Below are 144,179 nucleotides of genomic sequence, written 5' to 3' on the forward strand. Positions count from 1 at the left end.
AATTACTCGAAACCAAGTCTAACTGTCTGACAAAGCTATGCTATGCTTAAACTCCGCAATGTCTAAGCTAAACCGTATCTAAGCTAAACAGTATTTCTGTTTTTTTTACTCTTTTTACCAAAATAGCTGATATAAATTGAGTGACTATTGCATTAAAATGCTCATCCTCAAAGTGCTAATCCTGATCCTGATTTCGATTGTGCAATATAACCTGAAATGCAACAGCAATCGTCTCGTCTTACTATATTTAGCATAAATGCAACCTTATCTAATGTAAGATATACTGAAAATTTGCTTGAAACAAAACCGACTCAATGTGTGCTAAAGTTTGCTTTATTTTATGTTATGCAGGAATCATCTCATCACAATTACCGACCCTCTGTTGTAATAATTTCGGCTTTTATTATGACAAATAACAACAGCGCAACTAACAACTAAACAATAACAACTTGCGCTTAAACCTGTCTCTCGGTAAGTGTTACTGCTATACTTGATATGTTTTATGCATCTATTTAACATCTACATCAAATAATCCTAATGTATATCGTCTCAACCTCCTTGACATGTCTCGCAAACCACTCAAATAAATAAATAAATAAATAAATAAATAAAGACTTTTTCGCTATATATTTGTACTCTGATATTTTGCTGATATAGCAAAACCACTGAAAACGGATAGTGTAATGCAAATTCACATTTAGGTGATATCAGTGCTATCTTGAGTAATGTTAAATTTGCAGTATTTCAGCACTTCAGCACTTCCCCAGTCTTCGTTAACTGTCCAATTATACTCTCAATTATCTCTCAAAAAATATAAAAATACGCACTGGTTTACTGACTGACACCAATGATGTGTATTATTTCGCTAATTTTTTGCATTACTCTAAATCTGGTATACATCTTCTCCTTCTCTGCTTCCACAATCTCATTAACGTAATCCTAAATACTCATGCATTATCATAAATAAAGTCAGGATAACATCAAGCATTGAGATAAAGTTGCAGGTCTCACGTTAATATTGTCGGACAAATAAGTTACCAATACTTATTAAGACGAAATACATAGTCGCAATTACAATACGATGTTCAACAGCTTATCTTCTCTTATTGCTAAATTTAGCGTAAATGCAACATATCTTACCTCTAAAAACAAATTGCTTGTGAAAGACAGATTGTAACGATCTCTATATAAACCGACTCACGGCTTTTGATTACCATTGATCACTATTTTGTGTTTAAGCTTTATCTCAACAAATATCAATGTCTTTGCATATATCTACTGTAATGCAACTATCTCTAAAACACTAATAGCAGTAGCCTATTAATTTGGTTAAAGAAACCGATTTAAATTGTCAATGTGTTGTCTCATTGCCATATTTGATATGTTTAAAGAAAATGTATCCTAATGTATAACTAATAAGATAATACTCTTAACATGTCCCGCAACCAACTCACTATTTATCAGGGCTTATATATATATTTTTTCCACTGACACGTGGGTCACGATTTCTCCCGCTAAAACCAATCATGGGTTACTATTGCTCCCACCGATCCCAATGATGGCTATATGCATATCATTATTTTTCGACATATGGATTATGGGTGGAATATTGTTTATAAATATACATTGTATCCTATTTAACCCATTTCTGTTAAGAATATGCATATAATTATTTTTTTACATTGGGATTATAGAAGGAATAGTGTTTATATATTTACATAGCAACATATTAAACCTATTTCTGATATGAATACGCATATAATTATATTGCTATATGGGGATTATGAGTTGAATATTGTTTATAAATATACATAGTAACGTATTTCACCCATTTCTGATAAGAATATGTATATGAGTATTTTACTACGTAGGGATTATGGGTGAAATATTGTTTATTAATTTACATAGGAACATATGACATCATTTCCTTTGAGAGATGATATCATTTCCTCTGCTGCTGTTTAGCATACAGCAGCAAAGGAATGATGTGATTGGCCGGCGGCGATCGCGAGGGGGGGGCCACGAACGGATGGCCTCCCCCTCATCTCCGATCGCCGTGGGACAAAAGACGGAAGCCTCGGGCACCGGGGGGGTCCGATCGGACCCCCCACTCGCGGAAGGCAAATCACGTATATGTACGTGATTTTGCCTGTCCGTGCCACCTTGCCGACGTAAATCGTCGTGAGGCGGTGGTCAAGTGGTTAATTTACATAGGAACATATTAAACATATTTCTGATATGAATATGCATAAAATTATTTTTCTACATGGGAATTATGGGTGGAATATTGTTTATAAATATACATAGGACGCTATTTAACCCATTTTCTGATACGAATATGCATATAATTATTTTTCTATATGCGGCTATTGGTGGAATACTGTTCATAAATATACATACGAACATATTTCACCCATTTCTGATAAGAATATGTATATGAGTATTTTACTACGTAGGGATTATGGGTGAAATATTGTTTATTAATTTACATAGAAACATATTAAACCTATTTCTGATATGAATATGAATAAAATTATTTTTCTACATGGGGATTATGAGTGGAATATTGTTTATAATTATTCATAGTAACTTATTTAACCCATTTCTGGTAAGAATATGCATTTAATTATTTTTCTGTATGGGGATTATGGGTGAAATACTGTTTTAAAATATACATAGTAACCTATTTAACCCATTTCTCATGAGAAAATGCAGATAATTATTTTTCTACATGGGAATTATGGATAGAATATTGTAGTTAAACATACATAGGAATATATTTAACCAATTTCTGATAAGAATATGCATATCATTATTTTTCTACATGGGGATTATGGGTGGAATATTGTTTATAAATATACTTAGCAACATATTAAACCTATTTCTGTTTGAACATGCATATAATTATTTTGCTATATGGGGATTATGGATTGAATATTGTTTATAAATATACATAGGACCTATTTAACCAATTTCTGATAAGAATATGCATATAATCATTTTTCTACATGGGGATTATAGATAGAATATTGTTTAGGAATATATATAGGAACCTATTTATCCCATTTCTTATAAAAAATATGCATATAATTATTTATCTACATGGGGATTATGGGTGGAATAATGTTTGTAAATATACATAGTTAACCTATTTAACCCATTTCTCATAAGAATATGCATATAATTATTTTTCTACATGGGGATTATGGGTGGAATATTGTTTATACATTTACATAGGAACATATTAAACCTATTTCTGATATGAATATGCATTTAATTATTTTTCTACATGGGGATTATGGGTGGAATATTGTTTATAAATATACATAGTAACTTATTTACCCATTTCACATAAGAATATGCATATAATTATTTTCTACATGGGGATTATAGGTGGAATACTGTTTTTAAATATACATAGTAACCTATTTAACCCATTTCTCATATGAATATGCATATCATTATTTTTCTACATGGGGATTATGGGTGGAATATTGTTTATAAATGTACATAGGACGCTATTTAACCCATTTTTGATACAAGTATGCATATAATTATTTTTCTACATAGGGATTATTGGTGGAATACTGTTTTTAAATATACATAGTAACCTATTAAACCCATTTCTCATAAGAATATGCATATAACTATTTTTTTACATGGGGATTATGAATGGAATATTGTAGTTAAACATACATAGGAATATATTTAACCAATTTCTGATAAGAATATGCATATAAGTATTTTTCTACGTAGGGATGATGGGTGAAATATTGTTTATAAATATACATAGGGACCTATTTAGCCCATTTCTGATAGGACTATGCATATCATTATTTTTCTACATGGGGATTATGGGTTCAATATTGTTTATAAATATACATAGGACCTATTTAACCAATTTTCTATTAAGAATATGCATATAATTATTTTTCTACATGGGGATTATAGTTAGAATATTGTTTATAAATATATATAGGAACCTATTTATGCCATTGCTTACAAAAATACGCATATCATTATTTTTCTACATATGGATTATGGGTGGAATATTGTTTATCAATATACATTGTAACCTATTTAACCCATTTCTGTTAACAATATGCATATAATTATTTTTTTACATGGGGATTATGGATGGAATATTGTTTATAAATTTACATAGCAACATATTAAACCTATTTCTGATATGAATGTGCATCTAATCATATTGCTATATGTGGATTATGGGTTGAATATTGTTTATAAATATACATAGGAACGCGTTTAAGCCATTTCTGATAAGAATATGCATATAATTATTTTTCTACATGGGGATTATGGGTGGAATATTTTTGATACATTTACATAGGAACATATTAAACCTATTTCTGATATGAATATGCATATAATTATTTTTCTACATGGGGATTATGGGTGGAATATTGTTTATAAATATACATAGTAACCTATTTAACCCATTTCTCATAAGAATATGCATATAATTATTTTTCTACATGGGGATTATGGATGGAATATTGTTGTTAAACATACATAGGAATATATTTATCCCATTTATCCCATTTCTTATAAAAATAAACATATAATTATTTTTCTACATTTGGATTATGGGAGGAATATTGTTTATAAATATACATAGGAACCTAATTAAAGAATTTCTGATAAGAATATGCATATAATTTATTTCTACATGGGGATTATTGGTGGAATATTGTTTATATACATACATAGGACCTATTTGTGATAAGAATATGCATATAAGTATTTTTCTACATAGGGATTGTGAAATATTGTTTATAAATATACATAGGAACCTAATTAGGAATATATTAAACCCATTTCTGATAAGAATATGAATATAATTATTTTTCTACATGGGGATTATGGGTGGATAGGAACGTATTTAAGCCATTTCTGATAAGAATATGCATATAATTATATTTCTACATGGGGATTATGGGTGGAATATTGTTTATACATTTACATAGGAACATATTAAACCTATTTCTGATATGAATATGCATAACATTATTTTTCTACATGGGGATTATGGGTGGAATATTGTTTATAAATATACATAGTAACCTATTTAACCCATTTCTGATAAGTATATGCATATAATTATTTTTCAGTATGGGGATTATAGGTGGAATATTGTTTATAAATATACATAGGAACTGATTTAACCCATTTCTGGTAAGAACATGCATATAATTATTTTCTACATAGGGATTAATGGCGGAATACTGTTTTTAAATATACATAGTAACTTTTTAACCCATTTCTCACAAGAATATACATATAATTATTTTTCTACATGGGGATTATGGATGGAATATTGTTTCTTAAACATACATAGGAATATATTTATCCAATTTCTTATAAAAATACACATATAATTATTTTATTACATATGGATTATGGGTGGAATATTGTTTATAAATATACATAGGAACGTATTTAAGCCATTTCTGATAAGAATATGCATATAATTATTTTTCTACATGTGGATTATGGGTGGAATATTGTTTATACATTTACATAGGAACATATTAAACCTATTTCTGATATGAATATGCATAACATTATTTTTCTACATGGGGATTATGGGTGGAATATTGTTTATAAATATACATAGTAACCTAATTAACCCATTTCTGATAAGAATATGCACACAATTATTTCTCTACATGGGGATTATGGGTGGAATAATGTTTGTAAATATACATAGTAACCTATTTAACCCATTTCTCATAAGAATATGCATATAATTATTTTTCTACATGGGGATTATGGATGGAATATTGTTTTTAAACATACATAGGAATATATTTATCCAATTTCTTATAAAAATACGCATATAATTATTTTTCTACATATCTATTATGGGTGGAATATTGTTTATAAATATACATAGGAACGTATTTAAGCCATTTCTGATAAGATTATGCATATCATTTTTTTTCTATATGGGGTTATGGGTGGAATATTGTTTATAAATATACATAGGAACCTAATTAAAGCATTTCTGATAAGAATATGCATATAATTTTTTTTCTACATGGGGATTATTGGTGGAATATTGTTTATATACATACATAGGACCCTATTTAACCAATTTCTGATAAGAATATGCATATAAGTATTTTTCTACACAGGGATTATGGGTGAAATATTGTTTATAAATATACATAGGAACCTAATTAAAGCATTTCTGATAAGAATATGCATATAATATATTTTTTCTGCATGGGGATTATAGTGGGAAATTGTTTAAAAAATATACATAGGAACCTATTTAACCCATTTCTGATAAGAATATGCATATAATTATTTTTCTACATAGGGATTATGAATGGAATATTCATTCTAGTTAAACATAGGGATTATGAATGGAATATTCATTCTAGTTAAACATACAAAGGAATATATTTAACCCATTTCTGATAAGAATACGAATATAATTATTTTTCTACATGGGGATTATGGGTGGAATATTGTTTATAAATATACATAGGCACATAGTTAACCCAATTTCTGATAAGAATATGTATATAAGTATTTTTCTAGGGATTATGGGTGAAATAGTGTTTATTAATTTACATAGGAACATATTAAACCTATTTCTGATATGAATATGCATAAAATTATTTTTCTACATGGGGATTATGGGTGGAATATTGTTTATAAATGTACATAGGACGCTATTTAACCCATTTTTGATACAAGTATGCATATAATTATTTTTCTACATAGGGATTATTGGTGGAATACTGTTTTTAAATATACATAGTAACCTATTAAACCCATTTCTCATAAGAATATGCATATAACTATTTTTTTACATGGGGATTATGAATGGAATATTGTAGTTAAATATACATAGGAATATATTTAACCAATTTCTGATAAGAATATGCATATAAGTATTTTTCTACGTAGGGATGATGTGTGAAATATTGTTTATAAATATACATAGGACCTATTTAACCAATTTTCTATTAAGAATATGCATATAATTATTTTTCTACATGGGGATTATAGTTAGAATATTGTTTATAAATATATATAGGAACCTATTTATGCCATTGCTTACAAAAATACGCATATCATTATTTTTCTACATATGGATTATGGGTGGAATATTGTTTATCAATATACATTGTAACCTATTTAACCCATTTCTGTTAACAATATGCATATAATTATTTTTTTACATGGGGATTATGGATGGAATATTGTTTATAAATTTACATAGCAACATATTAAACCTATTTCTGATATGAATGTGCATCTAATCATATTGCTATATGTGGATTATGGGTTGAATATTGTTTATAAATATACATAGGAACGCGTTTAAGCCATTTCTGATAAGAATATGCATATAATTATTTTTCTACATGGGGATTATGGGTGGAATATTTTTGATACATTTACATAGGAACATATTAAACCTATTTCTGATATGAATATGCATAACATTATTTTTCTACATGGGGATTATGGGTGGAATATTGTTTATAAATATACATAGTAACCTATTTAACCCATTTCTCATAAGAATATGCATATAATTATTTTTCTACATGGGGATTATGGATGGAATATTGTTGTTAAACATACATAGGAATATTTTTATCCCATTTCTTATAAAAATATGCATATATTTTTTTTCTACATATGGATTATGGGAGGAATATTGTTTATAAATATACATAGGAACCTAATTAAAGCATTTCTGATAAGAATATGCATATCATTTTTTTTCTACATGGGTATTTATATATATATACATAGGACCTTATTTAACCAATTTCTGATAAGAATATGCATATAAGTATTTTTCTACATATGGATTATGGGTGAAATATTGTTTATAAATATACATAGGAACCTATTTAGCCAATTTCTGATAAGAATATGCATATAATTATTTTTCTACATAGGGATTATGGGTCTAATATTGTTAATAAATATACATAGCAACATATTAAACCTATTTCTGTTTGAATATAATTAGTTTGCTATATGGGGATTATGGATTGAATATTGTTTATAAATATACATAGGAACCTATTTATCTATTTTCTTATAAAAATATGCATATCATTATTATTCTACATATGGATTATGGGTGGAATATTGTTTATAAATATACATAGGAACCTATTTATCTATTTTCTCATAAAAATATGCATATCATTATTTTTCGACATATGGATTATGGGTGGAATATTGTTTATAAATATACATTGTATCCTATTTAACCCATTTCTGTTAAGAATATGCATATAATTATTTTTTTACATTGGGATTATAGAAGGAATAGTGTTTATATATTTACATAGCAACATATTAAACCTATTTCTGATATGAATACGCATATAATTATATTGCTATATGGGGATTATGAGTTGAATATTGTTTATAAATATACATAGTAACGTATTTCACCCATTTCTGATAAGAATATGTATATGAGTATTTTACTACGTAGGGATTATGGGTGAAATATTGTTTATTAATTTACATAGGAACATATGACATCATTTCCTTTGAGAGATGATATCATTTCCTCTGCTGCTGTTTAGCATACAGCAGCAAAGGAATGATGTGATTGGCCGGCGGCGATCGCGAGGGGGGGGCCACGAACGGATGGCCTCCCCCTCATCTCCGATTGCCGTGGGACAAAAGACGGAAGCCTCGGGCACCGGGGGGGTCCGATCGGACCCCCCACCCGCGGAAGGCAAATCACGTATATGTACGTGATTTTGCCTGTCCGTGCCACCTTGCCGACGTAAATCGTCGTGAGGCGGTGGTCAAGTGGTTAATTTACATAGGAACATATTAAACATATTTCTGATATGAATATGCATAAAATTATTTTTCTACATGGGAATTATGGGTGGAATATTGTTTATAAATATACATAGGACGCTATTTAACCCATTTTCTGATACGAATATGCATATAATTATTTTTCTATATGCGGCTATTGGTGGAATACTGTTCATAAATATACATACGAACATATTTCACCCATTTCTGATAAGAATATGTATATGAGTATTTTACTACGTAGGGATTATGGGTGAAATATTGTTTATTAATTTACATAGAAACATATTAAACCTATTTCTGATATGAATATGAATAAAATTATTTTTCTACATGGGGATTATGAGTGGAATATTGTTTATAATTATTCATAGTAACTTATTTAACCCATTTCTGGTAAGAATATGCATTTAATTATTTTTCTGTATGGGGATTATGGGTGAAATACTGTTTTAAAATATACATAGTAACCTATTTAACCCATTTCTCATGAGAAAATGCAGATAATTATTTTTCTACATGGGAATTATGGATAGAATATTGTAGTTAAACATACATAGGAATATATTTAACCAATTTCTGATAAGAATATGCATATCATTATTTTTCTACATGGGGATTATGGGTGGAATATTGTTTATAAATATACTTAGCAACATATTAAACCTCTTTCTGTTTGAACATGCATATAATTATTTTGCTATATGGGGATTATGGATTGAATATTGTTTATAAATATACATAGGACCTATTTAACCAATTTCTGATAAGAATATGCATATAATCATTTTTCTACATGGGGATTATAGATAGAATATTGTTTAGAAATATATATAGGAACCTATTTATCCCATTTCTTATAAAAAATATGCATATAATTATTTATCTACATGGGGATTATGGGTGGAATAATGTTTGTAAATATACATAGTAACCTATTTAACCCATTTCTCATAAGAATATGCATATAATTATTTTTCTACATGGGGATTATGGATGGAATATTGTTTATACATTTACATAGGAACATATTAAACCTATTTCTGATATGAATATGCATTTAATTATTTTTCTACATGGGGATTATGGGTGGAATATTGTTTATAAATATACATAGTAACTTATTTACCCATTTCACATAAGAATATGCATATAATTATTTTCTACATGGGGATTATAGGTGGAATACTGTTTTTAAATATACATAGTAACCTATTTAACCCATTTCTCATATGAATATGCATATCATTATTTTTCTACATGGGGATTATGGGTGGAATATTGTTTATAAATGTACATAGGATGCTATTTAACCCATTTTTGATACAAGTATGCATATAATTATTTTTCTACATAGGGATTATTGGTGGAATACTGTTTTTAAATATACATAGTAACCTATTAAACCCATTTCTCATAAGAATATGCATATAACTATTTTTTTACATGGGGATTATGAATGGAATATTGTAGTTAAACATACATAGGAATATATTTAACCAATTTCTGATAAGAATATGCATATAAGTATTTTTCTACGTAGGGATGATGAGTGAAATATTGTTTATAAATATACATAGGGACCTATTTAGCCCATTTCTGATAGGACTATGCATATCATTATTTTTCTACATGGGGATTATGGGTTCAATATTGTTTATAAATATACATAGGACCTATTTAACCAATTTTCTATTAAGAATATGCATATAATTATTTTTCTACATGGGGATTATAGTTAGAATATTGTTTATAAATATATATAGGAACCTATTTATGCCATTGCTTACAAAAATACGCATATCATTATTTTTCTACATATGGATTATGGGTGGAATATTGTTTATCAATATACATTGTAACCTATTTAACCCATTTCTGTTAACAATATGCATATAATTATTTTTTTACATGGGGATTATGGATGGAATATTGTTTATAAATTTACATAGCAACATATTAAACCTATTTCTGATATGAATGTGCATCCAATCATATTGCTATATGTGGATTATGGGTTGAATATTGTTTATAAATATACATAGGAACGCGTTTAAGCCATTTCTGATAAGAATATGCATATAATTATTTTTCTACATGGGGATTATGGGTGGAATATTTTTCATACATTTACATAGGAACATATTAAACCTATTTCTGATATGAATATGCATAACATTATTTTTCTACATGGGGATTATGGGTGGAATATTGTTTATAAATATACATAGTAACCTATTTAACCCATTTCTCATAAGAATATGCATATAATTATTTTTCTACATGGGGATTATGGATGGAATATTGTTGTTAAACATACATAGGAATATATTTATCCCATTTATCCCATTTCTTATAAAAATAAACATATAATTATTTTTCTACATTTGGATTATGGGAGGAATATTGTTTATAAATATACATAGGAACCTAATTAAAGAATTTCTGATAAGAATATGCATATAATTTATTTCTACATGGGGATTATTGGTGGAATATTGTTTATATACATACATAGGACCCTATTTAACCAATTTGTGATAAGAATATGCATATAAGTATTTTTCTACATAGGGATTATGGGTGAAATATTGTTTATAAATATACATAGGAACCTAATTAGGAATATATTAAACCCATTTCTGATAAGAATATGAATATAATTATTTTTCTACATGTGGATTGTTTGTGGAATATTGTTTATAAATATACATAGGAACGTATTTAAGCCATTTCTGATAAGAATATGCATATAATTATATTTCTACATGGGGATTATGGGTGGAATATTGTTTATACATTTACATAGGAACATATTAAACCTATTTCTGATATGAATATGCATAACATTATTTTTCTACATGGGGATTATGGGTGGAATATTGTTTATAAATATACATAGTAACCTATTTAACCCATTTCTGATAAGTATATGCATATAATTATTTTTCAGTATGGGGATTATAGGTGGAATATTGTTTATAAATATACATAGGAACTGATTTAACCCATTTCTGGTAAGAACATGCATATAATTATTTTCTACATAGGGATTAATGGCGGAATACTGTTTTTAAATATACATAGTAACTTTTTAACCCATTTCTCACAAGAATATACATATAATTATTTTTCTACATGGGGATTATGGATGGAATATTGTTTCTTAAACATACATAGGAATATATTTATCCAATTTCTTATAAAAATACACATATAATTATTTTATTACATATGGATTATGGGTGGAATATTGTTTATAAATATACATAGGAACGTATTTAAGCCATTTCTGATAAGAATATGCATATAATTATTTTTCTACATGTGGATTATGGGTGGAATATTGTTTATACATTTACATAGGAACATATTAAACCTATTTCTGATATGAATATGCATAACATTATTTTTCTACATGGGAATTATGGGTGGAATATTGTTTATAAATATACATAGTAACCTAATTAACCCATTTCTGATAAGAATATGCACATAATTATTTCTCTACATGGGGATTATGGGTGGAATAATGTTTGTAAATATACATAGTAACCTATTTAACCCATTTCTCATAAGAATATGCATATAATTATTTTTCTACATGGGGATTATGGATGGAATATTGTTTTTAAACATACATAGGAATATATTTATCCAATTTCTTATAAAAATATGCATATAATTATTTTTCTACATATATATTATGGGTGGAATATTGTTTATAAATATACATAGGAACGTATTTAAGCCATTTCTGATAAGATTATGCATATAATTTTTTTTCTATATGGGGTTATGGGTGGAATATTGTTTATGAATATATACATAGGAACCTAATTAAAGCATTTCTGATAAGAATATGCATATAATTTTTTTTTCTACATGGGGATTATTGGTGGAATATTGTTTATATACATACATAGGACCCTATTTAACCAGTTTCTGATAAGAATATGCATATAAGTATTTTTCTACACAGGGATTATGGGTGAAATATTGTTTATAAATATACATAGGAACCTAATTAAAGCATTTCTGATAAGAATATGCATATAATATTTTTTCTGCATGGGGATTATAGTGGGAAATTGTTTAAAAAATATACATAGGAACCTATTTAACCCATTTCTGATAAGAATATGCATATAATTATTTTTCTACATAGGGATTATGAATGGAATATTCATTCTAGTTAAACATAGGGATTATGAATGGAATATTCATTCTAGTTAAACATACAAAGGAATATATTTAACCCATTTCTGATAAGAATACGAGTATAATTATTTTTCTACATGGGGATTATGGGTGGAATATTGTTTATAAATATACATAGGCACATAGTTAACCCAATTTCTGATAAGAATATGTATATAAGTATTTTTCTAGGGATTATGGGTGAAATAGTGTTTATTAATTTACATAGGAACATATTAAACATATTTCTGTTATGAATATGCATAAAATTATTTTTCTACATGGGGATTATGGGTGGAATATTGTTTATAAATATACATAGGACGCTATTTAACCCATTTTTGATACAAATATGCATATAATTATTTTTCTACATAGGGATTATTGGTGGAATACTGTTTTTAAATATACATAGTAACCTATTAAACCCATTTCTCATAAGAATATGCATATAACTATTTTTTTACATGGGGATTATGAATGGAATATTGTAGTTAAATATACATAGGAATATATTTAACCAATTTCTGATAAGAATATGCATATAAGTATTTTTCTACGTAGGGATGATGGGTGAAATATTGTTTATAAATATACATAGGACCTATTTAACCAATTTTCTATTAAGAATATGCATATAATTATTTTTCTACATGGGGATTATAGTTAGAATATTGTTTATAAATATATATAGGAACCTATTTATGCCATTGCTTACAAAAATACGCATATCATTATTTTTCTACATATGGATTATGGGTGGAATATTGTTTATCAATATACATTGTAACCTATTTAACCCATTTCTGTTAACAATATGCATATAATTATTTTTTTACATGGGGATTATGGATGGAATATTGTTTATAAATTTACATAGCAACATATTAAACCTATTTCTGATATGAATGTGCATCTAATCATATTGCTATATGTGGATTATGGGTTGAATATTGTTTATAAATATACATAGGAACGCGTTTAAGCCATTTCTGATAAGAATATGCATATAATTATTTTTCTACATGGGGATTATGGGTGGAATATTTTTGATACATTTACATAGGAACATATTAAACCTATTTCTGATATGAATATGCATAACATTATTTTTCTACATGGGGATTATGGGTGGAATATTGTTTATAAATATACATAGTAACCTATTTAACCCATTTCTCATAAGAATATGCATATAATTATTTTTCTACATGGGGATTATGGATGGAATATTGTTGTTAAACATACATAGGAATATTTTTATCCCATTTCTTATAAAAATATGCATATATTTTTTTTCTACATATGGATTATGGGAGGAATATTGTTTATAAATATACATAGGAACCTAATTAAAGCATTTCTGATAAGAATATGCATATCATTTTTTTTCTACATGGGTATTTATATATATATACATAGGACCTTATTTAACCAATTTCTGATAAGAATATGCATATAAGTATTTTTCTACATATGGATTATGGGTGAAATATTGTTTATAAATATACATAGGAACCTATTTAGCCAATTTCTGATAAGAATATGCATATAATTATTTTTCTACATAGGGATTATGGGTCTAATATTGTTAATAAATATACATAGCAACATATTAAACCTATTTCTGTTTGAATATAATTAGTTTGCTATATGGGGATTATGGATTGAATATTGTTTATAAATATACATAGGAACCTATTTATCTATTTTCTTATAAAAATATGCATATCATTATTATTCTACATATGGATTATGGGTGGAATATTGTTTATAAATATACATAGGAACCTATTTATCTATTTTCTCATAAAAATATGCATATCATTATTTTTCGACATATGGATTATGGGTGGAATATTGTTTATAAATATACATTGTATCCTATTTAACCCATTTCTGTTAAGAATATGCATATAATTATTTTTTTACATTGGGATTATAGAAGGAATAGTGTTTATATATTTACATAGCAACATATTAAACCTATTTCTGATATGAATACGCATATAATTATATTGCTATATGGGGATTATGAGTTGAATATTGTTTATAAATATACATAGTAACGTATTTCACCCATTTCTGATAAGAATATGTATATGAGTATTTTACTACGTAGGGATTATGGGTGAAATATTGTTTATTAATTTACATAGGAACATATGACATCATTTCCTTTGAGAGATGATATCATTTCCTCTGCTGCTGTTTAGCATACAGCAGCAAAGGAATGATGTGATTGGCCGGCGGCGATCGCGAGGGGGGGGCCACGAACGGATGGCCTCCCCCTCATCTCCGATCGCCGTGGGACAAAAGACGGAAGCCTCGGGCACCGGGGGGGTCCGATCGGACCCCCCACCCGCGGAAGGCAAATCACGTATATGTACGTGATTTTGCCTGTCCGTGCCACCTTGCCGACGTAAATCGTCGTGAGGCGGTGGTCAAGTGGTTAATTTACATAGGAACATATTAAACATATTTCTGATATGAATATGCATAAAATTATTTTTCTACATGGGAATTATGGGTGGAATATTGTTTATAAATATACATAGGACGCTATTTAACCCATTTTCTGATACGAATATGCATATAATTATTTTTCTATATGCGGCTATTGGTGGAATACTGTTCATAAATATACATACGAACATATTTCACCCATTTCTGATAAGAATATGTATATGAGTATTTTACTACGTAGGGATTATGGGTGAAATATTGTTTATTAATTTACATAGAAACATATTAAACCTATTTCTGATATGAATATGAATAAAATTATTTTTCTACATGGGGATTATGAGTGGAATATTGTTTATAATTATTCATAGTAACTTATTTAACCCATTTCTGGTAAGAATATGCATTTAATTATTTTTCTGTATGGGGATTATGGGTGAAATACTGTTTTAAAATATACATAGTAACCTATTTAACCCATTTCTCATGAGAAAATGCAGATAATTATTTTTCTACATGGGAATTATGGATAGAATATTGTAGTTAAACATACATAGGAATATATTTAACCAATTTCTGATAAGAATATGCATATCATTATTTTTCTACATGGGGATTATGGGTGGAATATTGTTTATAAATATACTTAGCAACATATTAAACCTATTTCTGTTTGAACATGCATATAATTATTTTGCTATATGGGGATTATGGATTGAATATTGTTTATAAATATACATAGGACCTATTTAACCAATTTCTGATAAGAATATGCATATAATCATTTTTCTACATGGGGATTATAGATAGAATATTGTTTAGCAATATATATAGGAACCTATTTATCCCATTTCTTATAAAAAATATGCATATAATTATTTATCTACATGGGGATTATGGGTGGAATAATGTTTGTAAATATACATAGTAACCTATTTAACCCATTTCTCATAAGAATATGCATATAATTATTTTTCTAAATGGGGATTATGGATGGAATATTGTTTATACATTTACATAGGAACATATTAAACCTATTTCTGATATGAATATGCATTTAATTATTTTTCTACATGGGGATTATGGGTGGAATATTGTTTATAAATATACATAGTAACTTATTTACCCATTTCACATAAGAATATGCATATAATTATTTTCTACATGGGGATTATAGGTGGAATACTGTTTTTAAATATACATAGTAACCTATTTAACCCATTTCTCATATGAATATGCATATCATTATTTTTCTACATGGGGATTATGGGTGGAATATTGTTTATAAATGTACATAGGACGCTATTTAACCCATTTTTGATACAAGTATGCATATAATTATTTTTCTACATAGGGATTATTGGTGGAATACTGTTTTTAAATATACATAGTAACCTATTAAACCCATTTCTCATAAGAATATGCATATAACTATTTTTTTACATGGGGATTATGAATGGAATATTGTAGTTAAACATACATAGGAATATATTTAACCAATTTCTGATAAGAATATGCATATAAGTATTTTTCTACGTAGGGATGATGGGTGAAATATTGTTTATAAATATACATAGGGACCTATTTAGCCCATTTCTGATAGGACTATGCATATCATTATTTTTCTACATGGGGATTATGGGTTCAATATTGTTTATAAATATACATAGGACCTATTTAACCAATTTTCTATTAAGAATATGCATATAATTATTTTTCTACATGGGGATTATAGTTAGAATATTGTTTATAAATATATATAGGAACCTATTTATGCCATTGCTTACAAAAATACGCATATCATTATTTTTCTACATATGGATTATGGGTGGAATATTGTTTATCAATATACATTGTAACCTATTTAACCCATTTCTGTTAACAATATGCATATAATTATTTTTTTACATGGGGATTATGGATGGAATATTGTTTATAAATTTACATAGCAACATATTAAACCTATTTCTGATATGAATGTGCATCTAATCATATTGCTATATGTGGATTATGGGTTGAATATTGTTTATAAATATACATAGGAACGCGTTTAAGCCATTTCTGATAAGAATATGCATATAATTATTTTTCTACATGGGGATTATGGGTGGAATATTTTTGATACATTTACATAGGAACATATTAAACCTATTTCTGATATGAATATGCATAACATTATTTTTCTACATGGGGATTATGGGTGGAATATTGTTTATAAATATACATAGTAACCTATTTAACCCATTTCTCATAAGAATATGCATATAATTATTTTTCTACATGGGGATTATGGATGGAATATTGTTGTTAAACATACATAGGAATATATTTATCCCATTTATCCCATTTCTTATAAAAATAAACATATAATTATTTTTCTACATTTGGATTATGGGAGGAATATTGTTTATAAATATACATAGGAACCTAATTAAAGAATTTCTGATAAGAATATGCATATAATTTATTTCTACATGGGGATTATTGGTGGAATATTGTTTATATACATACATAGGACCCTATTTAACCAATTTGTGATAAGAATATGCATATAAGTATTTTTCTACATAGGGATTGTGAAATATTGTTTATAAATATACATAGGAACCTAATTAGGAATATATTAAACCCATTTCTGATAAGAATATGAATATAATTATTTTTCTACATGTGGATTGTTTGTGGAATATTGTTTATAAATATACATAGGAACGTATTTAAGCCATTTCTGATAAGAATATGCATATAATTATATTTCTACATGGGGATTATGGGTGGAATATTGTTTATACATTTACATAGGAACATATTAAACCTATTTCTGATATGAATATGCATAACATTATTTTTCTACATGGGGATTATGGGTGGAATATTGTTTATAAATATACATAGTAACCTATTTAACCCATTTCTGATAAGTATATGCATATAATTATTTTTCAGTATGGGGATTATAGGTGGAATATTGTTTATAAATATACATAGGAACTGATTTAACCCATTTCTGGTAAGAACATGCATATAATTATTTTCTACATAGGGATTAATGGCGGAATACTGTTTTTAAATATACATAGTAACTTTTTAACCCATTTCTCACAAGAATATACATATAATTATTTTTCTACATGGGGATTATGGATGGAATATTGTTTCTTAAACATACATAGGAATATATTTATCCAATTTCTTATAAAAATACACATATAATTATTTTATCACATATGGATTATGGGTGGAATATTGTTTATAAATATACATAGGAACGTATTTAAGCCATTTCTGATAAGAATATGCATATAATTATTTTTCTACATGTGGATTATGGGTGGAATATTGTTTATACATTTACATAGGAACATATTAAACCTATTTCTGATATGAATATGCATAACATTATTTTTCTACATGGGGATTATGGGTGGAATATTGTTTATAAATATACATAGTAACCTAATTAACCCATTTCTGATAAGAATATGCACACAATTATTTCTCTACATGGGGATTATGGGTGGAATAATGTTTGTAAATATACATAGTAACCTATTTAACCCATTTCTCATAAGAATATGCATATAATTATTTTTCTACATGGGGATTATGGATGGAATATTGTTTTTAAACATACATAGGAATATATTTATCCAATTTCTTATAAAAATACGCATATAATTATTTTTCTACATATCTATTATGGGTGGAATATTGTTTATAAATATACATAGGAACGTATTTAAGCCATTTCTGATAAGATTATGCATATCATTTTTTTTCTATATGGGGTTATGGGTGGAATATTGTTTATAAATATACATAGGAACCTAATTAAAGCATTTCTGATAAGAATATGCATATAATTTTTTTTCTACATGGGGATTATTGGTGGAATATTGTTTATATACATACATAGGACCCTATTTAACCAATTTCTGATAAGAATATGCATATAAGTATTTTTCTACACAGGGATTATGGGTGAAATATTGTTTATAAATATACATAGGAACCTAATTAAAGCATTTCTGATAAGAATATGCATATAATATTTTTTCTGCATGGGGATTATAGTGCGAAATTGTTTAAAAAATATACATAGGAACCTATTTAACCCATTTCTGATAAGAATATGCATATAATTATTTTTCTACATAGGGATTATGAATGGAATATTCATTCTAGTTAAACATAGGGATTATGAATGGAATATTCATTCTAGTTAAACATACAAAGGAATATATTTAACCCATTTCTGATAAGAATACGAGTATAATTATTTTTCTACATGGGGATTATGGGTGGAATATTGTTTATAAATATACATAGGCACATAGTTAACCCAATTTCTGATAAGAATATGTATATAAGTATTTTTCTAGGGATTATGGGTGAAATAGTGTTTATTAATTTACATAGGAACATATTAAACATATTTCTGTTATGAATATGCATAAAATTATTTTTCTACATGGGGATTATGGGTGGAATATTGTTTATAAATATACATAGGACGCTATTTAACCCATTTTTGATACAAATATGCATATAATTATTTTTCTACATAGGGATTATTGGTGGAATACTGTTTTTAAATATACATAGTAACCTATTAAACCCATTTCTCATAAGAATATGCATATAACTATTTTTTTACATGGGGATTATGAATGGAATATTGTAGTTAAACATACATAGGAATATATTTAACCAATTTCTGATAAGAATATGCATATAAGTATTTTTCTACGTAGGGATGATGGGTGAAATATTGTTTATAAATATACATAGGGACCTATTTAGCCCATTTCTGATAAGAATATGCATATCATTATTTTTCTACATGGGGATTATGGGTTCAATATTGTTTATAAATATACATAGGACCTATTTAACCAATTTTCTATTAAGAATATGCATATAATTATTTTTCTACATGGGGATTATGGGTGGAATATTGTTTATAAATATACATAGTAACCTATTTAACCCATTTCTGATAAGAATATGCACATAATTATTTCTCTACATGGGGATTATGGGTGGAATAATGTTTGTAAATATACATAGTAACCTATTTAACCCATTTCTCATAAGAATATGCATATAATTATTTTTCTACATGGGGATTATGGATGGAATATTGTTTTTAAACATACATAGGAATATATTTATCCAATTTCTTATAAAAATATGCATATAATTATTTTTCTACATATATATTATGGGTGGAATATTGTTTATAAATATACATAGGAACGTATTTAAGCCATTTCTGATAAGATTATGCATATAATTTTTTTTCTATATGGGGTTATGGGTGGAATATTGTTTATAAATATACATAGTAACCTATTTAACCCATTTCTGATAAGTATATGCATATAATTATTTTTCAGTATGGGGATTATAGGTGGAATATTGTTTATAAATATACATAGGAACTGATTTAACCCATTTCTGGTAAGAACATGCATATAATTATTTTCTACATAGGGATTAATGGCGGAATACTGTTTTAAAATATACATAGTAACTTTTTAACCCATTTCTCACAAGAATATACATATAATTATTTTTCTACATGGGGATTATGGATGGAATATTGTTTCTTAAACATACATAGGAATATATTTATCCAATTTCTTATAAAAATACACATATAATTATTTTATTACATATGGATTATGGGTGGAATATTGTTTATAAATATACATAGGAACGTATTTAAGCCATTTCTGATAAGAATATGCATATAATTATTTTTCTACATGTGGATTATGGGTGGAATATTGTTTATACATTTACATAGGAACATATTAAACCTATTTCTGATATGAATATGCATAACATTATTTTTCTACATGGGGATTATGGGTGGAATATTGTTTATAAATATACATAGTAACTTATTTACCCATTTCACATAAGAATATGCATATAATTATTTTCTACATGGGGATTATAGGTGGAATACTGTTTTTAAATATACATAGTAACCTATTTAACCCATTTCTCATATGAATATGCATATCATTATTTTTCTACATGGGGATTATGGGTGGAATATTGTTTATAAATGTACATAGGACGCTATTTAACCCATTTTTGATACAAGTATGCATATAATTATTTTTCTACATAGGGATTATTGGTGGAATACTGTTTTTAAATATACATAGTAACCTATTAAACCCATTTCTCATAAGAATATGCATATAACTATTTTTTTACATGGGGATTATGAATGGAATATTGTAGTTAAACATACATAGGAATATATTTAACCAATTTCTGATAAGAATATGCATATAAGTATTTTTCTACGTAGGGATGATGGGTGAAATATTGTTTATAAATATACATAGGGACCTATTTAGCCCATTTCTGATAGGACTATGCATATCATTATTTTTCTACATGGGGATTATGGGTTCAATATTGTTTATAAATATACATAGGACCTATTTAACCAATTTTCTATTAAGAATATGCATATAATTATTTTTCTACATGGGGATTATAGTTAGAATATTGTTTATAAATATATATAGGAACCTATTTATGCCATTGCTTACAAAAATACGCATATCATTATTTTTCTACATATGGATTATGGGTGGAATATTGTTTATCAATATACATTGTAACCTATTTAACCCATTTCTGTTAACAATATGCATATAATTATTTTTTTACATGGGGATTATGGATGGAATATTGTTTATAAATTTACATAGCAACATATTAAACCTATTTCTGATATGAATGTGCATCTAATCATATTGCTATATGTGGATTATGGGTTGAATATTGTTTATAAATATACATAGGAACGCGTTTAAGCCATTTCTGATAAGAATATGCATATAATTATTTTTCTACATGGGGATTATGGGTGGAATATTTTTGATACATTTACATAGGAACATATTAAACCTATTTCTGATATGAATATGCATAACATTATTTTTCTACATGGGGATTATGGGTGGAATATTGTTTATAAATATACATAGTAACCTATTTAACCCATTTCTCATAAGAATATGCATATAATTATTTTTCTACATGGGGATTATGGATGGAATATTGTTGTTAAACATACATAGGAATATATTTATCCCATTTATCCCATTTCTTATAAAAATAAACATATAATTATTTTTCTACATTTGGATTATGGGAGGAATATTGTTTATAAATATACATAGGAACCTAATTAAAGAATTTCTGATAAGAATATGCATATAATTTATTTCTACATGGGGAATATTGGTGGAATATTGTTTATATACATACATAGGACCCTATTTAACCAATTTGTGATAAGAATATGCATATAAGTATTTTTCTACATAGGGATTATGGGTGAAATATTGTTTATAAATATACATAGGAACCTAATTAGGAATATATTAAACCCATTTCTGATAAGAATATGAATATAATTATTTTTCTACATGTGGATTGTTTGTGGAATATTGTTTATAAATATACATAGGAACGTATTTAAGCCATTTCTGATAAGAATATGCATATAATTATATTTCTACATGGGGATTATGGGTGGAATATTGTTTATACATTTACATAGGAACATATTAAACCTATTTCTGATATGAATATGCATAACATTATTTTTCTACATGGGGATTATGGGTGGAATATTGTTTATAAATATACATAGTAACCTATTTAACCCATTTCTGATAAGTATATGCATATAATTATTTTTCAGTATGGGGATTATAGGTGGAATATTGTTTATAAATATACATAGGAACTGATTTAACCCATTTCTGGTAAGAACATGCATATAATTATTTTCTACATAGGGATTAATGGCGGAATACTGTTTTTAAATATACATAGTAACTTTTTAACCCATTTCTCACAAGAATATACATATAATTATTTTTCTACATGGGGATTATGGATGGAATATTGTTTCTTAAACATACATAGGAATATATTTATCCAATTTCTTATAAAAATACACATATAATTATTTTATTACATATGGATTATGGGTGGAATATTGTTTATAAATATACATAGGAACGTATTTAAGCCATTTCTGATAAGAATATGCATATAATTATTTTTCTACATGTGGATTATGGGTGGAATATTGTTTATACATTTACATAGGAACATATTAAACCTATTTCTGATATGAATATGCATAACATTATTTTTCTACATGGGGATTATGGGTGGAATATTGTTTATAAATATACATAGTAACCTAATTAACCCATTTCTGATAAGAATATGCACACAATTATTTCTCTACATGGGGATTATGGGTGGAATAATGTTTGTAAATATACATAGTAACCTATTTAACCCATTTCTCATAAGAATATGCATATAATTATTTTTCTACATGGGGATTATGGATGGAATATTGTTTTTAAACATACATAGGAATATATTTATCCAATTTCTTATAAAAATACGCATATAATTATTTTTCTACATATCTATTATGGGTGGAATATTGTTTATAAATATACATAGGAACGTATTTAAGCCATTTCTGATAAGATTATGCATATCATTTTTTTTCTATATGGGGTTATGGGTGGAATATTGTTTATAAATATACATAGGAACCTAATTAAAGCATTTCTGATAAGAATATGCATATAATTTTTTTTCTACATGGGGATTATTGGTGGAATATTGTTTATATACATACATAGGACCCTATTTAACCAATTTCTGATAAGAATATGCATATAAGTATTTTTCTACACAGGGATTATGGGTGAAATATTGTTTATAAATATACATAGGAACCTAATTAAAGCATTTCTGATAAGAATATGCATATAATATTTTTTCTGCATGGGGATTATAGTGCGAAATTGTTTAAAAAATATACATAGGAACCTATTTAACCCATTTCTGATAAGAATATGCATATAATTATTTTTCTACATAGGGATTATGAATGGAATATTCATTCTAGTTAAACATAGGGATTATGAATGGAATATTCATTCTAGTTAAACATACAAAGGAATATATTTAACCCATTTCTGATAAGAATACGAGTATAATTATTTTTCTACATGGGGATTATGGGTGGAATATTGTTTATAAATATACATAGGCACATAGTTAACCCAATTTCTGATAAGAATATGTATATAAGTATTTTTCTAGGGATTATGGGTGAAATAGTGTTTATTAATTTACATAGGAACATATTAAACATATTTCTGTTATGAATATGCATAAAATTATTTTTCTACATGGGGATTATGGGTGGAATATTGTTTATAAATATACATAGGACGCTATTTAACCCATTTTTGATACAAATATGCATATAATTATTTTTCTACATAGGGATTATTGGTGGAATACTGTTTTTAAATATACATAGTAACCTATTAAACCCATTTCTCATAAGAATATGCATATAACTATTTTTTTACATGGGGATTATGAATGGAATATTGTAGTTAAACATACATAGGAATATATTTAACCAATTTCTGATAAGAATATGCATATAAGTATTTTTCTACGTAGGGATGATGGGTGAAATATTGTTTATAAATATACATAGGGACCTATTTAGCCCATTTCTGATAAGAATATGCATATCATTATTTTTCTACATGGGGATTATGGGTTCAATATTGTTTATAAATATACATAGGACCTATTTAACCAATTTTCTATTAAGAATATGCATATAATTATTTTTCTACATGGGGATTATGGGTGGAATATTGTTTATAAATATACATAGTAACCTATTTAACCCATTTCTGATAAGAATATGCACATAATTATTTCTCTACATGGGGATTATGGGTGGAATAATGTTTGTAAATATACATAGTAACCTATTTAACCCATTTCTCATAAGAATATGCATATAATTATTTTTCTACATGGGGATTATGGATGGAATATTGTTTTTAAACATACATAGGAATATATTTATCCAATTTCTTATAAAAATATGCATATAATTATTTTTCTACATATATATTATGGGTGGAATATTGTTTATAAATATACATAGGAAAGTATTTAAGCCATTTCTGATAAGATTATGCATATAATTTTTTTTCTATATGGGGTTATGGGTGGAATATTGTTTATAAATATACATAGTAACCTATTTAACCCATTTCTGATAAGTATATGCATATAATTATTTTTCAGTATGGGGATTATAGGTGGAATATTGTTTATAAATATACATAGGAACTGATTTAACCCATTTCTGGTAAGAACATGCATATAATTATTTTCTACATAGGGATTAATGGCGGAATACTGTTTTTAAATATACATAGTAACTTTTTAACCCATTTCTCACAAGAATATACATATAATTATTTTTCTACATGGGGATTATGGATGGAATATTGTTTCTTAAACATACATAGGAATATATTTATCCAATTTCTTATAAAAATACACATATAATTATTTTATTACATATGGATTATGGGTGGAATATTGTTTATAAATATACATAGGAACGTATTTAAGCCATTTCTGATAAGAATATGCATATAATTATTTTTCTACATGTGGATTATGGGTGGAATATTGTTTATACATTTACATAGGAACATATTAAACCTATTTCTGATATGAATATGCATAACATTATTTTTCTACATGGGGATTATGGGTGGAATATTGTTTATAAATATACATAGTAACCTAATTAACCCATTTCTGATAAGAATATGCACACAATTATTTCTCTACATGGGGATTATGGGTGGAATAATGTTTGTAAATATACATAGTAACCTATTTAACCCATTTCTCATAAGAATATGCATATAATTATTTTTCTACATGGGGATTATGGATGGAATATTGTTTTTAAACATACATAGGAATATATTTATCCAATTTCTTATAAAAATACGCATATAATTATTTTTCTACATATCTATTATGGGTGGAATATTGTTTATAAATATACATAGGAACGTATTTAAGCCATTTCTGATAAGATTATGCATATCTTTTTTTTCTATATGGGGTTATGGGTGGAATATTGTTTATAAATATACATAGGAACCTAATTAAAGCATTTCTGATAAGAATATGCATATAATTTTTTTTCTACATGGGGATTATTGGTGGAATATTGTTTATATACATACATAGGACCCTATTTAACCAATTTCTGATAAGAATATGCATATAAGTATTTTTCTACACAGGGATTATGGGTGAAATATTGTTTATAAATATACATAGGAACCTAATTAAAGCATTTCTGATAAGAATATGCATATAATATATTTTTTCTGCATGGGGATTATAGTGGGAAATTGTTTAAAAAATATACATAGGAACCTATTTAACCCATTTCTGATAAGAATATGCATATAATTATTTTTCTACATAGGGATTATGAATGGAATATTCATTCTAGTTAAACATAGGGATTATGAATGGAATATTCATTCTAGTTAAACATACAAAGGAATATATTTAACCCATTTCTGATAAGAATACGAATATAATTATTTTTCTACATGGGGATTATGGGTGGAATATTGTTTATAAATATACATAGGCACATAGTTAACCCAATTTCTGATAAGAATATGTATATAAGTATTTTTCTAGGGATTATGGGTGAAATAGTGTTTATTAATTTACATAGGAACATATTAAACATATTTCTGTTATGAATATGCATAAAATTATTTTTCTACATGGGGATTATGGGTGGAATATTGTTTATAAATGTACATAGGACGCTATTTAACCCATTTTTGATACAAGTATGCATATAATTATTTTTCTACATAGGGATTATTGGTGGAATACTGTTTTTAAATATACATAGTAACCTATTAAACCCATTTCTCATAAGAATATGCATATAACTATTTTTTTACATGGGGATTATGAATGGAATATTGTAGTTAAACATACATAGGAATATATTTAACCAATTTCTGATAAGAATATGCATATAAGTATTTTTCTACGTAGGGATGATGGGTGAAATATTGTTTATAAATATACATAGGGACCTATTTAGCCCATTTCTGATAAGACTATGCATATCATTATTTTTCTACATGGGGATTATGGGTTCAATATTGTTTATAAATATACATAGGACCTATTTAACCAATTTTCTATTAAGAATATGCATATAATTATTTTTCTACATGGGGATTATAGTTAGAATATTGTTTATAAATATATATAGGAACCTATTTATGCCATTGCTTACAAAAATACGCATATCATTATTTTTCTACATATGGATTATGGGTGGAATATTGTTTATCAATATACATTGTAACCTATTTAACCCATTTCTGTTAACAATATGCATATAATTATTTTTTTACATGGGGATTATGGATGGAATATTGTTTATAAATTTACATAGCAACATATTAAACCTATTTCTGATATATGAATGTGCATCTAATCATATTGCTATATGTGGATTATGGGTTGAATATTGTTTATAAATATACATAGGAACGCGTTTAAGCCATTTCTGATAAGAATATGCATATAATTATTTTTCTACATGGGGATTATGGGTGGAATATTTTTGATACATTTACATAGGAACATATTAAACCTATTTCTGATATGAATATGCATAACATTATTTTTCTACATGGGGATTATGGGTGGAATATTGTTTATAAATATACATAGTAACCTATTTAACCCATTTCTCATAAGAATATGCATATAATTATTTTTCTACATGGGGATTATGGATGGAATATTGTTGTTAAACATACATAGGAATATATTTATCCCATTTATCCCATTTCTTATAAAAATAAACATATAATTATTTTTCTACATTTGGATTATGGGAGGAATATTGTTTATAAATATACATAGGAACCTAATTAAAGAATTTCTGATAAGAATATGCATATAATTTATTTCTACATGGGGATTATTGGTGGAATATTGTTTATATACATACATAGGACCCTATTTAACCAATTTGTGATAAGAATATGCATATAAGTATTTTTCTACATAGGGATTATGGGTGAAATATTGTTTATAAATATACATAGGAACCTAATTAGGAATATATTAAACCCATTTCTGATAAGAATATGAATATAATTATTTTTCTACATGTGGATTGTTTGTGGAATATTGTTTATAAATATACATAGGAACGTATTTAAGCCATTTCTGATAAGAATATGCATATAATTATATTTCTACATGGGGATTATGGGTGGAATATTGTTTATACATTTACATAGGAACATATTAAACCTATTTCTGATATGAATATGCATAACATTATTTTTCTACATGGGGATTATGGGTGGAATATTGTTTATAAATATACATAGTAACCTATTTAACCCATTTCTGATAAGTATATGCATATAATTATTTTTCAGTATGGGGATTATAGGTGGAATATTGTTTATAAATATACATAGGAACTGATTTAACCCATTTCTGGTAAGAACATGCATATAATTATTTTCTACATAGGGATTAATGGCGGAATACTGTTTTTAAATATACATAGTAACTTTTTAACCCATTTCTCACAAGAATATACATATAATTATTTTTCTACATGGGGATTATGGATGGAATATTGTTTCTTAAACATACATAGGAATATATTTATCCAATTTCTTATAAAAATACACATATAATTATTTTATTACATATGGATTATGGGTGGAATATTGTTTATAAATATACATAGGAACGTATTTAAGCCATTTCTGATAAGAATATGCATATAATTATTTTTCTACATGTGGATTATGGGTGGAATATTGTTTATACATTTACATAGGAACATATTAAACCTATTTCTGATATGAATATGCATAACATTATTTTTCTACATGGGAATTATGGGTGGAATATTGTTTATAAATATACATAGTAACCTAATTAACCCATTTCTGATAAGAATATGCACATAATTATTTCTCTACATGGGGATTATGGGTGGAATAATGTTTGTAAATATACATAGTAACCTATTTAACCCATTTCTCATAAGAATATGCATATAATTATTTTTCTACATGGGGATTATGGATGGAATATTGTTTTTAAACATACATAGGAATATATTTATCCAATTTCTTATAAAAATATGCATATAATTATTTTTCTACATATATATTATGGGTGGAATATTGTTTATAAATATACATAGGAACGTATTTAAGCCATTTCTGATAAGATTATGCATATAATTTTTTTTCTATATGGGGTTATGGGTGGAATATTGTTTATGAATATATACATAGGAACCTAATTAAAGCATTTCTGATAAGAATATGCATATAATTTTTTTTTCTACATGGGGATTATTGGTGGAATATTGTTTATATACATACATAGGACCCTATTTAACCAGTTTCTGATAAGAATATGCATATAAGTATTTTTCTACACAGGGATTATGGGTGAAATATTGTTTATAAATATACATAGGAACCTAATTAAAGCATTTCTGATAAGAATATGCATATAATATTTTTTCTGCATGGGGATTATAGTGGGAAATTGTTTAAAAAATATACATAGGAACCTATTTAACCCATTTCTGATAAGAATATGCATATAATTATTTTTCTACATAGGGATTATGAATGGAATATTCATTCTAGTTAAACATAGGGATTATGAATGGAATATTCATTCTAGTTAAACATACAAAGGAATATATTTAACCCATTTCTGATAAGAATACGAGTATAATTATTTTTCTACATGGGGATTATGGGTGGAATATTGTTTATAAATATACATAGGCACATAGTTAACCCAATTTCTGATAAGAATATGTATATAAGTATTTTTCTAGGGATTATGGGTGAAATAGTGTTTATTAATTTACATAGGAACATATTAAACATATTTCTGTTATGAATATGCATAAAATTATTTTTCTACATGGGGATTATGGGTGGAATATTGTTTATAAATATACATAGGACGCTATTTAACCCATTTTTGATACAAATATGCATATAATTATTTTTCTACATAGGGATTATTGGTGGAATACTGTTTTTAAATATACATAGTAACCTATTAAACCCATTTCTCATAAGAATATGCATATAACTATTTTTTTACATGGGGATTATGAATGGAATATTGTAGTTAAATATACATAGGAATATATTTAACCAATTTCTGATAAGAATATGCATATAAGTATTTTTCTACGTAGGGATGATGGGTGAAATATTGTTTATAAATATACATAGGACCTATTTAACCAATTTTCTATTAAGAATATGCATATAATTATTTTTCTACATGGGGATTATAGTTAGAATATTGTTTATAAATATATATAGGAACCTATTTATGCCATTGCTTACAAAAATACGCATATCATTATTTTTCTACATATGGATTATGGGTGGAATATTGTTTATCAATATACATTGTAACCTATTTAACCCATTTCTGTTAACAATATGCATATAATTATTTTTTTACATGGGGATTATGGATGGAATATTGTTTATAAATTTACATAGCAACATATTAAACCTATTTCTGATATGAATGTGCATCTAATCATATTGCTATATGTGGATTATGGGTTGAATATTGTTTATAAATATACATAGTAACGTATTTCACCCATTTCTGATAAGAATATGTATATGAGTATTTTACTACGTAGGGATTATGGGTGAAATATTGTTTATTAATTTACATAGGAACATATGACATCATTTCCTTTGAGAGATGATATAATTTCCTCTGCTGCTGTTTAGCATACAGCAGCAAAGGAATGATGTGATTGGCCGGCGGCGATCGCGAGGGGGGGGCCACGAACGGATGGCCTCCCCCTCATCTCCGATTGCCGTGGGACAAAAGACGGAAGCCTCGGGCACCGGGGGGGTCCGATCGGACCCCCCACCCGCGGAAGGCAAATCACGTATATGTACGTGATTTTGCCTGTCCGTGCCACCTTGCCGACGTAAATCGTCGTGAGGCGGTGGTCAAGTGGTTAATTTACATAGGAACATATTAAACATATTTCTGATATGAATATGCATAAAATTATTTTTCTACATGGGAATTATGGGTGGAATATTGTTTATAAATATACATAGGACGCTATTTAACCCATTTTCTGATACGAATATGCATATAATTATTTTTCTATATGCGGCTATTGGTGGAATACTGTTCATAAATATACATACGAACATATTTCACCCATTTCTGATAAGAATATGTATATGAGTATTTTACTACGTAGGGATTATGGGTGAAATATTGTTTATTAATTTACATAGAAACATATTAAACCTATTTCTGATATGAATATGAATAAAATTATTTTTCTACATGGGGATTATGAGTGGAATATTGTTTATAATTATTCATAGTAACTTATTTAACCCATTTCTGGTAAGAATATGCATTTAATTATTTTTCTGTATGGGGATTATGGGTGAAATACTGTTTTAAAATATACATAGTAACCTATTTAACCCATTTCTCATGAGAAAATGCAGATAATTATTTTTCTACATGGGAATTATGGATAGAATATTGTAGTTAAACATACATAGGAATATATTTAACCAATTTCTGATAAGAATATGCATATCATTATTTTTCTACATGGGGATTATGGGTGGAATATTGTTTATAAATATACTTAGCAACATATTAAACCTATTTCTGTTTGAACATGCATATAATTATTTTGCTATATGGGGATTATGGATTGAATATTGTTTATAAATATACATAGGACCTATTTAACCAATTTCTGATAAGAATATGCATATAATCATTTTTCTACATGGGGATTATAGATAGAATATTGTTTAGAAATATATATAGGAACCTATTTATCCCATTTCTTATAAAAAATATGCATATAATTATTTATCTACATGGGGATTATGGGTGGAATAATGTTTGTAAATATACATAGTAACCTATTTAACCCATTTCTCATAAGAATATGCATATAATTATTTTTCTACATGGGGATTATGGATGGAATATTGTTTATACATTTACATAGGAACATATTAAACCTATTTCTGATATGAATATGCATTTAATTATTTTTCTACATGGGGATTATGGGTGGAATATTGTTTATAAATATACATAGTAACTTATTTACCCATTTCACATAAGAATATGCATATAATTATTTTCTACATGGGGATTATAGGTGGAATACTGTTTTTAAATATACATAGTAACCTATTTAACCCATTTCTCATATGAATATGCATATCATTATTTTTCTACATGGGGATTATGGGTGGAATATTGTTTATAAATGTACATAGGATGCTATTTAACCCATTTTTGATACAAGTATGCATATAATTATTTTTCTACATAGGGATTATTGGTGGAATACTGTTTTTAAATATACATAGTAACCTATTAAACCCATTTCTCATAAGAATATGCATATAACTATTTTTTTACATGGGGATTATGAATGGAATATTGTAGTTAAACATACATAGGAATATATTTAACCAATTTCTGATAAGAATATGCATATAAGTATTTTTCTACGTAGGGATGATGAGTGAAATATTGTTTATAAATATACATAGGGACCTATTTAGCCCATTTCTGATAGGACTATGCATATCATTATTTTTCTACATGGGGATTATGGGTTCAATATTGTTTATAAATATACATAGGACCTATTTAACCAATTTTCTATTAAGAATATGCATATAATTATTTTTCTACATGGGGATTATAGTTAGAATATTGTTTATAAATATATATAGGAACCTATTTATGCCATTGCTTACAAAAATACGCATATCATTATTTTTCTACATATGGATTATGGGTGGAATATTGTTTATCAATATACATTGTAACCTATTTAACCCATTTCTGTTAACAATATGCATATAATTATTTTTTTACATGGGGATTATGGATGGAATATTGTTTATAAATTTACATAGCAACATATTAAACCTATTTCTGATATGAATGTGCATCCAATCATATTGCTATATGTGGATTATGGGTTGAATATTGTTTATAAATATACATAGGAACGCGTTTAAGCCATTTCTGATAAGAATATGCATATAATTATTTTTCTACATGGAGATTATGGGTGGAATATTTTTGATACATTTACATAGGAACATATTAAACCTATTTCTGATATGAATATGCATAACATTATTTTTCTACATGGGGATTATGGGTGGAATATTGTTTATAAATATACATAGTAACCTATTTAACCCATTTCTCATAAGAATATGCATATAATTATTTTTCTACATGGGGATTATGGATGGAATATTGTTGTTAAACATACATAGGAATATATTTATCCCATTTATCCCATTTCTTATAAAAATAAACATATAATTATTTTTCTACATTTGGATTATGGGAGGAATATTGTTTATAAATATACATAGGAACCTAATTAAAGAATTTCTGATAAGAATATGCATATAATTTATTTCTACATGGGGATTATTGGTGGAATATTGTTTATATACATACATAGGACCCTATTTAACCAATTTGTGATAAGAATATGCATATAAGTATTTTTCTACATAGGGATTATGGGTGAAATATTGTTTATAAATATACATAGGAACCTAATTAGGAATATATTAAACCCATTTCTGATAAGAATATGAATATAATTATTTTTCTACATGTGGATTGTTTGTGGAATATTGTTTATAAATATACATAGGAACGTATTTAAGCCATTTCTGATAAGAATATGCATATAATTATATTTCTACATGGGGATTATGGGTGGAATATTGTTTATACATTTACATAGGAACATATTAAACCTATTTCTGATATGAATATGCATAACATTATTTTTCTACATGGGGATTATGGGTGGAATATTGTTTATAAATATACATAGTAACCTATTTAACCCATTTCTGATAAGTATATGCATATAATTATTTTTCAGTATGGGGATTATAGGTGGAATATTGTTTATAAATATACATAGGAACTGATTTAACCCATTTCTGGTAAGAACATGCATATAATTATTTTCTACATAGGGATTAATGGCGGAATACTGTTTTTAAATATACATAGTAACTTTTTAACCCATTTCTCACAAGAATATACATATAATTATTTTTCTACATGGGGATTATGGATGGAATATTGTTTCTTAAACATACATAGGAATATATTTATCCAATTTCTTATAAAAATACACATATAATTATTTTATTACATATGGATTATGGGTGGAATATTGTTTATAAATATACATAGGAACGTATTTAAGCCATTTCTGATAAGAATATGCATATAATTATTTTTCTACATGTGGATTATGGGTGGAATATTGTTTATACATTTACATAGGAACATATTAAACCTATTTCTGATATGAATATGCATAACATTATTTTTCTACATGGGAATTATGGGTGGAATATTGTTTATAAATATACATAGTAACCTAATTAACCCATTTCTGATAAGAATATGCACATAATTATTTCTCTACATGGGGATTATGGGTGGAATAATGTTTGTAAATATACATAGTAACCTATTTAACCCATTTCTCATAAGAATATGCATATAATTATTTTTCTACATGGGGATTATGGATGGAATATTGTTTTTAAACATACATAGGAATATATTTATCCAATTTCTTATAAAAATATGCATATAATTATTTTTCTACATATATATTATGGGTGGAATATTGTTTATAAATATACATAGGAACGTATTTAAGCCATTTCTGATAAGATTATGCATATAATTTTTTTTCTATATGGGGTTATGGGTGGAATATTGTTTATGAATATATACATAGGAACCTAATTAAAGCATTTCTGATAAGAATATGCATATAATTTTTTTTTCTACATGGGGATTATTGGTGGAATATTGTTTATATACATACATAGGACCCTATTTAACCAGTTTCTGATAAGAATATGCATATAAGTATTTTTCTACACAGGGATTATGGGTGAAATATTGTTTATAAATATACATAGGAACCTAATTAAAGCATTTCTGATAAGAATATGCATATAATATTTTTTCTGCATGGGGATTATAGTGGGAAATTGTTTAAAAAATATACATAGGAACCTATTTAACCCATTTCTGATAAGAATATGCATATAATTATTTTTCTACATAGGGATTATGAATGGAATATTCATTCTAGTTAAACATAGGGATTATGAATGGAATATTCATTCTAGTTAAACATACAAAGGAATATATTTAACCCATTTCTGATAAGAATACGAGTATAATTATTTTTCTACATGGGGATTATGGGTGGAATATTGTTTATAAATATACATAGGCACATAGTTAACCCAATTTCTGATAAGAATATGTATATAAGTATTTTTCTAGGGATTATGGGTGAAATAGTGTTTATTAATTTACATAGGAACATATTAAACATATTTCTGTTATGAATATGCATAAAATTATTTTTCTACATGGGGATTATGGGTGGAATATTGTTTATAAATATACATAGGACGCTATTTAACCCATTTTTGATACAAATATGCATATAATTATTTTTCTACATAGGGATTATTGGTGGAATACTGTTTTTAAATATACATAGTAACCTATTAAACCCATTTCTCATAAGAATATGCATATAACTATTTTTTTACATGGGGATTATGAATGGAATATTGTAGTTAAATATACATAGGAATATATTTAACCAATTTCTGATAAGAATATGCATATAAGTATTTTTCTACGTAGGGATGATGGGTGAAATATTGTTTATAAATATACATAGGACCTATTTAACCAATTTTCTATTAAGAATATGCATATAATTATTTTTCTACATGGGGATTATAGTTAGAATATTGTTTATAAATATATATAGGAACCTATTTATGCCATTGCTTACAAAAATACGCATATCATTATTTTTCTACATATGGATTATGGGTGGAATATTGTTTATCAATATACATTGTAACCTATTTAACCCATTTCTGTTAACAATATGCATATAATTATTTTTTTACATGGGGATTATGGATGGAATATTGTTTATAAATTTACATAGCAACATATTAAACCTATTTCTGATATGAATGTGCATCTAATCATATTGCTATATGTGGATTATGGGTTGAATATTGTTTATAAATATACATAGGAACGCGTTTAAGCCATTTCTGATAAGAATATGCATATAATTATTTTTCTACATGGGGATTATGGGTGGAATATTTTTGATACATTTACATAGGAACATATTAAACCTATTTCTGATATGAATATGCATAACATTATTTTTCTACATGGGGATTATGGGTGGAATATTGTTTATAAATATACATAGTAACCTATTTAACCCATTTCTCATAAGAATATGCATATAATTATTTTTCTACATGGGGATTATGGATGGAATATTGTTGTTAAACATACATAGGAATATTTTTATCCCATTTCTTATAAAAATATGCATATATTTTTTTTCTACATATGGATTATGGGAGGAATATTGTTTATAAATATACATAGGAACCTAATTAAAGCATTTCTGATAAGAATATGCATATCATTTTTTTTCTACATGGGTATTTATATATATATACATAGGACCTTATTTAACCAATTTCTGATAAGAATATGCATATAAGTATTTTTCTACATATGGATTATGGGTGAAATATTGTTTATAAATATACATAGGAACCTATTTAGCCAATTTCTGATAAGAATATGCATATAATTATTTTTCTACATAGGGATTATGGGTCTAATATTGTTAATAAATATACATAGCAACATATTAAACCTATTTCTGTTTGAATATAATTAGTTTGCTATATGGGGATTATGGATTGAATATTGTTTATAAATATACATAGGAACCTATTTATCTATTTTCTTATAAAAATATGCATATCATTATTATTCTACATATGGATTATGGGTGGAATATTGTTTATAAATATACATAGGAACCTATTTATCTATTTTCTCATAAAAATATGCATATCATTATTTTTCGACATATGGATTATGGGTGGAATATTGTTTATAAATATACATTGTATCCTATTTAACCCATTTCTGTTAAGAATATGCATATAATTATTTTTTTACATTGGGATTATAGAAGGAATAGTGTTTATATATTTACATAGCAACATATTAAACCTATTTCTGATATGAATACGCATATAATTATATTGCTATATGGGGATTATGAGTTGAATATTGTTTATAAATATACATAGTAACGTATTTCACCCATTTCTGATAAGAATATGTATATGAGTATTTTACTACGTAGGGATTATGGGTGAAATATTGTTTATTAATTTACATAGGAACATATGACATCATTTCCTTTGAGAGATGATATCATTTCCTCTGCTGCTGTTTAGCATACAGCAGCAAAGGAATGATGTGATTGGCCGGCGGCGATCGCGAGGGGGGGGCCACGAACGGATGGCCTCCCCCTCATCTCCGATCGCCGTGGGACAAAAGACGGAAGCCTCGGGCACCGGGGGGGTCCGATCGGACCCCCCACCCGCGGAAGGCAAATCACGTATATGTACGTGATTTTGCCTGTCCGTGCCACCTTGCCGACGTAAATCGTCGTGAGGCGGTGGTCAAGTGGTTAATTTACATAGGAACATATTAAACATATTTCTGATATGAATATGCATAAAATTATTTTTCTACATGGGAATTATGGGTGGAATATTGTTTATAAATATACATAGGACGCTATTTAACCCATTTTCTGATACGAATATGCATATAATTATTTTTCTATATGCGGCTATTGGTGGAATACTGTTCATAAATATACATACGAACATATTTCACCCATTTCTGATAAGAATATGTATATGAGTATTTTACTACGTAGGGATTATGGGTGAAATATTGTTTATTAATTTACATAGAAACATATTAAACCTATTTCTGATATGAATATGAATAAAATTATTTTTCTACATGGGGATTATGAGTGGAATATTGTTTATAATTATTCATAGTAACTTATTTAACCCATTTCTGGTAAGAATATGCATTTAATTATTTTTCTGTATGGGGATTATGGGTGAAATACTGTTTTAAAATATACATAGTAACCTATTTAACCCATTTCTCATGAGAAAATGCAGATAATTATTTTTCTACATGGGAATTATGGATAGAATATTGTAGTTAAACATACATAGGAATATATTTAACCAATTTCTGATAAGAATATGCATATCATTATTTTTCTACATGGGGATTATGGGTGGAATATTGTTTATAAATATACTTAGCAACATATTAAACCTATTTCTGTTTGAACATGCATATAATTATTTTGCTATATGGGGATTATGGATTGAATATTGTTTATAAATATACATAGGACCTATTTAACCAATTTCTGATAAGAATATGCATATAATCATTTTTCTACATGGGGATTATAGATAGAATATTGTTTAGCAATATATATAGGAACCTATTTATCCCATTTCTTATAAAAAATATGCATATAATTATTTATCTACATGGGGATTATGGGTGGAATAATGTTTGTAAATATACATAGTAACCTATTTAACCCATTTCTCATAAGAATATGCATATAATTATTTTTCTACATGGGGATTATGGATGGAATATTGTTTATACATTTACATAGGAACATATTAAACCTATTTCTGATATGAATATGCATTTAATTATTTTTCTACATGGGGATTATGGGTGGAATATTGTTTATAAATATACATAGTAACTTATTTACCCATTTCACATAAGAATATGCATATAATTATTTTCTACATGGGGATTATAGGTGGAATACTGTTTTTAAATATACATAGTAACCTATTTAACCCATTTCTCATATGAATATGCATATCATTATTTTTCTACATGGGGATTATGGGTGGAATATTGTTTATAAATGTACATAGGACGCTATTTAACCCATTTTTGATACAAGTATGCATATAATTATTTTTCTACATAGGGATTATTGGTGGAATACTGTTTTTAAATATACATAGTAACCTATTAAACCCATTTCTCATAAGAATATGCATATAACTATTTTTTTACATGGGGATTATGAATGGAATATTGTAGTTAAACATACATAGGAATATATTTAACCAATTTCTGATAAGAATATGCATATAAGTATTTTTCTACGTAGGGATGATGGGTGAAATATTGTTTATAAATATACATAGGGACCTATTTAGCCCATTTCTGATAGGACTATGCATATCATTATTTTTCTACATGGGGATTATGGGTTCAATATTGTTTATAAATATACATAGGACCTATTTAACCAATTTTCTATTAAGAATATGCATATAATTATTTTTCTACATGGGGATTATAGTTAGAATATTGTTTATAAATATATATAGGAACCTATTTATGCCATTGCTTACAAAAATACGCATATCATTATTTTTCTACATATGGATTATGGGTGGAATATTGTTTATCAATATACATTGTAACCTATTTAACCCATTTCTGTTAACAATATGCATATAATTATTTTTTTACATGGGGATTATGGATGGAATATTCATTCTAGTTAAACATACAAAGGAATATATTTAACCCATTTCTGATAAGAATACGAGTATAATTATTTTTCTACATGGGGATTATGGGTGGAATATTGTTTATAAATATACATAGGCACATAGTTAACCCAATTTCTGATAAGAATATGTATATAAGTATTTTTCTAGGGATTATGGGTGAAATAGTGTTTATTAATTTACATAGGAACATATTAAACATATTTCTGTTATGAATATGCATAAAATTATTTTTCTACATGGGGATTATGGGTGGAATATTGTTTATAAATATACATAGGACGCTATTTAACCCATTTTTGATACAAATATGCATATAATTATTTTTCTACATAGGGATTATTGGTGGAATACTGTTTTTAAATATACATAGTAACCTATTAAACCCATTTCTCATAAGAATATGCATATAACTATTTTTTTACATGGGGATTATGAATGGAATATTGTAGTTAAACATACATAGGAATATATTTAACCAATTTCTGATAAGAATATGCATATAAGTATTTTTCTACGTAGGGATGATGGGTGAAATATTGTTTATAAATATACATAGGGACCTATTTAGCCCATTTCTGATAAGAATATGCATATCATTATTTTTCTACATGGGGATTATGGGTTCAATATTGTTTATAAATATACATAGGACCTATTTAACCAATTTTCTATTAAGAATATGCATATAATTATTTTTCTACATGGGGATTATGGGTGGAATATTGTTTATAAATATACATAGTAACCTATTTAACCCATTTCTGATAAGAATATGCACATAATTATTTCTCTACATGGGGATTATGGGTGGAATAATGTTTGTAAATATACATAGTAACCTATTTAACCCATTTCTCATAAGAATATGCATATAATTATTTTTCTACATGGGGATTATGGATGGAATATTGTTTTTAAACATACATAGGAATATATTTATCCAATTTCTTATAAAAATATGCATATAATTATTTTTCTACATATATATTATGGGTGGAATATTGTTTATAAATATACATAGGAACGTATTTAAGCCATTTCTGATAAGATTATGCATATAATTTTTTTTCTATATGGGGTTATGGGTGGAATATTGTTTATAAATATACATAGTAACCTATTTAACCCATTTCTGATAAGTATATGCATATAATTATTTTTCAGTATGGGGATTATAGGTGGAATATTGTTTATAAATATACATAGGAACTGATTTAACCCATTTCTGGTAAGAACATGCATATAATTATTTTCTACATAGGGATTAATGGCGGAATACTGTTTTTAAATATACATAGTAACTTTTTAACCCATTTCTCACAAGAATATACATATAATTATTTTTCTACATGGGGATTATGGATGGAATATTGTTTCTTAAACATACATAGGAATATATTTATCCAATTTCTTATAAAAATACACATATAATTATTTTGCTACATATGGATTATGGGTGGAATATTGTTTATAAATATACATAGGAACGTATTTAAGCCATTTCTGATAAGAATATGCATATAATTATTTTTCTACATGGGGATTATGGGTGGAATATTGTTTATACATTTACATAGGAACATATTAAACCTATTTCTGATATGAATATGCATAACATTATTTTTCTACATGGGGATTATGGGTGGAATATTGTTTATAAATATACATAGTAACCTAATTAACCCATTTCTGATAAGAATATGCACACAATTATTTCTCTACATGGGGATTATGGGTGGAATAATGTTTGTAAATATACACAGTAACCTATTTAACCCATTTCTCATAAGAATATGCATATAATTATTTTTCTACATGGGGATTATGGATGGAATATTGTTTTTAAACATACATAGGAATATATTTATCCAATTTCTTATAAAAATACGCATATAATTATTTTTCTACATATCTATTATGGGTGGAATATTGTTTATAAATATACATAGGAACGTATTTAAGCCATTTCTGATAAGATTATGCATATCATTTTTTTTCTATATGGGGTTATGGGTGGAATATTGTTTATAAATATACATAGGAACCTAATTAAAGCATTTCTGATAAGAATATGCATATAATTTTTTTTCTACATGGGGATTATTGGTGGAATATTGTTTATATACATACATAGGACCCTATTTAACCAATTTCTGATAAGAATATGCATATAAGTATTTTTCTACACAGGGATTATGGGTGAAATATTGTTTATAAATATACATAGGAACCTAATTAAAGCATTTCTGATAAGAATATGCATATAATATATTTTTTCTGCATGGGGATTATAGTGGGAAATTGTTTAAAAAATATACATAGGAACCTATTTAACCCATTTCTGATAAGAATATGCATATAATTATTTTTCTACATAGGGATTATGAATGGAATATTCATTCTAGTTAAACATAGGGATTATGAATGGAATATTCATTCTAGTTAAACATACAAAGGAATATATTTAACCCATTTCTGATAAGAATACGAATATAATTATTTTTCTACATGGGGATTATGGGTGGAATATTGTTTATAAATATACATAGGCACATAGTTAACCCAATTTCTGATAAGAATATGTATATAAGTATTTTTCTAGGGATTATGGGTGAAATAGTGTTTATTAATTTACATAGGAACATATTAAACATATTTCTGTTATGAATATGCATAAAATTATTTTTCTACATGGGGATTATGGATGGAATATTGTTTATAAATGTACATAGGAATATATTTAACCAATTTCTGATAAGAATATGCATATAAGTATTTTTCTACGTAGGGATGATGGGTGAAATATTGTTTATAAATATACATAGGGACCTATTTAGCCCATTTCTGATAGGACTATGCATATCATTATTTTTCTACATGGGGATTATGGGTTCAATATTGTTTATAAATATACATAGGACCTATTTAACCAATTTTCTATTAAGAATATGCATATAATTATTTTTCTACATGGGGATTATAGTTAGAATATTGTTTATAAATATATATAGGAACCTATTTATGCCATTGCTTACAAAAATACGCATATCATTATTTTTCTACATATGGATTATGAGTGGAATATTGTTTATCAATATACATTGTAACCTATTTAACCCATTTCTGATAAGAATACGAATATAATTATTTTTCTACATGAGGATTATGGGTGGAATATTGTTTATAAATATAAATAGGCACATAGTTAACCCAATTTCTGATAAGAATATGTATATAAGTATTTTTCTAGGGATTATGGGTGAAATAGTGTTTATTAATTTACATAGGAACATATTAAACCTATTTCTGATATGAATATCCATAAAATTATTTTTCTACATGGGGATTATGGGTGGAATATTGTTTATAAATTTACATAGCAACATATTAAACCTATTTCTGATATGAATGTGCATATAATTATATTGGTATATGGGGATTATGGGTTGAATATTGTTTATAAATATACATAGGAACGTATTTAAGCCATTTCTGATAAGAATATGCATATAATTATTTTTCTACATGGGGATTATGGATGGAATATTGTTTATACATTTACATAGGAACATATTAAACCTATTTCTGATATGAATATGCATAACATTATTTTTCTACATGGGGATTATGGGTGGAATATTGTTTATACATAGTAACCTATGTTTATACATAGTAACCTTGTTTATACATAGTAACCTATTTAACACATTTCTGATAAGTATATGCATGTCATTATTATTCAGTATGGGGATTATAGGTGGAATATTGTTTATAAATATACATAGGAACTGATTTAACCTGATAAGAATATGCACATAATTATTTCTCTACATGGGGATTATGGGTGGAATAATGTTTGTAAATATACATAGTAACCTATTTAACCCATTTCTCATAAGAATATGCATATAATTATTTTTCTACATGGGGATTATGGATGGAATATTGTTTTTAAACATACATAGGAATATATTTATCCAATTTCTTATAAAAATACGCATATAATTATTTTTCTACATATGGATTATGGGTGGAATATTGTTTATAAATATACATAGGAACGTATTTAAGCCATTTCTGATAAGATTATGCATATAATTTTTTTTCTATATGGGGTTATGGGTGGAATATTGTTTATAAATATACATAGGAACCTAATTAAAGCCTTTCTGATAAGAATATGCATATAATTTTTTTTTCTACATGGGGATTATAGTGGGAAATTGTTTAAAAAATATACATAGGAACCTATTTAACCCATTTCTGATAAGAATATGCATATAATTATTCTTCTACATAGGGATTATGAATGGAATATTCATTCTAGTTAAACATAGGGATTATGAATGGAATATTCATTCTAGTTAAACATACAAAGGAATATATTTAACCCATTTCTGATAAGAGTACGAATATCATTATTTTTCTACATGAGGATGATGGGTGGAATATTGTTTATGCGATCTGAGTTTGTCAGATATTTGACAATTTAGTCTGGAAGGTATCGGTTGTGTGTTATGAGTTTGCGGTCATGGGATGTCGTCGGTCTTTTTTAGGGCTTGGCCCTCAGATGAGTAGATGAACATGGTCCATAATTGCCAGGTCTTAGAGAATGTTTCTTCTCTATGTTGTGCCGTCAGGATGAGGTCTTCCATTTTCCTTATTTCTTCTACTTTCTCCAACCACATATCAATGGACGGCGGGAGAGGAGATTTCCAACAAACCGGGATGCAAGCTTTTGCTGCGTCCAGTAGGTGGCGTATCACGGACTTCTTATAGATCTTATCGGGGGTGTCAGTAGCGTGTAGCAAAAAGAATGCGGGGTCATCGGTTATTGGTCTGTCCGTGAATTTTTGTACTGTTTCACGCACTACTTCCCAGAAGTGTGCCAATTTGGGACAAGACCAGAAAATGTGTAAGAGGGTTCCCTTTTCCCTCTGACATCTCCAACACATTTCTGATGTCATAGGGAAAAATTTATGCAATAATGCTGGAGTTCTATACCATCGGGAGAGTATTTTGTAATTTGTTTCCTGGATCTTGGCGCATATAGATGATTTATGCGTGAATCTGAGAATATGTTGTTTCTTTATGTTGTCAAACCTACAATCTAGTTCCGCCTCCCATTTCAGTAGTCCCGGGGGGACAAAGTCTGTAGGGGGAGTGTTTACCAGCCTGTAAGTCAACGATAATGTGTGTGGCAACGCTCCCGTCCCTGTAAGGAGTGTCTCCAGGGTCGTGAGAGTTCTATCGTTTTCCGCAGGAGGGGGCGGTATAGACCTGAGGAAGTGTCGCAACTGGAGTGTTCGTATAAAGTCTAGCCGGTATACGCCATTTGGGTCAGAGAGTTCTTTATGCGTTCTCCAATGTCCCTCATTGCTATAATGGGATGCTAGGTGTAGTCCTGCTTCCCCAAGTTTCCGGAAGAAACCGTCTTCTAGTCCCGGTTTGAACAGAGGGTTACCTATTACGGGGTATAGAGGTGAATTTTGGGATGTAAGAGTCGTCTGGGAAATTAATTGTGAGCATATTCGTGCCGTGTTGCCTATCAGTGGGTGGCGTCTAAGATCTGCAGGTATATCCTTATAACACCATGGAGTGCCCCCTAGTGGAATAGCGGTGTGAGATTGTTCAATATGAGTCCATAGCTTGGTCTCTTGATGGCGACACCAGTCTACGAGCCTTCCTAGATGTACCGCTTGATAGTATGCACGGATGTTTGGTAGTGCAAGACCCCCGTCTTCTTTGGGGAGTACCAATAGTTTGTTAGAGAGTCTTGGTTTTTTTTTTGCCCAAACAAAGTCTGTGAAGGCTGTTTGTACCCGCTTAAAAAAGATGGAGGGGATGCGTACAGGGAGGGCCTGCATTAAATATAGAATTTTTGGTAGTATGGACATTTTCAAAATGTTGCATCGGCCTAACCAGGAGTGGAGACCGGTTTGCCAGTTGTTCAGAAGCGTTTTAATTTTTGCTAACAATGGGGGGGAGTTTAGTTCATATACCTGGGATAGTGATGGAGGGATAAATGTACCCAGATATTTTTGGGCTTTATTCGTCAACATCAGCTTGAAGCTGGATTGGAGATGAGTCAGTTGTGTAGGTTGAATCCCCACCCCCATCGCTTCTGATTTCGCGAAATTAATTTTCAGGTGGGAAAGGGCTCCATATGTGGTAAATTCTTTTAACAGATTGGGGAGTGAGAGTAACGGGTTCGATAATGAAAACATCAAATCGTCCGCATAAGCAGAGACTTTATGTTGGATTTGGTTGATGGGTATCCCAGTTATGTCTGGATTTTGTCTTACGTGGCACAGGAAAGGTTCTAGTGAGAGTGCAAAAAGTAGGGGTGATAGTGGGCATCCCTGTCGCGTACCGTTCGTGATTGCAAAGGTGTTTGAAGTTACTCCATTAACCCTGACTTTTGCTGACGGTGTGGTATAGATAGCAGAGATCCAATTCAGCATATTACTTCCCAGGCCTATATGTCTCAGAGTGGCAAACATAAATGACCAGTTTACCCGATCGAATGCCTTCTCGGCATCTGTGCTAAGGAAGACCGTCGGTGTGTTAGTTGTGATGGCTTTATTGAGCAGGTTCAAGACTTTTGTAGTGTTGTCGCGAGCTTCCCTGGATTGGACGAAGCCTACTTGGTCAAGATGTATTAAGTTAGGAATCTGTTGTTGTATTCTGGTGGCTAGTATTTTAGTAAACAATTTTAGGTCTGTGTTTAAAAGGGATATTGGGCGATAACTCCCGCATTGCGTCGGGTCTTTACCCTCTTTGGGAATCACTGCAATTTGGGCCTGTAATGTGTCGTGGTGTAGCGCCTTCCCCTTGCCTAAGTCATTGAAAAGTTCATTGCCTCGCACCCTGGTCGGTGTCTGTTTGTGATCTTTTTCCAGGCTGCGTAGTTTAGTTAAAAGTGTTGTTAATTGTGCAGTTCTTTGTTTTTTCAGGCGTGCTCCATGCTTTATGAGCAATCCACGGATCACTGCCTTGTGTGCTTCCCAAACCAAACCCCCGTCCACATCGGCTGGGGGGTTAGAGTGGAAAATACTGTGTGATTTCTTTAGTCGCATCCGCAACTACATCTGGATTTTGTAGGAGGCTTTCATTAAGTCTCCACGGGCTTCTTTGTCCCCTAAAGTATTCTGCTAGAGCGTATTGCATTGAGACTGGAGCGTGGTCTGACCATGTGATAGAACCGATAGCCGAGCCTTTGACCGCATGTAATTGATTTTGAGGGATTAGGAAAAAATCAATGCGTGAATACGCTTGATGGGGCCGGGAGAAGAAGGAGTAATCTCTTTCACCCGGGTGAAAGAGGCGCCAGACATCCACCAGCTGTAGTGTGTGGAGCGCAGCTTGTATCCTCTTACGTGTGCCTCTGGTAAATGATGAGGACCCTGTAGAGGTGTCCTCTGCGGGAAGTAGGGGAACATTAAAATCACCTCCAATGGATGAGTTGGCTCTCATTGAATTTTTGGAGCGCGTCTAATTGTCTCTGCACAAAATAGTCTTGTTGGACGTTTGGAGCATAAAAATTGGCGATGGTCACCTTAGCTCCACCTATGGAGCCCTTTAAAAACAGGAATCTCCCCATCGTGTCTGTCTTTTTGTCTGTCAAGGTCCACGGAACTTTTGCTGAAATCTGAATAGAGACCCCCCTGGATTTGTCTGCTGAGTGGGTAGAATGGTATACTGTTGGGTAGTGTCTGTTTTTAAGTATTGGTAATTTGTTGTCCTTAAAGTGTGTCTCTTGTAGAAGCACAATGTCTGCTTTCAATCGCTTCATGTCGTTTAATAGCATCCGACTCTTCTCCGGGACGTTACGTCCTTTCACATTAAGGGTAATCACATTTAGGGCCAGGTGTCATTGTGGTACTGTAATAATGCAAATTTTTCAGTATCATTTGTTTATATCTAACATTAACCACAATGTCAACGTAGGAACATTATAGAAGTTTGTCCAAATATCTAATCTTGCATTGATAACATCTAAATCTGTCTGCTCTTCTTGAAACCAACAGTCCCTCTCCACCCCGTCATTCTAAGAGCATCATGACCATAGGAACCTATTTAACCCATTTCTGATAAGAATATGCATGTAAGTATTTTTCTACATAGCAATTATGGGTGAAATATTGTCTATAAATATACATAGGAACCTATTTAGCCCATTACTGATAAGAATATGCATATAATTATTATACATAGCGACATATCAACCTATTTCTGTTTGAACATGCATATAATTATTTTGCTATATGGAGATTATTGAGTGAATATTGTTTTTAAAAATACATAGGACATATTTAACCAATTTCTGATAAGAATATGCATATGATCATTTTTCTACATGGGGATTATAGATAGAATATTGTTTATAAATATATATAGGAACCTATTTATCCCATTTCTTATAAAAATATGCTTATCATTATTTTTCTACATATGGATTATGGGTGGAATATTGTTTACATACATTGTAACCTATTTAACCCATTTCTGTTAAGAATATGCATATAATTATTTTCTTACATGGGGATTATGGGTGGAATATTGTTTATACATTTACATAGGAACATATTAAACCTATTTTTGATATGAATATGCATAACATTATTTGTGTCTACATGAGGATTATGGGTGGAATATTGTTTATAAATATACATAGTAACCTATTTAACCCATTTCTGATAAAAATATGCATATAATTATTTTTCAGTATGAGGATTATAGGTGGAATATTGTTTATAAATATACATAGGAACTTATTTAACCCATTTCTGGTAAGCATATACATATAACTATTTTTTTACATAGGGATTATTGGTGGAATACTGTTTTTAAATATACATAGTAACCTATTTAACCCATTTCTCATAAGAAATGATGGGTCACTGTTCCTCTAACTGACACCAATGATTATTTCTCCACTGAGAACCCACAACGCTTGATGAGTCATTATTCCTTCCACAAATGATGATTTAAATATTCCTCTACTGACACGAACAACACACCAATCACACTGACACCTTTAGTTCCTTTACAAAGGTCCTCTACCCACTCACAACAACAATGGGGTACTATTTATTTCACTGGTCCTGATAAAAATGTGTAAAGATTGAGGTTTACATCGGTTAAGGAATAGTCGCATTAACATAATTGCATACAACATAACGTGTTGCATAACTAAAGTCAGGATAGCATTGAGCCAGTATATATTCTTTGCAATAGAGTTACAGGGCTCACGGTTTATACTGTTGGAGACATAGTTGCCAATAACCAAAATTAAGACAGAATGTCGGAATTGCAAAGAGAAAAACACAGAGGACAATATCGGCATAGGTTTGAGTCGGTTTCTATTCGTTTCTAATATAACAATATTAGAAACGAATAGAAACCGACTCAGCCATTAAAAATAAAGCCCAATATTGATATTGGTATTTTGAACATAATTCAAATATATTAACTAAGCTATGAAAACTCTCAAGTTAGCTATGAAAACACTTAAAGTCTTCTATCTTCAAAGTTAGAAAAAGAATCAGGTTTGCCACACTGTGCTAATTTAAGAATTATTCAACTAGGGCGGATCCGATTCAATCCGTCAGACATGTGGGGCTTGTCTCACTGCTGTTTTTATTTAATTACTCGAAACCAAGTCTAACTGTCTGACAAAGCTATGCTATGCTTAAACTCCGCAATGTCTAAGCTAAACCGTATCTAAGCTAAACAGTATTTCTGTTTTTTTTACTCTTTTTACCAAAATAGCTGATATAAATTGAGTGACTATTGCATTAAAATGCAATAGTCACTCAATTTATATGAGGTAACTCAGTGCTAATCCTGATCCTGATTTCGATTGTGCAATATAACCTGAAATGCAACAGCAATCGTCTCGTCTTACTATATTTAGCATAAATGCAACCTTATCTAATGTAAGATATACTGAAAATTTGCTTGAAACAAAACCGACTCAATGTGTGCTAAAGTTTGCTTTATTTTATGTTATGCAGGAATCATCTCATCACAATTACCGACCCTCTGTTGTAATAATTTCGGCTTTTATTATGACAAATAACAACAGCGCAACTAACAACTAAACAATAACAACTTGCGCTTAAACCTGTCTCTCGGTAAGTGTTACTGCTATACTTGATATGTTTTATGCATCTATTTAACATCTACATCAAATAATCCTAATGTATATCGTCTCAACCTCCTTGACATGTCTCGCAAACCACTCAAATAAATAAATAAATAAATAAATAAAGACTTTTTCGCTATATATTTGTACTCTGATATTTTGCTGATATAGCAAAACCACTGAAAACGGATAGTGTAATGCAAATTCACATTTAGGTGATATCAGTGCTATCTTGAGTAATGTTAAATTTGCAGTATTTCAGCACTTCAGCACTTCCCCAGTCTTCGTTAACTGTCCAATTATACTCTCAATTATCTCTCAAAAAATATAAAAATACGCACTGGTTTACTGACTGACACCAATGATGTGTATTATTTCGCTAATTTTTTGCATTACTCTAAATCTGGTATACATCTTCTCCTTCTCTGCTTCCACAATCTCATTAACGTAATCCTAAATACTCATGCATTATCATAAATAAAGTCAGGATAACATCAAGCATTGAGATAAAGTTGCAGGTCTCACGTTAATATTGTCGGACAAATAAGTTACCAATACTTATTAAGACGAAATACATAGTCGCAATTACAATACGATGTTCAACAGCTTATCTTCTCTTATTGCTAAATTTAGCGTAAATGCAACATATCTTACCTCTAAAAACAAATTGCTTGTGAAAGACAGATTGTAACGATCTCTATATAAACCGACTCACGGCTTTTGATTACCATTGATCACTATTTTGTGTTTAAGCTTTATCTCAACAAATATCAATGTCTTTGCATATATCTACTGTAATGCAACTATCTCTAAAACACTAATAGCAGTAGCCTATTAATTTGGTTAAAGAAACCGATTTAAATTGTCAATGTGTTGTCTCATTGCCATATTTGATATGTTTAAAGAAAATGTATCCTAATGTATAACTAATAAGATAATACTCTTAACATGTCCCGCAACCAACTCACTATTTATCAGGGCTTATATATATATTTTTTCCACTGACACGTGGGTCACGATTTCTCCCGCTAAAACCAATCATGGGTTACTATTGCTCCCACCGATCCCAATGATGGCTATATGCATATCATTATTTTTCGACATATGGATTATGGGTGGAATATTGTTTATAAATATACATTGTATCCTATTTAACCCATTTCTGTTAAGAATATGCATATAATTATTTTTTTACATTGGGATTATAGAAGGAATAGTGTTTATATATTTACATAGCAACATATTAAACCTATTTCTGATATGAATACGCATATAATTATATTGCTATATGGGGATTATGAGTTGAATATTGTTTATAAATATACATAGTAACGTATTTCACCCATTTCTGATAAGAATATGTATATGAGTATTTTACTACGTAGGGATTATGGGTGAAATATTGTTTATTAATTTACATAGGAACATATGACATCATTTCCTTTGAGAGATGATATCATTTCCTCTGCTGCTGTTTAGCATACAGCAGCAAAGGAATGATGTGATTGGCCGGCGGCGATCGCGAGGGGGGGGCCACGAACGGATGGCCTCCCCCTCATCTCCGATCGCCGTGGGACAAAAGACGGAAGCCTCGGGCACCGGGGGGGTCCGATCGGACCCCCCACTCGCGGAAGGCAAATCACGTATATGTACGTGATTTTGCCTGTCCGTGCCACCTTGCCGACGTAAATCGTCGTGAGGCGGTGGTCAAGTGGTTAATTTACATAGGAACATATTAAACATATTTCTGATATGAATATGCATAAAATTATTTTTCTACATGGGAATTATGGGTGGAATATTGTTTATAAATATACATAGGACGCTATTTAACCCATTTTCTGATACGAATATGCATATAATTATTTTTCTATATGCGGCTATTGGTGGAATACTGTTCATAAATATACATACGAACATATTTCACCCATTTCTGATAAGAATATGTATATGAGTATTTTACTACGTAGGGATTATGGGTGAAATATTGTTTATTAATTTACATAGAAACATATTAAACCTATTTCTGATATGAATATGAATAAAATTATTTTTCTACATGGGGATTATGAGTGGAATATTGTTTATAATTATTCATAGTAACTTATTTAACCCATTTCTGGTAAGAATATGCATTTAATTATTTTTCTGTATGGGGATTATGGGTGAAATACTGTTTTAAAATATACATAGTAACCTATTTAACCCATTTCTCATGAGAAAATGCAGATAATTATTTTTCTACATGGGAATTATGGATAGAATATTGTAGTTAAACATACATAGGAATATATTTAACCAATTTCTGATAAGAATATGCATATCATTATTTTTCTACATGGGGATTATGGGTGGAATATTGTTTATAAATATACTTAGCAACATATTAAACCTATTTCTGTTTGAACATGCATATAATTATTTTGCTATATGGGGATTATGGATTGAATATTGTTTATAAATATACATAGGACCTATTTAACCAATTTCTGATAAGAATATGCATATAATCATTTTTCTACATGGGGATTATAGATAGAATATTGTTTAGGAATATATATAGGAACCTATTTATCCCATTTCTTATAAAAAATATGCATATAATTATTTATCTACATGGGGATTATGGGTGGAATAATGTTTGTAAATATACATAGTAACCTATTTAACCCATTTCTCATAAGAATATGCATATAATTATTTTTCTACATGGGGATTATGGGTGGAATATTGTTTATACATTTACATAGGAACATATTAAACCTATTTCTGATATGAATATGCATTTAATTATTTTTCTACATGGGGATTATGGGTGGAATATTGTTTATAAATATACATAGTAACTTATTTACCCATTTCACATAAGAATATGCATATAATTATTTTCTACATGGGGATTATAGGTGGAATACTGTTTTTAAATATACATAGTAACCTATTTAACCCATTTCTCATATGAATATGCATATCATTATTTTTCTACATGGGGATTATGGGTGGAATATTGTTTATAAATGTACATAGGACGCTATTTAACCCATTTTTGATACAAGTATGCATATAATTATTTTTCTACATAGGGATTATTGGTGGAATACTGTTTTTAAATATACATAGTAACCTATTAAACCCATTTCTCATAAGAATATGCATATAACTATTTTTTTACATGGGGATTATGAATGGAATATTGTAGTTAAACATACATAGGAATATATTTAACCAATTTCTGATAAGAATATGCATATAAGTATTTTTCTACGTAGGGATGATGGGTGAAATATTGTTTATAAATATACATAGGGACCTATTTAGCCCATTTCTGATAGGACTATGCATATCATTATTTTTCTACATGGGGATTATGGGTTCAATATTGTTTATAAATATACATAGGACCTATTTAACCAATTTTCTATTAAGAATATGCATATAATTATTTTTCTACATGGGGATTATAGTTAGAATATTGTTTATAAATATATATAGGAACCTATTTATGCCATTGCTTACAAAAATACGCATATCATTATTTTTCTACATATGGATTATGGGTGGAATATTGTTTATCAATATACATTGTAACCTATTTAACCCATTTCTGTTAACAATATGCATATAATTATTTTTTTACATGGGGATTATGGATGGAATATTGTTTATAAATTTACATAGCAACATATTAAACCTATTTCTGATATGAATGTGCATCTAATCATATTGCTATATGTGGATTATGGGTTGAATATTGTTTATAAATATACATAGGAACGCGTTTAAGCCATTTCTGATAAGAATATGCATATAATTATTTTTCTACATGGGGATTATGGGTGGAATATTTTTGATACATTTACATAGGAACATATTAAACCTATTTCTGATATGAATATGCATATAATTATTTTTCTACATGGGGATTATGGGTGGAATATTGTTTATAAATATACATAGTAACCTATTTAACCCATTTCTCATAAGAATATGCATATAATTATTTTTCTACATGGGGATTATGGATGGAATATTGTTGTTAAACATACATAGGAATATATTTATCCCATTTATCCCATTTCTTATAAAAATAAACATATAATTATTTTTCTACATTTGGATTATGGGAGGAATATTGTTTATAAATATACATAGGAACCTAATTAAAGAATTTCTGATAAGAATATGCATATAATTTATTTCTACATGGGGATTATTGGTGGAATATTGTTTATATACATACATAGGACCTATTTGTGATAAGAATATGCATATAAGTATTTTTCTACATAGGGATTGTGAAATATTGTTTATAAATATACATAGGAACCTAATTAGGAATATATTAAACCCATTTCTGATAAGAATATGAATATAATTATTTTTCTACATGGGGATTATGGGTGGATAGGAACGTATTTAAGCCATTTCTGATAAGAATATGCATATAATTATATTTCTACATGGGGATTATGGGTGGAATATTGTTTATACATTTACATAGGAACATATTAAACCTATTTCTGATATGAATATGCATAACATTATTTTTCTACATGGGGATTATGGGTGGAATATTGTTTATAAATATACATAGTAACCTATTTAACCCATTTCTGATAAGTATATGCATATAATTATTTTTCAGTATGGGGATTATAGGTGGAATATTGTTTATAAATATACATAGGAACTGATTTAACCCATTTCTGGTAAGAACATGCATATAATTATTTTCTACATAGGGATTAATGGCGGAATACTGTTTTTAAATATACCTAGTAACTTTTTAACCCATTTCTCACAAGAATATACATATAATTATTTTTCTACATGGGGATTATGGATGGAATATTGTTTCTTAAACATACATAGGAATATATTTATCCAATTTCTTATAAAAATACACATATAATTATTTTATTACATATGGATTATGGGTGGAATATTGTTTATAAATATACATAGGAACGTATTTAAGCCATTTCTGATAAGAATATGCATATAATTATTTTTCTACATGTGGATTATGGGTGGAATATTGTTTATACATTTACATAGGAACATATTAAACCTATTTCTGATATGAATATGCATAACATTATTTTTCTACATGGGGATTATGGGTGGAATATTGTTTATAAATATACATAGTAACCTAATTAACCCATTTCTGATAAGAATATGCACACAATTATTTCTCTACATGGGGATTATGGGTGGAATAATGTTTGTAAATATACATAGTAACCTATTTAACCCATTTCTCATAAGAATATGCATATAATTATTTTTCTACATGGGGATTATGGATGGAATATTGTTTTTAAACATACATAGGAATATATTTATCCAATTTCTTATAAAAATACGCATATAATTATTTTTCTACATATCTATTATGGGTGGAATATTGTTTATAAATATACATAGGAACGTATTTAAGCCATTTCTGATAAGATTATGCATATCATTTTTTTTCTATATGGGGTTATGGGTGGAATATTGTTTATAAATATACATAGGAACCTAATTAAAGCATTTCTGATAAGAATATGCATATAATTTTTTTTCTACATGGGGATTATTGGTGGAATATTGTTTATATACATACATAGGACCCTATTTAACCAATTTCTGATAAGAATATGCATATAAGTATTTTTCTACACAGGGATTATGGGTGAAATATTGTTTATAAATATACATAGGAACCTAATTAAAGCATTTCTGATAAGAATATGCATATAATATTTTTTCTGCATGGGGATTATAGTGCGAAATTGTTTAAAAAATATACATAGGAACCTATTTAACCCATTTCTGATAAGAATATGCATATAATTATTTTTCTACATAGGGATTATGAATGGAATATTCATTCTAGTTAAACATAGGGATTATGAATGGAATATTCATTCTAGTTAAACATACAAAGGAATATATTTAACCCATTTCTGATAAGAATACGAGTATAATTATTTTTCTACATGGGGATTATGGGTGGAATATTGTTTATAAATATACATAGGCACATAGTTAACCCAATTTCTGATAAGAATATGTATATAAGTATTTTTCTAGGGATTATGGGTGAAATAGTGTTTATTAATTTACATAGGAACATATTAAACATATTTCTGTTATGAATATGCATAAAATTATTTTTCTACATGGGGATTTTGGGTGGAATATTGTTTATAAATATACATAGGACGCTATTTAACCCATTTTTGATACAAATATGCATATAATTATTTTTCTACATAGGGATTATTGGTGGAATACTGTTTTTAAATATACATAGTAACCTATTAAACCCATTTCTCATAAGAATATGCATATAACTATTTTTTTACATGGGGATTATGAATGGAATATTGTAGTTAAACATACATAGGAATATATTTAACCAATTTCTGATAAGAATATGCATATAAGTATTTTTCTACGTAGGGATGATGGGTGAAATATTGTTTATAAATATACATAGGGACCTATTTAGCCCATTTCTGATAAGAATATGCATATCATTATTTTTCTACATGGGGATTATGGGTTCAATATTGTTTATAAATATACATAGGACCTATTTAACCAATTTTCTATTAAGAATATGCATATAATTATTTTTCTACATGGGGATTATGGGTGGAATATTGTTTATAAATATACATAGTAACCTATTTAACCCATTTCTGATAAGAATATGCACATAATTATTTCTCTACATGGGGATTATGGGTGGAATAATGTTTGTAAATATACATAGTAACCTATTTAACCCATTTCTCATAAGAATATGCATATAATTATTTTTCTACATGGGGATTATGGATGGAATATTGTTTTTAAACATACATAGGAATATATTTATCCAATTTCTTATAAAAATATGCATATAATTATTTTTCTACATATATATTATGGGTGGAATATTGTTTATAAATATACATAGGAACGTATTTAAGCCATTTCTGATAAGATTATGCATATAATTTTTTTTCTATATGGGGTTATGGGTGGAATATTGTTTATAAATATACATAGTAACCTATTTAACCCATTTCTGATAAGTATATGCATATAATTATTTTTCAGTATGGGGATTATAGGTGGAATATTGTTTATAAATATACATAGGAACTGATTTAACCCATTTCTGGTAAGAACATGCATATAATTATTTTCTACATAGGGATTAATGGCGGAATACTGTTTTTAAATATACATAGTAACTTTTTAACCCATTTCTCACAAGAATATACATATAATTATTTTTCTACATGGGGATTATGGATGGAATATTGTTTCTTAAACATACATAGGAATATATTTATCCAATTTCTTATAAAAATACACATATAATTATTTTATTACATATGGATTATGGGTGGAATATTGTTTATAAATATACATAGGAACGTATTTAAGCCATTTCTGATAAGAATATGCATATAATTATTTTTCTACATGTGGATTATGGGTGGAATATTGTTTATACATTTACATAGGAACATATTAAACCTATTTCTGATATGAATATGCATAACATTATTTTTCTACATGGGGATTATGGGTGGAATATTGTTTATAAATATACATAGTAACCTAATTAACCCATTTCTGATAAGAATATGCACACAATTATTTCTCTACATGGGGATTATGGGTGGAATAATGTTTGTAAATATACATAGTAACCTATTTAACCCATTTCTCATAAGAATATGCATATAATTATTTTTCTACATGGGGATTATGGATGGAATATTGTTTTTAAACATACATAGGAATATATTTATCCAATTTCTTATAAAAATACGCATATAATTATTTTTCTACATATCTATTATGGGTGGAATATTGTTTATAAATATACATAGGAACGTATTTAAGCCATTTCTGATAAGATTATGCATATCATTTTTTTTCTATATGGGGTTATGGGTGGAATATTGTTTATAAATATACATAGGAACCTAATTAAAGCATTTCTGATAAGAATATGCATATAATTTTTTTTCTACATGGGGATTATTGGTGGAATATTGTTTATATACATACATAGGACCCTATTTAACCAATTTCTGATAAGAATATGCATATAAGTATTTTTCTACACAGGGATTATGGGTGAAATATTGTTTATAAATATACATAGGAACCTAATTAAAGCATTTCTGATAAGAATATGCATATAATATATTTTTTCTGCATGGGGATTATAGTGGGAAATTGTTTAAAAAATATACATAGGAACCTATTTAACCCATTTCTGATAAGAATATGCATATAATTATTTTTCTACATAGGGATTATGAATGGAATATTCATTCTAGTTAAACATAGGGATTATGAATGGAATATTCATTCTAGTTAAACATACAAAGGAATATATTTAACCCATTTCTGATAAGAATACGAATATAATTATTTTTCTACATGGGGATTATGGGTGGAATATTGTTTATAAATATACATAGGCACATAGTTAACCCAATTTCTGATAAGAATATGTATATAAGTATTTTTCTAGGGATTATGGGTGAAATAGTGTTTATTAATTTACATAGGAACATATTAAACCTATTTCTGATATGAATATGCATAAAATTATTTTTCTACATGGGGATTATGGGTGGAATATTGTTTATAAATGTACATAGGACGCTATTTAACCCATTTTTGATACAAGTATGCATATAATTATTTTTCTACATAGGGATTATTGGTGGAATACTGTTTTTAAATATACATAGTAACCTATTAAACCCATTTCTCATAAGAATATGCATATAACTATTTTTTTACATGGGGATTATGAATGGAATATTGTAGTTAAATATACATAGGAATATATTTAACCAATTTCTGATAAGAATATGCATATAAGTATTTTTCTACGTAGGGATGATGTGTGAAATATTGTTTATAAATATACATAGGACCTATTTAACCAATTTTCTATTAAGAATATGCATATAATTATTTTTCTACATGGGGATTATAGTTAGAATATTGTTTATAAATATATATAGGAACCTATTTATGCCATTGCTTACAAAAATACGCATATCATTATTTTTCTACATATGGATTATGGGTGGAATATTGTTTATCAATATACATTGTAACCTATTTAACCCATTTCTGTTAACAATATGCATATAATTATTTTTTTACATGGGGATTATGGATGGAATATTGTTTATAAATTTACATAGCAACATATTAAACCTATTTCTGATATGAATGTGCATCTAATCATATTGCTATATGTGGATTATGGGTTGAATATTGTTTATAAATATACATAGGAACGCGTTTAAGCCATTTCTGATAAGAATATGCATATAATTATTTTTCTACATGGGGATTATGGGTGGAATATTTTTGATACATTTACATAGGAACATATTAAACCTATTTCTGATATGAATATGCATAACATTATTTTTCTACATGGGGATTATGGGTGGAATATTGTTTATAAATATACATAGTAACCTATTTAACCCATTTCTCATAAGAATATGCATATAATTATTTTTCTACATGGGGATTATGGATGGAATATTGTTGTTAAACATACATAGGAATATTTTTATCCCATTTCTTATAAAAATATGCATATATTTTTTTTCTACATATGGATTATGGGAGGAATATTGTTTATAAATATACATAGGAACCTAATTAAAGCATTTCTGATAAGAATATGCATATCATTTTTTTTCTACATGGGTATTTATATATATATACATAGGACCTTATTTAACCAATTTCTGATAAGAATATGCATATAAGTATTTTTCTACATATGGATTATGGGTGAAATATTGTTTATAAATATACATAGGAACCTATTTAGCCAATTTCTGATAAGAATATGCATATAATTATTTTTCTACATAGGGATTATGGGTCTAATATTGTTAATAAATATACATAGCAACATATTAAACCTATTTCTGTTTGAATATAATTAGTTTGCTATATGGGGATTATGGATTGAATATTGTTTATAAATATACATAGGAACCTATTTATCTATTTTCTTATAAAAATATGCATATCATTATTATTCTACATATGGATTATGGGTGGAATATTGTTTATAAATATACATAGGAACCTATTTATCTATTTTCTCATAAAAATATGCATATCATTATTTTTCGACATATGGATTATGGGTGGAATATTGTTTATAAATATACATTGTATCCTATTTAACCCATTTCTGTTAAGAATATGCATATAATTATTTTTTTACATTGGGATTATAGAAGGAATAGTGTTTATATATTTACATAGCAACATATTAAACCTATTTCTGATATGAATACGCATATAATTATATTGCTATATGGGGATTATGAGTTGAATATTGTTTATAAATATACATAGTAACGTATTTCACCCATTTCTGATAAGAATATGTATATGAGTATTTTACTACGTAGGGATTATGGGTGAAATATTGTTTATTAATTTACATAGGAACATATGACATCATTTCCTTTGAGAGATGATATCATTTCCTCTGCTGCTGTTTAGCATACAGCAGCAAAGGAATGATGTGATTGGCCGGCGGCGATCGCGAGGGGGGGGCCACGAACGGATGGCCTCCCCCTCATCTCCGATTGCCGTGGGACAAAAGACGGAAGCCTCGGGCACCGGGGGGGTCCGATCGGACCCCCCACCCGCGGAAGGCAAATCACGTATATGTACGTGATTTTGCCTGTCCGTGCCACCTTGCCGACGTAAATCGTCGTGAGGCGGTGGTCAAGTGGTTAATTTACATAGGAACATATTAAACATATTTCTGATATGAATATGCATAAAATTATTTTTCTACATGGGAATTATGGGTGGAATATTGTTTATAAATATACATAGGACGCTATTTAACCCATTTTCTGATACGAATATGCATATAATTATTTTTCTATATGCGGCTATTGGTGGAATACTGTTCATAAATATACATACGAACATATTTCACCCATTTCTGATAAGAATATGTATATGAGTATTTTACTACGTAGGGATTATGGGTGAAATATTGTTTATTAATTTACATAGAAACATATTAAACCTATTTCTGATATGAATATGAATAAAATTATTTTTCTACATGGGGATTATGAGTGGAATATTGTTTATAATTATTCATAGTAACTTATTTAACCCATTTCTGGTAAGAATATGCATTTAATTATTTTTCTGTATGGGGATTATGGGTGAAATACTGTTTTAAAATATACATAGTAACCTATTTAACCCATTTCTCATGAGAAAATGCAGATAATTATTTTTCTACATGGGAATTATGGATAGAATATTGTAGTTAAACATACATAGGAATATATTTAACCAATTTCTGATAAGAATATGCATATCATTATTTTTCTACATGGGGATTATGGGTGGAATATTGTTTATAAATATACTTAGCAACATATTAAACCTATTTCTGTTTGAACATGCATATAATTATTTTGCTATATGGGGATTATGGATTGAATATTGTTTATAAATATACATAGGACCTATTTAACCAATTTCTGATAAGAATATGCATATAATCATTTTTCTACATGGGGATTATAGATAGAATATTGTTTAGAAATATATATAGGAACCTATTTATCCCATTTCTTATAAAAAATATGCATATAATTATTTATCTACATGGGGATTATGGGTGGAATAATGTTTGTAAATATACATAGTAACCTATTTAACCCATTTCTCATAAGAATATGCATATAATTATTTTTCTACATGGGGATTATGGATGGAATATTGTTTATACATTTACATAGGAACATATTAAACCTATTTCTGATATGAATATGCATTTAATTATTTTTCTACATGGGGATTATGGGTGGAATATTGTTTATAAATATACATAGTAACTTATTTACCCATTTCACATAAGAATATGCATATAATTATTTTCTACATGGGGATTATAGGTGGAATACTGTTTTTAAATATACATAGTAACCTATTTAACCCATTTCTCATATGAATATGCATATCATTATTTTTCTACATGGGGATTATGGGTGGAATATTGTTTATAAATGTACATAGGATGCTATTTAACCCATTTTTGATACAAGTATGCATATAATTATTTTTCTACATAGGGATTATTGGTGGAATACTGTTTTTAAATATACATAGTAACCTATTAAACCCATTTCTCATAAGAATATGCATATAACTATTTTTTTACATGGGGATTATGAATGGAATATTGTAGTTAAACATACATAGGAATATATTTAACCAATTTCTGATAAGAATATGCATATAAGTATTTTTCTACGTAGGGATGATGAGTGAAATATTGTTTATAAATATACATAGGGACCTATTTAGCCCATTTCTGATAGGACTATGCATATCATTATTTTTCTACATGGGGATTATGGGTTCAATATTGTTTATAAATATACATAGGACCTATTTAACCAATTTTCTATTAAGAATATGCATATAATTATTTTTCTACATGGGGATTATAGTTAGAATATTGTTTATAAATATATATAGGAACCTATTTATGCCATTGCTTACAAAAATACGCATATCATTATTTTTCTACATATGGATTATGGGTGGAATATTGTTTATCAATATACATTGTAACCTATTTAACCCATTTCTGTTAACAATATGCATATAATTATTTTTTTACATGGGGATTATGGATGGAATATTGTTTATAAATTTACATAGCAACATATTAAACCTATTTCTGATATGAATGTGCATCCAATCATATTGCTATATGTGGATTATGGGTTGAATATTGTTTATAAATATACATAGGAACGCGTTTAAGCCATTTCTGATAAGAATATGCATATAATTATTTTTCTACATGGGGATTATGGGTGGAATATTTTTCATACATTTACATAGGAACATATTAAACCTATTTCTGATATGAATATGCATAACATTATTTTTCTACATGGGGATTATGGGTGGAATATTGTTTATAAATATACATAGTAACCTATTTAACCCATTTCTCATAAGAATATGCATATAATTATTTTTCTACATGGGGATTATGGATGGAATATTGTTGTTAAACATACATAGGAATATATTTATCCCATTTATCCCATTTCTTATAAAAATAAACATATAATTATTTTTCTACATTTGGATTATGGGAGGAATATTGTTTATAAATATACATAGGAACCTAATTAAAGAATTTCTGATAAGAATATGCATATAATTTATTTCTACATGGGGATTATTGGTGGAATATTGTTTATATACATACATAGGACCCTATTTAACCAATTTGTGATAAGAATATGCATATAAGTATTTTTCTACATAGGGATTATGGGTGAAATATTGTTTATAAATATACATAGGAACCTAATTAGGAATATATTAAACCCATTTCTGATAAGAATATGAATATAATTATTTTTCTACATGTGGATTGTTTGTGGAATATTGTTTATAAATATACATAGGAACGTATTTAAGCCATTTCTGATAAGAATATGCATATAATTATATTTCTACATGGGGATTATGGGTGGAATATTGTTTATACATTTACATAGGAACATATTAAACCTATTTCTGATATGAATATGCATAACATTATTTTTCTACATGGGGATTATGGGTGGAATATTGTTTATAAATATACATAGTAACCTATTTAACCCATTTCTGATAAGTATATGCATATAATTATTTTTCAGTATGGGGATTATAGGTGGAATATTGTTTATAAATATACATAGGAACTGATTTAACCCATTTCTGGTAAGAACATGCATATAATTATTTTCTACATAGGGATTAATGGCGGAATACTGTTTTTAAATATACATAGTAACTTTTTAACCCATTTCTCACAAGAATATACATATAATTATTTTTCTACATGGGGATTATGGATGGAATATTGTTTCTTAAACATACATAGGAATATATTTATCCAATTTCTTATAAAAATACACATATAATTATTTTATTACATATGGATTATGGGTGGAATATTGTTTATAAATATACATAGGAACGTATTTAAGCCATTTCTGATAAGAATATGCATATAATTATTTTTCTACATGTGGATTATGGGTGGAATATTGTTTATACATTTACATAGGAACATATTAAACCTATTTCTGATATGAATATGCATAACATTATTTTTCTACATGGGAATTATGGGTGGAATATTGTTTATAAATATACATAGTAACCTAATTAACCCATTTCTGATAAGAATATGCACATAATTATTTCTCTACATGGGGATTATGGGTGGAATAATGTTTGTAAATATACATAGTAACCTATTTAACCCATTTCTCATAAGAATATGCATATAATTATTTTTCTACATGGGGATTATGGATGGAATATTGTTTTTAAACATACATAGGAATATATTTATCCAATTTCTTATAAAAATATGCATATAATTATTTTTCTACATATATATTATGGGTGGAATATTGTTTATAAATATACATAGGAACGTATTTAAGCCATTTCTGATAAGATTATGCATATAATTTTTTTTCTATATGGGGTTATGGGTGGAATATTGTTTATGAATATATACATAGGAACCTAATTAAAGCATTTCTGATAAGAATATGCATATAATTTTTTTTTCTACATGGGGATTATTGGTGGAATATTGTTTATATACATACATAGGACCCTATTTAACCAGTTTCTGATAAGAATATGCATATAAGTATTTTTCTACACAGGGATTATGGGTGAAATATTGTTTATAAATATACATAGGAACCTAATTAAAGCATTTCTGATAAGAATATGCATATAATATTTTTTCTGCATGGGGATTATAGTGGGAAATTGTTTAAAAAATATACATAGGAACCTATTTAACCCATTTCTGATAAGAATATGCATATAATTATTTTTCTACATAGGGATTATGAATGGAATATTCATTCTAGTTAAACATAGGGATTATGAATGGAATATTCATTCTAGTTAAACATACAAAGGAATATATTTAACCCATTTCTGATAAGAATACGAGTATAATTATTTTTCTACATGGGGATTATGGGTGGAATATTGTTTATAAATATACATAGGCACATAGTTAACCCAATTTCTGATAAGAATATGTATATAAGTATTTTTCTAGGGATTATGGGTGAAATAGTGTTTATTAATTTACATAGGAACATATTAAACATATTTCTGTTATGAATATGCATAAAATTATTTTTCTACATGGGGATTATGGGTGGAATATTGTTTATAAATATACATAGGACGCTATTTAACCCATTTTTGATACAAATATGCATATAATTATTTTTCTACATAGGGATTATTGGTGGAATACTGTTTTTAAATATACATAGTAACCTATTAAACCCATTTCTCATAAGAATATGCATATAACTATTTTTTTACATGGGGATTATGAATGGAATATTGTAGTTAAATATACATAGGAATATATTTAACCAATTTCTGATAAGAATATGCATATAAGTATTTTTCTACGTAGGGATGATGGGTGAAATATTGTTTATAAATATACATAGGACCTATTTAACCAATTTTCTATTAAGAATATGCATATAATTATTTTTCTACATGGGGATTATAGTTAGAATATTGTTTATAAATATATATAGGAACCTATTTATGCCATTGCTTACAAAAATACGCATATCATTATTTTTCTACATATGGATTATGGGTGGAATATTGTTTATCAATATACATTGTAACCTATTTAACCCATTTCTGTTAACAATATGCATATAATTATTTTTTTACATGGGGATTATGGATGGAATATTGTTTATAAATTTACATAGCAACATATTAAACCTATTTCTGATATGAATGTGCATCTAATCATATTGCTATATGTGGATTATGGGTTGAATATTGTTTATAAATATACATAGGAACGCGTTTAAGCCATTTCTGATAAGAATATGCATATAATTATTTTTCTACATGGGGATTATGGGTGGAATATTTTTGATACATTTACATAGGAACATATTAAACCTATTTCTGATATGAATATGCATAACATTATTTTTCTACATGGGGATTATGGGTGGAATATTGTTTATAAATATACATAGTAACCTATTTAACCCATTTCTCATAAGAATATGCATATAATTATTTTTCTACATGGGGATTATGGATGGAATATTGTTGTTAAACATACATAGGAATATTTTTATCCCATTTCTTATAAAAATATGCATATATTTTTTTTCTACATATGGATTATGGGAGGAATATTGTTTATAAATATACATAGGAACCTAATTAAAGCATTTCTGATAAGAATATGCATATCATTTTTTTTCTACATGGGTATTTATATATATATACATAGGACCTTATTTAACCAATTTCTGATAAGAATATGCATATAAGTATTTTTCTACATATGGATTATGGGTGAAATATTGTTTATAAATATACATAGGAACCTATTTAGCCAATTTCTGATAAGAATATGCATATAATTATTTTTCTACATAGGGATTATGGGTCTAATATTGTTAATAAATATACATAGCAACATATTAAACCTATTTCTGTTTGAATATAATTAGTTTGCTATATGGGGATTATGGATTGAATATTGTTTATAAATATACATAGGAACCTATTTATCTATTTTCTTATAAAAATATGCATATCATTATTATTCTACATATGGATTATGGGTGGAATATTGTTTATAAATATACATAGGAACCTATTTATCTATTTTCTCATAAAAATATGCATATCATTATTTTTCGACATATGGATTATGGGTGGAATATTGTTTATAAATATACATTGTATCCTATTTAACCCATTTCTGTTAAGAATATGCATATAATTATTTTTTTACATTGGGATTATAGAAGGAATAGTGTTTATATATTTACATAGCAACATATTAAACCTATTTCTGATATGAATACGCATATAATTATATTGCTATATGGGGATTATGAGTTGAATATTGTTTATAAATATACATAGTAACGTATTTCACCCATTTCTGATAAGAATATGTATATGAGTATTTTACTACGTAGGGATTATGGGTGAAATATTGTTTATTAATTTACATAGGAACATATGACATCATTTCCTTTGAGAGATGATATCATTTCCTCTGCTGCTGTTTAGCATACAGCAGCAAAGGAATGATGTGATTGGCCGGCGGCGATCGCGAGGGGGGGGCCACGAACGGATGGCCTCCCCCTCATCTCCGATCGCCGTGGGACAAAAGACGGAAGCCTCGGGCACCGGGGGGGTCCGATCGGACCCCCCACCCGCGGAAGGCAAATCACGTATATGTACGTGATTTTGCCTGTCCGTGCCACCTTGCCGACGTAAATCGTCGTGAGGCGGTGGTCAAGTGGTTAATTTACATAGGAACATATTAAACATATTTCTGATATGAATATGCATAAAATTATTTTTCTACATGGGAATTATGGGTGGAATATTGTTTATAAATATACATAGGACGCTATTTAACCCATTTTCTGATACGAATATGCATATAATTATTTTTCTATATGCGGCTATTGGTGGAATACTGTTCATAAATATACATACGAACATATTTCACCCATTTCTGATAAGAATATGTATATGAGTATTTTACTACGTAGGGATTATGGGTGAAATATTGTTTATTAATTTACATAGAAACATATTAAACCTATTTCTGATATGAATATGAATAAAATTATTTTTCTACATGGGGATTATGAGTGGAATATTGTTTATAATTATTCATAGTAACTTATTTAACCCATTTCTGGTAAGAATATGCATTTAATTATTTTTCTGTATGGGGATTATGGGTGAAATACTGTTTTAAAATATACATAGTAACCTATTTAACCCATTTCTCATGAGAAAATGCAGATAATTATTTTTCTACATGGGAATTATGGATAGAATATTGTAGTTAAACATACATAGGAATATATTTAACCAATTTCTGATAAGAATATGCATATCATTATTTTTCTACATGGGGATTATGGGTGGAATATTGTTTATAAATATACTTAGCAACATATTAAACCTATTTCTGTTTGAACATGCATATAATTATTTTGCTATATGGGGATTATGGATTGAATATTGTTTATAAATATACATAGGACCTATTTAACCAATTTCTGATAAGAATATGCATATAATCATTTTTCTACATGGGGATTATAGATAGAATATTGTTTAGCAATATATATAGGAACCTATTTATCCCATTTCTTATAAAAAATATGCATATAATTATTTATCTACATGGGGATTATGGGTGGAATAATGTTTGTAAATATACATAGTAACCTATTTAACCCATTTCTCATAAGAATATGCATATAATTATTTTTCTACATGGGGATTATGGATGGAATATTGTTTATACATTTACATAGGAACATATTAAACCTATTTCTGATATGAATATGCATTTAATTATTTTTCTACATGGGGATTATGGGTGGAATATTGTTTATAAATATACATAGTAACTTATTTACCCATTTCACATAAGAATATGCATATAATTATTTTCTACATGGGGATTATAGGTGGAATACTGTTTTTAAATATACATAGTAACCTATTTAACCCATTTCTCATATGAATATGCATATCATTATTTTTCTACATGGGGATTATGGGTGGAATATTGTTTATAAATGTACATAGGACGCTATTTAACCCATTTTTGATACAAGTATGCATATAATTATTTTTCTACATAGGGATTATTGGTGGAATACTGTTTTTAAATATACATAGTAACCTATTAAACCCATTTCTCATAAGAATATGCATATAACTATTTTTTTACATGGGGATTATGAATGGAATATTGTAGTTAAACATACATAGGAATATATTTAACCAATTTCTGATAAGAATATGCATATAAGTATTTTTCTACGTAGGGATGATGGGTGAAATATTGTTTATAAATATACATAGGGACCTATTTAGCCCATTTCTGATAGGACTATGCATATCATTATTTTTCTACATGGGGATTATGGGTTCAATATTGTTTATAAATATACATAGGACCTATTTAACCAATTTTCTATTAAGAATATGCATATAATTATTTTTCTACATGGGGATTATAGTTAGAATATTGTTTATAAATATATATAGGAACCTATTTATGCCATTGCTTACAAAAATACGCATATCATTATTTTTCTACATATGGATTATGGGTGGAATATTGTTTATCAATATACATTGTAACCTATTTAACCCATTTCTGTTAACAATATGCATATAATTATTTTTTTACATGGGGATTATGGATGGAATATTGTTTATAAATTTACATAGCAACATATTAAACCTATTTCTGATATGAATGTGCATCTAATCATATTGCTATATGTGGATTATGGGTTGAATATTGTTTATAAATATACATAGGAACGCGTTTAAGCCATTTCTGATAAGAATATGCATATAATTATTTTTCTACATGGGGATTATGGGTGGAATATTTTTGATACATTTACATAGGAACATATTAAACCTATTTCTGATATGAATATGCATAACATTATTTTTCTACATGGGGATTATGGGTGGAATATTGTTTATAAATATACATAGTAACCTATTTAACCCATTTCTCATAAGAATATGCATATAATTATTTTTCTACATGGGGATTATGGATGGAATATTGTTGTTAAACATACATAGGAATATATTTATCCCATTTATCCCATTTCTTATAAAAATAAACATATAATTATTTTTCTACATTTGGATTATGGGAGGAATATTGTTTATAAATATACATAGGAACCTAATTAAAGAATTTCTGATAAGAATATGCATATAATTTATTTCTACATGGGGATTATTGGTGGAATATTGTTTATATACATACATAGGACCCTATTTAACCAATTTGTGATAAGAATATGCATATAAGTATTTTTCTACATAGGGATTGTGAAATATTGTTTATAAATATACATAGGAACCTAATTAGGAATATATTAAACCCATTTCTGATAAGAATATGAATATAATTATTTTTCTACATGTGGATTGTTTGTGGAATATTGTTTATAAATATACATAGGAACGTATTTAAGCCATTTCTGATAAGAATATGCTTATAATTATATTTCTACATGGGGATTATGGGTGGAATATTGTTTATACATTTACATAGGAACATATTAAACCTATTTCTGATATGAATATGCATAACATTATTTTTCTACATGGGGATTATGGGTGGAATATTGTTTATAAATATACATAGTAACCTATTTAACCCATTTCTGATAAGTATATGCATATAATTATTTTTCAGTATGGGGATTATAGGTGGAATATTGTTTATAAATATACATAGGAACTGATTTAACCCATTTCTGGTAAGAACATGCATATAATTATTTTCTACATAGGGATTAATGGCGGAATACTGTTTTTAAATATACATAGTAACTTTTTAACCCATTTCTCACAAGAATATACATATAATTATTTTTCTACATGGGGATTATGGATGGAATATTGTTTCTTAAACATACATAGGAATATATTTATCCAATTTCTTATAAAAATACACATATAATTATTTTATCACATATGGATTATGGGTGGAATATTGTTTATAAATATACATAGGAACGTATTTAAGCCATTTCTGATAAGAATATGCATATAATTATTTTTCTACATGTGGATTATGGGTGGAATATTGTTTATACATTTACATAGGAACATATTAAACCTATTTCTGATATGAATATGCATAACATTATTTTTCTACATGGGGATTATGGGTGGAATATTGTTTATAAATATACATAGTAACCTAATTAACCCATTTCTGATAAGAATATGCACACAATTATTTCTCTACATGGGGATTATGGGTGGAATAATGTTTGTAAATATACATAGTAACCTATTTAACCCATTTCTCATAAGAATATGCATATAATTATTTTTCTACATGGGGATTATGGATGGAATATTGTTTTTAAACATACATAGGAATATATTTATCCAATTTCTTATAAAAATACGCATATAATTATTTTTCTACATATCTATTATGGGTGGAATATTGTTTATAAATATACATAGGAACGTATTTAAGCCATTTCTGATAAGATTATGCATATCATTTTTTTTCTATATGGGGTTATGGGTGGAATATTGTTTATAAATATACATAGGAACCTAATTAAAGCATTTCTGATAAGAATATGCATATAATTTTTTTTCTACATGGGGATTATTGGTGGAATATTGTTTATATACATACATAGGACCCTATTTAACCAATTTCTGATAAGAATATGCATATAAGTATTTTTCTACACAGGGATTATGGGTGAAATATTGTTTATAAATATACATAGGAACCTAATTAAAGCATTTCTGATAAGAATATGCATATAATATTTTTTCTGCATGGGGATTATAGTGCGAAATTGTTTAAAAAATATACATAGGAACCTATTTAACCCATTTCTGATAAGAATATGCATATAATTATTTTTCTACATAGGGATTATGAATGGAATATTCATTCTAGTTAAACATAGGGATTATGAATGGAATATTCATTCTAGTTAAACATACAAAGGAATATATTTAACCCATTTCTGATAAGAATACGAGTATAATTATTTTTCTACATGGGGATTATGGGTGGAATATTGTTTATAAATATACATAGGCACATAGTTAACCCAATTTCTGATAAGAATATGTATATAAGTATTTTTCTAGGGATTATGGGTGAAATAGTGTTTATTAATTTACATAGGAACATATTAAACATATTTCTGTTATGAATATGCATAAAATTATTTTTCTACATGGGGATTATGGGTGGAATATTGTTTATAAATATACATAGGACGCTATTTAACCCATTTTTGATACAAATATGCATATAATTATTTTTCTACATAGGGATTATTGGTGGAATACTGTTTTTAAATATACATAGTAACCTATTAAACCCATTTCTCATAAGAATATGCATATAACTATTTTTTTACATGGGGATTATGAATGGAATATTGTAGTTAAACATACATAGGAATATATTTAACCAATTTCTGATAAGAATATGCATATAAGTATTTTTCTACGTAGGGATGATGGGTGAAATATTGTTTATAAATATACATAGGGACCTATTTAGCCCATTTCTGATAAGAATATGCATATCATTATTTTTCTACATGGGGATTATGGGTTCAATATTGTTTATAAATATACATAGGACCTATTTAACCAATTTTCTATTAAGAATATGCATATAATTATTTTTCTACATGGGGATTATGGGTGGAATATTGTTTATAAATATACATAGTAACCTATTTAACCCATTTCTGATAAGAATATGCACATAATTATTTCTCTACATGGGGATTATGGGTGGAATAATGTTTGTAAATATACATAGTAACCTATTTAACCCATTTCTCATAAGAATATGCATATAATTATTTTTCTACATGGGGATTATGGATGGAATATTGTTTTTAAACATACATAGGAATATATTTATCCAATTTCTTATAAAAATATGCATATAATTATTTTTCTACATATATATTATGGGTGGAATATTGTTTATAAATATACATAGGAACGTATTTAAGCCATTTCTGATAAGATTATGCATATAATTTTTTTTCTATATGGGGTTATGGGTGGAATATTGTTTATAAATATACATAGTAACCTATTTAACCCATTTCTGATAAGTATATGCATATAATTATTTTTCAGTATGGGGATTATAGGTGGAATATTGTTTATAAATATACATAGGAACTGATTTAACCCATTTCTGGTAAGAACATGCATATAATTATTTTCTACATAGGGATTAATGGCGGAATACTGTTTTAAAATATACATAGTAACTTTTTAACCCATTTCTCACAAGAATATACATATAATTATTTTTCTACATGGGGATTATGGATGGAATATTGTTTCTTAAACATACATAGGAATATATTTATCCAATTTCTTATAAAAATACACATATAATTATTTTATTACATATGGATTATGGGTGGAATATTGTTTATAAATATACATAGGAACGTATTTAAGCCATTTCTGATAAGAATATGCATATAATTATTTTTCTACATGTGGATTATGGGTGGAATATTGTTTATACATTTACATAGGAACATATTAAACCTATTTCTGATATGAATATGCATAACATTATTTTTCTACATGGGGATTATGGGTGGAATATTGTTTATAAATATACATAGTAACTTATTTACCCATTTCACATAAGAATATGCATATAATTATTTTCTACATGGGGATTATAGGTGGAATACTGTTTTTAAATATACATAGTAACCTATTTAACCCATTTCTCATATGAATATGCATATCATTATTTTTCTACATGGGGATTATGGGTGGAATATTGTTTATAAATGTACATAGGACGCTATTTAACCCATTTTTGATACAAGTATGCATATAATTATTTTTCTACATAGGAATTATTGGTGGAATACTGTTTTTAAATATACATAGTAACCTATTAAACCCATTTCTCATAAGAATATGCATATAACTATTTTTTTACATGGGGATTATGAATGGAATATTGTAGTTAAACATACATAGGAATATATTTAACCAATTTCTGATAAGAATATGCATATAAGTATTTTTCTACGTAGGGATGATGGGTGAAATATTGTTTATAAATATACATAGGGACCTATTTAGCCCATTTCTGATAGGACTATGCATATCATTATTTTTCTACATGGGGATTATGGGTTCAATATTGTTTATAAATATACATAGGACCTATTTAACCAATTTTCTATTAAGAATATGCATATAATTATTTTTCTACATGGGGATTATAGTTAGAATATTGTTTATAAATATATATAGGAACCTATTTATGCCATTGCTTACAAAAATACGCATATCATTATTTTTCTACATATGGATTATGGGTGGAATATTGTTTATCAATATACATTGTAACCTATTTAACCCATTTCTGTTAACAATATGCATATAATTATTTTTTTACATGGGGATTATGGATGGAATATTGTTTATAAATTTACATAGCAACATATTAAACCTATTTCTGATATGAATGTGCATCTAATCATATTGCTATATGTGGATTATGGGTTGAATATTGTTTATAAATATACATAGGAACGCGTTTAAGCCATTTCTGATAAGAATATGCATATAATTATTTTTCTACATGGGGATTATGGGTGGAATATTTTTGATACATTTACATAGGAACATATTAAACCTATTTCTGATATGAATATGCATAACATTATTTTTCTACATGGGGATTATGGGTGGAATATTGTTTATAAATATACATAGTAACCTATTTAACCCATTTCTCATAAGAATATGCATATAATTATTTTTCTACATGGGGATTATGGATGGAATATTGTTGTTAAACATACATAGGAATATATTTATCCCATTTATCCCATTTCTTATAAAAATAAACATATAATTATTTTTCTACATTTGGATTATGGGAGGAATATTGTTTATAAATATACATAGGAACCTAATTAAAGAATTTCTGATAAGAATATGCATATAATTTATTTCTACATGGGGAATATTGGTGGAATATTGTTTATATACATACATAGGACCCTATTTAACCAATTTGTGATAAGAATATGCATATAAGTATTTTTCTACATAGGGATTATGGGTGAAATATTGTTTATAAATATACATAGGAACCTAATTAGGAATATATTAAACCCATTTCTGATAAGAATATGAATATAATTATTTTTCTACATGTGGATTGTTTGTGGAATATTGTTTATAAATATACATAGGAACGTATTTAAGCCATTTCTGATAAGAATATGCATATAATTATATTTCTACATGGGGATTATGGGTGGAATATTGTTTATACATTTACATAGGAACATATTAAACCTATTTCTGATATGAATATGCATAACATTATTTTTCTACATGGGGATTATGGGTGGAATATTGTTTATAAATATACATAGTAACCTATTTAACCCATTTCTGATAAGTATATGCATATAATTATTTTTCAGTATGGGGATTATAGGTGGAATATTGTTTATAAATATACATAGGAACTGATTTAACCCATTTCTGGTAAGAACATGCATATAATTATTTTCTACATAGGGATTAATGGCGGAATACTGTTTTTAAATATACATAGTAACTTTTTAACCCATTTCTCACAAGAATATACATATAATTATTTTTCTACATGGGGATTATGGATGGAATATTGTTTCTTAAACATACATAGGAATATATTTATCCAATTTCTTATAAAAATACACATATAATTATTTTATTACATATGGATTATGGGTGGAATATTGTTTATAAATATACATAGGAACGTATTTAAGCCATTTCTGATAAGAATATGCATATAATTATTTTTCTACATGTGGATTATGGGTGGAATATTGTTTATACATTTACATAGGAACATATTAAACCTATTTCTGATATGAATATGCATAACATTATTTTTCTACATGGGGATTATGGGTGGAATATTGTTTATAAATATACATAGTAACCTAATTAACCCATTTCTGATAAGAATATGCACACAATTATTTCTCTACATGGGGATTATGGGTGGAATAATGTTTGTAAATATACATAGTAACCTATTTAACCCATTTCTCATAAGAATATGCATATAATTATTTTTCTACATGGGGATTATGGATGGAATATTGTTTTTAAACATACATAGGAATATATTTATCCAATTTCTTATAAAAATACGCATATAATTATTTTTCTACATATCTATTATGGGTGGAATATTGTTTATAAATATACATAGGAACGTATTTAAGCCATTTCTGATAAGATTATGCATATCATTTTTTTTCTATATGGGGTTATGGGTGGAATATTGTTTATAAATATACATAGGAACCTAATTAAAGCATTTCTGATAAGAATATGCATATAATTTTTTTTCTACATGGGGATTATTGGTGGAATATTGTTTATATACATACATAGGACCCTATTTAACCAATTTCTGATAAGAATATGCATATAAGTATTTTTCTACACAGGGATTATGGGTGAAATATTGTTTATAAATATACATAGGAACCTAATTAAAGCATTTCTGATAAGAATATGCATATAATATTTTTTCTGCATGGGGATTATAGTGCGAAATTGTTTAAAAAATATACATAGGAACCTATTTAACCCATTTCTGATAAGAATATGCATATAATTATTTTTCTACATAGGGATTATGAATGGAATATTCATTCTAGTTAAACATAGGGATTATGAATGGAATATTCATTCTAGTTAAACATACAAAGGAATATATTTAACCCATTTCTGATAAGAATACGAGTATAATTATTTTTCTACATGGGGATTATGGGTGGAATATTGTTTATAAATATACATAGGCACATAGTTAACCCAATTTCTGATAAGAATATGTATATAAGTATTTTTCTAGGGATTATGGGTGAAATAGTGTTTATTAATTTACATAGGAACATATTAAACATATTTCTGTTATGAATATGCATAAAATTATTTTTCTACATGGGGATTATGGGTGGAATATTGTTTATAAATATACATAGGACGCTATTTAACCCATTTTTGATACAAATATGCATATAATTATTTTTCTACATAGGGATTATTGGTGGAATACTGTTTTTAAATATACATAGTAACCTATTAAACCCATTTCTCATAAGAATATGCATATAACTATTTTTTTACATGGGGATTATGAATGGAATATTGTAGTTAAACATACATAGGAATATATTTAACCAATTTCTGATAAGAATATGCATATAAGTATTTTTCTACGTAGGGATGATGGGTGAAATATTGTTTATAAATATACATAGGGACCTATTTAGCCCATTTCTGATAAGAATATGCATATCATTATTTTTCTACATGGGGATTATGGGTTCAATATTGTTTATAAATATACATAGGACCTATTTAACCAATTTTCTATTAAGAATATGCATATAATTATTTTTCTACATGGGGATTATGGGTGGAATATTGTTTATAAATATACATAGTAACCTATTTAACCCATTTCTGATAAGAATATGCACATAATTATTTCTCTACATGGGGATTATGGGTGGAATAATGTTTGTAAATATACATAGTAACCTATTTAACCCATTTCTCATAAGAATATGCATATAATTATTTTTCTACATGGGGATTATGGATGGAATATTGTTTTTAAACATACATAGGAATATATTTATCCAATTTCTTATAAAAATATGCATATAATTATTTTTCTACATATATATTATGGGTGGAATATTGTTTATAAATATACATAGGAACGTATTTAAGCCATTTCTGATAAGATTATGCATATAATTTTTTTTCTATATGGGGTTATGGGTGGAATATTGTTTATAAATATACATAGTAACCTATTTAACCCATTTCTGATAAGTATATGCATATAATTATTTTTCAGTATGGGGATTATAGGTGGAATATTGTTTATAAATATACATAGGAACTGATTTAACCCATTTCTGGTAAGAACATGCATATAATTATTTTCTACATAGGGATTAATGGCGGAATACTGTTTTTAAATATACATAGTAACTTTTTAACCCATTTCTCACAAGAATATACATATAATTATTTTTCTACATGGGGATTATGGATGGAATATTGTTTCTTAAACATACATAGGAATATATTTATCCAATTTCTTATAAAAATACACATATAATTATTTTATTACATATGGATTATGGGTGGAATATTGTTTATAAATATACATAGGAACGTATTTAAGCCATTTCTGATAAGAATATGCATATAATTATTTTTCTACATGTGGATTATGGGTGGAATATTGTTTATACATTTACATAGGAACATATTAAACCTATTTCTGATATGAATATGCATAACATTATTTTTCTACATGGGGATTATGGGTGGAATATTGTTTATAAATATACATAGTAACCTAATTAACCCATTTCTGATAAGAATATGCACACAATTATTTCTCTACATGGGGATTATGGGTGGAATAATGTTTGTAAATATACATAGTAACCTATTTAACCCATTTCTCATAAGAATATGCATATAATTATTTTTCTACATGGGGATTATGGATGGAATATTGTTTTTAAACATACATAGGAATATATTTATCCAATTTCTTATAAAAATACGCATATAATTATTTTTCTACATATCTATTATGGGTGGAATATTGTTTATAAATATACATAGGAACGTATTTAAGCCATTTCTGATAAGATTATGCATATCATTTTTTTTCTATATGGGGTTATGGGTGGAATATTGTTTATAAATATACATAGGAACCTAATTAAAGCATTTCTGATAAGAATATGCATATAATTTTTTTTCTACATGGGGATTATTGGTGGAATATTGTTTATATACATACATAGGACCCTATTTAACCAATTTCTGATAAGAATATGCATATAAGTATTTTTCTACACAGGGATTATGGGTGAAATATTGTTTATAAATATACATAGGAACCTAATTAAAGCATTTCTGATAAGAATATGCATATAATATATTTTTTCTGCATGGGGATTATAGTGGGAAATTGTTTAAAAAATATACATAGGAACCTATTTAACCCATTTCTGATAAGAATATGCATATAATTATTTTTCTACATAGGGATTATGAATGGAATATTCATTCTAGTTAAACATAGGGATTATGAATGGAATATTCATTCTAGTTAAACATACAAAGGAATATATTTAACCCATTTCTGATAAGAATACGAATATAATTATTTTTCTACATGGGGATTATGGGTGGAATATTGTTTATAAATATACATAGGCACATAGTTAACCCAATTTCTGATAAGAATATGTATATAAGTATTTTTCTAGGGATTATGGGTGAAATAGTGTTTATTAATTTACATAGGAACATATTAAACATATTTCTGTTATGAATATGCATAAAATTATTTTTCTACATGGGGATTATGGGTGGAATATTGTTTATAAATGTACATAGGACGCTATTTAACCCATTTTTGATACAAGTATGCATATAATTATTTTTCTACATAGGGATTATTGGTGGAATACTGTTTTTAAATATACATAGTAACCTATTAAACCCATTTCTCATAAGAATATGCATATAACTATTTTTTTACATGGGGATTATGAATGGAATATTGTAGTTAAACATACATAGGAATATATTTAACCAATTTCTGATAAGAATATGCATATAAGTATTTTTCTACGTAGGGATGATGGGTGAAATATTGTTTATAAATATACATAGGGACCTATTTAGCCCATTTCTGATAAGACTATGCATATCATTATTTTTCTACATGGGGATTATGGGTTCAATATTGTTTATAAATATACATAGGACCTATTTAACCAATTTTCTATTAAGAATATGCATATAATTATTTTTCTACATGGGGATTATAGTTAGAATATTGTTTATAAATATATATAGGAACCTATTTATGCCATTGCTTACAAAAATACGCATATCATTATTTTTCTACATATGGATTATGGGTGGAATATTGTTTATCAATATACATTGTAACCTATTTAACCCATTTCTGTTAACAATATGCATATAATTATTTTTTTACATGGGGATTATGGATGGAATATTGTTTATAAATTTACATAGCAACATATTAAACCTATTTCTGATATATGAATGTGCATCTAATCATATTGCTATATGTGGATTATGGGTTGAATATTGTTTATAAATATACATAGGAACGCGTTTAAGCCATTTCTGATAAGAATATGCATATAATTATTTTTCTACATGGGGATTATGGGTGGAATATTTTTGATACATTTACATAGGAACATATTAAACCTATTTCTGATATGAATATGCATAACATTATTTTTCTACATGGGGATTATGGGTGGAATATTGTTTATAAATATACATAGTAACCTATTTAACCCATTTCTCATAAGAATATGCATATAATTATTTTTCTACATGGGGATTATGGATGGAATATTGTTGTTAAACATACATAGGAATATATTTATCCCATTTATCCCATTTCTTATAAAAATAAACATATAATTATTTTTCTACATTTGGATTATGGGAGGAATATTGTTTATAAATATACATAGGAACCTAATTAAAGAATTTCTGATAAGAATATGCATATAATTTATTTCTACATGGGGATTATTGGTGGAATATTGTTTATATACATACATAGGACCCTATTTAACCAATTTGTGATAAGAATATGCATATAAGTATTTTTCTACATAGGGATTATGGGTGAAATATTGTTTATAAATATACATAGGAACCTAATTAGGAATATATTAAACCCATTTCTGATAAGAATATGAATATAATTATTTTTCTACATGTGGATTGTTTGTGGAATATTGTTTATAAATATACATAGGAACGTATTTAAGCCATTTCTGATAAGAATATGCATATAATTATATTTCTACATGGGGATTATGGGTGGAATATTGTTTATACATTTACATAGGAACATATTAAACCTATTTCTGATATGAATATGCATAACATTATTTTTCTACATGGGGATTATGGGTGGAATATTGTTTATAAATATACATAGTAACCTATTTAACCCATTTCTGATAAGTATATGCATATAATTATTTTTCAGTATGGGGATTATAGGTGGAATATTGTTTATAAATATACATAGGAACTGATTTAACCCATTTCTGGTAAGAACATGCATATAATTATTTTCTACATAGGGATTAATGGCGGAATACTGTTTTTAAATATACATAGTAACTTTTTAACCCATTTCTCACAAGAATATACATATAATTATTTTTCTACATGGGGATTATGGATGGAATATTGTTTCTTAAACATACATAGGAATATATTTATCCAATTTCTTATAAAAATACACATATAATTATTTTATTACATATGGATTATGGGTGGAATATTGTTTATAAATATACATAGGAACGTATTTAAGCCATTTCTGATAAGAATATGCATATAATTATTTTTCTACATGTGGATTATGGGTGGAATATTGTTTATACATTTACATAGGAACATATTAAACCTATTTCTGATATGAATATGCATAACATTATTTTTCTACATGGGAATTATGGGTGGAATATTGTTTATAAATATACATAGTAACCTAATTAACCCATTTCTGATAAGAATATGCACATAATTATTTCTCTACATGGGGATTATGGGTGGAATAATGTTTGTAAATATACATAGTAACCTATTTAACCCATTTCTCATAAGAATATGCATATAATTATTTTTCTACATGGGGATTATGGATGGAATATTGTTTTTAAACATACATAGGAATATATTTATCCAATTTCTTATAAAAATATGCATATAATTATTTTTCTACATATATATTATGGGTGGAATATTGTTTATAAATATACATAGGAACGTATTTAAGCCATTTCTGATAAGATTATGCATATAATTTTTTTTCTATATGGGGTTATGGGTGGAATATTGTTTATGAATATATACATAGGAACCTAATTAAAGCATTTCTGATAAGAATATGCATATAATTTTTTTTTCTACATGGGGATTATTGGTGGAATATTGTTTATATACATACATAGGACCCTATTTAACCAGTTTCTGATAAGAATATGCATATAAGTATTTTTCTACACAGGGATTATGGGTGAAATATTGTTTATAAATATACATAGGAACCTAATTAAAGCATTTCTGATAAGAATATGCATATAATATTTTTTCTGCATGGGGATTATAGTGGGAAATTGTTTAAAAAATATACATAGGAACCTATTTAACCCATTTCTGATAAGAATATGCATATAATTATTTTTCTACATAGGGATTATGAATGGAATATTCATTCTAGTTAAACATAGGGATTATGAATGGAATATTCATTCTAGTTAAACATACAAAGGAATATATTTAACCCATTTCTGATAAGAATACGAGTATAATTATTTTTCTACATGGGGATTATGGGTGGAATATTGTTTATAAATATACATAGGCACATAGTTAACCCAATTTCTGATAAGAATATGTATATAAGTATTTTTCTAGGGATTATGGGTGAAATAGTGTTTATTAATTTACATAGGAACATATTAAACATATTTCTGTTATGAATATGCATAAAATTATTTTTCTACATGGGGATTATGGGTGGAATATTGTTTATAAATATACATAGGACGCTATTTAACCCATTTTTGATACAAATATGCATATAATTATTTTTCTACATAGGGATTATTGGTGGAATACTGTTTTTAAATATACATAGTAACCTATTAAACCCATTTCTCATAAGAATATGCATATAACTATTTTTTTACATGGGGATTATGAATGGAATATTGTAGTTAAATATACATAGGAATATATTTAACCAATTTCTGATAAGAATATGCATATAAGTATTTTTCTACGTAGGGATGATGGGTGAAATATTGTTTATAAATATACATAGGACCTATTTAACCAATTTTCTATTAAGAATATGCATATAATTATTTTTCTACATGGGGATTATAGTTAGAATATTGTTTATAAATATATATAGGAACCTATTTATGCCATTGCTTACAAAAATACGCATATCATTATTTTTCTACATATGGATTATGGGTGGAATATTGTTTATCAATATACATTGTAACCTATTTAACCCATTTCTGTTAACAATATGCATATAATTATTTTTTTACATGGGGATTATGGATGGAATATTGTTTATAAATTTACATAGCAACATATTAAACCTATTTCTGATATGAATGTGCATCTAATCATATTGCTATATGTGGATTATGGGTTGAATATTGTTTACAAATATACATAGTAACGTATTTCACCCATTTCTGATAAGAATATGTATATGAGTATTTTACTACGTAGGGATTATGGGTGAAATATTGTTTATTAATTTACATAGGAACATATGACATCATTTCCTTTGAGAGATGATATAATTTCCTCTGCTGCTGTTTAGCATACAGCAGCAAAGGAATGATGTGATTGGCCGGCGGCGATCGCGAGGGGGGGGCCACGAACGGATGGCCTCCCCCTCATCTCCGATTGCCGTGGGACAAAAGACGGAAGCCTCGGGCACCGGGGGGGTCCGATCGGACCCCCCACCCGCGGAAGGCAAATCACGTATATGTACGTGATTTTGCCTGTCCGTGCCACCTTGCCGACGTAAATCGTCGTGAGGCGGTGGTCAAGTGGTTAATTTACATAGGAACATATTAAACATATTTCTGATATGAATATGCATAAAATTATTTTTCTACATGGGAATTATGGGTGGAATATTGTTTATAAATATACATAGGACGCTATTTAACCCATTTTCTGATACGAATATGCATATAATTATTTTTCTATATGCGGCTATTGGTGGAATACTGTTCATAAATATACATACGAACATATTTCACCCATTTCTGATAAGAATATGTATATGAGTATTTTACTACGTAGGGATTATGGGTGAAATATTGTTTATTAATTTACATAGAAACATATTAAACCTATTTCTGATATGAATATGAATAAAATTATTTTTCTACATGGGGATTATGAGTGGAATATTGTTTATAATTATTCATAGTAACTTATTTAACCCATTTCTGGTAAGAATATGCATTTAATTATTTTTCTGTATGGGGATTATGGGTGAAATACTGTTTTAAAATATACATAGTAACCTATTTAACCCATTTCTCATGAGAAAATGCAGATAATTATTTTTCTACATGGGAATTATGGATAGAATATTGTAGTTAAACATACATAGGAATATATTTAACCAATTTCTGATAAGAATATGCATATCATTATTTTTCTACATGGGGATTATGGGTGGAATATTGTTTATAAATATACTTAGCAACATATTAAACCTATTTCTGTTTGAACATGCATATAATTATTTTGCTATATGGGGATTATGGATTGAATATTGTTTATAAATATACATAGGACCTATTTAACCAATTTCTGATAAGAATATGCATATAATCATTTTTCTACATGGGGATTATAGATAGAATATTGTTTAGAAATATATATAGGAACCTATTTATCCCATTTCTTATAAAAAATATGCATATAATTATTTATCTACATGGGGATTATGGGTGGAATAATGTTTGTAAATATACATAGTAACCTATTTAACCCATTTCTCATAAGAATATGCATATAATTATTTTTCTACATGGGGATTATGGATGGAATATTGTTTATACATTTACATAGGAACATATTAAACCTATTTCTGATATGAATATGCATTTAATTATTTTTCTACATGGGGATTATGGGTGGAATATTGTTTATAAATATACATAGTAACTTATTTACCCATTTCACATAAGAATATGCATATAATTATTTTCTACATGGGGATTATAGGTGGAATACTGTTTTTAAATATACATAGTAACCTATTTAACCCATTTCTCATATGAATATGCATATCATTATTTTTCTACATGGGGATTATGGGTGGAATATTGTTTATAAATGTACATAGGATGCTATTTAACCCATTTTTGATACAAGTATGCATATAATTATTTTTCTACATAGGGATTATTGGTGGAATACTGTTTTTAAATATACATAGTAACCTATTAAACCCATTTCTCATAAGAATATGCATATAACTATTTTTTTACATGGGGATTATGAATGGAATATTGTAGTTAAACATACATAGGAATATATTTAACCAATTTCTGATAAGAATATGCATATAAGTATTTTTCTACGTAGGGATGATGAGTGAAATATTGTTTATAAATATACATAGGGACCTATTTAGCCCATTTCTGATAGGACTATGCATATCATTATTTTTCTACATGGGGATTATGGGTTCAATATTGTTTATAAATATACATAGGACCTATTTAACCAATTTTCTATTAAGAATATGCATATAATTATTTTTCTACATGGGGATTATAGTTAGAATATTGTTTATAAATATATATAGGAACCTATTTATGCCATTGCTTACAAAAATACGCATATCATTATTTTTCTACATATGGATTATGGGTGGAATATTGTTTATCAATATACATTGTAACCTATTTAACCCATTTCTGTTAACAATATGCATATAATTATTTTTTTACATGGGGATTATGGATGGAATATTGTTTATAAATTTACATAGCAACATATTAAACCTATTTCTGATATGAATGTGCATCCAATCATATTGCTATATGTGGATTATGGGTTGAATATTGTTTATAAATATACATAGGAACGCGTTTAAGCCATTTCTGATAAGAATATGCATATAATTATTTTTCTACATGGAGATTATGGGTGGAATATTTTTGATACATTTACATAGGAACATATTAAACCTATTTCTGATATGAATATGCATAACATTATTTTTCTACATGGGGATTATGGGTGGAATATTGTTTATAAATATACATAGTAACCTATTTAACCCATTTCTCATAAGAATATGCATATAATTATTTTTCTACATGGGGATTATGGATGGAATATTGTTGTTAAACATACATAGGAATATATTTATCCCATTTATCCCATTTCTTATAAAAATAAACATATAATTATTTTTCTACATTTGGATTATGGGAGGAATATTGTTTATAAATATACATAGGAACCTAATTAAAGAATTTCTGATAAGAATATGCATATAATTTATTTCTACATGGGGATTATTGGTGGAATATTGTTTATATACATACATAGGACCCTATTTAACCAATTTGTGATAAGAATATGCATATAAGTATTTTTCTACATAGGGATTATGGGTGAAATATTGTTTATAAATATACATAGGAACCTAATTAGGAATATATTAAACCCATTTCTGATAAGAATATGAATATAATTATTTTTCTACATGTGGATTGTTTGTGGAATATTGTTTATAAATATACATAGGAACGTATTTAAGCCATTTCTGATAAGAATATGCATATAATTATATTTCTACATGGGGATTATGGGTGGAATATTGTTTATACATTTACATAGGAACATATTAAACCTATTTCTGATATGAATATGCATAACATTATTTTTCTACATGGGGATTATGGGTGGAATATTGTTTATAAATATACATAGTAACCTATTTAACCCATTTCTGATAAGTATATGCATATAATTATTTTTCAGTATGGGGATTATAGGTGGAATATTGTTTATAAATATACATAGGAACTGATTTAACCCATTTCTGGTAAGAACATGCATATAATTATTTTCTACATAGGGATTAATGGCGGAATACTGTTTTTAAATATACATAGTAACTTTTTAACCCATTTCTCACAAGAATATACATATAATTATTTTTCTACATGGGGATTATGGATGGAATATTGTTTCTTAAACATACATAGGAATATATTTATCCAATTTCTTATAAAAATACACATATAATTATTTTATTACATATGGATTATGGGTGGAATATTGTTTATAAATATACATAGGAACGTATTTAAGCCATTTCTGATAAGAATATGCATATAATTATTTTTCTACATGTGGATTATGGGTGGAATATTGTTTATACATTTACATAGGAACATATTAAACCTATTTCTGATATGAATATGCATAACATTATTTTTCTACATGGGAATTATGGGTGGAATATTGTTTATAAATATACATAGTAACCTAATTAACCCATTTCTGATAAGAATATGCACATAATTATTTCTCTACATGGGGATTATGGGTGGAATAATGTTTGTAAATATACATAGTAACCTATTTAACCCATTTCTCATAAGAATATGCATATAATTATTTTTCTACATGGGGATTATGGATGGAATATTGTTTTTAAACATACATAGGAATATATTTATCCAATTTCTTATAAAAATATGCATATAATTATTTTTCTACATATATATTATGGGTGGAATATTGTTTATAAATATACATAGGAACGTATTTAAGCCATTTCTGATAAGATTATGCATATAATTTTTTTTCTATATGGGGTTATGGGTGGAATATTGTTTATGAATATATACATAGGAACCTAATTAAAGCATTTCTGATAAGAATATGCATATAATTTTTTTTTCTACATGGGGATTATTGGTGGAATATTGTTTATATACATACATAGGACCCTATTTAACCAGTTTCTGATAAGAATATGCATATAAGTATTTTTCTACACAGGGATTATGGGTGAAATATTGTTTATAAATATACATAGGAACCTAATTAAAGCATTTCTGATAAGAATATGCATATAATATTTTTTCTGCATGGGGATTATAGTGGGAAATTGTTTAAAAAATATACATAGGAACCTATTTAACCCATTTCTGATAAGAATATGCATATAATTATTTTTCTACATAGGGATTATGAATGGAATATTCATTCTAGTTAAACATAGGGATTATGAATGGAATATTCATTCTAGTTAAACATACAAAGGAATATATTTAACCCATTTCTGATAAGAATACGAGTATAATTATTTTTCTACATGGGGATTATGGGTGGAATATTGTTTATAAATATACATAGGCACATAGTTAACCCAATTTCTGATAAGAATATGTATATAAGTATTTTTCTAGGGATTATGGGTGAAATAGTGTTTATTAATTTACATAGGAACATATTAAACATATTTCTGTTATGAATATGCATAAAATTATTTTTCTACATGGGGATTATGGGTGGAATATTGTTTATAAATATACATAGGACGCTATTTAACCCATTTTTGATACAAATATGCATATAATTATTTTTCTACATAGGGATTATTGGTGGAATACTGTTTTTAAATATACATAGTAACCTATTAAACCCATTTCTCATAAGAATATGCATATAACTATTTTTTTACATGGGGATTATGAATGGAATATTGTAGTTAAATATACATAGGAATATATTTAACCAATTTCTGATAAGAATATGCATATAAGTATTTTTCTACGTAGGGATGATGGGTGAAATATTGTTTATAAATATACATAGGACCTATTTAACCAATTTTCTATTAAGAATATGCATATAATTATTTTTCTACATGGGGATTATAGTTAGAATATTGTTTATAAATATATATAGGAACCTATTTATGCCATTGCTTACAAAAATACGCATATCATTATTTTTCTACATATGGATTATGGGTGGAATATTGTTTATCAATATACATTGTAACCTATTTAACCCATTTCTGTTAACAATATGCATATAATTATTTTTTTACATGGGGATTATGGATGGAATATTGTTTATAAATTTACATAGCAACATATTAAACCTATTTCTGATATGAATGTGCATCTAATCATATTGCTATATGTGGATTATGGGTTGAATATTGTTTATAAATATACATAGGAACGCGTTTAAGCCATTTCTGATAAGAATATGCATATAATTATTTTTCTACATGGGGATTATGGGTGGAATATTTTTGATACATTTACATAGGAACATATTAAACCTATTTCTGATATGAATATGCATAACATTATTTTTCTACATGGGGATTATGGGTGGAATATTGTTTATAAATATACATAGTAACCTATTTAACCCATTTCTCATAAGAATATGCATATAATTATTTTTCTACATGGGGATTATGGATGGAATATTGTTGTTAAACATACATAGGAATATTTTTATCCCATTTCTTATAAAAATATGCATATATTTTTTTTCTACATATGGATTATGGGAGGAATATTGTTTATAAATATACATAGGAACCTAATTAAAGCATTTCTGATAAGAATATGCATATCATTTTTTTTCTACATGGGTATTTATATATATATACATAGGACCTTATTTAACCAATTTCTGATAAGAATATGCATATAAGTATTTTTCTACATATGGATTATGGGTGAAATATTGTTTATAAATATACATAGGAACCTATTTAGCCAATTTCTGATAAGAATATGCATATAATTATTTTTCTACATAGGGATTATGGGTCTAATATTGTTAATAAATATACATAGCAACATATTAAACCTATTTCTGTTTGAATATAATTAGTTTGCTATATGGGGATTATGGATTGAATATTGTTTATAAATATACATAGGAACCTATTTATCTATTTTCTTATAAAAATATGCATATCATTATTATTCTACATATGGATTATGGGTGGAATATTGTTTATAAATATACATAGGAACCTATTTATCTATTTTCTCATAAAAATATGCATATCATTATTTTTCGACATATGGATTATGGGTGGAATATTGTTTATAAATATACATTGTATCCTATTTAACCCATTTCTGTTAAGAATATGCATATAATTATTTTTTTACATTGGGATTATAGAAGGAATAGTGTTTATATATTTACATAGCAACATATTAAACCTATTTCTGATATGAATACGCATATAATTATATTGCTATATGGGGATTATGAGTTGAATATTGTTTATAAATATACATAGTAACGTATTTCACCCATTTCTGATAAGAATATGTATATGAGTATTTTACTACGTAGGGATTATGGGTGAAATATTGTTTATTAATTTACATAGGAACATATGACATCATTTCCTTTGAGAGATGATATCATTTCCTCTGCTGCTGTTTAGCATACAGCAGCAAAGGAATGATGTGATTGGCCGGCGGCGATCGCGAGGGGGGGGCCACGAACGGATGGCCTCCCCCTCATCTCCGATCGCCGTGGGACAAAAGACGGAAGCCTCGGGCACCGGGGGGGTCCGATCGGACCCCCCACCCGCGGAAGGCAAATCACGTATATGTACGTGATTTTGCCTGTCCGTGCCACCTTGCCGACGTAAATCGTCGTGAGGCGGTGGTCAAGTGGTTAATTTACATAGGAACATATTAAACATATTTCTGATATGAATATGCATAAAATTATTTTTCTACATGGGAATTATGGGTGGAATATTGTTTATAAATATACATAGGACGCTATTTAACCCATTTTCTGATACGAATATGCATATAATTATTTTTCTATATGCGGCTATTGGTGGAATACTGTTCATAAATATACATACGAACATATTTCACCCATTTCTGATAAGAATATGTATATGAGTATTTTACTACGTAGGGATTATGGGTGAAATATTGTTTATTAATTTACATAGAAACATATTAAACCTATTTCTGATATGAATATGAATAAAATTATTTTTCTACATGGGGATTATGAGTGGAATATTGTTTATAATTATTCATAGTAACTTATTTAACCCATTTCTGGTAAGAATATGCATTTAATTATTTTTCTGTATGGGGATTATGGGTGAAATACTGTTTTAAAATATACATAGTAACCTATTTAACCCATTTCTCATGAGAAAATGCAGATAATTATTTTTCTACATGGGAATTATGGATAGAATATTGTAGTTAAACATACATAGGAATATATTTAACCAATTTCTGATAAGAATATGCATATCATTATTTTTCTACATGGGGATTATGGGTGGAATATTGTTTATAAATATACTTAGCAACATATTAAACCTATTTCTGTTTGAACATGCATATAATTATTTTGCTATATGGGGATTATGGATTGAATATTGTTTATAAATATACATAGGACCTATTTAACCAATTTCTGATAAGAATATGCATATAATCATTTTTCTACATGGGGATTATAGATAGAATATTGTTTAGCAATATATATAGGAACCTATTTATCCCATTTCTTATAAAAAATATGCATATAATTATTTATCTACATGGGGATTATGGGTGGAATAATGTTTGTAAATATACATAGTAACCTATTTAACCCATTTCTCATAAGAATATGCATATAATTATTTTTCTACATGGGGATTATGGATGGAATATTGTTTATACATTTACATAGGAACATATTAAACCTATTTCTGATATGAATATGCATTTAATTATTTTTCTACATGGGGATTATGGGTGGAATATTGTTTATAAATATACATAGTAACTTATTTACCCATTTCACATAAGAATATGCATATAATTATTTTCTACATGGGGATTATAGGTGGAATACTGTTTTTAAATATACATAGTAACCTATTTAACCCATTTCTCATATGAATATGCATATCATTATTTTTCTACATGGGGATTATGGGTGGAATATTGTTTATAAATGTACATAGGACGCTATTTAACCCATTTTTGATACAAGTATGCATATAATTATTTTTCTACATAGGGATTATTGGTGGAATACTGTTTTTAAATATACATAGTAACCTATTAAACCCATTTCTCATAAGAATATGCATATAACTATTTTTTTACATGGGGATTATGAATGGAATATTGTAGTTAAACATACATAGGAATATATTTAACCAATTTCTGATAAGAATATGCATATAAGTATTTTTCTACGTAGGGATGATGGGTGAAATATTGTTTATAAATATACATAGGGACCTATTTAGCCCATTTCTGATAGGACTATGCATATCATTATTTTTCTACATGGGGATTATGGGTTCAATATTGTTTATAAATATACATAGGACCTATTTAACCAATTTTCTATTAAGAATATGCATATAATTATTTTTCTACATGGGGATTATAGTTAGAATATTGTTTATAAATATATATAGGAACCTATTTATGCCATTGCTTACAAAAATACGCATATCATTATTTTTCTACATATGGATTATGGGTGGAATATTGTTTATCAATATACATTGTAACCTATTTAACCCATTTCTGTTAACAATATGCATATAATTATTTTTTTACATGGGGATTATGGATGGAATATTGTTTATAAATTTACATAGCAACATATTAAACCTATTTCTGATATGAATGTGCATCTAATCATATTGCTATATGTGGATTATGGGTTGAATATTGTTTATAAATATACATAGGAACGCGTTTAAGCCATTTCTGATAAGAATATGCATATAATTATTTTTCTACATGGGGATTATGGGTGGAATATTTTTGATACATTTACATAGGAACATATTAAACCTATTTCTGATATGAATATGCATAACATTATTTTTCTACATGGGGATTATGGGTGGAATATTGTTTATAAATATACATAGTAACCTATTTAACCCATTTCTCATAAGAATATGCATATAATTATTTTTCTACATGGGGATTATGGATGGAATATTGTTGTTAAACATACATAGGAATATATTTATCCCATTTATCCCATTTCTTATAAAAATAAACATATAATTATTTTTCTACATTTGGATTATGGGAGGAATATTGTTTATAAATATACATAGGAACCTAATTAAAGAATTTCTGATAAGAATATGCATATAATTTATTTCTACATGGGGATTATTGGTGGAATATTGTTTATATACATACATAGGACCCTATTTAACCAATTTGTGATAAGAATATGCATATAAGTATTTTTCTACATAGGGATTGTGAAATATTGTTTATAAATATACATAGGAACCTAATTAGGAATATATTAAACCCATTTCTGATAAGAATATGAATATAATTATTTTTCTACATGTGGATTGTTTGTGGAATATTGTTTATAAATATACATAGGAACGTATTTAAGCCATTTCTGATAAGAATATGCATATAATTATATTTCTACATGGGGATTATGGGTGGAATATTGTTTATACATTTACATAGGAACATATTAAACCTATTTCTGATATGAATATGCATAACATTATTTTTCTACATGGGGATTATGGGTGGAATATTGTTTATAAATATACATAGTAACCTATTTAACCCATTTCTGATAAGTATATGCATATAATTATTTTTCAGTATGGGGATTATAGGTGGAATATTGTTTATAAATATACATAGGAACTGATTTAACCCATTTCTGGTAAGAACATGCATATAATTATTTTCTACATAGGGATTAATGGCGGAATACTGTTTTTAAATATACATAGTAACTTTTTAACCCATTTCTCACAAGAATATACATATAATTATTTTTCTACATGGGGATTATGGATGGAATATTGTTTCTTAAACATACATAGGAATATATTTATCCAATTTCTTATAAAAATACACATATAATTATTTTATTACATATGGATTATGGGTGGAATATTGTTTATAAATATACATAGGAACGTATTTAAGCCATTTCTGATAAGAATATGCATATAATTATTTTTCTACATGTGGATTATGGGTGGAATATTGTTTATACATTTACATAGGAACATATTAAACCTATTTCTGATATGAATATGCATAACATTATTTTTCTACATGGGGATTATGGGTGGAATATTGTTTATAAATATACATAGTAACCTAATTAACCCATTTCTGATAAGAATATGCACACAATTATTTCTCTACATGGGGATTATGGGTGGAATAATGTTTGTAAATATACATAGTAACCTATTTAACCCATTTCTCATAAGAATATGCATATAATTATTTTTCTACATGGGGATTATGGATGGAATATTGTTTTTAAACATACATAGGAATATATTTATCCAATTTCTTATAAAAATACGCATATAATTATTTTTCTACATATCTATTATGGGTGGAATATTGTTTATAAATATACATAGGAACGTATTTAAGCCATTTCTGATAAGATTATGCATATCATTTTTTTTCTATATGGGGTTATGGGTGGAATATTGTTTATAAATATACATAGGAACCTAATTAAAGCATTTCTGATAAGAATATGCATATAATTTTTTTTCTACATGGGGATTATTGGTGGAATATTGTTTATATACATACATAGGACCCTATTTAACCAATTTCTGATAAGAATATGCATATAAGTATTTTTCTACACAGGGATTATGGGTGAAATATTGTTTATAAATATACATAGGAACCTAATTAAAGCATTTCTGATAAGAATATGCATATGATATATTTTTTCTGCATGGGGATTATAGTGGGAAATTGTTTAAAAAATATACATAGGAACCTATTTAACCCATTTCTGATAAGAATATGCATATAATTATTTTTCTACATAGGGATTATGAATGGAATATTCATTCTAGTTAAACATAGGGATTATGAATGGAATATTCATTCTAGTTAAACATACAAAGGAATATATTTAACCCATTTCTGATAAGAATACGAATATAATTATTTTTCTACATGGGGATTATGGGTGGAATATTGTTTATAAATATACATAGGCACATAGTTAACCCAATTTCTGATAAGAATATGTATATAAGTATTTTTCTAGGGATTATGGGTGAAATAGTGTTTATTAATTTACATAGGAACATATTAAACATATTTCTGTTATGAATATGCATAAAATTATTTTTCTACATGGGGATTATGGGTGGAATATTGTTTATAAATGTACATAGGACGCTATTTAACCCATTTTTGATACAAGTATGCATATAATTATTTTTCTACATAGGGATTATTGGTGGAATACTGTTTTTAAATATACATAGTAACCTATTAAACCCATTTCTCATAAGAATATGCATATAACTATTTTTTTACATGGGGATTATGAATGGAATATTGTAGTTAAACATACATAGGAATATATTTAACCAATTTCTGATAAGAATATGCATATAAGTATTTTTCTACGTAGGGATGATGGGTGAAATATTGTTTATAAATATACATAGGGACCTATTTAGCCCATTTCTGATAAGACTATGCATATCATTATTTTTCTACATGGGGATTATGGGTTCAATATTGTTTATAAATATACATAGGACCTATTTAACCAATTTTCTATTAAGAATATGCATATAATTATTTTTCTACATGGGGATTATAGTTAGAATATTGTTTATAAATATGTATAGGAACCTATTTATGCCATTGCTTACAAAAATACGCATATCATTATTTTTCTACATATGGATTATGGGTGGAATATTGTTTATCAATATACATTGTAACCTATTTAACCCATTTCTGTTAACAATATGCATATAATTATTTTTTTACATGGGGATTATGGATGGAATATTGTTTATAAATTTACATAGCAACATATTAAACCTATTTCTGATATGAATGTGCATCTAATCATATTGCTATATGTGGATTATGGGTTGAATATTGTTTATAAATATACATAGGAACGCGTTTAAGCCATTTCTGATAAGAATATGCATATAATTATTTTTCTACATGGGGATTATGGGTGGAATATTTTTGATACATTTACATAGGAACATATTAAACCTATTTCTGATATGAATATGCATAACATTATTTTTCTACATGGGGATTATGGGTGGAATATTGTTTATAAATATACATAGTAACCTATTTAACCCATTTCTCATAAGAATATGCATATAATTATTTTTCTACATGGGGATTATGGATGGAATATTGTTGTTAAACATACATAGGAATATATTTATCCCATTTATCCCATTTCTTATAAAAATAAACATATAATTATTTTTCTACATTTGGATTATGGGAGGAATATTGTTTATAAATATACATAGGAACCTAATTAAAGAATTTCTGATAAGAATATGCATATAATTTATTTCTACATGGGGATTATTGGTGGAATATTGTTTATATACATACATAGGACCCTATTTAACCAATTTGTGATAAGAATATGCATATAAGTATTTTTCTACATAGGGATTATGGGTGAAATATTGTTTATAAATATACATAGGAACCTAATTAGGAATATATTAAACCCATTTCTGATAAGAATATGAATATAATTATTTTTCTACATGTGGATTGTTTGTGGAATATTGTTTATAAATATACATAGGAACGTATTTAAGCCATTTCTGATAAGAATATGCATATAATTATATTTCTACATGGGGATTATGGGTGGAATATTGTTTATACATTTACATAGGAACATATTAAACCTATTTCTGATATGAATATGCATAACATTATTTTTCTACATGGGGATTATGGGTGGAATATTGTTTATAAATATACATAGTAACCTATTTAACCCATTTCTGATAAGTATATGCATATAATTATTTTTCAGTATGGGGATTATAGGTGGAATATTGTTTATAAATATACATAGGAACTGATTTAACCCATTTCTGGTAAGAACATGCATATAATTATTTTCTACATAGGGATTAATGGCGGAATACTGTTTTTAAATATACATAGTAACTTTTTAACCCATTTCTCACAAGAATATACATATAATTATTTTTCTACATGGGGATTATGGATGGAATATTGTTTCTTAAACATACATAGGAATATATTTATCCAATTTCTTATAAAAATACACATATAATTATTTTATTACATATGGATTATGGGTGGAATATTGTTTATAAATATACATAGGAACGTATTTAAGCCATTTCTGATAAGAATATGCATATAATTATTTTTCTACATGTGGATTATGGGTGGAATATTGTTTATACATTTACATAGGAACATATTAAACCTATTTCTGATATGAATATGCATAACATTATTTTTCTACATGGGGATTATGGGTGGAATATTGTTTATAAATATACATAGTAACCTAATTAACCCATTTCTGATAAGAATATGCACACAATTATTTCTCTACATGGGGATTATGGGTGGAATAATGTTTGTAAATATACATAGTAACCTATTTAACCCATTTCTCATAAGAATATGCATATAATTATTTTTCTACATATCTATTATGGGTGGAATATTGTTTATAAATATACATAGGAACGTATTTAAGCCATTTCTGATAAGATTATGCATATCATTTTTTTTCTATATGGGGTTATGGGTGGAATATTGTTTATAAATATACATAGGAACCTAATTAAAGCATTTCTGATAAGAATATGCATATAATTTTTTTTCTACATGGGGATTATTGGTGGAATATTGTTTATATACATACATAGGACCCTATTTAACCAATTTCTGATAAGAATATGCATATAAGTATTTTTCTACACAGGGATTATGGGTGAAATATTGTTTATAAATATACATAGGAACCTAATTAAAGCATTTCTGATAAGAATATGCATATAATATTTTTTCTGCATGGGGATTATAGTGCGAAATTGTTTAAAAAATATACATAGGAACCTATTTAACCCATTTCTGATAAGAATATGCATATAATTATTTTTCTACATAGGGATTATGAATGGAATATTCATTCTAGTTAAACATAGGGATTATGAATGGAATATTCATTCTAGTTAAACATACAAAGGAATATATTTAACCCATTTCTGATAAGAATACGAGTATAATTATTTTTCTACATGGGGATTATGGGTGGAATATTGTTTATAAATATACATAGGCACATAGTTAACCCAATTTCTGATAAGAATATGTATATAAGTATTTTTCTAGGGATTATGGGTGAAATAGTGTTTATTAATTTACATAGGAACATATTAAACATATTTCTGTTATGAATATGCATAAAATTATTTTTCTACATGGGGATTATGGGTGGAATATTGTTTATAAATATACATAGGACGCTATTTAACCCATTTTTGATACAAATATGCATATAATTATTTTTCTACATAGGGATTATTGGTGGAATACTGTTTTTAAATATACATAGTAACCTATTAAACCCATTTCTCATAAGAATATGCATATAACTATTTTTTTACATGGGGATTATGAATGGAATATTGTAGTTAAACATACATAGGAATATATTTAACCAATTTCTGATAAGAATATGCATATAAGTATTTTTCTACGTAGGGATGATGGGTGAAATAGTGTTTATAAATATACATAGGGACCTATTTAGCCCATTTCTGATAAGAATATGCATATCATTATTTTTCTACATGGGGATTATGGGTTCAATATTGTTTATAAATATACATAGGACCTATTTAACCAATTTTCTATTAAGAATATGCATATAATTATTTTTCTACATGGGGATTATGGGTGGAATATTGTTTATAAATATACATAGTAACCTATTTAACCCATTTCTGATAAGAATATGCACATAATTATTTCTCTACATGGGGATTATGGGTGGAATAATGTTTGTAAATATACATAGTAACCTATTTAACCCATTTCTCATAAGAATATGCATATAATTATTTTTCTACATGGGGATTATGGATGGAATATTGTTTTTAAACATACATAGGAATATATTTATCCAATTTCTTATAAAAATATGCATATAATTATTTTTCTACATATATATTATGGGTGGAATATTGTTTATAAATATACATAGGAACGTATTTAAGCCATTTCTGATAAGATTATGCATATAATTTTTTTTCTATATGGGGTTATGGGTGGAATATTGTTTATAAATATACATAGTAACCTATTTAACCCATTTCTGATAAGTATATGCATATAATTATTTTTCAGTATGGGGATTATAGGTGGAATATTGTTTATAAATATACATAGGAACTGATTTAACCCATTTCTGGTAAGAACATGCATATAATTATTTTCTACATAGGGATTAATGGCGGAATACTGTTTTTAAATATACATAGTAACTTTTTAACCCATTTCTCACAAGAATATACATATAATTATTTTTCTACATGGGGATTATGGATGGAATATTGTTTCTTAAACATACATAGGAATATATTTATCCAATTTCTTATAAAAATACACATATAATTATTTTATTACATATGGATTATGGGTGGAATATTGTTTATAAATATACATAGGAACGTATTTAAGCCATTTCTGATAAGAATATGCATATAATTATTTTTCTACATGTGGATTATGGGTGGAATATTGTTTATACATTTACATAGGAACATATTAAACCTATTTCTGATATGAATATGCATAACATTATTTTTCTACATGGGGATTATGGGTGGAATATTGTTTATAAATATACATAGTAACCTAATTAACCCATTTCTGATAAGAATATGCACACAATTATTTCTCTACATGGGGATTATGGGTGGAATAATGTTTGTAAATATACATAGTAACCTATTTAACCCATTTCTCATAAGAATATGCATATAATTATTTTTCTACATGGGGATTATGGATGGAATATTGTTTTTAAACATACATAGGAATATATTTATCCAATTTCTTATAAAAATACGCATATAATTATTTTTCTACATATCTATTATGGGTGGAATATTGTTTATAAATATACATAGGAACGTATTTAAGCCATTTCTGATAAGATTATGCATATCATTTTTTTTCTATATGGGGTTATGGGTGGAATATTGTTTATAAATATACATAGGAACCTAATTAAAGCATTTCTGATAAGAATATGCATATAATTTTTTTTCTACATGGGGATTATTGGTGGAATATTGTTTATATACATACATAGGACCCTATTTAACCAATTTCTGATAAGAATATGCATATAAGTATTTTTCTACACAGGGATTATGGGTGAAATATTGTTTATAAATATACATAGGAACCTAATTAAAGCATTTCTGATAAGAATATGCATATAATATATTTTTTCTGCATGGGGATTATAGTGGGAAATTGTTTAAAAAATATACATAGGAACCTATTTAACCCATTTCTGATAAGAATATGCATATAATTATTTTTCTACATAGGGATTATGAATGGAATATTCATTCTAGTTAAACATAGGGATTATGAATGGAATATTCATTCTAGTTAAACATACAAAGGAATATATTTAACCCATTTCTGATAAGAATACGAATATAATTATTTTTCTACATGGGGATTATGGGTGGAATATTGTTTATAAATATACATAGGCACATAGTTAACCCAATTTCTGATAAGAATATGTATATAAGTATTTTTCTAGGGATTATGGGTGAAATAGTGTTTATTAATTTACATAGGAACATATTAAACATATTTCTGTTATGAATATGCATAAAATTATTTTTCTACATGGGGATTATGGGTGGAATATTGTTTATAAATGTACATAGGACGCTATTTAACCCATTTTTGATACAAGTATGCATATAATTATTTTTCTACATAGGGATTATTGGTGGAATACTGTTTTTAAATATATATAGTAACCTATTAAACCCATTTTTCATAAGAATATGCATATAACTAATTTTTTACATGGGGATTATGAATGGAATATTGTAGTTAAACATACATAGGAATATATTTAACCAATTTCTGATAAGAATATGCATATAAGTATTTTTCTACGTAGGGATGATGGGTGAAATATTGTTTATAAATATACATAGGGACCTATTTAGCCCATTTCTGATAAGACTATGCATATCATTATTTTTCTACATGGGGATTATGGGTTCAATATTGTTTATAAATATACATAGGACCTATTTAACCAATTTTCTATTAAGAATATGCATATAATTATTTTTCTACATGGGGATTATAGTTAGAATATTGTTTATAAATATATATAGGAACCTATTTATGCCATTGCTTACAAAAATACGCATATCATTATTTTTCTACATATGGATTATGGGTGGAATATTGTTTATCAATATACATTGTAACCTATTTAACCCATTTCTGTTAACAATATGCATATAATTATTTTTTTACATGGGGATTATGGATGGAATATTGTTTATAAATTTACATAGCAACATATTAAACCTATTTCTGATATGAATGTGCATCTAATCATATTGCTATATGTGGATTATGGGTTGAATATTGTTTATAAATATACATAGGAACGCGTTTAAGCCATTTCTGATAAGAATATGCATATAATTATTTTTCTACATGGGGATTATGGGTGGAATATTTTTGATACATTTACATAGGAACATATTAAACCTATTTCTGATATGAATATGCATAACATTATTTTTCTACATGGGGATTATGGGTGGAATATTGTTTATAAATATACATAGTAACCTATTTAACCCATTTCTCATAAGAATATGCATATAATTATTTTTCTACATGGGGATTATGGATGGAATATTGTTGTTAAACATACATAGGAATATATTTATCCCATTTATCCCATTTCTTATAAAAATAAACATATAATTATTTTTCTACATTTGGATTATGGGAGGAATATTGTTTATAAATATACATAGGAACCTAATTAAAGAATTTCTGATAAGAATATGCATATAATTTATTTCTACATGGGGATTATTGGTGGAATATTGTTTATATACATACATAGGACCCTATTTAACCAATTTGTGATAAGAATATGCATATAAGTATTTTTCTACATAGGGATTATGGGTGAAATATTGTTTATAAATATACATAGGAACCTAATTAGGAATATATTAAACCCATTTCTGATAAGAATATGAATATAATTATTTTTCTACATGTGGATTGTTTGTGGAATATTGTTTATAAATATACATAGGAACGTATTTAAGCCATTTCTGATAAGAATATGCATATAATTATATTTCTACATGGGGATTATGGGTGGAATATTGTTTATACATTTACATAGGAACATATTAAACCTATTTCTGATATGAATATGCATAACATTATTTTTCTACATGGGGATTATGGGTGGAATATTGTTTATAAATATACATAGTAACCTATTTAACCCATTTCTGATAAGTATATGCATATAATTATTTTTCAGTATGGGGATTATAGGTGGAATATTGTTTATAAATATACATAGGAACTGATTTAACCCATTTCTGGTAAGAACATGCATATAATTATTTTCTACATAGGGATTAATGGCGGAATACTGTTTTTAAATATACATAGTAACTTTTTAACCCATTTCTCACAAGAATATACATATAATTATTTTTCTACATGGGGATTATGGATGGAATATTGTTTCTTAAACATACATAGGAATATATTTATCCAATTTCTTATAAAAATACACATATAATTATTTTATTACATATGGATTATGGGTGGAATATTGTTTATAAATATACATAGGAACGTATTTAAGCCATTTCTGATAAGAATATGCATATAATTATTTTTCTACATGTGGATTATGGGTGGAATATTGTTTATACATTTACATAGGAACATATTAAACCTATTTCTGATATGAATATGCATAACATTATTTTTCTACATGGGAATTATGGGTGGAATATTGTTTATAAATATACATAGTAACCTAATTAACCCATTTCTGATAAGAATATGCACATAATTATTTCTCTACATGGGGATTATGGGTGGAATAATGTTTGTAAATATACATAGTAACCTATTTAACCCATTTCTCATAAGAATATGCATATAATTATTTTTCTACATGGGGATTATGGATGGAATATTGTTTTTAAACATACATAGGAATATATTTATCCAATTTCTTATAAAAATACGCATATAATTATTTTTCTACATATCTATTATGGGTGGAATATTGTTTATAAATATACATAGGAACGTATTTAAGCCATTTCTGATAAGATTATGCATATCATTTTTTTTCTATATGGGGTTATGGGTGGAATATTGTTTATAAATATACATAGGAACCTAATTAAAGCATTTCTGATAAGAATATGCATATAATTTTTTTTCTACATGGGGATTATTGGTGGAATATTGTTTATATACATACATAGGACCCTATTTAACCAATTTCTGATAAGAATATGCATATAAGTATTTTTCTACACAGGGATTATGGGTGAAATATTGTTTATAAATATACATAGGAACCTAATTAAAGCATTTCTGATAAGAATATGCATATAATATTTTTTCTGCATGGGGATTATAGTGGGAAATTGTTTAAAAAATATACATAGGAACCTATTTAACCCATTTCTGATAAGAATATGCATATAATTATTTTTCTACATAGGGATTATGAATGGAATATTCATTCTAGTTAAACATAGGGATTATGAATGGAATATTCATTCTAGTTAAACATACAAAGGAATATATTTAACCCATTTCTGATAAGAATACGAATATAATTATTTTTCTACATGGGGATTATGGGTGGAATATTGTTTATAAATATACATAGGCACATAGTTAACCCAATTTCTGATAAGAATATGTATATAAGTATTTTTCTAGGGATTATGGGTGAAATAGTGTTTATTAATTTACATAGGAACATATTAAACATATTTCTGTTATGAATATGCATAAAATTATTTTTCTACATGGGGATTATGGGTGGAATATTGTTTATAAATATACATAGGACGCTATTTAACCCATTTTTGATACAAATATGCATATAATTATTTTTCTACATAGGGATTATTGGTGGAATACTGTTTTTGAATATACATAGTAACCTATTAAACCCATTTCTCATAAGAATATGCATATAACTATTTTTTTACATGGGGATTATGAATGGAATATTGTAGTTAAACATACATAGGAATATATTTAACCAATTTCTGATAAGAATATGCATATAAGTATTTTTCTACGTAGGGATGATGGGTGAAATATTGTTTATAAATATACATAGGGACCTATTTAGCCCATTTCTGATAAGAATATGCATATCATTATTTTTCTACATGGGGATTATGGGTTCAATATTGTTTATAAATATACATAGGACCTATTTAACCAATTTTCTATTAAGAATATGCATATAATTATTTTTCTACATGGGGATTTTAGTTAGAATATTGTTTATAAATATATATAGGAACCTATTTATGCCATTGCTTACAAAAATACGCATATCATTATTTTTCTACATATGGATTATGGGTGGAATATTGTTTATCAATATACATTGTAACCTATTTAACCCATTTCTGTTAACAATATGCATATAATTATTTTTTTACATGGGGATTATGGATGGAATATTGTTTATAAATTTACATAGCAACATATTAAACCTATTTCTGATATGAATGTGCATCTAATCATATTGCTATATGTGGATTATGGGTTGCATATTGTTTATAAATATACATAGGAACGCGTTTAAGCCATTTCTGATAAGAATATGCATATAATTATTTTTCTACATGGGGATTATGGGTGGAATATTTTTGATACATTTACATAGGAACATATTAAACCTATTTCTGATATGAATATGCATAACATTATTTTTCTACATGGGGATTATGGGTGGAATATTGTTTATAAATATACATAGTAACCCAATTAACCCATTTCTCATAAGAATATGCATATAATTATTTTTCTACATGGGGATTATGGATGGAATATTGTTGTTAAACATACATAGGAATATATTTATCCCATTTATCCCAATTCTTATAAAAATACACATATAATTATTTTTCTACATTTGGATTATGGGTGGAATATTGTTTATAAATATACACAGGAACCTAATTAAAGAATTTCTGATAAGAATATGCATATAATTTATTTCTACATGGGGATTATTGGTGGAATATTGTTTATATACATACATAGGACCCTATTTAACCAATTTGTGATAAGAATATGCATATAAGTATTTTTCTACATAGGGATTATGGGTGAAATATTGTTTATAAATATACATAGGAACCTAATTAGGAATATATTAAACCCATTTCTGATAAGAATATGAATATAATTATTTTTCTACATGTGGATTGTGGGTGGAATATTGTTTATAAATATACATAGGAACGTATTTAAGCCATTTCTGATAAGAATATGCATATAATTATATTTCTACATGGGGATTATGGGTGGAATATTGTTTATACATTTACATAGGAACATATTAAACCTATTTCTGATATGAATATGCATAACATTATTTTTCTACATGGGGATTATGGGTGGAATATTGTTTATAAATATACATAGTAACCTATTTAACCCATTTCTGATAAGTATATGCATATAATTATTTTTCAGTATGGGGATTATAGGTGGAATATTGTTTATAAATATACATAGGAACTGATTTAACCCATTTCTGGTAAGAACATGCATATAATTATTTTCTACATAGGGATTAATGGCGGAATACTGTTTTTAAATATACATAGTAACTTTTTAACCCATTTCTCATAAGAATATACATATAATTATTTTTCTACATGGGGATTATGGATGGAATATTGTTTCTTAAACATACATAGAAATATATTTATCCAATTTCTTATAAAAATACACATATAATTATTTTGCTACATATGGATTATGGGTGGAATATTGTTTATAAATATACATAGGAACGTATTTAAGCCATTTCTGATAAGGATATGCATATAATTATTTTTCTACATGGGGATTATGGGTGGAATATTGTTTATACATTTACATAGGAACATATTAAACCTATTTCTGATATGAATATGCATAACATTATTTTTCTACATGGGGATTATGGGTGGAATATTGTTTATAAATATACAAAGTAACCTAATTAACCCATTTCTGATAAGAATATGCACACAATTATTTCTCTACATGGGGATTATGGGTGGAATAATGTTTGTAAATATACACAGTAACCTATTTAACCCATTTCTCATAAGAATATGCATATAATTATTTTTCTACATGGGGATTATGGATGGAATATTGTTTTTAAACATACATAGGAATATATTTATCCAATTTCTTATAAAAATACGCATATAATTATTTTTCTACATATGGATTATGGGTGGAATATTGTTTATAAATATACATAGGAACGTATTTAAGCCATTTCTGATAAGATTATGCATATCATTTTTTTTCTATATGGGGTAATGGGTGGAATATTGTTTATAAATATACATAGGAACCTAATTAAAGCATTTCTGATAAGAGTATGCATATAATTTGTTTTCTACATGGGGATTATTGGTGGAATATTGTTTATATACATACATAGGACCCTATTTAAGCAATTTCTGATAAGAATATGCATATAAGTATTTTTCTACACAGGGATTATGGGTGAAATATTGTTTATAAATATACATAGGAACCTAATTAAAGCATTTCTGATAAGAATATGCATATAATATTTTTTCTGCATGGGGATTATAGTGGGAAATTTTTTAAAAAATATACATAGGAACCTATTTAACCCATTTCTGATAAGAAGATGCATATAATTATTCTTCTACATAGGGATTATGAATGGAATATTCATTCTAGTTAAACATAGGGATTATGAATGGAATATTCATTCTAGTTAAACATACAAAGGAATATATTTAACCCATTTCTGATAAGAATACGAATATAATTATTTTTCTACATGAGGATTATGGGTGGAATATTGTTTATAAATATAAATAGGCACATAGTTAACCCAATTTCTGATAAGAATATGTATATAAGTATTTTTCTAGGGATTATGGGTGAAATAGTGTTTATTAATTTACATAGGAACATATTAAACCTATTTCTGATATGAATATGCATAAAATTATTTTTCTACATGGGGATTATGGGTGGAATATTGTTTATAAATTTACATAGCAACATATTAAACCTATTTCTGATATGAATGTGCATATAATTATATTGGTATATGGGGATTATGGGTTAAATATTGTTTATAAATATACATAGGAACGTATTTAAGCCATTTCTGATAAGAATATGCATATAATTATTTTTCTACATGGGGATTATGGATGGAATATTGTTTATACATTTACATAGGAACATATTAAACCTATTTCTGATATGAATATGCATAACATTATTTTTCTACATGGGGATTATGGGTGGAATATTGTTTATAAATATACATAGTAACCTATTTAACCCATTTCTGATAAGTATATGCATGTCATTATTATTCAGTATGGGGATTATAGGTGGAATATTGTTTATAAATATACATAGGAACTGATTTAACCTGATAAGAATATGCACATAATTATTTCTCTACATGGGGATTATGGGTGGAATAATGTTTGTAAATATACATAGTAACCTATTTAACCCATTTCTCATAAGAATATGCATATAATTATTTTTCTACATGGGGATTATGGATGGAATATTGTTTTTAAACATACATAGGAATATATTTATCCAATTTCTTATAAAAATACGCATATAATTATTTTTCTACATATCTATTATGGGTGGAATATTGTTTATAAATATACATAGGAACGTATTTAAGCCATTTCTGATAAGATTATGCATATCATTTTTTTTCTATATGGGGTTATGGGTGGAATATTGTTTATAAATATACATAGGACCCTATTTAACCAATTTCTGATAAGAATATGCATATAAGTATTTTTCTACACAGGGATTATGGGTGAAATATTGTTTATAAATATACATAGGAACCTAATTAAAGCATTTCTGATAAGAATATGCATACAATATTTTTTCTGCATGGGGATTATAGTGGGAAATTGTTTAAAAAATATACATAGGAACCTATTTAACCCATTTCTGATAAGAATATGCATATAATTATTTTTCTACATAGGGATTATGAATGGAATATTCATTCTAGTTAAACATGGGGATTATGAATGGAATATTCATTCTAGTTAAACATACAAAGGAATATATTTAACCCATTTCTGATAAGAATACGAATATAATTATTTTTCTACATGGGGATTATGGGTGGAATATTGTTTATAAATATACATAGGCACATAGTTAACCCAATTTCTGATAAGAATATGTATATAAGTATTTTTCTAGGGATTATGGGTGAAATTCTGTTTAATAATTTACATAGGAACATATTAAACATATTTCTGTTATGAATATGCATAAAATTATTTTTCTACATGGGGATTATGGGTGGAATATTGTTTATAAATATACATAGGACGCTATTTAACCCATTTTTGATACAAATATGCATATAATTATTTTTCTACATAGGGATTATTGGTGGAATACTGTTTTTAAATATACATTGTAACCTATTAAACCCATTTCTCATAAGAATATGCATATAACTATTTTTTTACATGAGGATTATGAATGGAATATTGTAGTTAAACATACATAGGAATATATTTAACCATTTTCTGATAAGAATATGCATATAAGTATTTTTCTACGTAGGGATGATGGGTGAAATATTGTTTATAAATATACATAGGGACCTATTTAGCCCATTTCTGATAAGAATATGCATATCATTATTTTTCTACATGGGGATTATGGGTTCAATATTGTTTATAAATATACATAGGACCTATTTAACCAATTTTCTATTAAGAATATGCATATAATTATTTTTCTACATGGGGATTATAGTTAGAATATTGTTTATAAATATATATAGGAACCTATTTATGCCATTGCTTACAAAAATACGCATATCATTATTTTTCTACATATGGATTATGGGTGGAATATTGTTTATCAATATACATTGTAACCTATTTAACCCATTTCTGTTAACAATATGCATATAATTATTTTTTTACATGGGGATTATGGATGGAATATTGTTTATAAATTTACATAGCAACATATTAAACCTATTTCTGATATGAATGTGCATCTAATCATATTGCTATATGTGGATTATGGGTTGAATATTGTTTATAAATATACATAGGAACGCGTTTAAGCCATTTCTGATAAGAATATGCATATAATTATTTTTCTACATGGGGAGTAGTGCCCCTGGAGTGGCAGGCCAGGGGTGCCATAGAATCACTGTGTGTGGCAGACACTTTGATTTTGGGCACCAAGGTCACTACACCATATAACACGCTTTTTAAGCACCTGCCTCTTGGGCCGGGAATTTTGGCTAGGACCAGAGGAATTTTTTATTCCTGGCCGGAGGGCCTGGTCATTGTTTTACACAATGGCCACTTCTTTCACTCTCCTCTTCACTATACCTTTCCCCACTTTTTATTTATTTTGAAAACCTATGTTTTGTCACGTCTTGTCTTCACGTTTTTGCACGTTTGATTAGTAAGGATGCGGGTCTTCGGGCCAGCCCTGAACGTCTTGGGTGGGGGTGGACATGGCCTTTTGGCTTAGTTCGCCCTCTCTCATGGGGTCTCCCTTTGGGGGAGCCCCACCTAGTACTTGGGTGGCTCCTGTCTCGGCAGGCCCTCCAGAGAACGGGGTCTGTCTGGTTTCGGCCGGATAGAAAATTGTAAGTACCTTTGTCCCCGCAGGAGCCTAACGCCCCGGGGGATCAGGGAATTGGCACGTCTTGTGTACCCGTGGCACTTTTTTGTGAGCACTCTTTATGTGTGTGCACATTTTTTATGCACCGGGTGAAGTTTTTGGGGTGTGTTTTGCATGCCAAAGGCTTTCAATTAAAAAAAAAAAAAAAATGGGGATTATGGGTGGAATATTTTTCATACATTTACATAGGAACATATTAAACCCATTTCTCATAAGAATATGCATATAATTATTTTTCTACATGGGGATTATGGATGGAATATTGTTGTTAAACATACATAGGAATATATTTATCCCATTTATCCAATTTCTTCTAAAAATACACATATAATTATTTTTCTACATTTGGATTATGGGTGGAATATTGTTTATAAATATACATAGGAACCTAATTAAAGAATTTCTGATAAGAATATGCATATAATTTATTTCTACATGGGGATTATTGGTGGAATATTGTTTATATACATACATAGGACCCTATTTAACCAATTTGTGATAAGAATATGCATATAAGTATTTTTCTACATAGGGATTATGGGTGAAATATTGTTTATAAATATACATAGGAACCTAATTAGGAATATATTAAACCCATTTCTGATAAGAATTATGAATATAATTATTTTTCTACATGTGGATTGTTTGTGGAATATTGTTTATAAATATACATAGGAACTTATTTAAGCCATTTCTGATATGAATATGCATATAATTATATTTCTACATGGGGATTATGGGTGGAATATTGTTTATACATTTACATAGGAACATATTAAACCTATTTCTGATATGAATATGCATAACATTATTTTTCTACATGGGGATTATGGGTGGAATATTGTTTATAAATATACATAGTAACCTATTTAACCCATTTCTGATAAGTATATGCATATAATTATTTTTCAGTATGGGGATTATAGGTGGAATATTGTTTATAAATATACATAGGAACTGATTTAACCCATTTCTGGTAAGAACATGCATATAATTATTTTCTACATAGGGATTAATGGCGGAATACTGTTTTTAAATATACATAGTAACTTTTTAACCCATTTCTCATAAGAATATACATATAATTATTTTTCTACATGGGGATTATGGATGGAATATTGTTTCTTAAACATACATAGGAATATATTTATCCAATTTCTTATAAAAATACACATATAATTATTTTGCTACATATGGATTATGGGTGGAATATTGTTTATAAATATACATAGGAACATATTTAAGCCATTTCTGATAAGAATATGCATATAATTATTTTTCTACATGGGGATTATGGGTGGAATATTGTTTATACATTTACATAGGAACATATTAAACCTATTTCTGATATGAATATGCATAACATTATTTTTCTACATGGGGATTATGGGTGGAATATTGTTTATAAATATACATAGGAACGTATTTAAGCCATTTCTGATAAGATTATGCATATAATGTTTTTTCTATATGGAGTTATGGGTGGAATATTGTTTATAAATATACATAGGAACCTAATTAAAGCATTTCTGATAAGAATATGCATATAATTTTTTTCTACATGGGGATTATGGATGGAATATTGTTTTTAAACATACATAGGAATATATTTATCCAATTTCTTATAAAAATACGCATATAATTATTTTTCTACATATGGATTATGGGTGGAATATTGTTTATAAATCTACATAGGAACGTATTTAAGCCATTTCTGATAAGATTATGCATATAATTTCTTTTCTATATGGGGTTATGGGTGGAATATTGTTTATAAATATACATAGGAACCTAATTAAAGCCTTTCTGATAAGAATATGCATATAATTTTTTTTCTACATGGGGATTATTGGTGGAATATTGTTTATATACATACATAGGACCCTATTTAAGCAATTTCTGATAAGAATATGCATATAAGTATTTTTCTACACAGGGATTATGGGTGAAATTTTTTTTATAAATATACATAGGAACCTAATTAAAGCATTTCTGATAAGAATATGCATATAATATTTTTTCTGCATGGGGATTATAGTGTGAATTGTTTAAAAAATATACATAGGAACCTATTTAACCCATTTCTGATAAGAATATGCATATAATTATTTTTCTACATAGGGATTATGAATGGAATATTCATTCTAGTTAAACATAGGGATTATGAATGGAATATTCATTCTAGTTAAACATACAAGGGAATATATTTAACCCATTTCTGATAAGAGTACGAATATCATTATTTTTCTACATGAGGATGATGGGTGGAATATTGTTTATAAATATAAATAGGCACATAGTTAACCCAATTTCTGATAAGAATATGTATATAAGTATTTTTTCTAGGGATTATGGGTGAAATAGTGTTTATTAATTTACATAGGAACATATTAAACCTATTTCTGATATGAATATGCATAACATTATTTTTCTACATGGGGATTATGGATGGAATATTGTTTATAAATATACATAGTAACCTATTTAACCCATTTCTGATAAGAATATGCACACAATTATTTCTCTACATTGGGATTATGGGTGGAATAATGTTTGTAAATATACATAGTAACCTATTTAACCCATTTCTCATAAGAATATGCATATAATTATTTTTCTACATGGGGATTATGGATGGAATATTGTTTTTAAACATACATAGGAATATATTTATCCAATTTCTTATAAAAATACGCATATAATTATTTTTCTACATATGGATTATGGGTGGAATATTGTTTATAAATCTACATAGGAACGTATTTAAGCCATTTCTGATAAGATTATGCATATAATTTCTTTTCTATATGGGGTTATGGGTGGAATATTGTTTATAAATATACATAGGAACCTAATTAAAGCCTTTCTGATAAGAATATGCATATAATTTTTTTTCTACATGGGGATTATTGGTGGAATATTGTTTATATACATACATAGGACCCTATTTAAGCAATTTCTGATAAGAATATGCATATAAGTATTTTTCTACACTGGGATTATGGGTGAAATATTGTTTATAAATATACATAGGAACCTAATTAAAGCATTTCTGATAAAATATGCATATAATATTTTTTCTGCGTGGGGATTATAGTGGGAAATTGTTTAAAAAATATACATAGGAACCTATTTAACCCATTTCTGATAAGAATATGCATATAATTATTTTTCTACATAGGGATTATGAATGGAATATTCATTCTAGTTAAACATAGGGATTATGAATGGAATATTCATTCTAGTTAAACATACAAAGGAATATTTTTAACCCATTTCTGATAAGAATACGAATATAATTATTTTTCTACATGGGGATTATGGGTGGAATATTGTTTATAAATATACATAGGCACATAGTTAACCCAATTTCTGATAAGAATATGTATATAAGTATTTTTCTATGGATTATGGGTGAAATAGTGTTTATTAATTTACATAGGAACATATTAAACATATTTCTGATATGAATATGCATAAAATTATTTTTCTACATGGGGATTATGGGTGGAATATTGTTTATAAATTTACATAGCAACATATTAAACCTATTTCTGATATGAATGTGCATATAATTATATCGGTATATGGGGATTATGGGTTGAATATTGTTTATAAATATACATAGGAACGTATTTAAGCCATTTCTGATAAGAATATGCATATAATTATTTTTCTACATGGGGATTATGGGTGGAATATTGTTTATACATTTACATAGGAACATATTAAACCTATTTCTGATATGAATATGCATAACATTATTTTTCTACATGGGGATTATGGGTGGAATATTGTTTATAAATATACATAGTAACCTATTTAACCCATTTCTGATAAGTATATGCATGTCATTATTATTCAGTATGGGGATTATGGATGGAATATTGTTGTTAAACATAGATAGGAATATATTTATCCCATTTATCCCATTTCTTATAAAAATACACATATAATTATTTTTCTACATTTGGATTATGGGTGGAATATTGTTTATAAATATACATAGGAACCTAATTAAAGAATTTCTGATAAGAATATGCATATAATTTATTTCTACATGGGGATTATTGGTGGAATATTGTTTATATACATACATAGGACCCTATTTAACCAATTTGTGATAAGAATATGCATATAAGTATTTTTCTACATAGGGATTATGGGTGAAATATTGTTTATAAATATACATAGGAACCTAATTAGGAATATATTAAACCCATTTCTGATAAGAATATGAATATAATTATTTTTCTACATGTGGATTGTTTGTGGAATATTGTTTATAAATATACATAGGAACGTATTTAAGCCATTTCTGATAAGAATATGCATATAATTATATTTCTACATGGGGATTATGGGTGGAATATTGTTTATACATTTACATAGGAACATATTAAACCTATTTCTGATATGAATATGCATAACATTATTTTTCTACATAGGGATTATTGGTGGAATACTGTTTTTAAATATACATAGTAACCTATTTAACCCATTTCTCATAAGAATATGCATATAACTATTTTTTTACATGGGGATTATGAATGGAATATTGTAGTTAAACATATATAGGAATATATTTAACCAATTTCTGATAAGAATATGCATATAAGTATTTTTCTACGTAGGGATGATGGTTGAAATATTGTTTATAAATATACATAGGGACCTATTTAGCCCATTTCTGATAAGAATATGCATATCATTATTTTTCTACATGGGGATTATGGGTTCTATATTGTTTATAAATATACATAGGACCTATTTAACCAATTTTTTTTTAAGAATATGCATATAATTATTTTTCTACATGGGGATTATAGTTAGAATATTGTTTATAAATATATATAGGAACCTATTTATGCCATTGCTTACAAAAATACGCATATCATTATTTTTCTACATATTGATTATGGGTGGAATATTGTTTATCAATATACATTGTAACCTATTTAACCCATTTCTGTTAACAATATGCTTATAATTATTTTTTTACATGGGGATTATGGATGGAATATTGTTAATAAATTTACATAGCAACATATTAAACCTATTTCTGATATGAATGTGCATATAATTATATTGGTATATGGGGATTATGGGTTGAATATTGTTTATAAATATAAATAGGAACGTATTTAAGCCATTTCTGATAAGAATATGCATATAATTATTTTTCTACATGGGGATTATGGGTTGAATATTGTTTATACATTTACATAGGAACATATTAAACCTATTTCTGATATGAATATGCATAACATTATTTTTCTACATGGGGATTATGGGTGGAATATTGTTTATAAATATACATAGGAACTGATTTAACCTGATAAGAATATGCACATAATTATTTCTCTACATGGGGATTATGGGTGGAATAATGTTTGTAAATATACATAGTAACCTATTTATCCAATTTCTCATAAAAATACGCATATAATTATTTTTCTACATGGGGATTATGGATGGAATATTGTTTTTAAACATACATAGGAATATATTTATCCAATTTCTTATAAAAATACGCATATAATTATTTTTCTACATATGGATTATGGGTGGAATATTGTTTATAAATATACATAGGAACGTATTTAAGCCATTTCTGATAAGATTATGCATATAATTTTTTTTCTATATGGGATTATTGGTGGAATATTGTTTATATACATACATAGGACCCTATTTAAGCAATTTCTGATAAGAATATGCATATAAGTATTTTTCTACACAGGGATTATGGGTGAAATATGGTTATAAATATACATAGGAACCTAATTAAAGCATTTCTGATAAGAATATGCATATAATATTTTTTCTGCATGGGGATTATAGTGGGAAATTGTTTAAAAAATATACATAGGAACCTATTTAACCCATTTCTGATAAGAATATGCATATAATTATTCTTCTACATAGGGATTATGAATGGAATATTCATTCTAGTTAAACATAGGGATTATGAATGGAATATTCAATCTAGTTAAACATACAAAGGAATATATTTAACCCATTTCTGATAAGAGTACGAATATCATTATTTTTCTACATGAGGATGATGGGTGGAATATTGTTTATAAATATAAATAGGCACATAGTTAACCCAATTTCTGATAAGAATATGTATATAAGTATTTTTCTAGGGATTATGGGTGAAATAGTGTTTATTAATTTACATAGGAACATATTAAACCTATTTCTGATATGAATATGCATAAAATTATTTTTCTATATGGGGATTATGGGTGGAATACTGTTTATAAATTTACATAGCAACATACTAAACCTATTTCTGATATGAATGTGCATATAATTATATTGGTATATGGGGATTATGGGTTGAATATTGTTTATACATAGGAACGTATTTAAGCCATTTCTGATAAGAATATGCATATAATTATTTTTCTACATGGGGATTATGGATGGAATATTGTTTATACATTTACATAGAAACATATTAAACCTATTTCTGATATGAATATGCATAACATTATTTTTCTACATGGGGATTATGGGTGGAATATTGTTTATAAATATACATAGTAACCTATTTAACCCATTTCTGATAAGTATATGCATGTCATTATTATTCAGTATGGGGATTATAGGTGGAATATTGTTTATAAATATACATAGGAACTGATTTAACCTAATAAGAATATGCACATAATTATTTCTCTACATGGGGATTATGGGTGGAATAATGTTTGTAAATATGCATAGTAACCTATTTAACCCATTTCTCATAAGAATATGCATATAATTATTTTTCTACATGGGGATTATGGATGGAATATTGTTTTTAAACATACATAGGAATATATTTATCCAATTTCTTATAAAAATACGCATATAATTATTTTTCTACATATGGATTATGGGTGGAATAGTGTTTATAAATATACATAGGAACGTATTTAAGCCATTTCTGATAAGATTATGCATATAATTTTTTTTCTATATGGGGTTATGGGTGGAATATTGTTTATAAATATACATAGGAACCTAATTAAAGCCTTTCTGATAAGAATATGCATATAATTTTTTTTCTACATGGGGATTATTGGTGGAATATTGTTTATATACATACATAGGACCCTATTTAAGCAATTTCTGATAAGAATATGCATATAAGTATTTTTCTACACAGGGATTATGGGTGAAATATTGTTTATAAATATACATAGGAACCTAATTAAAGCATTTCTGATAAAATATGCATATAATATTTTTTCTGCATGGGGATTATAGTGGGAAATTGTTTAAAAAATATACATAAGAACCTATTTAACCCATTTCTGATAAGAATATGCATATAATTATTCTTCTACATAGGGATTATGAATGGAATATTCATTCTAGTTAAACATAGGGATTATGAATGGAATATTCATTCTAGTTAAACATACAAAGGAATATATTTAACCCATTTCTGATAAGAGTACGAATATCATTATTTTTCTACATGAGGATGATGGCTGGAATATTGTTTATGCGATCTGAGTTTGTCAGATATTTGACAATTTAGTCTGGAAGGTATCGGTTGTGTGTTATGAGTTTGCGGTCATGGGATGTCGTCGGTCTTTTTGAGGGCTTGGCCCTCAGATGAGTAGATGAACATGGTCCATAATTGCCAGGTCTTAGAGAATGTTTCTTCTCTATGTTGTGCCGTCAGGATGAGGTCTTCCATTTTCCTTATTTCTTCTACTTTCTCCAACCACATATCAATGGACGGCGGGAGAGGAGATTTCCAACAAACCGGGATGCAAGCTTTTGCTGCGTCCAGTAGGTGGCGTATCACGGACTTCTTATAGATCTTATCGGGGGTGTCAGTAGCGTGTAGCAAAAAGAATGCGGGGTCATCGGTTATTGGTCTGTCCGTGAATTTTTGTACTGTTTCACGGACTACTTCCCAGAAGTGTGCCAATTTGGGACAAGACCAGAAAATGTGTAAGAGGGTTCCCTTTTCCCTCTGACATCTCCAACACATTTCTGATGTCATAGGGAAAAATTTATGCAATAATGCTGGAGTTCTATACCATCGGGAGAGTATTTTGTAATTTGTTTCCTGGATCTTGGCGCATATAGATGATTTATGCGTGAATCTGAGAATATGTTGTTTCTTTATGTTGTCAAACCTACAATCTAGTTCCGCCTCCCATTTCAGTAGTCCCGGGGGGACAAAGTCTGTAGGGGGAGTGTTTACCAGCCTGTAAGTCAACGATAATGTGTGTGGCAACACTCCCGTCCCTGTAAGGAGTGTCTCCAGGGTCGTGAGAGTTCTATCGTTTTCCGCAGGAGGGGGCGGTATAGACCTGAGGAAGTGTCGCAACTGGAGTGTTCGTATAAAGTCTAGCCGGTATACGCCATTTGGGTCAGAGAGTTCTTTATGCGTTCTCCAATGTCCCTCATTGCTATAATGGGATGCTAGGTGTAGTCCTGCTTCCCCAAGTTTCCGGAAGAAACCGTCTTCTAGTCCCGGTTTGAACAGAGGGTTACCTATTACGGGGTATAGAGGTGAATTTTGGGATGTAAGAGTCGTCTGGGAAATTAATTGTGAGCATATTCGTGCCGTGTTGCCTATCAGTGGGTGGCGTCTAAGATCTGCAGGTATATCCTTATAACACCATGGAGTGCCCCCTAGTGGAATAGCGGTGTGAGATTGTTCAATATGAGTCCATAGCTTGGTCTCTTGATGGCGACACCAGTCTACGAGCCTTCCTAGATGTACCGCATCTGCACGGATGTTTGGTAGTGCAAGACACCCGTCTTCTTTGGGGAGTACCAATAGTTTGTTAGAGAGTCTTGGTTTTTTTTTTGCCCAAACAAAGTCTGTGAAGGCTGGGCATACAAAGGAATATATTTAACCCGTTTCTGATAAGAATACGAATATAATTATTTTTCTACATGGGGATTATGGGTGGAATATTGTTTATAAATATACATAGGACGCTATTTAACCCATTTCTGATAAGAATATGCATATAATTATTTTTCTACATAGGGATTATTGGTGGAATACTGTTTTTAAATATACATAGTAACCTATTTAACCCATTTCTCATAAGAATATGCATATTACTATTTTTCTACATAGGGATTATGGGTGAAATATTGTTTATAAATATACATAGGAACCTAATTAAAGCATTTCTGATAAGAACATGCATATAATATTTTTTCTGCATGGGGATTATAGTGGGAAATTGTTTAAAAAATATACATAGGAACCTATTTAACCCATTTCTGATAAGAATATGCATATAATTATTTTTCTTCATAGGGATTATGAATGGAATATTCATTCTAGTTAATCATAGGGATTATGAATGGAATATTCATTCTAGTTAAACATACAAAGGAATATATTTAACCAATTTCTGATAAGAATATGTATATAAGTATTTTTCTAGGGATTATGGGTGAAATAGTGTTTATTAATTTACATAGGAACATATTAAACCTATTTCTGATATGAATATGCATAAAATTATTTTTCTACATGGGGATTATGGGTGGAATATTGTTTATAAATATACATAGGACGCTATTTAACCTATTTCGGACACGAATATGCATATAACTATTTTTTACATGGGGATTATGAATGGAATATTGTAGTTAAACATACATAGGAATATATTTAACCAATTTCTGATAAGAATATGCATATAAGTATTTTTCTACGTAGGGATGATGGGTGAAATATTGTTTATAAATATACATAGAGACCTATTTAGCCCATTTCTGATAAGAATATGCACATCATTATTTTTCTACATAGGGATTATGGGTTCAATATTGTTTATAAATATACATAGAACCTATTTAACCAATTTTCTATTAAGAATATGCATATAATTGTTTTTCTACATGGGGATTATAGTTAGATTATTATTTATAAATATATATAGGAACCTATTTATGCCATTGCTTAAAAAAATACGCATATCATTATTTTTCTACATATGGATTATGGGTGGAATATTGTTTATCAATATACATTGTAACCTGTTTAACCCATTTCTGTTAACAATATGCATATAATTATTTTTTTACATGGGGATTATGGATGGAATATTGTTTATAAATTTACATAGCAACATATTAAACCTATTTCTGAAATGAATGTGCATCTAATCATATTGCTATATGTGGATTATGGGTTGAATATTGTTTATAAATATACATAGGAACGCGTTTAAGCCATTTCTGATAAGAATATGCATATAATTATTTTTCTACATGGGGATTATGGGTGGATTTTTTTGATACATTTACATAAGAACATATTAAACCTATTTCTGATATGAATATGCATAACATTATTTTTCTACATGGGGATTATGGGTGGAATATTGTTTATAAATATACATAGTAACATATTTAACCCATTTCTGATAAGAATATGCATATAATTATTTTTCAGTATGGGGATTATAGGTGGAATTTTGTTTATAAATATACATAGGAACTTATTTAACCCATTTCTGGTAAGAAAATGCATAAAATTATTTTCTACATAGGGATTTTGCGTGGAATAATTTTTTAAAATATACATAGTAACCTACTTAACCCATTTCTCATAAGAATATGCATATAATTATTTTTCTACATGGAGATTATGGATGGAATATTGTTGTTAAACATACATAGGAATATTTTTATCCCATTTCTTATAAAAATATGCATATATTTTTTTTCTACATATGGATTATGGGAGGAATATTGTTTATAAATATACATAGGAACCTAATTAAAGCATTTCTGATAAGAATATGCATATCATTTTTTTTCTACATGGGTATTTATATATATATACATAGGACCTTATTTAACCAATTTCTGATAAGAATATGCATATAAGTATTTTTCTACATATGGATTATGGGTGAAATATTGTTTATAAATATACATAGGAACCTATTTAGCCAATTTCTAAAAAGAATATGCATATAATTATTTTTCTACATAGGGATTATGGGTCTAATATTGTTAATAAATATACATAGCAACATAATAAACCTATTTCTGTTTGAATATAATTAGTTTGCTATATGGGGATTATGGATTGAATATTGTTTATAAATATACATAGGAACCTATTTATCTATTTTCTTATAAAAATATGCATATCATTATTATTCTACATATGGATTATGGGTGGAATATTGTTTATAAATATACATAGGAACCTATTTATCTATTTTCTCATAAAAATATGCATATCATTATTTTTCGACATATGGATTATGGGTGGAATATTGTTTATAAATATACATTGTATCCTATTTAACCCATTTCTGTTAAGAATATGCATATAATTATTTTTTTACATTGGGATTATAGAAGGAATAGTGTTTATATATTTACATAGCAACATATTAAACCTATTTCTGATATGAATACGCATATAATTATATTGCTATATGGGGATTATGAGTTGAATATTGTTTATAAATATACATAGTAACGTATTTCACCCATTTCTGATAAGAATATGTATATGAGTATTTTACTACGTAGGGATTATGGGTGAAATATTGTTTATTAATTTACATAGGAACATATGACATCATTTCCTTTGAGAGATGATATCATTTCCTCTGCTGCTGTTTAGCATACAGCAGCAAAGGAATGATGTGATTGGCCGGCGGCGATCGCGAGGGGGGGGCCACGAACGGATGGCCTCCCCCTCATCTCCGATCGCCGTGGGACAAAAGACGGAAGCCTCGGGCACCGGGGGGGTCCGATCGGACCCCCCACCCGCGGAAGGCAAATCACGTATATGTACGTGATTTTGCCTGTCCGTGCCACCTTGCCGACGTAAATCGTCGTGAGGCGGTGGTCAAGTGGTTAATTTACATAGGAACATATTAAACATATTTCTGATATGAATATGCATAAAATTATTTTTCTACATGGGAATTATGGGTGGAATATTGTTTATAAATATACATAGGACGCTATTTAACCCATTTTCTGATACGAATATGCATATAATTATTTTTCTATATGCGGCTATTGGTGGAATACTGTTCATAAATATACATACGAACATATTTCACCCATTTCTGATAAGAATATGTATATGAGTATTTTACTACGTAGGGATTATGGGTGAAATATTGTTTATTAATTTACATAGAAACATATTAAACCTATTTCTGATATGAATATGAATAAAATTATTTTTCTACATGGGGATTATGAGTGGAATATTGTTTATAATTATTCATAGTAACTTATTTAACCCATTTCTGGTAAGAATATGCATTTAATTATTTTTCTGTATGGGGATTATGGGTGAAATACTGTTTTAAAATATACATAGTAACCTATTTAACCCATTTCTCATGAGAAAATGCAGATAATTATTTTTCTACATGGGAATTATGGATAGAATATTGTAGTTAAACATACATAGGAATATATTTAACCAATTTCTGATAAGAATATGCATATCATTATTTTTCTACATGGGGATTATGGGTGGAATATTGTTTATAAATATACTTAGCAACATATTAAACCTATTTCTGTTTGAACATGCATATAATTATTTTGCTATATGGGGATTATGGATTGAATATTGTTTATAAATATACATAGGACCTATTTAACCAATTTCTGATAAGAATATGCATATAATCATTTTTCTACATGGAGATTATAGATAGAATATTGTTTAGAAATATATATAGGAACCTATTTATCCCATTTCTTATAAAAAATATGCATATAATTATTTATCTACATGGGGATTATGGGTGGAATAATGTTTGTAAATATACATATTAACCTATTTAACCCATTTCTCATAAGAATATGCATTTAATTATTTTTCTACATGGGGATTATGGGTGGAATATTGTTTATAAATATACATAGTAACTTATTTACCCATTTCACATAAGAATATGCATATAATTATTTTCTACATGGGGATTATAGGTGGAATACTGTTTTTAAATATACATAGTAACCTATTTAACCCATTTCTCATATGAATATGCATATCATTATTTTTCTACATGGGGATTATGGATGGAATATTGTTGTTAAAAATACACAGGAATATATTTATCCAATTTCTTATAAAAATAGACATATAATTATTTTTCTACATATGGATTATGGGTGGAATATTGTTTATAAATATACATAAGAACATATTTAAGCCATTTCTGATAAGAATATTCATATAATATTTTTTCTACATGGGGATTATATTGGGAAATTGTTTATAAATATACATAGGAAGCATTTCTGATAAGAATATGCATATAATTATTTTTCTACATGGGGATTATGGGTGGAATATTGTTTACAAATATACATTGTAACCTATTTAACCCATTTCTGTTAAGAATATGCATATAATTATTTTCTTACATGGGGATTATGGGTGGAATATTGTTTATACATTTACATAGGAACATATTAAACCTATTTCTGATATGAATATGCATAACATTATTTGTGTCTACATGAGGATTATGGGTGGAATATTGTTTATAAATATACATAGTAACCTATTTAACCCATTTCTGATAAAAATATGCATATAATTATTTTTCAGTATGAGGATTATAGGTGGAATATTGTTTATAAATATACATAGGAACTTATTTAACCCATTTCTGGTAAGCATATACATATAACTATTTTTTTACATAGGGTTTATTGGTGGAATACTGTTTTTAAATATACATAGTAACCTATTTAACCCATTTCTCATAAGAAATGATGGGTCACTGTTCCTCTAACTGACACCAATGATTATTTCTCCACTGAGAACCCAACGCTTGATGAGTCATTATTCCTTCCACAAATGATGATTTAAATATTCCTCCACTGACACGAACAACACACCAATCACACTGACACCTTTAGTTCCTTTACAAAGGTCCTCTACCCACTCACAACAACAATGGGGTACTATTTATTTCACTGGTCCTGATAAAAATGTGTAAAGATTGAGGTTTACATCGGTTAAGGAATAGTCGCATTAACATAATTGCATACAACATAACGTGTTGCATAACTAAAGTCAGGATAGCATTGAGCCAGTATATATTCTTTGCAATAGAGTTACAGGGCTCACGGTTTATACTGTTGGAGACATAGTTGCCAATAAACAAAATTAAGACAGAATGTCGGAATTGCAAAGAGAAAAACACAGAGGACAATATCGGCATAGGTTTGAGTCGGTTTCTATTCGTTTCTAATATAACAATATTAGAAACGAATAGAAACCGACTCAGCCATTAAAAATAAAGCCCAATATTGATATTGGTATTTTGAACATAATTCAAATATATTAACTAAGCTATGAAAACTCTCAAGTTAGCTATGAAAACACTTAAAGTCTTCTATCTTCAAAGTTAGAAAAAGAATCAGGTTTGCCACACTGTGCAAACCTGGGCGGATCCGATTCAATCCGTCTGACATGTGGGGCTTGTCTCACTGCTGTTTTTATTTAATTACTCGAAACCAAGTCTAACTGTCTGACAAAGCTATGCTATGCTTAAACTCCGCAATGTCTAAGCTAAACCGTATCTAAGCTAAACAGTATTTCTGTTTTTTTTACTCTTTTTACCAAAATAGCTGATATAACTTGAGTGACTATTGCATTAAAATGCAATAGTCACTCCATTTATATGAGGTAACTCAGTGCTAATCCTGATCCTGATTTCGATTGTGCAATATAACCTGAAATGCAACAGCAATCGTCTCGTCTTACTATATTTAGCATAAATGCAACCTTATCATATATTTAATGTAAGATATACTGAAAATTAGCTTGAAACAAAACCGACTCAATGTGTGCTAAAGTTTGCTTTATTTTATGTTATGCAGGAATCATCTCATCACAATTACCGACCCTCTGTTGTAATAATTTCGGCTTTTATTATGACAAATAACAACAGCGCAACTAACAACTAAACAATAACAACTTGCGCTTAAACCTGTCTCTCGGTAAGTGTTACTGCTATACTTGATATGTTTTATGCATCTATTTAACATCTACATCAAATAATCCTAATGTATATCGTCTCAACCTCCTGGACATGTCTCGCAAACCACTCAAATAAATAAATAAATAAATAAATAAAGACTTTTTCGCTATATATTTGTACTCTGATATTTTGCTGATATAGCAAAACCACTGAAAACGGATAGTGTAATGCAAATTCACATTTAGGTGATATCAGTGCTATCTTGAGTAATGTTAAATTTGCAGTATTTCAGCACTTCAGCACTTCCCCAGTCTTCGTTAACTGTCCAATTATACTCTCAATTATCTCTCAAAAAATATAAAAATACGCACTGGTTTTCTAAAGCCCTGCTAAATATATTGTGTGACACCAATGTTTGTTTACTGTGCCTTCCACTGACACCAATGATGTGTATTATTTCGCTAACTGGCTGAGAATTTTTTGCATTACTCTAAATCTGGTATACATCTTCTCCTTCTCCTTCTCTGCTTCCACAATCTCATTAACGTAATCCTAAATACTCATGCATTATCATAAATAAAGTCAGGATAACATCAAGCATTGAGATAAAGTTGCAGGTCTCACGTTAATATTGTCGGACAAATAAGTTACCAATACCTTAATTAAGACGAAATGCATAGTCGCAATTACAATACGATGTTCAACAGCTTATCTTCTCTTATTGCTAAATTTAGCGTAAATGCAACATATCTTACCTCTAAAAACAAATTGCTTGTGAAAGACAGATTGTAACGATCTCTATATAAACCGACTCACGGCTTTTGATTACCATTGATCACTATTTTGTGTTTAAGCTTTATCTCAACAAATATCAATGTTTTTGCATATATCTACTGTAATGCAACTATCTCTAAAACACTAATAGCAGTAGCCTATTAATTTGGTTAAAGAAACCGATTTAAATTGTCAATGTGTTGTCTCATTGCCATATTTGATATGTTTAAAGAAAATGTATCCTAATGTATAACTAATAAGATAATACTCTTAACATGTCCCGCAACCAACTCACTATTATCAGGGCTTATATATATTAAGGATGGAATATTGTAGTTAAACATACCAAGGATGTAGTAAACGCATTTCTGATATGAATATACATAAAATTATTTTTCTACATGGGGATTATGGGTGGATTACTGTTTTTAAATATACATAGTAGCCTATTTATCCAATTTCTCATATAAGAATATGCATATCATTATTTTTCTACATGGGGATTATGAATGGAATATTGTAGTTAAACATACATAGGAATATATCTAACCCATTTCTGATAAGAATATGCATATAATTATTTTTCTACATGGGGATTATGAGTGGAAGATTGTTTATAAATGCTAAACCGTATTTCTGTTTTTTTTACTCTTTTTACTAAGATAGCTGATATAAATTAAGTGACTATTGCATTAAAATGCAATAGTCACTCAATTTATATCAGCTATCTCAGTGCTAATCCTGATCCTGATTTCGATTGTGCAATATAAACTATATATAGCACCAGCTATCTTCTCGTCTTACTATATTTTGCATAAATGCAACCTTATCATATATTTAATGTATATCTCTACTATACTATATGTATATCTATACTGAACATTTGCTTGAAACAAAACCGACTCACGATGTGCTAAAGTTTGCTTTATTTTAAGTTATGCAGGAATCATCTCATCACATTACTGACTTTCTGTTGTAATAGTATCGGAATTTATTTTGACAAATAACAACAGCGCAACTAAAAACTAAGCAACTAACAACTTGCGATTAAAATCTCGGCAGGTGTTAAAATCCGTCTTGATATGTTGTACGCATAGATATATAGATTTAATATCTACATCAAATAATCCTAATGTATATCATCTCAACCTCCTTGATCTGTCTCTCAAACCACTCACAATAGTTATAATAATAAAGACTTTATCGCTATATATTTGTACTGTGATATTTTGCTGATATAGCAAAACCAGGGAAAACGGATAGTGTAATGCAAATTCACATTTAGGTTAAATCAGTGTTATCTTGAGTATAATGTTAAATTTACAGTATATCATCACTTCGGCACTTACCCAGTCTTCGTTATAACTGTGCTTGAGTCTTACAGAAAATGCACACAATTTGATCTCATTGCTATTCTTAAATCTATCTCTATATTATTCTATCTCATTCTATCTCTCAAAAATATAAAAATACGCACTGGTTTTCTAAAGCCCAGCTAAATATTGTGTGACACCAATGTTTGTTTACTGTGCCTTCCACTGACACCAATGATGTGTACTATTTCGCTCACTGGCTGAGAATTTGTTGGCACATCTCCGGATACATCTTCTCCTTCTCTGCTTCCTCAATCTCATTAACGTAATTCTAAATACTCATGCATTATCATAAATGCAGGTGTCACGTTTCGGACAAATAAGTTACCAATACCGTAAATAAGACGAAATGCATAGTTGCAATTTTAATACCATGTTCAACAGTTATCTTCTCTTATTGCTAAATTTATCGTAAATGCAACATATCTTACATTTAAAAACAAATTGCTTGTGAAATACAGATTGTAAAGATCTCTATAAACCGACTCACGGCTTTGATTACAATTGATTAATATTTTGTGTTTTAGCTTTACAAATATCAATCTCTTTGTATATATCTACTCTAATGCAACTATCCGTAAAACACTAACAGGCTACTGCCTATTAATTTGGTTAAGGAAACCGATTTAAATTGTCAATGTGTTGTCACACAATGCCATATTTGATATGTTTATAGAAAATGCATCCTAATGTATACCTAATGTGATAACACTCTTAACATGTCCCGCAACCAACTCACTATTTTCAGGTCTTTAATATATATATATATATATATATATATAAATATATATATATATAGTGTAACCAGACGTTTTCCTCAACCATGTAAAACGTCTCACTGATATTTTGGTGTGGACCAGTGGATACGGATCATGTAATACAAATTCACTTTTAGGTGACAGGTTCTATCTTTCCAAATTTAAGCAATTTCCCAGTCTTCAAGTTGTTGTCTGAAAAAGTTTATGCATAAATTATCAAACAATCTGATCTGATTGTTATTACCAACATTCTAACTTAATTGCAATTGCAACTATCTCTCGAAAATATAAAAATGCGCACTGGTTTTCTAAAGCCCTGCTAAATATTGTGTTACTTTATCTGACACCAAGCTCATACTATTCATTCACTCATCATTATTCCTCCAACTGTTCCTTCCACACATAGGCTCAGAATTTTTTGCTTTACTCTAAATCTAGTAAATAATTAAGTGATCATTGCCAATAAAAGAGTAATAAAAAAACAGAATATAATAATCCGAATAACGGATTATTTTAAATGTCAGATACTGTGGAGTTCACATCTGTCAGACGGTTTGACTAGGATTCAAAATAGTTGAATAATTTTTACATAAGCACAGCAGTGTTCGTTAGTATATCAGTATAGGCTTATTATTTTACTTTCCCACTAACTTACTTTTCCACTAACTAGCTCTCAGCCAGTGTGATCCATATGTTTTAAGAAAAAGCATCTAACAAATACTAATGTATACCGTGTCACACTCAACGTCTCATCTTAACGTCTCGTTGGTAAACTCACAATAGGAAAATATTAAGGGCTTTTTCCGCTACTCAAACCCCCTACTGACCTACTGACATAATGATGGCTCACTATTTCTCCCATTAATACACCAACGATGGCTCAGTATCCTTCCCACTGAAACGAACAAGGCTACCGCCAACTCATCCCACAATGATCCTTATTTTTTCCACTGACACGTGGGTCACGATTTCTCCCACTAAAACTAATCATGGGTTACTATTCCTCCCACCGAACCAATGATAGGAGACTATTCCTCCCAATGATGACTCACTATTCTTCCCATTGACACCAATAATGCAGTACGATTTCTCCCAGTGATGGGACACTGACACAAATCATGGGTGACTATTTCTCCCACTAACACCAATAATATGGTACTATTTCTTCCACTTACACCAATGATGGGTCACTATTCTTTCAACTGACAAAAATGTTGGGTCCACTATTCCTCCAAGGGATACCCATTTCTGGTAAGAATATGCATTAAATTAATTTTCTACATTGCCATTTAAGGATGGTATATTGTAGTTAAACATACATAGGAATATAGTAATCGCATTTCTGATATGAATATGCATAAAATTATTTTTCTACATGTAGATTGTGGATGGAATATATTTTATAAATATACATACATTTCTGATAAGAATACTTTTCTATACGGTGTTATGTGTGGAATTATGTTTATAAATATACAAAGGAACATTTCTGATAAGAATATGTATATAATTATTTTTCAATATGGAGATTATAGTGGAAAATTATTTATAACTTTACATAGGAACATATTAAACGTATTTTTGATATGAATATGCATACAATTATATTTCTACATGGGGTTTATGTATGGAATACTGTTTATAACCTATGTAAACCATTTCTTATAGAATATGCACATATAAATATTTTTCAATATGGGGATTATAGATGGAATATTGTTTATAAACCTATTGTTTATAAGCCTAGGAACCTATTGAACCCATTCCTATAAGAATATGCATATAAATCTTTTTCTACATGAGGATTATGGATGGAATATTGTTTATCAATACACCAAGGAACGTATTTAACCAATTTCTGATAAGAATATGCATATACGGTAATTATTTTCTACATAGGGATTATGGGTGGTTTACTGTTTTTAAATATACATAGTAGCTTATTTAACACATTTCTCATAAGAATATGCATATTTTTCTACATGGGGATTATGAATGGAATATTGTAGTTAAACATACAAAGGAATATATTTAACCAATTTCTGATAAGAATATGCATATAATTATTTTTGTACATGGGGATTATGAGTGGAAGACTGTTTATAAATGTACATAGGAACCTATTTAACCCATTTCTGATAAGAATATGCTTATAATTATTTTTCTAAATGGGGATTATGGGTGAAATATTGTTTATTAATTTACATAGGAACATATTAAACCTATTTCTGATAAGAATATGAATAAAATTATTTTTCTACGTGGGGATTATGGGTGGAATATTGTTTATAAATATTCATAGTAACCTATTTAACCCATTTCTCATAAGAATATGCATATGATTATTTTTCTACATTGGGATTATGGATGGAATATTGTAGTTAAACATACATAGGAATATATTTAACCCATTTCTGGTAAGAATATGCATATCATTATTTTTCTACATGGGGATTATGGGTGGAATATTGTTTATATACATACATAGGACCCTATTTAACCCATTTCTGATAAGAATATGCATATAAGTAATTTTCTACATAGGGATTATGGGTGAAATATTATTTATAAATATACATAGGAACCTAATTAAAGCATTTCTGTTAAGAATATGCATATAATATTTTTTCTGCATGGGGATTATAGTGGGAAATTGTTTAAAAAATATACATAGGAACCTATTTAACCCATTTCTGATAAGAATATGCATATAATTATTTTTCTACATAGGGATTATGAATGGAATATTCATTCTAGTTAAACATACAAAGGAATGTATTTAACCCATGTCTGATAAGAATACGAATATAATTATTTTTCTACATGGGGATTATGGGTGGAATATTGTTTATAAATTTACATAGGACGCTATTTAACCCATTTCTGATACGAATATGCATATAATTATTTTTCTACATAGGGATTATTGGTGGAATACTGTTTTTAAATATACATAGTAACCTATTTAACCCATTTCTCATAAGAATATGCATATAACTATTTTTTTACATGGGGATTATGAATGGAATATTGTAGTTAAACATACATAGGAATATATTTATCCAATTTCTTATAAAAATACGCATATAATTATTTTTCTACATATGGATTATGGGTGGAATATTGTTTATAAATATACATAGGAACGTATTTAAGCCATTTCTGATAAGATTATGCATATAATTTTTTTTCTATATGGGGTTATGGGTGGAATATTGTTTATAAATATACATAGGAACCTAATTAAATCATTTCTGATAAGAATATGCATATAATTATTTTTCTACATGGGGATTATGGGTTCAATATTGTTTATAAATATATATAGGAACCTATTTATGCCATTGCTTACAAAAATACGCATATCATTATTTTTCTACATATTGATTATGGGTGGAATATTGTTTATCAATATACATTGTAACCTATTTAACCCATTTCTGTTAACAATATGCATATAATTATTTTTTTACATGGGGATTATGGATGGAATATTGTTAATAAATTTACATAGCAACATATTAAACCTATTTCTGATATGAATGTGCATATAATTATATTGGTATATATTGGGGATTATGGGTTGAATATTGTTTATAAATATACATAGGAACGTATTTAAGCCATTTCTGATAAGAATATGCATATAATTATTTTCTACATGGGGATTATGGGTTGAATATTGTTTATACATTTACATAGGAACATATTAAACCTATTTCTGATATGAATATGCATAACATTATTTTTCTACATGGGGATTATGGGTGGAATATTGTTTATAAATATACATAGTAACCTATTTAACCCATTTCTGATAAGTATATGCATGTCATTATTATTCAGTATGGGGATTATAGGTGGAATATTGTTTATACAATATTGAATATTGTTTATTGTTTATAAGAATATGCATATAAGTATTTTTCTACGTAGGGATGATGGGTGAAATATTGTTTATAAATATACATAGGGACCTATTTAGCCCATTTCTGATAAGAATATGCATATCATTATTTTTCTACATGGGGATTATGGGTTCAATATTGTTTATAAATATACATAGGACCTATTTAACCAATTTTCTATTAAGAATATGCATATAATTATCTTTCTACATGGGGATTATAGTTAGAATATTGTTTATAAATATATATAGGAACCTATTTAGGCCATTGCTTACAAAAATACGCATATCATTATTTTTCTACATATGGATTATGGGTGGAATATTGTTTATCAATATACATTGTAACCTATTTAACCCATTTCTGTTAACAACATGCATATAATTATTTTTTTACATGGGGATTATGGATGGAATATTGTTTATAAATTTACATAGCAACATATTAAACCTATTTCTGATATGAATGTGGCTTATGGGTTGAATATTGTTTATGAATATAGGAATGCGTTTAAGCCATTTCTGATAAGAATATGCATATAATTATTTTTCTACATGGGGATTATGGGTGGAATATTTTTGATACATTTACATAGGAACATATTAAACCTATTTCTGATATGAATATGCATAACATTATTTTTCTACATGGGGATTATGGGTGGAATATTGTTTATAAATATACATAGTAACCTATTTAACCCATTTCTCATAAGAATATGCATATAATTATTTTTCTACATGGGGATTATGGATGGAATATTGTTGTTAAACATACATAGGAATATATTTATCCCATTTATCCCATTTCTTATAAAAATACACATATAATTATTTTTCTACATTTGGATTATGGATGGAATATTGTTTATAAATATACATAGGAACCTAATTAAAGAATTTCTGATAAGAATATGCATATAATTTATTTCTACATGGGGATTATTGGTGGAATATTGTTTATATACATACATAGGACCCTATATAACCAATTTGTGATAAGAATATGCATATAAGTATTTTTCTACATAGGGATTATGGGTGAAATATTGTTTATAAATATACATAGGAACCTAATTAGGAATATATTAAACCCATTTCTGATAAGAATATGAATATAATTATTTTTCTACATGTGGATTGTTTGTGGAATATTGTTTATAAATATACATAGGAACGTATTTAAGCCATTTCTGATAAGAATATGCATATAATTATATTTCTACATGGGGATTATGGGTGGAATATTGTTTATACATTTACATAGGAACATATTAAACCTATTTCTGATATGAATATGCATAACATTATTTTTCTACATGGGGATTATGGGTGGAATATTGTTTATAAATATACATAGTAACCTATTTAACCCATTTCTGATAAGTATATGCATATAATTATTTTTCAGTATGGGGATTATAGGTGGAATATTGTTTATAAATATACATAGGAACTGATTTAACCCATTTCTGGTAAGAACATGCATATAATTATTTTCTACTTAGGGATTAATGGCGGAATACTGTTTTTAAATATACATAGTAACTTTTTAACCCATTTCTCATAAGAATATACATATAATTATTTTTCTACGTGGGGATTATGGATGGAATTTTGTTTCTTAAACATACATAGGAATATATTTATCCAATTTCTTATAAAAATACACATATAATTATTTTGCTACATATGGATTATGGGTGGAATATTGTTTATAAATATACATAGGAACGTATTTAAGCCATTTCTGATAAGAATATGCATATAATTATTTTTCTACATGGGGATTATGGGTGGAATATTGTTTATACATTTACATAGGAACATATTAAACCTATTTCTGATATGAATATGCATAACATTATTTTTCTAAATGGGGATTATGGGTGGAATATTGTTTATAAATATACATAGTAACCTAATTAACCCATTTCTTATAAGAATATGCACACAATTATTTCTCTACATGGGGATTATGGGTGGAATAATGTTTGTAAATATACATTGTAACCTATTTAACCCATTTCTGTTAACAATATGCATATAATTATTTTTTTACATGGGGATTATGGATGGAATATTGTTAATAAATTTACATAGCAACATATTAAACCTATTTCTGATATGAATGTGCATATAATTATATTGGTATATATTGGGGATTATGGGTTGAATATTGTTTATAAATATCCATAGGAACGTATTTAAGCCATTTCTGATAAGAATATGCATATAATTATTTTCTACATTGGGATTATGGGTTGAATATTGTTTATACATTTACATAGGAACATATTAAACCTATTTCTGATATGAATATGCATAACATTATTTTTCTACATGGGGATTATGGGTGGAATATTGTTTATAAATATACATAGTAACCTATTTAACCCATTTCTGATAAGTATATGCATGTCATTATTATTCAGTATGGGGATTATAGGTGGAATATTGTTTATACATATACATAGGAACTGATTTAACCTGATAAGAATATGCACATAATTATTTCTCTACATGGGGATTATGGGTGGAGTAATGTTTGTAAATATACATAGTAACCTATTTAACCCATTTCTCATAAGAATATGCATATAATTATTTTTCTACATGGGGATTATGGATGGAATATTGTTTTTAAACATACATAGGAATATATTTATCCAATTTCTTATAAAAATACGCATATAATTATTTTTCTACATATGGATTATGGGTGGAATATTGTTTATAAATATACATAGGAACGTATTTAAGCCATTTCTGATAAGATTATGCATATAATTTTTTTTCTATATGGGGTTATGGGTGGAATATTGTTTATATACATACATAGGACCCTATTTAAGCAATTTCTGATAAGAATATGCATATAAGTATTTTTCTACACAGGGATTATGGGTGAAATATTGGTTATAAATATACATAGGAACCTAATTAAAGCATTTCTGATAAGAATATGCATATAATATTTTTTCTGCATGGGGATTATAGTGGGAAATTGTTTAAAAAATATACATAGGAACCTATTTAACCCATTTCTGATAAGAATATGCATATAATTATTTTTCTACATAGGGATTATGAATGGAATATTCATTCTAGTTAAACATAGGGATTATGAATGAAATATTCATTCTAGTTAAACATACAAAGGAATATTTTTAACCCATTTCTGATAAGAATACGAATATAATTATTTTTCTACATGGGGATTATGGGTGGAATATTGTTTATAAATATACATAGGCACATAGTTAACCCAATTTCTGATAAGAATATGTATATAAGTATTTTTCTAGGGATTATGGGTGAAATAGTGTTTATTAATTTACATAGGAACATATTAAACATATTTCTGATATGAATATGCATAAAATTATTTTTCTACATGGGGATTATGGGTGGAATATTGTTTATAAATTTACATAGCAACATATTAAACCTATTTCTGATATGAATGTGCATATAATTATATTGGTATATGGGGATTATGGGTTGAATATTGTTAATAAATATACATAGGAACGTATTTAAGCCATTTCTGATAAGAATATGCATATAATTATTTTTCTACATGGGGATTATGGGTGGAATATTGTTTATACATTTACATAGGAACATATTCAAACTATTTCTGATATGAATATGCATAACATTATTTTTCTACATGGGGATTATGGGTGGAATATTGTTTATAAATATACATAGTAACCTATTTAACCCATTTCTCATAAGAATATGCATATAATTATTTTTCTACATGGGGATTATGGATGGAATATTGTTGTTAAACATACATAGGAATATATTTATCCCATTTATCCCATTTCTTATAAAAATACACATATAATTATTTTTCTACATTTGGATTATGGATGGAATATTGTTTATAAATATACATAGGAACCTAATTAAAGAATTTCTGATAAGAATATGCATATAATTTATTTCTACATGGGGATTATTGGTGGAATATTGTTTATATACATACATAGGACCCTATATAACCAATTTGTGATAAGAATATGCATATAAGTATTTTTCTACATAGGGATTATGGGTGAAATATTGTTTATAAATATACATAGGAACCTAATTAGGAATATATTAAACCCATTTCTGATAAGAATATGAATATAATTATTTTTCTACATGTGGATTGTTTGTGGAATATTGTTTATAAATATACATAGGAACGTATTTAAGCCATTTCTGATAAGAATATGCATATAATTATTTTTCTACATGGGGATTATGGGTGGAATATTGTTTATACATTTACATAGGAACATATTCAAACTATTTCTGATATGAATATGCATAACATTATTTTTCTACATGGGGATTATGGGTGGAATATTGTTTATAAATATACATAGTAACCTATTTAACCCATTTCTGATAAGTATATGCATGTCATTATTATTCAGTATGGGGATTATAGGTGATATATTGTTTATAAATATACATAGGAACTGATTTAACCTGATAAGAATATGCACATAATTATTTCTCTACATGGGGATTATGGGTGGAATAATGTTTGTAAATATACATAGTAACCTATTTAATCCATTTCTCATAAGAATATGCATATAATTATTTTTCTACATGGGGATTATGGATGGAATATTGTTTTTAAACATACATAGGAATATATTTATCCAATTTCTTATAAAAATATGCATATAATTATTTTTCTACATATATATTATGGGTGGAATATTGTTTATAAATATACATAGGAACGTATTTAAGCCATTTCTGATAAGATTATGCATATAATTTTTTTTCTATATGGGGTTATGGGTGGAATATTGTTTATAAATATACATAGTAACCTATTTAACCCATTTCTGATAAGTATATGCATATAATTATTTTTCAGTATGGGGATTATAGGTGGAATATTGTTTATAAATATACATAGGAACTGATTTAACCCATTTCTGGTAAGAACATGCATATAATTATTTTCTACATAGGGATTAATGGCGGAATACTGTTTTTAAATATACATAGTAACTTTTTAACCCATTTCTCACAAGAATATACATATAATTATTTTTCTACATGGGGATTATGGATGGAATATTGTTTCTTAAACATACATAGGAATATATTTATCCAATTTCTTATAAAAATACACATATAATTATTTTATTACATATGGATTATGGGTGGAATATTGTTTATAAATATACATAGGAACGTATTTAAGCCATTTCTGATAAGAATATGCATATAATTATTTTTCTACATGTGGATTATGGGTGGAATATTGTTTATACATTTACATAGGAACATATTAAACCTATTTCTGATATGAATATGCATAACATTATTTTTCTACATGGGGATTATGGGTGGAATATTGTTTATAAATATACATAGTAACCTAATTAACCCATTTCTGATAAGAATATGCACACAATTATTTCTCTACATGGGGATTATGGGTGGAATAATGTTTGTAAATATACATAGTAACCTATTTAACCCATTTCTCATAAGAATATGCATATAATTATTTTTCTACATGGGGATTATGGATGGAATATTGTTTTTAAACATACATAGGAATATATTTATCCAATTTCTTATAAAAATACGCATATAATTATTTTTCTACATATCTATTATGGGTGGAATATTGTTTATAAATATACATAGGAACGTATTTAAGCCATTTCTGATAAGATTATGCATATCATTTTTTTTCTATATGGGGTTATGGGTGGAATATTGTTTATAAATATACATAGGAACCTAATTAAAGCATTTCTGATAAGAATATGCATATAATTTTTTTTCTACATGGGGATTATTGGTGGAATATTGTTTATATACATACATAGGACCCTATTTAACCAATTTCTGATAAGAATATGCATATAAGTATTTTTCTACACAGGGATTATGGGTGAAATATTGTTTATAAATATACATAGGAACCTAATTAAAGCATTTCTGATAAGAATATGCATATAATATATTTTTTCTGCATGGGGATTATAGTGGGAAATTGTTTAAAAAATATACATAGGAACCTATTTAACCCATTTCTGATAAGAATATGCATATAATTATTTTTCTACATAGGGATTATGAATGGAATATTCATTCTAGTTAAACATAGGGATTATGAATGGAATATTCATTCTAGTTAAACATACAAAGGAATATATTTAACCCATTTCTGATAAGAATACGAATATAATTATTTTTCTACATGGGGATTATGGGTGGAATATTGTTTATAAATATACATAGGCACATAGTTAACCCAATTTCTGATAAGAATATGTATATAAGTATTTTTCTAGGGATTATGGGTGAAATAGTGTTTATTAATTTACATAGGAACATATTAAACATATTTCTGTTATGAATATGCATAAAATTATTTTTCTACATGGGGATTATGGGTGGAATATTGTTTATAAATGTACATAGGACGCTATTTAACCCATTTTTGATACAAGTATGCATATAATTATTTTTCTACATAGGGATTATTGGTGGAATACTGTTTTTAAATATATATAGTAACCTATTAAACCCATTTTTCATAAGAATATGCATATAACTAATTTTTTACATGGGGATTATGAATGGAATATTGTAGTTAAACATACATAGGAATATATTTAACCAATTTCTGATAAGAATATGCATATAAGTATTTTTCTACGTAGGGATGATGGGTGAAATATTGTTTATAAATATACATAGGGACCTATTTAGCCCATTTCTGATAAGACTATGCATATCATTATTTTTCTACATGGGGATTATGGGTTCAATATTGTTTATAAATATACATAGGACCTATTTAACCAATTTTCTATTAAGAATATGCATATAATTATTTTTCTACATGGGGATTATAGTTAGAATATTGTTTATAAATATATATAGGAACCTATTTATGCCATTGCTTACAAAAATACGCATATCATTATTTTTCTACATATGGATTATGGGTGGAATATTGTTTATCAATATACATTGTAACCTATTTAACCCATTTCTGTTAACAATATGCATATAATTATTTTTTTACATGGGGATTATGGATGGAATATTGTTTATAAATTTACATAGCAACATATTAAACCTATTTCTGATATGAATGTGCATCTAATCATATTGCTATATGTGGATTATGGGTTGAATATTGTTTATAAATATACATAGGAACGCGTTTAAGCCATTTCTGATAAGAATATGCATATAATTATTTTTCTACATGGGGATTATGGGTGGAATATTTTTGATACATTTACATAGGAACATATTAAACCTATTTCTGATATGAATATGCATAACATTATTTTTCTACATGGGGATTATGGGTGGAATATTGTTTATAAATATACATAGTAACCTATTTAACCCATTTCTCATAAGAATATGCATATAATTATTTTTCTACATGGGGATTATGGATGGAATATTGTTGTTAAACATACATAGGAATATATTTATCCCATTTATCCCATTTCTTATAAAAATAAACATATAATTATTTTTCTACATTTGGATTATGGGAGGAATATTGTTTATAAATATACATAGGAACCTAATTAAAGAATTTCTGATAAGAATATGCATATAATTTATTTCTACATGGGGATTATTGGTGGAATATTGTTTATATACATACATAGGACCCTATTTAACCAATTTGTGATAAGAATATGCATATAAGTATTTTTCTACATAGGGATTATGGGTGAAATATTGTTTATAAATATACATAGGAACCTAATTAGGAATATATTAAACCCATTTCTGATAAGAATATGAATATAATTATTTTTCTACATGTGGATTGTTTGTGGAATATTGTTTATAAATATACATAGGAACGTATTTAAGCCATTTCTGATAAGAATATGCATATAATTATATTTCTACATGGGGATTATGGGTGGAATATTGTTTATACATTTACATAGGAACATATTAAACCTATTTCTGATATGAATATGCATAACATTATTTTTCTACATGGGGATTATGGGTGGAATATTGTTTATAAATATACATAGTAACCTATTTAACCCATTTCTGATAAGTATATGCATATAATTATTTTTCAGTATGGGGATTATAGGTGGAATATTGTTTATAAATATACATAGGAACTGATTTAACCCATTTCTGGTAAGAACATGCATATAATTATTTTCTACATAGGGATTAATGGCGGAATACTGTTTTTAAATATACATAGTAACTTTTTAACCCATTTCTCACAAGAATATACATATAATTATTTTTCTACATGGGGATTATGGATGGAATATTGTTTCTTAAACATACATAGGAATATATTTATCCAATTTCTTATAAAAATACACATATAATTATTTTATTACATATGGATTATGGGTGGAATATTGTTTATAAATATACATAGGAACGTATTTAAGCCATTTCTGATAAGAATATGCATATAATTATTTTTCTACATGTGGATTATGGGTGGAATATTGTTTATACATTTACATAGGAACATATTAAACCTATTTCTGATATGAATATGCATAACATTATTTTTCTACATGGGAATTATGGGTGGAATATTGTTTATAAATATACATAGTAACCTAATTAACCCATTTCTGATAAGAATATGCACATAATTATTTCTCTACATGGGGATTATGGGTGGAATAATGTTTGTAAATATACATAGTAACCTATTTAACCCATTTCTCATAAGAATATGCATATAATTATTTTTCTACATGGGGATTATGGATGGAATATTGTTTTTAAACATACATAGGAATATATTTATCCAATTTCTTATAAAAATACGCATATAATTATTTTTCTACATATCTATTATGGGTGGAATATTGTTTATAAATATACATAGGAACGTATTTAAGCCATTTCTGATAAGATTATGCATATCATTTTTTTTTCTATATGGGGTTATGGGTGGAATATTGTTTATAAATATACATAGGAACCTAATTAAAGCATTTCTGATAAGAATATGCATATAATTTTTTTTCTACATGGGGATTATTGGTGGAATATTGTTTATATACATACATAGGACCCTATTTAACCAATTTCTGATAAGAATATGCATATAAGTATTTTTCTACACAGGGATTATGGGTGAAATATTGTTTATAAATATACATAGGAACCTAATTAAAGCATTTCTGATAAGAATATGCATATAATATTTTTTCTGCATGGGGATTATAGTGGGAAATTGTTTAAAAAATATACATAGGAACCTATTTAACCCATTTCTGATAAGAATATGCATATAATTATTTTTCTACATAGGGATTATGAATGGAATATTCATTCTAGTTAAACATAGGGATTATGAATGGAATATTCATTCTAGTTAAACATACAAAGGAATATATTTAACCCATTTCTGATAAGAATACGAATATAATTATTTTTCTACATGGGGATTATGGGTGGAATATTGTTTATAAATATACATAGGCACATAGTTAACCCAATTTCTGATAAGAATATGTATATAAGTATTTTTCTAGGGATTATGGGTGAAATAGTGTTTATTAATTTACATAGGAACATATTAAACATATTTCTGTTATGAATATGCATAAAATTATTTTTCTACATGGGGATTATGGGTGGAATATTGTTTATAAATATACATAGGACGCTATTTAACCCATTTTTGATACAAATATGCATATAATTATTTTTCTACATAGGGATTATTGGTGGAATACTGTTTTTGAATATACATAGTAACCTATTAAACCCATTTCTCATAAGAATATGCATATAACTATTTTTTTACATGGGGATTATGAATGGAATATTGTAGTTAAACATACATAGGAATATATTTAACCAATTTCTGATAAGAATATGCATATAAGTATTTTTCTACGTAGGGATGATGGGTGAAATATTGTTTATAAATATACATAGGGACCTATTTAGCCCATTTCTGATAAGAATATGCATATCATTATTTTTCTACATGGGGATTATGGGTTCAATATTGTTTATAAATATACATAGGACCTATTTAACCAATTTTCTATTAAGAATATGCATATAATTATTTTTCTACATGGGGATTTTAGTTAGAATATTGTTTATAAATATATATAGGAACCTATTTATGCCATTGCTTACAAAAATACGCATATCATTATTTTTCTACATATGGATTATGGGTGGAATATTGTTTATCAATATACATTGTAACCTATTTAACCCATTTCTGTTAACAATATGCATATAATTATTTTTTTACATGGGGATTATGGATGGAATATTGTTTATAAATTTACATAGCAACATATTAAACCTATTTCTGATATGAATGTGCATCTAATCATATTGCTATATGTGGATTATGGGTTGCATATTGTTTATAAATATACATAGGAACGCGTTTAAGCCATTTCTGATAAGAATATGCATATAATTATTTTTCTACATGGGGATTATGGGTGGAATATTTTTGATACATTTACATAGGAACATATTAAACCTATTTCTGATATGAATATGCATAACATTATTTTTCTACATGGGGATTATGGGTGGAATATTGTTTATAAATATACATAGTAACCCAATTAACCCATTTCTCATAAGAATATGCATATAATTATTTTTCTACATGGGGATTATGGATGGAATATTGTTGTTAAACATACATAGGAATATATTTATCCCATTTATCCCAATTCTTATAAAAATACACATATAATTATTTTTCTACATTTGGATTATGGGTGGAATATTGTTTATAAATATACACAGGAACCTAATTAAAGAATTTCTGATAAGAATATGCATATAATTTATTTCTACATGGGGATTATTGGTGGAATATTGTTTATATACATACATAGGACCCTATTTAACCAATTTGTGATAAGAATATGCATATAAGTATTTTTCTACATAGGGATTATGGGTGAAATATTGTTTATAAATATACATAGGAACCTAATTAGGAATATATTAAACCCATTTCTGATAAGAATATGAATATAATTATTTTTCTACATGTGGATTGTGGGTGGAATATTGTTTATAAATATACATAGGAACGTATTTAAGCCATTTCTGATAAGAATATGCATATAATTATATTTCTACATGGGGATTATGGGTGGAATATTGTTTATACATTTACATAGGAACATATTAAACCTATTTCTGATATGAATATGCATAACATTATTTTTCTACATGGGGATTATGGGTGGAATATTGTTTATAAATATACATAGTAACCTATTTAACCCATTTCTGATAAGTATATGCATATAATTATTTTTCAGTATGGGGATTATAGGTGGAATATTGTTTATAAATATACATAGGAACTGATTTAACCCATTTCTGGTAAGAACATGCATATAATTATTTTCTACATAGGGATTAATGGCGGAATACTGTTTTTAAATATACATAGTAACTTTTTAACCCATTCCTCATAAGAATATACATATAATTATTTTTCTACATGGGGATTATGGATGGAATATTGTTTCTTAAACATACATAGAAATATATTTATCCAATTTCTTATAAAAATACACATATAATTATTTTGCTACATATGGATTATGGGTGGAATATTGTTTATAAATATACATAGGAACGTATTTAAGCCATTTCTGATAAGGATATGCATATAATTATTTTTCTACATGGGGATTATGGGTGGAATATTGTTTATACATTTACATAGGAACATATTAAACCTATTTCTGATATGAATATGCATAACATTATTTTTCTACATGGGGATTATGGGTGGAATATTGTTTATAAATATACAAAGTAACCTAATTAACCCATTTCTGATAAGAATATGCACACAATTATTTCTCTACATGGGGATTATGGGTGGAATAATGTTTGTAAATATACACAGTAACCTATTTAACCCATTTCTCATAAGAATATGCATATAATTATTTTTCTACATGGGGATTATGGATGGAATATTGTTTTTAAACATACATAGGAATATATTTATCCAATTTCTTATAAAAATACGCATATAATTATTTTTCTACATATGGATTATGGGTGGAATATTGTTTATAAATATACATAGGAACGTATTTAAGCCATTTCTGATAAGATTATGCATATCATTTTTTTTCTATATGGGGTAATGGGTGGAATATTGTTTATAAATATACATAGGAACCTAATTAAAGCATTTCTGATAAGAGTATGCATATAATTTGTTTTCTACATGGGGATTATTGGTGGAATATTGTTTATATACATACATAGGACCCTATTTAAGCAATTTCTGATAAGAATATGCATATAAGTATTTTTCTACACAGGGATTATGGGTGAAATATTGTTTATAAATATACATAGGAACCTAATTAAAGCATTTCTGATAAGAATATGCATATAATATTTTTTCTGCATGGGGATTATAGTGGGAAATTTTTTAAAAAATATACATAGGAACCTATTTAACCCATTTCTGATAAGAAGATGCATATAATTATTCTTCTACATAGGGATTATGAATGGAATATTCATTCTAGTTAAACATAGGGATTATGAATGGAATATTCATTCTAGTTAAACATACAAAGGAATATATTTAACCCATTTCTGATAAGAATACGAATATAATTATTTTTCTACATGAGGATTATGGGTGGAATATTGTTTATAAATATAAATAGGCA

The sequence above is a fragment of the Aquarana catesbeiana genome, linkage group LG02 (genome assembly GCF_042186555.1).
Source record: "Aquarana catesbeiana isolate 2022-GZ linkage group LG02, ASM4218655v1, whole genome shotgun sequence".
NCBI lineage: Eukaryota > Metazoa > Chordata > Amphibia > Anura > Ranidae > Aquarana > Aquarana catesbeiana.